Consider the following 118,583-nt stretch of genomic DNA (forward strand, 5'->3'; position numbering starts at 1 on the left):
TTTCGTGAAAAAAATATGTGATTTGCTATTAAAAACATTAAATTAAACAAAAAGTTTTTGTTTTTATCTACCTAGGAAAAAAATAAGTTGGATAAATAATTACAAAGTACTGCGTGCTATTTGTTAAAAATCAACAATAAGGTAACATGCTACGGTCATTTATTACAATTGCTTTGAATTAATAATAATGTCAATAACGATGCTAAATTGATAGAAATACATGGATTTAGTCCTTAGGCCACACATAAAGTTCCTGTATATCATTTAAGGTCGATTGAATATTGTTAATGTTTTTTTTATATATTTCGGTATGAGGAAAATGTAATCCATTTTAGCTTTCAATTCAAATATCTTAATGATTATTGAAAAGTTATGGATACATGCAGTAAGAAAGTTTTAGAGAATAAAATAATAAACAGAAAACGGTTTATTCAAAAGTCTCAAGGACCAATAGTTATTGACAAACTCGTTACTTAAAAAAATAATATTATACATGTTTGGGCTTTATTAAAATGAAATCAAGTACTTTTTTGTTTTTTAATATTTTACGATTTAGCAAAAAACGAATCGAAACAATATTTGGTTCAAGAGACTTTAAATAAACTGTATTCTAGTTATTATTGTATTTTATTGATTTTATTGAGAGTGTAAAAGACAGACAGTGGAGGTAAGTAAGTGCGAGAAGAAAGTTACGCGAGTTGCGTCATTTTGAACTTGCTCGTTTAAATAACTCAGTAAATAAACAAAATGTGAAAAAAATTGTAGAGACGTTTATTCCATGTGAATCTCAGAATATTCAAACGACCTAAAAAGTCATACAGAGCCCCTATGTGTGGCCCAAGGATTAATTAACATATGTACATTTAAAAAATGATTATTGCTACTTTACAATATTATTAATTTTCATTTTATTGTACGTAATAATTTTGTAAATATCTATTAGTTGTTAGCTTAATTAATGAGACCTCAATGCTAAAATTTCATTTAAATTGCATTTTTTTTCTTATTATTAATTATGATTGGAAAGTTCACAAAAAGAAAAACTATAACGTCGATTTTAAACCGCACAAACTGAAGTCATATGTGGATTTCACAGAGTTACACTGGTGGGTAAAATTTGATATTAGTGTTATTAACTTATTATTTATAAAAAGTAAAACAATATTACCTAATTATAACAAGATTCTCCAAAATATTTATATTAATTTTAAATTAATAAAAGCTATGAATGCTATTTGAAAAAATGCAATTGCTGCTTTTACACGATAGAGGTGAATTTTATTCAACTAATAGAAATTGTGCCAGGTATCACTTTTTATCAATATTAGAAGAAACTTTAAATTGGAGTTTTTTTTCTCATTTAATTTTAAAAGTAAAAATTGATTTTTATTTTTTAATATTAAAACAAAAAACATGGATCATATTTTTGTTATCAATATTGCTTCTTTAAGGCTGTGATAACTGTCATTTTGATGGATGATATTGACTTAGAGAGAAAGTAATATCATAAAAAAATAAAAGATCAGATTAATGTATACTATTAAATACTATTTTGATCAAAGAAAGTTTTAATACAAAAATGTTGAAATTTCTACTTTTTTTTTTTTTTTTTATTATAGTATTCCTCCAGTATTAATCTGTGAAACAAAATCGAATTACTATATGTATAAAATGGTTTAATTTGTGACGTACTGTTACGTATTCAAGCTTCTTCACTGTAAATTACCGTATATTCCCGCTGAAAACTACGATTATCTTTACAAACAAAGAAACAGTAAATAACAGACAAAGAGGTATTTACAATACCTTGGAATGTATCAATAGTGTAAATAAAAAATAATAAATAATTGTATAGATTACCAGTGAAAAATTGTCTGCTTAATTTTATTTGTTGGGGTTGGTAGGAAGTGAGAAAAACGACTCCAGGAAAATGAAAAAGGTAATTATTTCAAATTGTGAGGTGTTTTAAGCATTAGATAACACACCCGCATGGAAAAATATATATGTGAAAAATATACTCATAAATATATGTCAAATATAAGTCAAATATAGAAATATATATTTTGACATATATTTTTTTTGCATTAAATTATATGTGCGTATATATGGTTACATATATGTGTAAATATATGTTTATGTATAAGACTGCATATATGTTTTCATATATTCTCATTCATAAGTCACATATATTTTACATATACGCCAACATATCTTTTTACATATCTTTATATATAAAAATTACGTGTCACGTTGTTTGTCCGCGATGAACTCCGATTTTACTGAACCGATTTTAAATTTGATTTGCACACCGTGTGCAATTTGATCCAACTTGAAAGATAGGATAGCTTACATCTCAATTTATAGTCGCAATATTATTTTATTGCAAATTATTTGTCTATTATTTGTCAATCACAATTATCTGTAAGCTCTAACCGATTCTAACAGATGACGACATCTGTTGAGTAGATTGAGTAAGTATTCAATAGATGGCGCTATGTTAGAAATACAAACGTTTTAAAGCCCTCCTAGAGAGTAAGTCGCCGTCGGTTTTTACCCCCATTATAGAAAAAGAAGTCTAATCTCACGCCGTTACTACACATTAACATTACAAACCGAAAAGTTCCGACAATTTCCGACGGTGATTTACTCTCTTCTAGGAGGACTTTATATAAGCTACAATTTGTTTATTACATTCACATGTAATCCGAGTTGGAAAGAGATACAAACTTTACTATTACCAGGACAACAAGCAATTCATTGCCATGACATAATTGCACGTGTGTTCAAACAAAAATTGAAATCCTTAATTGATTTTATTGTTAAATATTCAGTTTTTGGTATCACACGTTGTTGGTTGTATTCGATTGTGGCAAAAGCGAGGTTTGCCTCATGCCCACATTTTAATTTGGTGTGGGTTCGAATTGGTCTGGGTTCGATTCCCAGCTCGGGCTATCTATATTTTTCTCAATTTATCTATAAATTGTCTTATTGAGAAGGTTATTTGCATGTTTGCATGTTTAGGTTTCCACTATATTTAAATATACAGTCGACTGTCTAAAGGTTCGCTGCCTAAAGGTTCCCGCTGTCGATAGGTTCCAAGATACATTGCTTAAAAGTTCCCGGATATTCCCCCACCCGATTTCTCGAGTGAAGAATCACAATTCAGTTTTCAAGCGCTAACTTTAAACGCACGTTCTTTTGAGGTTATGTTTACTGCGCAATGTGTTCGTATTAGCGTGCGCCTCGGCGCTCGAGGGAAATATATTGTAGAGGAAGTGCTGATGGTGGGGAGGGAACCTTTAGGCAATGGTCCTGTCCCGACGTGGAACTTTTAGACAGAGTCGACTGTAGTGGAAACCTAAACATGCAAATAACCTTCTCAATAAGACAATTTATAGATAAATTAAGAAAAATATAGATAGCCCGAACTGGGAATCGAACTCAGACCAATTCGGTATCGCGCCGAGTGCTCTACCAGTTGAGCTATCCGGCACTATACTATATTCCGTTCAATTTGATCTATAACTTATTGAGCCACACCGTCCATCGTACGGTAATACACCATTCAAATATTGTGGAAACCTAAATATGCGAACATGCAAATAACCTTCTCAATAAGACAATTTATAGATAAATTGAGAAAAATATAGAAAGCCCGAACTGGGAATCGAACCGAGACAAATTCGGTATCGCGCCGAGTGCTCTACCAGTTGAGCTTTCCGGCACTATACTATATTCCATTTTATTTGATCTATTACTTATTGAGCCACACCATTCGGTTCAATATGACAAGAACCTTAGCCACAGCAACGCGTGGCTGGGTCTGCTAGTATGTTTATATATATGTGAAAATATATTTTTACATAAATTTTTACATATATACTAAATATATTTTGACTTACATATTTGTGTATATACGAGCATATATATAAAAATATATGCAGACATATATTTTTTCATATATGTTTGTATGTATACCCACATATATTCTCTAGACTTTTTCAGAGTAAAGTCCGAAAAATTTCCACTAGGGATTTCAGGTATTGAAAATAAAAAAAAATTCATGTAAGTTTGTGATATTGTAACAAATATATTGAAATATATGTCAATATATATTTGCATACATATGAACGTATATGTTTGCATATATGTAAATATATATGTTTCTATATAGATAAATATATATGTGAATGTATATATGTATACAGGGTGATTCAGAATTACCTTCACAGCGGGAAAATTTGAATAGAGGAGACGATTCTGAGCATAAAGTTCCTTAGCCATTTTTCAAAATTCTCAATAGTTTTTGAGTTAATTAAAATCTAAATTGACCAATCAAAGACATGCTTTGAGATTTAAAAAAAATTAAAAAGAATAATAAATAAGTTTGGCAACGCCGGAACAGTAAACTTCAAGTTGTACACTATTTATTTAATTTAAAAAGTTCGATTTGTCACAAAAGAGAAACAAAACACACAATTACAACATAGAATATATTCGTATATTTTGTTTTATCTTTTCTCTTTTTATAGAAAGAATTATTAATGGAAAATAATGCTTTTATTAAAAATAAAGCTTTTGGAAATTCGACAAAACAAAAATTACAGATTTTTAATTATATGATGAGCAACCCAGATTAAAAAAAGAAATTTGAAAACTAATTGAATTATGTTTTACCAGAATAAAAGCAATTTCAAATAGACAAATATATAGATACACATTATTTTAAAATCTTTTATTCCGCTTGCTCTGTCTCGCTCAAGACTTTGCTAAGCGCTCATTGTACGTCATACAAAACATATTTGTAAAGATCTCGCTGATTGTCTTGTTAAACATCATCCAAGTGATCTTTCTCGGCGATTAGCTATCTGACTATCTCGCTTATGGTCTTGCTGGTGATCTTTCTTAGAATTTTGCTGGTGATCTTGCTGACCATCTGGCTGATGGTCTTGCTGGTGGTCTTGCTGAAGGTCTTACTGGGGGTCTTGCTGGTGGTCTTGCTGGGGGTCTTGCTGATGGTCTTGCTGAAGGTCTTGCTGAAGGTCTTGCTGGTGGTCTCGCTGGTGATCTTGCTGACCATCTGGCTGCAGGACCACCAGAAAGATCACCAGCAGGACCTTCAGCAAGATCACCAGCGAGACCATCAGCAAGACCTCCAGCAAGACCACCAGCAAGACCCCCAGTAAGACCTTCAGCAAGACCACCAGCAAGACCATCAGCCAGATGGTCAGCAAGATCACCAGCAAAATTCTAAGAATGATCACCAGCAAGACCATAAGCGAGATAGTCAGATAGCTAATCGCCGAGAAACATCACTTGGATGATGTTTAACAAGACCATCAGCGAGATCTTTACAAATATGTTTTGTATGACGTACAATGAGCGCTTAGCAAAGTCTTGAGCGAGACAGAGCCAGCGGAATAAAAGATTTTAAAATAATGTGTATCTATATATTTGTCTATTTGAAATTGCTTTTATTCTGGTAAAACATAATTCAATTAGTTTTCAAATTTCTTTTTTTAATCTGGGTTGCTCATCATATAATTAAAAATCTGTAATTTTTGTTTTGTCGAATTTCCAAAAGCTTTATTTTTAATAAAAGCATTATTTTCCATTAATAATTCTTTCTATAAAAAGAGAAAAGATAAAACAAAATATACGAATATATTCTATGTTGTAATTGTGTGTTTTGTTTCTCTTTTGTGACAAATCGAACTTTTCAAATTAAATAAATAGTGTACAACTTGAAGTTTACTGTTGCGGCGTTGCTAAACTTATTTATTATTCTTTTTAATTTTTTTTAAATCTCAAAGCATGTCTTTGATTGGTCAATTTAGATTTTAATTAACTCAAAAACTATTGAGAATTTTGAAAAATGGCTAAGGAACTCTATGCTCAGAATCGTCTCCTCTATTCAAATTTTCCCGCTGTGAAGGTAATTCTGAATCACCCTGTATAGCTGTATATATGTTGAGATATATAATTACATATATGTTGATACATATATTGAGATATATACTTTCGTACATTGTTATATATATGCAGACATATACATTGACGTATATGAGAAAATATATGTCTGCATATATTTCTTACATATTCCACGTATATCCTGACATCTATAAAATCATACATGCATACATTTATATCAACATATAACTGAAAATATATTTAACGTATATTTTTTTTGCGTACATATATTTTGTATATATCACATATATGTTACGTATATTTTCGACATATATATTTTTTCATGCGGGCAATCAACATGTGTAAACTAATTTAAAATATCCTTGCGATTCTTCGACATTATTGAGATCTAAGGGTTCAAACGCATTAATAGACATATATATTGGAACTCTTTGAGCTCAAAAATATAAACTGAAAAACACTTGAATTTTCAAATTGTCTCAGCTCAAGAATTTAAGTAGGGGAGAGGTGCTGCAGCTGTAACAAAAAAATTTATTTTTTTTATTTCATATGTTTTTTTTTTAAGATGTCAGAAAGTTAGCTGATAGTATCTTTTATGTGACTGACTTAGTTAATTAGTAAAAAGTCAATGTTAACTAATTAAAAAATTAATTTATTTAACTAAAGTCAGGGGCCAAGGTGGCGGCGTGCGTGGGCTGCAATTGTAACACAGTGCAGGGGCAATTGTAACACGGAACGAAATAGATATTTTTTACCAAATTGCTTTTATTATTCAGTCTTAATACATACTATAATACTTTATTAACTCTTAAAGTCAAGTATTTAAACTTATAGTATCACATATATTGGGATCTTTAACATAAATTGTTAAATATTTATAAATATTGAAACAATCAAAAAATTACACTATCCCAGATTAGATTTGTGGTGCATCCAGTTTGCGCAGATCCCATACACGACTCTGAGTGTTACAATTGCTACTTGTTCAAGTGTTACAATTGACGCTCATGCTGAATTGTTAATAAAAATCTAATTACAATAACAAAAATCAGTAAATTGATATAAAATTCGATTGTACAATACTCTTGATATGTCTCTTAAAGTATTAATACAAGTCTCACATCATAACATTAGAAAACAAATTTGTTATTAAAAAAATTGTGAAGCGTACAAAAAAAAGTTTTCACGCATATTTTCAACAATTCTCAATATTTTGATATCGGAACAAGATTAATAGTTGAAACTCTGATCTAATCGATAATTTACTATTTTGAATAAGTTAAAAAAAGATTAATAATAATTTTCAGTTTTTCATTGAGTGTTACAATTGCCCCTTGTTACAACTGCAGCACCTCTCCCCTACTCTTCCCTTACTAAAAGAAACGATTTGAAACGATTAGAAAAATTAAAATTTTAATATTTTTAAATGCTTTTGAATACGTTGAATACTTTTGAATCGCCTTTCTTATAGGAGTTTAACATTGCAAATCGTTTCGAATCGTTTCTTTTAATCAGGGTTACCCCGATACTGCGGTTACTAGTGCTCGAAAACATTGACGTGTAGAGCACATACTCAAGACTTTTGCATTCAAGCCGTGTAACAGTCAACGAAACAAAATAAATCGAGAAACGAGTTGATCATGGGGGCCAGCCTCCAAACTTTCCTCTATTTTCGAGCTCCTTAAGCTCAGAAACTTTATTTCTTTCGTGTAACGTTTATAAAATTCGAGAAATTGAAAACAATGAGGAAACGAACGGTTTTTAGATTATTTTTCACAATTACCCGTATGAAAAAGTCATATATGTTAAAAATATATGTAAAAATATATTTTCAATAACGGGAAATATATGTGGCCAATTTAACTATATTTTTGAATATATGATTTTCAATATATTCAACTATATATTTTTCTGTTATATACCTCAATATATATGGGTAAATATATGTTAATATATATGAATATTAAGTATAAAATTATATACGTTAAAAGATATATGATACTAATATATTATTCTATATATATAGTAAATATATAATTTTTTTAATTATTTGATATTATATGTATTTATTATAAAAAAAATATATGAATCATTATATATGTTTTCATATATGTTACTAATATAAGTAAAATATATTTTCTTCCATATAGTTGGACCTACACTGTAAAAAATGGCAAGTGAATTCGAAGTGATTACGGATTTTATTTGAATCTGAATTCACTCCGATTCAGAGTTTTAATATCAAAATAAACTCCCTTTAGGAGTGAATTTTATTTCGAGTTTCATTATTAAAAACAACTTCCGTTTGTAGTAAATTTCACTCCAACGGAAGTAAACAAATAAACAGTCATCCGCCCGCATTCACTCCGGATTTAATCCACGTTCACTCCGCAACTTTTTTACATCTTTTTTTTTTTCATTAATTTAATTAAAAGGACCAAAAAAAAAATGATTTCGACATTCTACTGATTCTGGCTGATGTTCCAAGTGCTCCAACTGTCAAAGACGTCCGAAACAGTTAGGCTGATCGACTATTTTTTTTTTTTAATTGACACAATCAAAAAAAAAAATTGAAAATCACAACGTCAATGAAAATTCATTTATAGCTGTCATTTATCTGTCAAATTGAATTGATAATAAAATAATATTTGAAACAATTTTATTATTATTTCTATTAATATTTCTGCTGTTAAAAATTAACTAACACGAATAAAGTGGATCTCATCGATACAAATAAAAAAAATAAATTAATATAAGAATAAATATATTAAAATTTAAATATAAATAAAACAGAAAAAAATATAAACAAAAAAAAAAAAAAAAAAATACAAAATATGACTGAAAAAAAAATATTTGCGCTCCTACAATGGATAGGAGGAGAATATGACTCGACTTACACTGCCGGTATTCCTATTGACTGGATCCTTGATTTTGATAAAGAAAATTTTGACCCAGCCCGGGAAAAAATAATCAGACCTGATCAGACATGAACAGGCATGAGTCTTCAGGCCTGATCAGACATGAAAAATGACCATGCCTGACCAGGCCTGATCAGGCATGTTCAGGTCTGATCAGGTATGTTCATGTCTGTTTATGCCCATCCGGGTAAAAAAATTATAAATAAAAAATGGCCCTATATAATTATATATAATTATGTATAACTATATTCAATTATACATGTATATAATTATTGCTATAAAAATAAAAAATTCGGGCGTGTGCAGGATTTGAACCGTGGACCTTGCGCTCGAAAGTGTAACTCACTACCCACTGACCTAAGAGATTTAGTTGAAAAGTAAGTTTCGTATGAACTTCAAGTAATAAAAATCTTATACGTGATAGATTCTTGGTCAACAAAATTTTAGATCTATGAGCAGACATGAACAGCCATGAACAGACATGAACATATATGACCAGGCATGGACAGGTATGATCAGGCCTGAGCGTATTTAACGCTTCAGACATAAACAGGCATGAACAGACATGACCAGGCATGGACAGGTATGATCAGGCATGAGCGTATTTAACGCTTCAGACATGAACAGACATGAACAGGCATGGACAGGTATGATCAGGCCTGATCATGTATAATTTCAGGCCTAATCATACACGAACAGGCATTATCAGGTCTAATTTCAGGCCTGATCATACATGAACAGGCATGGTCAGGTCTGATGATTTTTTCCCGGGAGAGAATCAGGATAATGACGAATCATATGTTATTCAATGGCGTGATTCAAGAAATGGGAAAATTCCAAAAAGAGGATGGAAGCATTATGATGCGCGAGTGATTCAAATATCTGGTCAGTATTTTTTTTAAGTGAATAACTGTTTAGTAAATGTTGATAATTAAAGTGACATTTTTTATATATCTTCATTTAATTAAATTTGATGCAACTAGTTATTTTATTGCATTTAAATGATATATATAAGCAAAAAAATAGCTTTAAATTTTTACTAGTTTAGCAGATCAAAGCTTTATTTAAATAATAACTATGATAATTATCATGTTAACATAAATCTATTGAATACCCAGATAGCAAAATGACGTCTTGATGAGTTCTGAATGAGTTCCTATTTATGATTTGGACGTCTTAAAAACACGTTAAAGAAGTCTTTAAGAAGTTCTCAAGATGTCGAATGCGCCACCCAGCGAACTCAGTAAGACATCTTTAAAAGTTCTCAAAGAGTTCTCAAAGAGTTCTTTTTTCTGACTCCGCAAATAAGACTTCAGAATGAACTTACCATGACGTCTTAAGGAGTTCCTAATTTTGACTTCATTTTGACTTCAAAAAAGTTAAAAAAAGAATACATTTAGACGTCACAAAACTGACGTCTTATTTATGAAGTCTTCAAGAACTCTTAATTTAGAGTTCTTAAAAATGACACCTTTAAGAAGTCATTATAAGACTTCTTGAAGACTCCTTCAAAAATACGTCGTAAAGCAGTCATTCTGACTTTAATGCTGTCTGGGTAAGTATTTAGAGATGTATTTTGTTTATTATTTTGAAAAGTTTGTAAAACTGTGTTATGTTATAAAATAATTTTCAGCAATATTAGTTTCAGCGTAAAACACAATTTTAAATTTCATAAATATAATCTGTGAATGAATTGACATTCGAAATCGGTATTATAATTTATCTCCGTTTTACAGATGATAATGAACTACTTATGAAACACATCGAAATATTAGAAGGTATGATTTCACCTCTGCGTCCAAAATATACTGAAAATGATAATAATGATATAGAAAAAAGTACATAAAAGAAAATTAGAAGACGAATACGAGGAAGATGAAGTAAAATCAGCTCTAACTTATCTACCAGTAGACATACTTAAAACATTTATTTTTATATTTTAGCAATCAAACAGTAAAAAAAAATAAAAAGCGTACAAAAGATAATGCGACTCCTGGATGCAGTTATGCATCATCAGACTCAGGAAGAAAAAAAAAAATAAAAAAATTCATAATAAGAGTGCTGAAAATTTTAAGGGCAATCAACAAGTATCAGCATAATATTAAATAATCATATTAAATAATACACAGGTGCTACTGAAGTTACTAAATTAAAACCAAAAACCTTCATGACATTTCAATAAGAAATACGAAAAATTATACAACGTGATCTATTTTTTTTTTTTTTTTTTTTTTTTTTTGAAAACAACAAAATATAATTTATCAGACTATAGTAATCAGTACTTTAAACTTTTGAAAGAGTTTTTATTTAATAGGTGATATAATTATAGATTTTATATTTTTATTGCAACTTATCACATTTATGTAACAATAATTTTTTCTATTATATTAATCATATCCATTTTTTGAGTTATTTATTTATTTTTTTTTCATTACAAAAAAATTAAATTTCAGTATTAAAAATCATTTTAGATCTTAAAAGATTTTATAAAATTAATTGCTTTAAGTACCAAACGATAATTACGACTCATGATTAATAAACAAAATAACTAAATTTTCAATATACCATAAAATTATTGTTTTCTAATTAAATCATTTATTACTTTTTTCGAATTATTAGGAAACTGAAAAAATTAAAAAAAAGAATAAATCAAAAAAATCAAATGAAAACTTTAATAGCATGAATGACCACGTGGAGCATATCAATTTAGATAATGAACACGAGGGTGAAAGTACTTCTGACAATAGGGAATTTGATCATGATTCAAATTTGGATTTTGAAATTGGTGAATACAACAACGTTGGTTCAAAATTAAACATTAATTCTATTCGAAAAGGTATTATCAATAATTTGTTTAGTAAAAATAAGATCTAAAAAAATTATTTTTTCAGGAAACGTTCTTTCAAAATTATTTTTAAAGCAATCCTCTATATTCTAATTAAGAAAAATGATTTACAATGATTCAAAATAATTTGAAATAATTTGAATCAACTGATATGTGGATTATAATTTAATCCATACACCTAGCATGGATGAAGTCATTTTTTTTAATCGGGATATATTTATTTTAATTGATTGGGTAACTTAGAACTTTTTTCTCTCAAATTCATTTATATATTTTTTTGAACTCTTAGTGAGAATTTATGTGCATTATCAACTACTATTTTTGAATTCTTTGTAAATTGGTTGGATTTTTTTTTAATTTTTATGTTTTATGCTATTGGCAATTTATTAATCGATACTTTAAATCTAAAAATATGATAATAAAATCGATTTTAATAATTTTAGATAATGAAATCATAAAAACAGCATTATTGAACATATGTAAAGAACTTAAAGCTGTCAAAAAAACACAAAAAGATATTCTTAATGTCCAAAATAATCCAGTTGTTCCGAACGACAACGATACCCTAGGGGATCCGAATTACGGTAAATACAGTGATTTACCGTGATTTGCTGTAATTTACGGTCTCTAGCAGAATTACCGTAAATTACGGTAATCTACGGCAAATTACGGTAAATTGCCGTAATTTACGGCGAAATGCCGCAAATTTACGGCAAATTTGCGGTAAATTTGCGGCAATGTTGCGGTGAAAGTACGGTAGTTTACGGTAAAAATGCCGCATTTTCGCCGTAAAGTTGTGGTAACAGTGCAGTACTTTACCGTAGAAGTTTTGTAAGAATGCGGTATTTCACCATATAATTGCGGTAAATTTGCTGTATTTTACTGTAATGTGAAGCTTTTCACTGGAATGTCTGTTGATAATCGGATATTTGACTGTAAACAACTGTCTTTACTTGACATTTCGGTACCGTGTCTTTAAGATTTGGTATTGTGCAGTGCTGGATATTATTCAAATCGTAAAGAAATCTGTTCTCATCAGTGTTGACCGAACTTTCAAATTGTAGATCTACATTGATATCATTACAAGTATTCAGATAATTTAGATTTTCTCACATTAAGATACACGGGAAAAAATGCTGGAGTAGAATTTACCACACCAAACTAGTAAAAATTTTACTACACTTTGTGGTCGCCGCAATGACAACTGTAGTAACATAAGCCACAGTGTGCGTGATATTTTATTACTATGGGAGTTCTGCTTACTACTGTAATGTGGTAAAACTTTGTAGTTTCCACAACTACTCAATGTAGTATAAAATACTTATTTTGTGGTTTTGGGAACCACACAATTTTATATGAATTGGTATCTGTTACTATTTTTGGAGTATACAATACCAGATTACTTGTACAATCTACTCCAATGTGTGGTAAAATGATCAAAAGAAAATAACAGCGCCACCTACAACTTTTTTACTCCATTCTGTGGGTATCCTCAACTTGTGTCAGTGTATTTAATATTATAAATAATATTATAAAACGTTAAATTATAATATATATAATTAAAAATATTTATATATATAATTAAAAATCGAGGCGTGCAATTATAATATATATAATTTAAAATAAATATATATATAAAAATGATAATACAAAAAAATTTGTTTTGTATTACCTGTCATTCTTCTTTTTGCTTACCTCACCTACAACTTCTATTAAATTTTATTTCTATGCTCTTATCAGTGAATCGTGATTTTAATGCAATTTTTTTAATCATTGCTTATTGAGTATTTGTTATTTATTAGAATTATAACTTTTAAAACGATGTTTTTTATATTTTTTATTAATAAAAATTAATACTTAATTATTCTAAGTTTATGCTTATACGAGAATTTATAGATTACAAATATATTTTTAAAATTATCCTTATCAGGTATTGATAAAAAGTAGGCTTTTGAAATTTGAGTCCTTATTATTTTAAGTTATTCATTAATAAATTCATTTTTATATCATTTTAATTTGATATACTGTAAGTCCGAAGAATCTAAGATTAATTTTTATATTTTTATAACGTTTTCAATATCATAAAAACTACACCGAAAAAAAGAAATATTTGTCCCAAATAAATCAATTTATTTGTGGCTTTTTTAAAAATATTTCTTAATGACAAATAAATATATTTGGTACAACAAAATATGACAGTTGATTCAAATAATTTTATAATTTGACGGAAATATATAATTTATTTGTGGTAAGTAATTAATATATTTGTGGTAAAGAAATTAAATTTGTGACAAATAACCTAAAATTTGGCGATACTATACATATATTTGAAGCCCTTATTTATTTGTAGCAATTGGATCATTTCTTTACCACAAATAAATCACTTATTTCACGCAATTAAACTACTCAAATATATTATATCTTTCTCATAATTAAATATTTATTTGGCCATATCCAAATATACGATATCTTTGGCTCAAATAAATCTTAGTTGGCTCAAATAAATCTTTTTTTCAGTGTAATGATCGTTAACTAACAGATATTTAATTAATACATTACATATAAAATATATTCTACTATGTTGTGGAGTAAAATGAACCACAGTGGTTATTTAATGCTAGTTCTTATTACTACTTACTGTAGTAAATGGTACTACAGGTTGTGTACCACAGTATACTAGTAACTGTTACTAAACGTGTAGTTATCCTATATATTACTAGTCAGTGTAGTAAATGGAACTCCATTTGTAGTAAATTTAACTACATATTTTTTTCCGTGTATAGATAAGAATCTATACAATTTAATAATTTTTTAATTTTTCGATCTACTTTGATTTTTTCTAATAAATGTAAAAAATTAATAATTTGATCTACATTCATCAATATAGAATGCCGTATTTTTATTCCAGTATATTTACGCTATTTTTCCCGTAGTATGATCTTATTTTGCGGCGTTAGATGTTAAAATACGAGAGTGGATTTCGAAGTGTCACGACCCGTACTGGTTTGCCAGAAGTTTATTCGTTTTTTGCACGCCTCATATCACGAAGCGTTTGAGGTAGTGCTCTACTCTCAACACGTCAAAATCAAGCAATGTTTTAGATTTTATTTTCTTCGTTCAATTTATCAAAACCCTAGTAGATCCGAATTACGGTAAATTACAGCAATTTACCGTAAATTACCGCAACTTACCGTAATTTTGCCGCAAATCTACGGTAATTTACCGTAAATTGCGGCAAATTCCCGTAGATTTTCGGCGAGATTACGGTAAGTTGCGGTAATTTACGGTGGGTTGCGGTAATTTACGGTAAATTGCTGTAATTTACGGTAATTCGGATCTGCTGGGGTGATGATCAAGTAAATTAAAATAAAAACATTAATTCTAAAATGAAAATTTATAGTTTCATTATAAATTTTTTAGTTATAAGTTTTAATTAATTAAGGCCATTCTGAGACGACCCTCTCCCGATTTTTGAAATATTCAATGATGTTATACTGTCATAATCATATTAAAATTTTATGAATTACTTAAAATAAAGTTTATGCATCAATCGATTTATTTTCTTAAGTAAGTTTCAGTAAAATCACATTAAAAAAATTATAATTCGAAGCTTGAAATTTTTTATGCTTAAATTCATTTAACAATTTTCGCTAACCAGGTAATTTAAAACAACTACTAGCCATTTATTTCAAGCCTATGTCATAAATGAAGTAAAACTATATACGTTGTCTTTTTTTCATTGAATGAATTTTGTTAATCAATTAAGAATATTTTAATACGTTTGTGACAGTTAAAAGTCATTGGACATATTTAAAAAGAGTGGGGGAAAGCTATGTATCAAAATGCCCTTGCATTATATTCAATAAAAAAAATAAGTCAATACACAAAAAAAAAAAATTCTAGACTGAAAATAAATATTCTTTATTCAAGAAAATATTTCTAAAAATCTCAATTTTCTCGGATAAAGTAGAATTCTACTTTCTGATTTAAATCTCTTCTGAATAAGACAAATTATCTTGGCTCAAATAAATCTTGACTTATTTCCTGAAAACGTTTGCCTTCCAAAATATTTTTTTGACTCAAGATAGCGTTTTTTTTCTGTGCAGACTTAAGAAGTGTAGCAAAAACACGCTAAATGATTGGGCACGAGAAAGAACACTATTTCAGATGAAGGTGTCAGGCATTGCCTTTAGCTCGAACAATCAACTTCACCTTCATCTGAAATCATTTTGGTTTATCTTATGGCATACAATATACTATCATTCATATCAGAGATACTTGTTTTTCTAATTTTTATATAATTGTTGTACTTTAGGTTGAAATTGGCCATCGCGGGTCAAATGTATATGTGACTCGTCAGCAATGGGAGACAGCGAATAGTAGAGACAGCTTTCAAAAAATGGGAGTATCGTTGGTCCAAGCACTATTTACGAAAAATATTTTAATAAATAGTAATTTAAGAGGTGGTCTGAGCAAGATTATTAAAAATCAACCGCGAAAACCAGCTTTAGATCAAACTATTATTAATGCAATTATCGGTAAAAAAAAAAAAAAAACAAATTCTTAAAACATTGAGGGAAAAATGAAACTTCTTACTTTTTTTCATAACACACTCATTCCATTTTGTCATAATTCTATACTATCGTAAATTATATTTTATATCTGCTAGAAATGAATTAGTAAAATTTTAATTGATTTAGGCAGGTTTATTCTGCCATTATTGAACAAATAGTTTTTTAAAAAATTTACCTAAATTTAACAAATTTAATTAGTGATTTCAACTTGAATTCATTAAACAGTATTTCAAACTAAAAAGTCAGTAAAAATTAATCACTTTTTCAGTGTCTCAATTACTCACCCTTGAACCAATATTTTTATCAAGCAATCAGTAAAAATTTTACTGATTCACTTCGTGACTTAATTTTCCAGTATTAAAGTGGTAAAATTTATTTATACTTTTACCACAATCAGAATGAACTAACTGTCCGATCCAAGAATTTATGTTACTGAACATTTCAATCATTTTAAATTTATTTATTTATTATAACGTATGTAATGTGAATGCATTTAAAAAACGATTTTTCAAATGTAAAATTATTTTATAGAAGCTGTAAAAACGAAATTCCCAAATAGATATAAAAAAGGTTTATTTGGCAGCGCAGTAAATAATTTAATAACTGAAACCCGTAGGAAAAATAAAATAGCAGTTACAAATCTGGTTTGTTCAACATTATCATTAGTAATCAATTTGCAGTATAATTTATATTTTTTTTCTGTTCAACGTGATTGTAAAGTATATGGCACGATATGGGATAAAACAAAACGATTTCAGACGAGAGGGTGAGGTTGACTGCTCGAGCTGAAAGCGCGGACTGACATCACTCTCACCTGAAATCGCATTATTTATTATCGTGTCAAACACTAAATTTGTTTTATTATCTCCATTGATATATATATATATATATATATATATATATATATATATATATATATAATATCATATATATATAATATCATATTTTATTTCAGGAGAACAACCACGAAGAGAATCAATGATTTATATAATTAAAGAAGTCTGACTTTCCTAAAAAAATGAAACATCAAAATTTGTTTAAAAAAAAAAAAAAATTCAATTTGTTGTCGTTAAAAACTCAATTATTATGTTTGTTATTGCTTTATTTTATTTTTTCCTTGTAATTACGATTATTTGATATAGTAATGTGATTATAATTCTTCTTATTGTATCTACTTAAATTTTTTTTAATTCAAATAAACGTTCATTGCTAAGAAAACTCTATTAAAACTTATTAACAATTCACTGATGTTATTTCATTATCAACGCTGATTATAAACTCAAATTGGTTGATGGGAAGGCATTGGAACCAAAATTCCAAAATGAATTGCAATCAAATTCAATAAAAAATTAAAAAATTAAAAAAAATCATGTGATTTTCTAGTTAAAACTGATTTAAAATTCACTGTGAGTTTTAATCTTAGTTTTTTATAAAAAATCCTTATATCTTACAGCATATAGTGTAAGAGCACCAGTACCCAGCCCCTTACCAGCAGCCAGCCGTTCATATATTTTGACATTGGCTCAAAATATATATAGATATAATTAAACATGAAGTGGCTGGCTACTGGTTTGGGACTGGGTACTGGTGTTCTTACCCTATTATTAATAGGAACCAAAAATATACTCATGAGATATGTTATAACTTCTATATATGCATCATATATTTAGATCATACAAAAATTATTACATTTTATATCATATATTAATTTATATATTTTATAAAATATATTTGTCATGTATAAACAAATATATCATTGAATTATATTGTGAATCATATATTTAAATATACGTAATTAATATATAACGTATAATATATGACTGAATATACTATAAATATATAAATAATGTATGAGTTCATATAAGCTTAAAAATTTATTTTTATATATTTAAAACGGCCAAAATACCTATATGGAAAAATATACAGTATTATATACTTTTTCATATATTTTTATGTTGTAAAAATATATGATACCATATATTTTTCCCATATATTGTTTTTTCATACGGGTAGGCTTGATAAAATCAATGTATTCGAAAAAAAATCAACAGAAGAAATTAAGATAAAGAGTTAAATGAGTTTTGAATCTTCGAGCTTAAAAATACTCTTGGATGCCATTGTTTGCTTATGAGCTTTTCAAACTCAACACACATTATGGTACATTACATCGATGTGATCATGATCATGATTTATCCAGGGAAAATGACATAAAATTTTATTTTTTTAACTCATCGTCGTCGATGTCTTTTAAACTAATTGACGGATTTTGATGTTCAATGTAGCAATCAGCGCGTTTTATTGAGTTTTTGAGTTAATTAAATTTCGGAAATGATAAGTGCAGTCGTTTTAAAGATATTCGAAAAAAAAACGTTTTTTACCATTTTTTTCTCCAATGATATCTCTCAAACAAATTAACCGATTGAGGCGGTTAAGGTGGCAATCGACGCGTTATATTGAGTTCTAGAGCTGATTAGATTTTGAAATCAATTTATATAGTCGTTTTTGAGAAATTTCAAAAAAACTGAAAAAAACTTTATTTTTTTTATTTTTTCGACAACGGTTTCTCTTGAACGAATGAACCGATTTTGATAGTTGGGGTGGCATTCAACGCAGCTTATAAAGTTTTAGAGCGGTTCAGATTTTGGAATCAATCCATCGAGCACATTACAAGTTATTCAAAAAAAACATTTTTGAAAAAATTTTACTTTTGGAGTATCTCCGAACACACTGTACCGACCAAGCTCAATTTTTCACAGCTTCTAGATATTAACAAGCCGCGTCGAATGACACCTTAAAGATTAAAATCGGTTTATTCGTTCAAAAGATACAGGTATTTACATACATACGTACGTACGTACACACATACACTCGGACATCATCGTGAAATTAGTCAGAATAGCTTTCTAGAACCTCAAAACGTCGAGATTTTTACAGTTTGTAAGAATTAATAAGCCGCGTCGCATGCCACGTTGGAGATCAAAATCGGTCCACCCGTTCAAAAGTTACAGAATATTTACATACATACGTACGTACGTACATACACGCATACATACATACACTCGGACATCATCTTGAAATTAGTCAGAATAGCTCAAAAGTCGAAACGTGAAGATATGTTAAAAATTCGGTTTTCAAAAATCGGACCGAAACCAATAACTTTCGATTTTTTTGAAAATTTTCAATTTTCTTAGCGGGAAGTTAAAAAAGGAAATTTTTTTTTAAATTTGTTTCAGTGTATAGCCGCATTAACGGCCTTTTACACTTTTTGCCTTTATGTCGCAACTACTTCCTTTTTTTTTTCTGCTTCTATTGTGCGGCTGTGGCCCGACTTGTGCTTTTACTGTACTGTACCGGTATCAGGCGTCTTGATCCCCCGACAAAATATCCCCGACAAAATATCCCAAAAAAAAATATCCCTGGACAAAATGTCCCCGACAAAATATCCCTAAGACAATAAAACCCCGATAAGTTATCCTTCGAATTCGTTATAGTTTTCGAAAATTTAAATAAAAAAAAAATTATTAAAGGGCACAATGATAAAATGTCGAATAAACCCTGACTAAAAAATCCGATAGATTCTTATAGCTGTATGTATAAGCCCCTATACTTAACTATAGCACTTCTCATAGAACTCATTCAATCTTATAAAATCTCCATGGGAATTTATGAGAATCTATCGGATTCTATGAGATTTTCTAAACAGGGAACACACACAAAAACCATGATAAAAGGGCGCAACAATATTACCCGCGTTTGCGTTGGCCTATTACCGAGCAAACATACACAAAAACCATGATTATACCTTGATTAAAATTTTGATAAATTTGTAAAAAAAAATAAGAAAGTAATTGCACAATATTGTGTATTAATTCTAAAATCTTTAAAATCTGATCTTGCCGCCTAAAATAATAATTTCAAATTATCGATGTCGTGACATCTATTGGTCAGATATTGAACTCTGTATAATTGTTGTTTTTTAGGTTGGGTTACTGTTCTTTCACGGTGTTATTCGTTCATGAGTTATTGTAGTCATCACCACGCGTTTATTTAGTTGATTTTTTGTTAACTTTTGTGTACATTTGAGTTCTATAAAATGCCGTTAACATTTATTAATTCTCAAAAAGGCAATAAATTATTAGTTCATGAAGGCATTTTATATGCAAAAAAGCGGATAAACAAAAATGATATTTCTTGGCGTTGTGCTACCAATTCGAAGTGTAACCTATTAATTCACACGGATAGCGAACTCCGCACCGGTAAGTGTGATATTATATTTATGTATAAATGTTATTGTAAATGTTTTATTTATTCATTTTTATTTTGTTATTTAGGCAATATTATAGGCACTGTGCCTGTTCATGATCATCCAGGCGATGTTGCTGCGATTCAAGCGAAAGCTGTAAAAAATAAAATATTAAAGCGAGCTCGCAAGACCGACGATAAGCCTGCAAAAGTTGTATCACGTTCTTTACGTGGTGTGATGTCTCCTGTAGCTGCTTTGTTACCTAAACCGGCATCGCTTTCACGTGCAATAAATCGTGTACGAGCTGTTGATAATCCACAATTCCTGGGTTCGATTCCCAGTTCGGGCTATCTATATTTTTCTCAATTTATCTATAAATTGTCTTATTGAGAAGGTTATTTTGCATGTTTGCATGTTTAGGTTTCCACTATATAAAAATGGTGTATTACCGTAAGAAGGACGGTGTGGCTCAATAAGTTATAGATCAAATTGAACGGAATATAGTATAGGGCCGGATAGCTCAACTGGTAGAGCACTCGGCGCGTTACCGAATTGGTCTGGGTTCGATTCCCAGTTCGGGCTATCTATATTTTTCTCAATTTATCTATAAATTGTCTTATTGAGAAGGTTATTTTGCATGTTTGCATGTTTAGGTTTCCACTATATAAAAATGGTGTATTACCGTAAGAAGGACGGTGTGGCTCAATAAGTTATAGATCAAATTGAACGGAATATAGTATAGGGCCGGATAGCTCAACTGGTAGAGCACTCGGCGCGTTACCGAATTGGTCTGGGTTCGATTCCCAGTTCGGGCTATCTATAATTTTCTCAATTGATCTATAAATTGTCTTATTGAGAAGGTTATTTTGCATGTTTGCATGTTTAGGTTTCCACTATATAAAAATAACCAACAATAAAACGCATTTTCTTATGAAAAAAAAATTTTTAACTTCCCGCTAAGAAAATTGTAAATTTTCAAAAATTCGGGAAGTTATTTGTTTCGGTCCGATTTACGAAAATCGAATTTCCATCAGATGTCGACGTCTCGAGGTCCTAGGAAGCTATCCATCGAGCAAATTAAAAGTTATCCAAATAAAACATTTTCGAAAAAATTTTATTTTTAAAATATCTCTGAACGTACCCTACCGATTAAGTTCAAATTTTTACGGCTTCAAGACATTAACAAGCCGCGTCGAATGACACCTCAACGATCAAAATCGGTTCATCCGTTCAAGAGTTATAAATATTTACATACATACATACGTACGTACGTACACACATACATACACTCGGACATCATCGTGAAATTAGTCAGGATAGCTTCCTAGGACCTCGAGACGTCGACATCTGATGGAAATTCGATTTTCGTAAATCGGACCGAAACAAATAACTTCCCGAATTTTTGAAAATTTACAATTTTCTTAGCGGGAAGTTAAAAATTTTTTTTTCATAAGAAAATGCGTTTTAAAAATTATTGGAATTTATCAACAATTAAAAAAAAAAAAATACTTTTTTTCGATACAACATAAATTAATCTCGCGAAATTCTGAATCGAATGGTACAAACTAATTCTGGTCGATTTTTAAAAAATTTTCCTTTATAATTTTCTGTATGAGGACTTAAAAAAATTTCTTTTACGGGACTTAGAAAAAGTTCGACTTCGGATATTTTCGGGAATTGCTAGAGAGAGAAAGTCGGCATAAGACGTAGTGTCGTCTTCTAACGGATAACGATTACTTTCTCTCTCTAGCAATTCCCGAAGATATCCGAAGTCGAATTTTTTCTAAGTCCCGTAGCAAGAAATTTTTTTAAGTCCTCATACAGAAAATTATAAAGGAAAAATTTTTTAAAATCGACCAGAATTAGTTTGTACCGTTCGATTCAGAATTTTGCGAGATTAATTTATGTTGTATCGAAAAAAAGTATTTTTTTTTTTTAATTGTTGATAAATTCCAATAATTTTTAAAACGCATTTTCTTATGAAAAAAAAATTTTTTTCAACTGTCATTACCCGTAATTGTTTAGGTAATTGTTCAAACAAAATTATCCATTAGGTCATTTCATTTATTTATTATTTTTTCTATTTTTTAATTAACAAAATGTGATTTTTACTTTTTTTAAATTTTAAATTCGAAAAAAATTTTTTGGACGTTATCAATTTTTTTTATGGTTGATATATGATTTACCAAAAGAATAAAAAAAAAAATTTGTAAAAATATTGATATGCGACCGAGTTACAGCCTTTTGTTTATACGCGCACGGACAAAATGACGCGCTTTTTCGTTTTTCGCGCTTCAATAATTTTTACCTCAGCAACTATTCGTCATAGAGACTTCGGTCGAAATTTATTTTGTTCGTTATTAAATCGCAAACATAATGATACTAATTTGTCTCGATAACTTCTCAATAGTTTCTGAGATATTCAATTTTACATCTAATTTTTTTATAAAAAAAAAATTTGCACACATCGAATTTAAATCAACTTTTTGTTTTAAATTTTTTCTAGCATTTTGAAAAAAACATTTTTTAAAATCGGTTGATAAAAGCGGATTTTTTGATCTTGCACCGTTTTTTCGTCCTCATCGACTGGACTATTCAGAAGTGTTATATTCCAAATTTCATCACGATTTTGTTCAAGTACTCTTCTGTCATTTGACAGAACTACACGTACCCTTTTGAATTGTACTATAGTATATCATATAATACATCATGACTTAAATATTTAATATTAAAGTTTACTTGAAATTTAAGTCTTGAATAATTTTGCTCGAAAAAAAAAAAACACAAAAAATTACGTTTCAGATTTAAAAAAAAAAAAAACAGAATTAGCACGTCAAGCCGTCGGAGAGAAAATACATTTTTGACTAAGAAAAATTTAAGTCTTTATTGAAGAAGCAAACTTTTGGAGCAAGAAATTTTTTTTTCTTGGCCCAAGCAACTTTTATTTTCACTTAAGCAATTTATTTTTCGGAGCAAAAGAATTTTTTTCTTGGGCCAAGAGATTTTTTTTTTGGCCCAAGGGTTTTTTTTGGAACGAAGTTCCTTACGGCGCGTTGCGGAGGGGTACCCTAGCCGGCAAAAAACGTCCGTAACGCGATAAAAAATCGTAACCTTTTTATGTCTAGTCTATGTATGGTGGCTATACACTGTCTAATGTATATTCTTTGGGATGGCTGTTATTATTATTGCCGTTTGCTATTATAATTATATCATTCGATAATTACACCATCTGGTGGTCAAAAGTGGAACCATCTGATTATTACTACTACGTTAAACGCAGGGAGGCTATACACAGGGTTGCGAATTCTTTAATGAGAATATTTGCAATCAAAAATTGAATTTTCAATCCGTAATTGAAATTATATCGATTAAAATTACAAAGTTAATTTTTAATTCAACAACTTGAATTAAAAAATTGAAAAATTAATTTAAATATAAACACGTGAGATTAAGAATCGAAAAACCAATTTTTAATAAGAGAAGTGAAATTGAAATTTAAAAAAGTAGTTTTTAAATTGACACGTGGGTCTAAAATTTCAAAAATTAATTCTAATTCAGATACGTGGGATTAAAAATTAAAAAATTACTTATTAATTCAAACACATGGGATTAACTTACTGTTGATCGTCAGATATAATAGAATTTGAATTAAGAAGATCATGCATAGTTAAGACATTTGAGCATTAAATTTTTTGAATAATTTTCAGCGTAAGCAGAGAATTTAAAATTAAACCAACACCAATCCGATGTTCAGAATTAAAAATATTTTATTTTATTTTTTTATTCGAAAATAGAAAATTTAGAAACAGAATGTAATTTTCTAATCCCCTTTAGCTATGGCTAATTAAAATTTTTGATTGACTTTTCAATTATTAGATATGGAATTAGAGATTAGAAAGAAATTTTTTAATCTGGTTTTCCGAATTTAAATTTTTTATTTAATGTTTTATTCGAAAACGTAGATTTAAAAATTAAGCCATTACATTTCAACGATACTTTACGAATTGAAAATTTGAAATTTAATTTTTATTTGAAAAATGTTGGATTAAAAATGAAAAAATTATTTTCAATTCAAAGATATTCAATTAGAAAATTACAAAATCATTTTTAATTTGTTGTTTTTGGATTATGAAATATAAAAAAAAATTTAATTGAAACACTAATGCAATTATAAATTTAATGCGCTATTTGCAACTCTGGCTATACACTATGTATAGGAATGTATTAGACTGGGCCAAAAAAATCGACTATATTTTTTTTTTTCGATACTGTGAAAATATTATTCCTGATGACTAAAAAAAATTACTATGCAAGTTTGAGCTCTTACTATTGATATTAATAGTCTAGTCGATAAGTTGAAAATGGTCGAAAATAGAGATACTGCTCTTAAAATTAGGTGAGATAGCTCATTGGATCCGGAATGACGTCTAGAAAAATGTGCCAAAAGATTGTATTAGCACGTAAAAAATTGCAAAAGTTATAAACAAATTAAGATAAAAAAAAACAGGCTTTTCGTTTTTTGCCAATATTTCATAAACTATTAATATTTAAGAAATCTAACAAAAAGATTCTTAAAGAGGAGGAAATTTTCAAAAAAAAACTCCCATCTCCCGGATTTCTATCTCCATTATTTGTAATTTTAATTTAACGCTGAAAATGGGTCTCCGCGCGATATTCTTAAGTTGCGCGCGCAGTGTCAAAAGCGAGTACGACACATTAATTAATTTATTTAAGGTATTAAATATTTTTTTTTTAATTTTAAAAAATTATGGTGTTCTCTGAACACTTTCAATGATTTATTCCCGTTGGAAATTTTACTTAAAGTTAATTTTTCAACAAGTTGAACGATTGTTAACTAACAAAATTTTCTCGAACTTACGTCTTCATTGTAAATGAGAAAAAATGTTTAAATAATTGTCGTATAAATTTTTCGCTTCGTGGAGCTTTTCTTACATACATACTTAACAAGATCACGCGATAAAAGTTAAAAAAATATTCATACTTTGTTTATAATAATTTTTGTACTTTAACAAAAACTGAAAAATCCAAGTAATGTTGCTAAAAAAATTTTTTTTTTTCTTAATCATCATATTATCGTTCTTTCATTAATATAAGATATCAATTGATTTGAAAAAAAAAATTTTTCCGTCATTTGTTGATAAATTTTTCATAAACAAATTGATTATTTTGATATTTTAAAAAAATTTTTTTTCACAAATTCATTCTATTACAAATATTATGATTTTTAAAAAACAAATTTTTCCTTAATAACAATTTTTAATTGTTTATAATCGTTTTTTTTATATTTTGATGGTTTAAATAATTAGTTAAGAAATTATTTTTTATCTAAAAATCATAATTGACAGTCCTCTATAAAGTAACAAAAAAAAATATTTTTTTATCAACAATTTCATTGTTTATTAACTTACCAATTTGTTATAAACAAATTTTCAACTTTGTTATATTTTTTTTCTGAATCTTATAAAATTTATAAATACGACCACATATAACAAAGTATAGAAAAAAAATTTTTTCAATTTTTTATTGTACTTTTAAAAAATACGTGCTACAAAAGTTGCAGCGGCTGCTTCATTTGTCTACTAAAAAACTAATATAACTTTTAAACTATTAGAGATACGAAAATAACCATTCTTGCCGATTTTATAAAGGGTTAAAAGATCTTTCAAATAAGCTGTTATAAAAATTTTTAGTCATTGCTAATCTTCTGTTATGCGCATTTGTTTATAAAAACTAATATTTTTTTCGATGCTTGTCGAACTCTCGTGATTTCTAACTAGTGAGAGAATTGTAAAACAGAAAAAACGGCATTTAACTTTTTAAAAAATGCATGACAATAGATTAGCAATGACTAAAAATATTTTTCTATCTATCTATATTTTTCTCAATTTATCTATAAATTGTCTTATTGAGAGGTTTGCATGTTTAGGTTTCCACTATATAAAATTCCACTGAAAAAAATAGAGAGAAATATAGAATCAATTTTAATTAATAATTGTTGACACTTTTGATAACCTAAAAATAATCCGTGGTACAAAAATAAAAGTTAACATTTTTCTGTGTCATCATTAACATTTAAAAGTGTTGAAGTTACTTCTTATATTACTCGAATTTTGTGTTGAAATTTTAACACAAATTTTGTGTTGAAATTTTATTACAAATTTTGTGTTGAAATTCAACTCAAATAGTCTGTGTTGAAAAATAACACAAATATTGCGTGGACCGTTTCTCACACACAGATTGTGTTGATTTTGACACAATATTTTTTACTGTGCGTTTACTCAAAGCTAGTTTGTCAATCTAAGATTTTAGTAATACGTGATTAAAAGTATTGCTCGTACATTCATCTATATATCAATATATATGTATATTAACAATATTTGAATTGTGGATTAAGAATCTTGGATTGAAAAACTGATTTTTAACCTTAGTAAAAATGAAAAAGAGCCGCCTTCGTTTTAAACTAAGCGTGAGCTAGCGAAAAGTCAGGGAGGTGCTGAAAATTTTCGAAAAATCTACCTTCCAATGTGGCTGCCAGATGGAATTTTTTCTTTTTGTTTTTTTGCAAATGAGCATTAAGAGTCGTGCACTTTTGGATTTACCAAACTTTTTTTATACATCATGTGAAATTGGAATTGATATTATACTCGATATCACTAGATGTATATATAATAGTTTATGTAATGAATGCACGCAGAAAAAGGTCGTTAAATGTCTAAAGTCATCGTCATGCAGTCAGAGTTAAGAAAATAATTTACTTTATTATTATTAACAACGATTTATATTTCATAAAATTGAATACTTTGTTTAGTACTATTTACTTGAAAAAACTCAACTCAGTTTATGCTGTATGCTTTAAAAAACGATTCTAAAAAATTTTAACGATTGATTGAACCCATAATTATATTGAAAATAACAAAAAAGTAAATAAACAAATGATGACGGTAAACTGAAACAAACCAAAAAAAAAAAATATAACCTTTTGAATATGTTTCAAAAACTTTTAGCTAACAAAAAAAAATTCTAAAGAAAATGAAATCAAATATCCCAGGCTGGTATCAAGAACTTTCGATTTCTCAGGTCGAATATAAAATTTACATTGTTTTATTCTATCATAGAAATGAATAATGAATTAACTACAATATAATATATTATTATTAATTAGATGAAACAACTTCGAGCCTTGGATAATGTAATAAAATGTGATTATCATGAAAAAATAACTAGTCGAACGCACAAAATTTTAATTGACGTTGGTATTATATCATCGTTTGTGGAAATTTCATCAAGTCATTTAAAAAAATTATTTAAAAACAGCCAAGCAGATGCTGGTAGACTTTTATGTGAAATTTATCGGTTTTTAACAGGAAATTATTTTGAGAATGAAGGGATCAGTTAGTATCACATATTGATTCATCCTTTAGTACACTGTAAAGAATTTACGGAGCGGACGCGGAGTGGACAGTGCTTTTATTTATTTAATCTACGGAGTGAAATTCACTCCGGAGAGAAGTTTATTTCAACACTAAAACTCCGTATTGGAGTCGATTCGGAGTGAATTAATATTCACCACATTCCGTAATCACTTGGCTAAAAAAAGCACTTATTTACTTCGTACGCAGAGTGAGCTTTTTTAAAACTCCGGAACTCTGTGGTGACGGAGTAAATGAAGATTACAATAAAATCCATTTTCACACCTGATTTTTTACAGTGTAGAAATAATTTATTTTAACAATTTTTTAGTGTTGATTATTTTAGAAAAATTTTATGACTGTAATGAGAGAATTATTTTATCAGCGATTGCTTTTTTATACCTCCCAGAAACGATTGTTGAATTACATCGCAGATTACCAATCGGAAGTAACATTAAGTTTTCACCAAAATGTAAGTATACTTTACAAAACTAATTAAGAAAGAACTAAAAATGATAGATTATGTATATTCAGATTCTCGAAAATCGCATTTGTATTAATGATGATTTACTTATAATTTAAATCTGGGTTAAATTAATATCGAGTGGTAGCTTAACTTCAATACATATATATTGTGACGTTATTTTTTTGGACGAGGCTTGGATTGAGTTGACGTCACAAGCACCAACTGATTTTGGGGCATAACCGAGCATGGTAACTCAAGATTTAGAATTTAGCTACAGTAAATTACAATTTTTATATAGTTTTTTTTGGTGATCGAGATATAGTTTAAGGATAAAATATGGAGTAACGTTTGGCTACAGAAAATTTATATGATAAATTTATTATGGGATATGGGTTGAGATTAGAGTTGGGTAAAAGATAAAGTTTGAGTTTTGAAATTTTCAGTTTTTGGTTTATTGAGTGTGTGGAAAAGTCGGAGCAACCGTGGAATGGGGCTCAGGTAATTGCCACCCGGTTGTATCTGATGTCAGGATGCTTGCCTGGCCCTATGAGACTTCCATGTGGAGTGCAGAGGTCTAGCTGAAATGCTAGCGCTCCAAAATAAGGACTATGGTCTAGGTGTAAGAGATCAGTTATTGTTATTATGATTGGCAGGACTCAGCGATGGTATAGTGACCACTATCGCTGTGGAAGCCGCGATTTCTGGTCATTTTTGGAGTTTTGGGTTTTGTTGGTAGGCCTCAGTGGACAGCTTTGACCAGTGTGCTGCTGAGGGTAACCATTGGTCACTTAGATTTAAGAATTTAGTCTGCGATCTCACCGAAGCCAAGTCCAGGAGAGCGCACACATTGGGATATCCATACTCAATATCGAGTTGGAGTTATGGAGTAAAGTATAGAGTGTCGGTATAAATGGCGATGATGTTTTTAGTTTGGGGAGTACAGTAGGGGATTCGACTCTGGTCGCTCGAAGCGAGCAGACGTGTTCAGGAGTGATGCTTCAGAAAGCTACAGGTTGGAGTTATCGTTACAGAAGTATTGCTTTAAACAGTGTGAGACGTTACTTGATATTTTATTCATCATTAATCAGGTATGAGATAATTATTATAGATAATTAGTCGAGTTCGAGTTAGAATCTTGAGATATTATGCTACGGTTTTAGTAAAAGAAAAGATATAAGATCTGTGAAAATTATGAGAAAGTAGTTACAGTTTAGAGTCATGTTCGCGATCTATTGTTAATATTATTTTTATAAAATAATTATAGGGAATATGTTAGTCAGTAAGTTAATTATTGCCTAATGAACGTCAAAAATGAGATCCAGGTACGTTAGTCGTACGATTTTTGCTACAGCAAGTATGCTAGAGTAACAAATTTGGATTATGGTTCCCGTTCACCGATTACTATTTGAGTATCGGTTGGCTCCAGTTATTTAATTTATTTTAATTAATTATTTTTAATTAATTTAGTTATAAGGTTTTGACGCGCATCATTTAGATGCCAAGTTGCCGTCCGGATTTACCGGATCGTTGTATTTTTCGGATTCAGTATTTTGTTATAGAGAGTAAGATTATTTGTACAATGTCCTAGTATTTGTTTTGTTTTATTGTTAAATAAAAATTGCAAATCATTTAATAATTTACACGAGTTTGAGATGATTTAACCCGGACCACTCCCTCTCTCCATAAACCTACACACTGAGCGACACCACGGCATACCGTAACTCTGTTTTTAGTGCTCCAGTCTCTGTCTTGTTTTGCTATTAAGTTTTGAATTTTACTTCTACGTGGTTTTGATGATAATTCCACAGATCAAAAATTATCTAATTTATTTGTGCGTGGTTTTGATGATGATTCCACAGATCAAAAATTATCAAAATTTCCGTAATTTACTGGTTTGGTGATTCCAGTGATAAAAATTACCTGGCGCCCTATTAGTATTGAGACCGAAGGCTAAGGACAGAGAACGAAGTTGTAGCGCAAAGATTAGCGTATAATTTTTGCGTTATAATATATATATATATATATATATATATATATATATATATATATATATATATGTATATATATGTATATATATATATATATATACATATATACATATATTGAGACAAATCGCTTTTTGTCTTCGCGATTTTTACCAGCAGCCACCAGAATTCGCGGGTTGAACCCTGGCTTAGGCTGGCCTCTAACAAATTTTATTTTATGCTGGACAGAGCAGTGGGCTGGGGTTCTTGCAAAGCAAAGACCCGCACTTATTCAAACTCGGCAACGTATAAAAAAAAGCTTATCAACTTACCTCACGGCTGATAATTTCTATGCAGCTTTCTCACAGCTGACTTACTGACTATTTCTAACTTAATTAATAATTATTTTATCGTATTAAATAATCCCACCAGTATATTAAAATAGGGATAGAATAAGGTGATGAATAAAATAGGGAATTTATTAGGACAATGTGCAGTTTTATTGCCAATTATAATAAATTCAACTACTTACAATAACGTTTCACGCAGAATACAATATTAATGGTCCTGGCTGGAACGCAGGATACGCAGTAGTGGCCACGTGGAATAAATCCTTATCATACACTGATTTTATTATTTAATTGAATTTTATTACCGCGAATATGTCGCCGGTAACGTATAATACTTTCAATGTACTTAAATTTAATTATAATTAATAACTAATAAACAATACAAAAAAATACTATTTTGCAAGTTAATTGCCAGGAAAACTATGCGATTTACAAAATATAAAATACGTGAATATCGCAAGTATAACAATTAATATTAAATGATAATAACGTCTGAACGTTAACGTATCCAGGATCGAAGTGGTGACTGATAATTTTTGGGCATAGGGCTCGCCTCCTGACTGTCTCCACCTCTTCCTAACAGGCATGCGTCAACGTAACGAGTTGTCATGTGACCACGGCACTATGACATCAACGTCAGACGGCAACGAGACGGATCAAAGCGGGAACCGCAAGGCTGAGAGTGATGAAAGACAATTCACATTGTCTCAATATATATTAGACTCAAAAAAACCGAATAATTTTTTTTTTCTTCATTATATCGAAAATATTGTTGGAAATGACAAAAAAAAAAAACTGTGAAAATTTGAGCTCTTAATATTAATATTAACAACTGCCGCATCGCAATTTTTTATTTCCCGTTTAAATAACATGGGAAAATTTATTCTTTAAGCTTTGGAATTTTGTAGCTCTCGGTGGGACCAATACTTTTCAATGTTCAAGACATATTCTTATGGGAAATTTGACGCTCTACAAAAAAGGTCTCTTATAATTTTTCGATGTTTTTATTTCTTCAAAAGTTATTCAAAGTTAAAGTTAGATTGACGGTAAATTTTTACATTTTTTAAATTTTTTGACGCAACCATCAACTTTATCGGAAAATTTTAGAGGACATTTTTTGTAGAGCATTAAATTTTCTACAACTTATCTCACAGAAAATTTTTGATATTTCTCACAAGTCGTATGTTATTTGCAATTAACTGGAAATTTTCTTAAAAAATCTAAATTTCGTTGCTTAAAATTAATTATATCAAATTATCAGTTAATTGCGAATAACTTACGACTTGTGAGAAATATCCAAAATTTTCTCTGAGATAAGTTGTAGGAAATAAAAGGCTCTACAAAAAATGTCCTGTAAAATTTTCCGATAAAGTTGATGGTTGCGTCAAAAAATTAAAAAATGTAGAAATTTATCGTCAATCTAACTTTAACTTTGAATAACTTTTGAAGAAATTAAAACATCGAAAAATTATAAGAGACCTTCTTTGTAGAGCGTCAAATTTCCCATAAGAATATGTCTTGAACATTGAAAAGTATTGGTCCCACCGAGAGCTACAAAATTCCTAAGCTTAAAGAATAAATTTTCTCATCTTATTTAAATGGGAAATAGAAAATAGCGATGCGCCAGTTGTTAATATCAATATTAAGAGCTCAAACTTTCACAGTATTTTTTTTTCGTCATTTCCAACAATATTTTCGATATAATGAAGAAAAAAAAAAATTAGTCGATTTTTTTGAATAAGTCTAATATATTTTTGTTTGTTTGTGAATTTATATATATATATATATATATATATGAACATATATAATCATATATGATTAGACAAAATCTTTTTTCATCGGGCATGGAATGACTCATATATTATTATTTATAATATTTTATAATATTATTTATCATATAAAATACACTGACACAAATCGAAGTATACCCACAGAGTGGAGTAAAAAAGTTGTAGGTGGCGCTGTTATTTTCTTCTTTCGATCAATTTACCGCACATTGGAGTAGATTGTACAACTAATCTGGTATTGTATACTCCAAAAATAGTTACAAATACCAATTCATATAAAATTGTGTGGTTCCCAAAACCAGAAAACAAGTATTTTATACTACATTGAGTAGTTGTGGAGCCTACAAAGTTTTACCACATTACAGTAGTAAGCAGAACTCCTATAGTAGAGAAATATCATGCATACTGTGGCTTATGTTACTACAGTTGTCAATGCGGCGACCACAAAGTGTAGTACAATTTTTACTAGTTTGGTGTGGTAAATTCAACTCCAGCATTTTTTTACGTGTTTAATTTAAGAATATGTTATCTTAAACTATAATAAATTCCATTTATTTATTATTGAAATTTGGATAATATGATGTTCTCTTTATTTTCTGTAATAGTTTTAAATTCAATTAATGCGGTTTTTTAAAAAAAGTTATTCAATTTTTTCTTTTTTTTCATAATCTCGAAAAATGTCAGTTTTAAACTATATTAAATTGATTAAATTAGAAGAAAAAACAAGTACAATTCCACTCGGATATTCCTAAAATATCTTAATTGAAAATAAATAAAATGCATATGTGCCCAAATATTTGCTAAACTTACAAGCAATTATAATAAAATTTATGAAATAATAATTATTATTATTTTTTCTTAAATTTTTGTCTACTTAACCTTATTACGTATGGATAAAATTTCCATTTATTATGTAGGAGCGACAAAGATAGAGAAGTGAAAAAAAAGTGGGAGAACCACTGCGTGAATCCAAGAAAAAACTTACTTGGCTCAAAACGGCATTTATCTTAGATTGAGATTTGTATTGGATTCCAAGTTAAAACATTTTATTGATTCAAACGATCGCATTACTTTATTCTATAATATTACTTTCTTTCAATGAACATTTTGATTTTTTGATTGAAGTAACAAATATATTACAGTGAAAAACAACATTTATTAAATCAATGGATTAAAATTATTTATAAATAACTAATTCTACTGTTGAATCAATCTTTAAAGTTTTTTGAGTCAATAAAATTTTTTCTTTGTTTAAGATTTAAAATCCAACGAAATTTTCTACTTCCCTAAAGGAAATCTCGATTTTCGTTCCATATCCTCAAAAGTATTTTGGCTCAAGATAAATTTCTAGCCAAATAATTTTTTTCTCTAGTCAAATCTGTTTGAATCATTTCAAGTCTTTTCCCTGTTTAGAAAATCTCATAGAATCCATTAGATTCTCATAAATTCCTAAAGAAATTTGATAAGAATTAATGAGTTCTATGAGAAGTGCTATAGTTAAGTATAGAGCCTTTACATACATACAGCTATAAGAATCTATCGGATTTTTTAAGCAGGGTTAAAGATGCTAGAAATTCACTTATTATTTAACAATTCAAAAGGGTTATAGTAGCATTCAATCCGACAAATTCTGTCGAATCGTTTTAAATCCACTGGTGGAACCAGAAACCGATACTTTTTCCTCATTCAATTTAATTTAAAATGACTCAAGAATTCAAATCATTTCAAATCACCCGAGGATCCAGAAATTGCCATATTATTCCTTAATTCAATTCAATTTGAAACGATTCCCCGGGAAAAACGGATTAGATCTGACCATATATAAAAAGATCTGGCCAGATCTGCCTTAGCAGATCTGGCCAGATCTTTAAATTGTCTCTATCTGACGAGATCTGGCCAGATATAATCAGATCTGGCCAGATATAACTAAAAAATAATCTTTTCAGATCTGACCAGATATAACGAAAAATTAATCTTATTAGATCTGGTCATATCTGGTCATATCTGGTCAGATCTTTAAATTGTCTCTATCTGACGAGATCTGGCCAGATATAATCAGATCTGACCAGATGTATTCAAACAGATCTCTACCTAGATCTTTCAGTTGCTATTTTTTTTATTATTATCCTAGATAAATTTTAAATGTTTATGTATAAAATCCAGATGCTATTATGGATTAGGAAAGATAATTATTGTTAATTAGATATGTCTTTTATTCTCATTCTACGCTTGAGATAACATTTTTAAACATACACTTATATTAAAAATTCCTAAACTTAAATTGTATTAATGAAAGTAATACGAGCTAAACTTGTTTACACGTCAATAAATTTGACCAATGTGAGATCTTTGAGTTATAGCTCAATCTCAATATATTTTAAACTTAAATAAATAACTTTATTATTAAATTTACTTAAATTATTTAATTCAATCATTAAACATTTTACACACTTATCATAGGTCAATATAAAAATTAACATATATATTAAAATATAATTTGTATTGTAGTAATAGACAATAATTAGTCAGCAATTTTTTTAGGCTTCAATTTAATAATTTATAGTAAATTTAATAATTACGTTCAAAATAACTGTTTTAAACATATGAATAAAGATAGTAAAAAAAATTGTTTACGCGTCAACAAATTTGACCAGTGCGAGACTTTGAGTCACTACTCAATTTAGAAACTTTTTAATCTCAGAATGTTTAAATAAAAATAATAAAAAAAAATTCTTTTAAAGAATTAAAGACCCATTGTTATTCATCCTTTATATGATTTACTATAATATATGCATAACTACTTAATCAGATCTGATCGAATCTGATGCTGTTGACAACTTCGATATAGTTATATCTGGCCAGATATGATAAGACCTTTTCATGTCTAATGTATTTTGCAATCCAGATATAGTTATATCTGTTTAGATCTGGCCAGATATGATAAGACCTTTTCATGACTAATGTATTTTGCAATCCAGATATAGTTATAACTGTTTAGATCTGATCAGATATGACTAGATCTGATCATGTCTGATGTATTTTTCAACTCAGATATAGTTATATTTGTTTAGATCTGATCAGATATGACTAGATCTGTTCATGTCTGATGAATTTTTCAACCCAGATATAGTTATATCTGTTTAGATCTGATCAGATATAACTAGATCTGATTATATCTCAAATCCCATATCTAACCAGATATAAATAGATCTGATCAGATATAATTAGATCTGACCAGATATAATTATATCTGGTCCGATCTAATCCGTTTTTCCCGGGTCTGGAGTTTGAATTATTTTAAATAATTTTCAAAAAGCCGTGGAACTAGAAATAGAATATTATTTCTCCATTTAATTTAATTTAAAATTAATCGAGAGTTTGAATCGTTTCAAATAATTTTCAATCAACCGTAGAACCAGAAATAGAATATTATTTCTCAATTCAATTTTGTTGGAATAATCCAACATAAAAATACATCACTTTGTCGTTTAAAATTTTAAATAAAATGCTAAAATATTATACTTCAAATATTCTTAAAATTTGTAAAATTCTACCTAAACTTTCTAATTTTAACAACTCGTCCTTCGAGCCAGGCAACCCGAGAGCCCTTTTTTACGACTTTGCAGCACTCGCTGGGGCCATAAACCATGGGTACAACGTAGCGCTTGATCGGGACATCCACATCTGGAACGTCTCAACTCTCTCCTAGCTTAAGTATTTTTTATATAAACTTTTCTTGCAATCACAAAGAATATTCAACAATAATTTCGTTGTTTCGAACTAGAATATTCTGGATTTTTCCAATGGAAAAATACTTGGGTACAGTCGAGTCTTTTTTTTATATTTTTTCAACCACCGAGTCCTGAGACCCAGGTCAACGAAGCCAGTTCCTTCCGATCCGTCTTAGCGAACAATTCTTGGTTTCCAATCTCACATCATTCATATTTCTCATCAGTTGTCTCATTAATTTTATCTTTTCCGTCATCATCAACTCAGTGCTAAGTGCTTCACTTGCAAGCAGCGATCGTTGCAATCGGCGCGTTCCTGGTTACAATTTAATCCTGCAGATCCAGATATTTCTTTTCATCGACTGGCAGCAGTTATCATCTATCATCAGCTATCATCACTTCCGATACGCGGCAGCACGCAGCTACGAACTCGACAGTGGGAGCTCATACAGTATAATTTGCAGTCGAAGGGTTTGCTATTATTCATTATAATTAGCAAGTTGGTACGTAACTCATACATTAACTATGCCCTCTCTGGGTAGATTCAAAACTATATCTATTGTTCGGCCAGTGGTCCCCATACTTCTGGTCTTATTTTCATTCTCCGCTCTCTTACTATTCTCATGATAGATCAGGATGATGATGCACGTATCTTCCCTTTCTCAGAATACTCTCAGGCCCATGACTCCCATCGCAGTCATGGATGCCTGAGATTTGTCTACTCCCTCTCAGACCCATGACTCTCATCGCAGTCATGGACACCTAAGGGCCATTGATTCAGTCTTAGGATCACGACTCCCATCGCAGTCGTGGATCCCTGAGACTTACTCACTCACTCTCAGGATCACGGCTCCCATCGTAGTCGTGGATCTTTGAGAGCTATTCATTCAGTCTCAAGATCACGACTCCCATCGCAGTCGTGGATCCCTGAGAACTATCACTCACTCTCAGGATCACGATTCCTATCGCAGTCGTGGATCCCTGAGAACTATTCACTCTCTCTCAGGATCACGACTCCCATCGCAGTCGTGGATCCCTGAAAACTGTTCATTCACTCTCAGATCAATGACTCCTATCGCAGTCTCTCCTTACGCCTAATGTTTGACAATCACACTGGGACCTAACGTGGTTTACAGATATACGAGAGTTCGAGAGTACGAGATCATACGAGTACGGGCGCACGAGAGTACGAGTGGACGAGTACGAGCACTCGAGTACGAGCACTCGAGTACGAGTGGACGAGGCAAGCAGACGTCGAAGCAGATTTGGCAACGTGCACGCCCCTCAGCAAGAATCGTTGCGTGAACTGGCCCAGTTGCAAACCAGCATCAACTTCCAGTTCTACCCTCTATAATTCTACTTTCACCAGCACCAGATAAATTCATCACAGCTGTATTAATTTCACTAAATAAATTTCTCACAGACAAACTAAACAAATTTAATTTAAAATGATTCGAAAGTTTGAATCATTTCAAATAATTTTAAATCAGCTGTGGACTAGAAATTGCAATATTATTTTCTAATTTAGTTTAATTTGAAATGATTCAAACGTTCAAATTATTTTACATAATCTCAAATTAGAAAATAATATTTCGTTATTTTTTAATTCAATATGATTCAAAATGATTCAATCCAACATTTATACTCGAAAGCAAAATAATTCAGACAATTTGGAATGATTTAAAATAATTCAGAGTTACGTAATCTCAAATCATTCCAAATTAGATTTCTTAATCAGGGATACTAGTGTACACGGATACTGGTTCAAGCAATACTTACACATGAGTTGTAGGTGGCGCGATTTCTAGTTTTGCCTCAATATCGCTAGCGAGGGCCTAGTTTGTAATCTAGGCGGCCCTCGATTATTTCTACTAGGGTTATAAGTTTACTCTACAGTCGCAGCTCTCTAAAGTTACCCTCCCTAAAGTTGCTAGCTCCCTAAAGTTGACAGGATATGCTCTCTAAAGTTGCTCGGATTTTCTCCCACTCTTCTTTTTACTAAACGAACCAGAATTCAAGATTCTGGCGCGCGATTTAAACTTCTATAATTGATTAAATACATATTCTGTTATGCGATATAGTTAACCTAGGAATACAATTTTTTTATCATTAAGGGGTCTACCCTCTTTAGACGGGCAAAGATAAGGCTATTTTCACGAATTTTTTTGACCGGTATACGTCATAAATATGGACATAAAAAGTGTTAGGCCTAAAAAATACACTATTTGATTACACAAGAAAATTTTTTTTATATTTATTTTAATCAGTTTTTATACATAAAAATGAGGGAGAAGACTGGTCCAAAAAAAAAGATGAGTGTGCGCTGTTGATGAAATATCTGGAATGGATGATCTGAAAAAAAAAAAAAAAAATAGTTTTAGATTCAGTAAGTAAATAGCTATAGCGCATATCATACGATTTTTTTTTTTTCAAAAATGACAAAATGGCAGCCATTTTTCGAAAAAGTACGAAAAATCACGTTTTTTCCGTCGTTCTTTGCCAAAAATAAATAGTTAAACTCCAAATTTCAAAAATCGTGTGATATGCGCCATAGCTATAGTCATCAAGAACATGTGGTTAAATTTTGGTAAGGTTCGGTTGAATAGTTTCGGAGATTTTATCAACAAGCCGTCCAAAAACGTCATTCCGAGAAAAACGCGTTTAAAGTTTTCTGTAACGAAAAATCGTGAAAAAATCTTACTTACGTCTAAACAGCGATGCCTGCACCATACATTATGCCTTCATCTTCTTCATATAGTCCAGTCGGCAAGTGATTTAAATGGCGGTCCTAGTAGATTAAGCGAGGCGGAGACCGATTTTGACGATTTTTTTTTTGATTCCGCACTAAAAAAGGATTTCCAAAAAAGTTGAACAGGTTTCCCGTGTTGCTTTTGATTATTTAAATATTTAAAAATTAGTACTTAGTTAACTTTTAAATATCTCGGAAACTATAGGGAAATCGGGAAAAAAAATTAAGAATAAAATGTAGAGAAATAATCAAAAAAAAAAATGAGACCAATCCGAAGTCTATACGACTAATAGTTTACGAGATATGATTTTTTTAATGCAAATTAATTTTTCGCCGCGCGCGCGGGAGTAAACAATTACCTGGAACTTTTTGAAAAATGCATAAATTAATAAAAATTTTTTTCTAATTCGTAGTTCTTACAATTCAAGCCGATAAACGAAAAGTTTCAAATCGAAAAAATAATTTTTTCGATTTTTTACATTAAAAAAACCATTTTTTGGTTTTTTGGATTTAAAAAATCAAAATTACCAAAAAAATTTTTTTGATGCAAATACAATTATTCTATTACTTAAAATATACTCCCTTAATAAAAAAATAATCTAAAAAAAAATTTTTTTCTACAAAAAACAATCGATTGAAAATTTTAAATTTTATGTCGCTGGCCCTATCCATTTAATGAGTAAGACAGAGATAGCAATATATGTCTGTCACTCTAATCGCTGGTCGAGCGCCGCTAGTGGGGGATTCACAATAATAATAAAGATATATACGGTGGTCATAATTCGAAATATCCAAATCGTTTTATTTTTTTTTATACTCCAAACTTTTGTAATAGAAATTTTTTTTTTTATTCAAATTTTTTTTTTTTTCTTTGCAGGTAGGCCGTACCGCTCCGAAAACGTCGTCCAAAAGTACAGTTAGACTGCTCGGATCTTTATAAATTTTCAGTATGATACTTTTAAATATGTATACTTTCAAAAAATACAAAAAAAAAAAAATTCGATTTTTTCAAAATTCTAAAGAGGGTAGACCCCTTAATAAAACTATCCGAGAAACTTATAATCAATGAACAGAAGTATTTTCGAGACGTAATAAATTTTATTAGTTTATTTTTTCAAATTTCCGGTCGGCATATAATAGTTCAGTCAATGTTTCAAATTAGTGATTATTTTATAAACTCTAAGTATTTTCCATTTTATTTCTTTATTATTTATTTATTAATATTAAAAATAATTTAAAAATCACGATTTTAGGTTAGCCTTAATGCATATGTATCACACGGTTTGTTTTGATTTTGTGACGCATCGAAACGCGCATAGGGGAATCAATTATCCTAGCGAGAATGCAAAGTAGGGAGAAAGGGAAAAAGCAACTTTAGAGAATGGTTCTATACGAAAAGAGCAACTTTAGGGAGCTTCGACTGTATAAGTTGACATTGCAATGTATACATAAAATTAAATTTTGAATTTTTTATTCTACCTTAAATGTAACTAGCTCTTGCACTTGCAGTTTTTCCATATTTGAAATCTCATTTGGAAGAATTTAATTGGATACTACATAAAAAAGAACGATCATTATGCAAGGAAATATATAAGTCAATCGCTAAGCCTCAAGTTATTTTACCTCCATCGTATCTGATACTAAAAAGTAATCAGTTGGATCCATTAGGTGAAACCATATCTCAAAAAATGAATTCTAATAGTAATTATAAAAGTAAAGTTCAATATTTGAATAATAACTTTTCTGAAAAAAAGTCCTTACAACAAACGGCAATCTGTGCAATCAATAAAAAAAATATAGAGTCGAATCAACAAGACAGGATTATTAAAAAAATTTGTGAAAAAAATGAAAATTACGACAATTTTGATAATGATAATGATGAATTAAAAAAGTCTAAAAATGATTTTATTGATACTTTTGAATCATCAAAAATTGATTCAGTTTCATCACAAAATATTTTAATAAATAAAAAAATATATCCACGTGGACGGGAGTTTTTGTTGAGACATTGGCAAGACTGGTTACAAAGTATCGATGATGAATTTAAAATAATGTCAGAAAAAGTAGATTATATATTGAATAATGTCTATGAAACCACACGGATGATATTGAATATTAATTTTTGTGATAATTACTGTGGACAAGAATTTGTAATGCAAACGGATGAAAAACAAATTCCGAGTTTATTAATAGACTCTTTGGTATTCGATAGCAATCGTAATAAAAAATGTATCGGTACTCTAACTTTAAATTTATCTCCTCAAAGTTTATCCATCTCTGAAGCAAATCTTCTACAACAGCGACAAATTACTCTTTCCCGAGATAAGTTGATTAAAAAAAAAGTTATTTGTGGATTAGTGATTGAGGATGATAAAGTAAAACATCAAATTGAAACAATTTACAAGGATCTTTTGCACATTTCTCAAAAAATTAAATGCTTATCAAAGCCAGTTAAAAATATTTCATCTTGTAATTGTACAAAAAACGATAGCGATTATAGTCTAGAGAAAGTAAAGAATTTACGATATTTACAGCGTCACAACAGCAAATTATTTAATGAAATCCTACAAAATTTCCTAAAAGTTAATGAAAAACGAGAAAATATCCACAACCAAACAGTTAAGCGAATTGATCACACAACTTGTACTCAAAGATTTTTTAATTGTAAAAATTATGTTAAAAAGAATGAACCAGAAAAATGTGCAAAGTGTAATAAATTTTTGTATAAATGTAAAGAAAGTCCATTAAAACAAGTACTAAAAAATATTGATGAGGAAAAGGCGCCTGGTAGAAGAGCATTAAAAAAAGAAAAGATTGAAAAATATAAAGATGATATTAAGATTTCTATAAATGGAATGAAACAATCAAATGTTAATGCAGAGAGAGATCATATTATTATATCGGGCGTAACGTTACTTACACCCATACAAATTTCACCTGAATCAAGTAAATCTTATGTTGATTCTAACTCTTCTTTGAATCAACATCATCATTGGTCTGAGACAAAGTTTACTCATGAATTTCATCCTATTCATAGTAGTAATGAGAAAAATTTAATCACGAATCACAATATCATTGAAAAGGAAATTAGTGATAATTATGATAAATTTAGCAAAGAAACAATAGGATTACTTAAAAAACATGAAGAACTACTGAATAATAAAAATCTAGTGAAGAAGAATTTTGAAATAAAAGAAACTAATCGGCCGATTGATAATTCTAAGCATTTGATAAAAAAATGGTCTAGAAAACGGAATGGCACTAGAGAAATTGACAAGGAAAGAAAAGTGGAGAGTGCTGTATTTAAAGGAGTTGAAGATAATGATAATAACAATAATGATAAAATTGACGAAAAAGAAATCGAAGATGATAAAAAAAAATCTACGGATTTCAATGAAAATAAATATCATAAAAAATCAGTAGAAAGTACTGTAAATTTGGCTTATTTGATGAAAGTATGTATTTATTTATTCATCATTATTATTTGAGCCGCTGGGAGGTAAAGTGCATTAATCCATAAATATCATAAAATATTTAAATATGGTGGAAACCTAAACGTGCGAACATGCAAATAACCTTCTTAATAAGACAATTTATCTATAAATTGTCTTATTAAGAAGGTTATTTGCATGTTTGCATGTTTAGGTTTCCACTATATTTAAATATTTTATAAACCCAGAAGTTCCTAACACTTCAAGACAATTACACACAGAAATTCCTAACATTTCTAAACAATCAAATACAGAAGTTCCCAACACTTCTAAATCAAAATTACCGAACGCTTTTAAATCAAATACAGAAGTTTCTTACACTTCTAATAAATGGAATACAGAAGTACCGGACACTTCTAGTAACAAATGGTACACTGTAAAAAATAAGGTACTGACATCAAACTCCCTAAGAGTTTGACAAATTTCCTCTTCAGTGAAACCAAATTCGTTTGAACTAACGAAAACTAGTTTGTCTCAAGAAAATCATTTTTATTGAATGAAAATCTCTACTCGATTATTAGAAATTGATTAAGCGTTAATATTAAAGTTTTTAAGTTTGACCGTAATTAAATTAACATTTGAACGAATAGTAAAATATATTTTAATTAAAGTTTGGATGTACTTAATTAAAAAATAAAAAATTGTTGAAGCAAACTTTTCAATTTTTAGAAATTTAACTGAAACTCTTGAAACGTTGAATTTGACAACTTCACATGTTTCAATGAAACAAAAGTAGTTTCCTATAATACCGAATGTATCGTGTCAACCGACAAGTTTCTTGGAGAGAGAATCCAACGAGGTTGTAGGAATAATTTGACGCACTCACATTAAAACTGAAAAATATTCGACAAGAATATAAATGTATTCGTTACAAAATATCGAACTATATTTGAATGAAAGTCTTTATATTATCGGTTGAATAAAAAAATTTATTTATAAAAAGAGTCACATATTTATCACGTTTAGATCAATGTATAAGCAATTGACTGTATATATCCATTCAATACGAGAACAAAGTACTAGAAACACAACTAAACTCAAGCTTTCCTACTGGTCCCGTAGCGTAGCGGTAAAGCGTCTGAGTCTCGCGCGTAAGGTGCTGGGTTCGATTCCTCCGGATACCAATTCTACGATTATTTAATTTTTCACTAAAAATTGAGTATGTCAGAATTATTCGTAGAGTGTAATAAATATAATAATATAATGTAATTGTCCCAATACTTAATAAAAAAAAAAAATAATAATAATAATAAGAATAATAATAATAATAATAATAAAAATAAAATAAAAAAATACGTAAGAAAAAAAATTTTTTTAAAATTAATTATTGATGAAATAATTAAAGGCAATATTCACTTGATGCAGATTACTGTTTTTTTGGATCAATGCAATACAGCAACTTGAAACAATTCGATTTTTTATTGAATCAATTGCAAGGACAGTTTCAACGGGCCTACAAAAATATTACTTTCAACACTAAAATTCATTTGCTTTAATAAAATTTTGACTTAACTGAAAATTCATACTTTCAATCACCTTACTATTTACTTTGAGTGAAATTTTTAATTATTTTATATAAAACAAAAATCATTATTGTATCAACAGTTTCAATGACTTGAACTAATTTCTATTTTTTTTTAAATGAAAAAAGTTATTGAGTTATATCAAATACTATAGAGTTAGTTCAAACGACTTGGTACCTTCCCTCAAGAAACTCTCAGTTGAAGCAAAATATACTGTCAAACGTAGAGGGCGGTAGACTCAATCGCTTGACGCGCTTGGCTGTATCCAAACGCACGGAGTACTTGAGCCAAACGAATCTGGTTTGACGTCAGGAATCTTTTTTTACAGTGTACGGCCTCGAACAAAGGCGGGGTAGGCCGCGTAAACGTTGGAAAAGTCCCAATCATTTAATATGATATAATAACGTAGTCACTAAGCTACAAACTGACAAAGAAACGGTGTACTCATCGAATGTAAGAGACACCAGTTTCTTGTTGAGCATAGTGGGAGCTGAGACCTCGAGCGAGATAACCAGAATCAGTACCAAACATCCCCAACTGTTCAATGCTGAAGACAAGAACTTGGGATGATTGGGAAAGAAAAAATTAGTAGTATCAAATACAGATAAATTGGACATTTTATTGTACGTAAACGCCAAATTTATATTTGATGAACGCCCTTTTTATATAGTGGAAACCTAAACATGCAAACATGCAAATAACCTTCTCAACAAGACAATTTATAGATAAATTGAGAAAAATATAGATAGCCCGAACTGGGAATAGAACCCAGACCAATTCGGTATCGCGCCGAGTGCTCTACCAGTTGAGCTATCCGGCACTATACTATATTCCGTTCAATTTGATCTATAACTTATTGAGCCACACCGTCCATCGTACGGTAATACACCATTTAAATATAGTGGAAACCTTAACATGCGAACCCTGATTAAAAGAAACGACTCGAAACGATTTGCAATGTTAAACTCCCATAAGAAGGGTGATTCAAAAGTATTCAATAGCATTAAATAGTACATTGCATAGCGAGCGGGCTAGTAGGTGAGTCTTTATCCGGGAAACACAATATTTTTAACACGAGTCGTAGGTGCACACGCACGAGCGCCAGCGAGTACTTAACGTGCACCGGAGACGAGTGCTAAGAACATTGTGTTTGACGGATAAAGACTTGACCTACGTGCTACGCACTATACTTTATTCAACAATCTTCTGATTTTTGCGAATTATTATGTCAGCAAAGTAAACCCTAAATCAGGTGGGGTTCTATACGATACTAGTTCTTGACTTCTCTCACCACTCATTTCTCATTAATTTTGATTAATAAAAAATAATCAACGTATTCATACGTAGACACTGACACCAAAGTTGTTAGATTGATTATACTACTCATTCTGAATATATTTAGTATCGAGATTATTTGCTTTAGGGATAGTAGTAGAGTTTGTTTTTGAGAACAGTCGATAATGACTTTCGAGGAATGTGTTTATGGATTCGAATGCGGTTGTTTATGACCCCATAAGCACACGCGGTTACGGAATATGGGACGCCATTTGCTCTTTGATGAATTATTAACCACCGATCGGTAAACGGTCATTTAGGGTTTGCTTTGCAGATACGATAAGTCGCGATAATCAGGCATCCATTGAATAAAAGTATTTTAAATTTTTTTTTTCTAATCGTTTCTTTTAATAAGGGACTCCGGAAAAACAAATTATATACCTATGGACATATATGCCCGGGAAAAAATGATTTTGCCTAATTATATATAATTATATATGATTACATATGGAATATATATAATTATATATGGTATTATATATAATTATATATGGTTATATATATAATTATATATGGTTATATATATAATTATATATGGTTATATATAGACCTATATATAAGTATATATAGCCTTATATATAATTAGACCTAATTATAACGGGAAAAAAATGATTTTGCCTAATTATATATGATTATATATAGAATATATATGGTTATATATAGACCTATATATAAGTATATATAGCCATATATATAATTAGACCTAATTATACCGGGAAAAAAATGATTTTGCCTAATTATATATGATTATATTTAGAATATATATGGTTATATATAGACCTATATATAATTATATATAGCCTTATATATAATTAGATTTAATTATATCCCGGGACAAAATGATTTTGCCTAATTATATATGATTGTATATGGAATATATATAATAGTATATACCCATATATAGTTATTCATGGGTCTATATATGATTAGATCTGATTAGACCTGACCTATATAGACCCATATATAGTAATTTTTATTATATTTTAGATCTTTAGATCTATATACAATCAAATATAAATTAATTATTTATCTATATATATATACTAGCCGTTACCTGCCCGCTTCGCTGGGCGTAAATTACAGTTAAGTGATGATTTTTTTATTTCATGATTAAGAATATTTCTATAACTATGGCTTTGACCGATGACTTCCTCGGCAATTGTATTGATATTATTATAATAAGCTATAAAGAACTAATGACAAAATGCAATTAGAAATAATTACACCACAATCATAACGATGAGACGAAAATGTTATTTGCTTTTTTTTTTTTGAGTTGAAAACATACGCGTCTCCTTTATCAGATCTCGGATAAAAGACGGAGTTTATAATATTTTGATTGAAATGTAATTATTTTTTGTTTTTTCTTTAACATAGATTCATTGAAGTAATTCAGTTAAAGGGTGTATAAAAAATTAATATCGTACCTTTGAAACCCATTTTACACTGAGAAAAAAAACTTTTTTCAAGTATATAAATGCTTGTATCATACCGAGTGAATATTTGTTTAATCTCAGTAAAAATGTACTCCGATCAAGTATATTTTCTTAAAATAAGTATAGAAATTCTTGAATCAAGAAAATATTACTCGGTTGAAGTACATATTTTCTATGATTAAGAATATTATTTGTTTGTATAGTGCCGAGTAAATATTTTTTTAAATGAAGTATTTATACTTGGGAACATTTTTTTTTTCAGTATAGTACATAAGTAGACGATACAATTAATCGTCATACTTAATTTAAACTCTGTAACACATATATTTAAAAAACGGGAATACACTAACGTTTGACACTCCCGCAAACTCCTTTAGGAGTCGAATCTATTAAATCCGATTTAGGAGAGATACTTACACAGAAACTAAAGTTATCTTAAATTAAGAAAATATTTTGGAAGCCAAATGTGTTCGGGAATCAAATCAAGATTTTCTTGAGCCAAGAGAATTTGTCTTAGTTAAAAAAAAATTTGCCTTGGTCGGAGAAGATTTCTACTTTATCTGAGAAAATTTAGGTTTCCAAAAAAATTTTCTTGAATCAAGAATATTTATCTTCAGTCGAGAATTTTTTTTTCTGTGTACATGACAAAGTTAACGTTCATGCCGAATTTAAGCTCTGTACCATATATATTCAATGAACGGAAGCATATTAACCTTTAACGCCCCACGAACCCTCTTAGGAGTTTTGATTTTATTAAAGCCGTTTTATGAGGGGCACCTACATGACATAATAAACGTTCACGCCGAATTTCAACTCTGTAACGTATGTATTTGGATAACGGAAGCACATCAACGCTTGACGCAAACCCCCTTAGGAGTAAAGTTTTTCGAAGCAGTTTTATAAGGGATACCTACATGACATAATAAACGCTCACACTGAATTTCAACTTTGTAACACATATATTTTAAAAAGGGGAGTATCTTAACGTTTGATGCCCTCGCATCTTCTTTTGCAAGCCGATTTTATCATAGCCATTTAGTGGGGTATACTGACATGACATAATGAACGGTCACACTAAATTTCAACTCTGTAACACATATATTTTGAAACGGGAGTATATTAACGTTTGACACCCCCGCGTAGCCCTTTTGGAGCAGATTTTGTTATAGTTATTTAGTGAGGGGTACTGGCATGACATAATAAACGTTCAGGCCGAATTTTGAGTCAGTTACACCTATACTCAAAAAACAGGAGTATATCATCGTTTGACGCCCCCGCGAACCCCCTTTGGAGTTGATTTTATTAAAGTCGTTTCATGAGGGATCCCTAAATGACATAATAAACGTTCATGCCGAATTTCAACACTGTAACGTATGTATTTGAAAAACGGAAGCATATTAACGCTTGAAGCCCACGCAAACCCTGTTAGGAGTAAATTTTATTAAAGCCCTTATGAAGAATACCTACATGACATCACAAACGTTCACGCTGAATTTTAAATCCGTAAGCCTTATAGTTCCAGAGATACTATATTGAATAGATTTACATTCTTACTTAGTTACAAATAAGTCAGATTAGACTCTTTTATTTGGACTGTTTAATAAACTGTGATATACGATTCAGTTGACAGAAACAATTGATAAATGAAACAAAATCTAATCGATAAAAAAAATATAAAAAACAATTAACGCTAATGGAATAAAAACAATTGATGGCTGTAATTTAACTGTTTTTTTCTTATACTTTTAGAAAAATAATTTAAATACCCGAATCCTGAGTAACAATTGATTCAAAAAGTAGCCTATATTTTAAGTGACAGCATCTTGTATATGTATAAAAAATTTCATCTCAATCAGATAAGTGGTTAATTAGTTATAAAGGTACAAACCGACAGAGAAACAGACAGATGAAAATTCCAAAATGGGTAGATAATGTATGAGTAGGTCATAAAAATGATATTTGACACATAATTCCAAATAAAAACACCATGTACAGACAGAGCCTATAGATTTATATATTAGTAAAGGTGAACAAAAACGGGTGATAAATAATATAAATGATTATTTATAGGTTATGATCTTCATTTATTTTACATATTGTGTAAGATATGTTATTTTGTCTTTTTAATCCCATATATCATACAAAAAATTAAAAAAATTCAAGTAATAAATTAAATAGATTTACATTCTTACTTAGTTACAAATAAGTCAGATGAGACACTCTTATTTTGACGGTTTAATTAAGTTATTTAGTTCTTCAATAAGGCATTGGGATAACCTATCAATTTAATTGACAGAAACAATCGATAAATGAAACAAAATCTAATCTATGAAAAAAAATATAAAAAACAATTGATATGCGTTATATAGAAACAATTGACGCTGATGGAATAAAAACAATTGATGGCTGTAATTTAACTGTTTTTTTATTGTACTTTTAGAAAAATAATTTATATACCCAAATTCTGATTTATAATTAATTTAAAAAGTAGCCTATATTCTAAGTGACAGCATCTTGTATATGCATAAAAAATTTCATCTCAATCAGATGAGTGGTTGATCAGTTATAAAGGTACAAACAGACAGAGAGACAGACAGACAAAAATTCCAAAAAGGGTAAATACAGTATGAGTAGGTCATAAAAATGATATTTGACGCATAATTCGAAATAAAAACACAATGTACAGACAGAGCCTATAGATTTATATATTAGTATAGATATATATATATATATATATATATATATATATATATATATATATATATATATATATATATATATATATATATAAGTTAATATTTTATTTATAGAATATATTTAATATTTAGTTTTTCTTATTTAATATATTAGATGCTCTATGGTCTTTATTGATATTTAATAATCAATACTCGTTAAATGCATTATAGTTTTAGGTGTATATTTACAGAAATAATGATTACAATTTTACTATAAATTATAATTTTAAAATATTTACGAAGCGTTACATTATATTTTTCAGTCTGTTAAAAAAGTAATAAACTTATGTATAGTTAATAATACCCAGTTACCAAATAGTTTTTAAAGTGTTTGGTTTTTTGCATACATAATTTTCAACTCTTATGAGTTGTGTTAATATTTTAACATTGGAATAATTAATCAGCATTCTCCTATCACTTTCTTTTATAGGAATTACATGCTCAATAATAGATTTGGTTTTGATGCGATATGATATATATGTATTAGGGTGGTCGTTAAAAATTAAATTTTCTCAGGCGCCCCGTTAAAAGCTTCTTTTTAGTGAAAAAATACGTGGGGAATGTGGTTTTTTCGTTTTAAGTAAAAAGAACACGTGCCGCAGGACGATCAAAGTTCATTTTTCGATACAATTGCGGATTTTTTTTAATATCTCATGAAATATGCAGATTAAAGGAAAAAATCATAGAAACAATTTTGTAGGAAATTAAATTCTTGACAAAAAAGGTCATATTTATTTTTTTTATAAAATGTGTATTTATGAAGATATTCAAAAAAAACTTTTTTTAGATCTGATGAATTGAGCGTTTTAAGGATTACAAATTTTGAAAATAACATTTTTCTAAGTATATAGAAACTGTAACAAGCATTAATAATTGATATTTTACGAGTTACGAAGTTGTCTACATTTAAGAAAAAACGTTATTTTTGACATTCGTTATTCTTAAAATGCCCAATTGATAAGATCTAAAAATTTTTTTTAAAATTATCTTCATAAATACACGTTTTATGAAAAAAATGAACATGACCTTTTTTGTCAAGAATTAAATTTCCTACAAAATTGTTCCTATGATTTTTTCCTTTAATCTGCATATTTCATGAGATATTTAAAAAAAACCGCGATTGTATCGAAAAATGAACTTTGATTGTCCTGCGGCACGTGTTCTTTTTACTTGAAACGAAAAAACCAAATTCGCCAAGTATTTTTTTACTAAAAAGAAGCTTTTTATGGGGCGCCTGAGAAAATTTAATTTTTAACGACCACCCTAATATGTATTATACATAATCATATCTAATTATATATCCCTGTGGAAAAGGTCTCATAAATTCTCATAAAAAAAATTGGCTATGAGAAAATGATGTGTATTTGTCATTGTAAATCTTTATAATTTCTCATAGATTTTCACTCTTATAGAAATGAGCTCAGAACAAATTTTCCCTTTGAATTCTCATACATCATATTTAGAATTTATGAGAAATGAAGATAAGTATTTGTAACTATGAGTACTTATGAGATCTAAAAAACATATATGAGTATTATATTTGCTGTAGATATGAAAACCAATGAGATTTAAGTAGGAAATTTTCAAAGTATTTTTATGAGATTCGATAAGGGTAAACCTAGATTAAATTAAATTTGGGTTTCTCGTCTCGTGATCTATAATCAATTATGAGGAATAAACTGATCCAATCAGCATCTATTGTACGGTTTTATCATCAATTTTTTAAATGCTTTTATATATAAGTATTTATAGAGAAATCCCAAAAAGTAAGTTGCGTCTATTCCTATAAGTGCTTATGAGATTTAATTTGTTAATTTATTAACTTGTCAGTTTATTAATAATTATAAAAATAAGTATTTTTGAGTACACTTCTGAAAGTATTTGTATGAGCATTTAAATGAATTCGCTAGAAATCTATTTCACGTTTAAAGTATGCGGATTAATAAGATTGAGCTTGCCAGTTCATCTGCTACTGATATGAGTTATTATAAGAAAATTTAGAAAATTTCTCTGTATGAGCATTTATAGTCAAACTTCAAAAAAACAAAAAGTGCACATTCCCTCCAATATTTATGAGTTTCAATAGGTAAATCTGTGTGCCATTCGAATGCGTATTAATGATAAATTTCTGAAAGTATTCATATGAGCATTTAAATGAATTCGCTAGAAATCTATTTCACGTTTAAAGTATGCGGATTTATAAGATTGAGCTTGCCAGTTCATCTGCTACTGATGTGAGTTATTATAAGAAAATTTAGAAAATTTCTCTGTATGAGCATTTATAGTCAAACTTAAAAAAAACAAGAAGTGCACATTCCCTCCAATATTTATGAGTTTCAATAGTTAAATCTGTGTGCCATTCGAATGCGTATTAATGATAAATTTCTGAAAGTATTCATATGAGCATTTAAATGAGGATTCGCTAGATATCTATTTCGCGTTTAAAGTATGCGGATTTATAAGATTGAGCTTGCCAGTTCATCTGCTACTGATGTAAGTTATTATAAGAAAATGTAAGAAATATTATATTAATTATAAATTGGAAACGTACAAGCAATCTATTTCATATAAAATAAATATCTATGAGATTGAGTCAATTCGGTAGCTATCGATATGAGTTTTTATAACGAAAATTAAGAAGTACTCTTGTATGAGTCTATACTATAGACTCTATAGTGGAATCTCTATGTGAGAAGAGAAATATATTCCTCTAGATTTAAGTACATAAATAAATAAATAAATAAGTAGATATATATATATATATATATATATATATATATATATATATATATATATATATACTATAGCTGTCTATATGGTATTTTGATATTATTTTTTTTTTGTTATTAAATTTTAGTTACCAACTAATGCAATTTTCAAAAAATATTTATGCCAATATTCGGACTAACATTATTAAAAAGAAAACAACTTCAGAACACTGATGCTTAGTGTTTTGAAAATTACAATTGTTGTGCATTACCTGACATTTTCATTTAATATTTACCTTTATTGGAATAGTAAATATCTGTTAATGAATTTTTAAACTATATTGTACATAAAAGCAAGGACATATATCAACAAAAATTATAGTGTTTGTGAGAGCTATTCATCTTATTGAACTTTCTTAAAATAAAATTAATTTTAATGATTTTAATATAATAGTCATATGTGCAGCAAAAGAAAATGAACGTGCAATAAAGTGAGTGCAAATAAAGATTAATAATTAAAAATTTTTTTTTCAGTGCTTCGCATTAATTATACGAATTTTTTTTTTTATTATAAATTAGTACTACGATTTTTTATTTCTATATTTTTAGAGATTCTCATCTTCGTTCACAATATCATCTTGATCTTTATTGTCTTCTTTAGCAGACTCTGTATTTTTGTCATCATCAGAACTTTGATCTTCATCAATCTTTTCACTTATATCTTTAGAAGCATCGTCTGTAACATTTTCTAAATTTTCAGTTTCATGATCCTCTTCTTTTTCGGAATTTTCAGAGCTATCGTTGCTACTCTTCTCAGTACTTGATATCTCTGTATCGTCATTATGACCATTTATTACTGATGGTTTATAACTTGCTAATGTTCTTGTATTTTTGGGTGGTACTTTGGCCGCTTCCATACTTTTCTAGAATTTAAAATGAAAAGATCTTATTCACGTATTTTTTTTTTTTAGCTTGATCAAAACTTTCCAGTGTTTTTACAAAAATAACAGTCTAATGATACGGTATCAGTCCTGATCAAAAATATTAATTTTTATCTTTATTAATAATTGCACACCTCAAACGTGGAAGCGCTGAGGATGCTCTACTGTCGCTAAATTTTTAGTATATTTCTGTCATTCTGCATTCATCCTAACATTTACGTACCTTGTCAGATTTTCGAGCTTCTCGACGTAAGTCACCAATCTTACTTCTAATGTAACCATCAACCTTTTTTGTTTCATTAGGTATACTTTCTTCTTTTACTCCGCCTTGTTTAAGATAGTATGAATAGATATCTGTAATAATGAAGAAATATTAATTGAAAAAATTTGGAAAAAATAAAAAGGAAACTTAAGTAAATGTGACTATATTCCCTGCTTAAAAAATCCCATAGATTCTTATAGCTGTGTGAATAAGGCTCAATACTTAACTATAGCACTAAGTCTCATAGAACTCATTCATTCTTATAAATTCTCTATGAGAATTAATGAGAATATATCGAATTCTATGAGATTTTTTAAACAGGGTTACGAATATGTGTGAGTTGAGAAAAAAAGTATATACATAGCAATAAATTAGTTCGTGATTTGCACAGAGGTTAATTATGCAATATTAGGACTGTTGTTAAAATCTCTTATTCATTTTATATTTTATCGTTTCAATAAATGTATGATATGCTAATATCAATGTAGCAACACTTGATTCATACACGTTAATACTTTAACCCTTCGTTGGTCGCGCTATGAGCGAATCGCCGCCTAACAATTACTCAACCTATAGAGACTCGCTACAGTACGAGCGAGAAACTAAAAAAGACGCCACCAACGAAGGGTTAAGCAGGATCAAGTGTAATAGTTTATTAAGCAAAAGACGATTTTTTCAACAGAGTAATCTCATATCGTATTCATATTGTAAACCAAAAAAGACTTGTATAAAGACCAAGTGTTACTGTATGATACAAGGATTTGAGAAAATCATCAGTTAATCATCAAGTCGACTTGGTCATAAATACACAAGATCATATTTAAATATTTGATAAAAAAATTGAAAAAATTACCTTATTGATTATTAATAATTGACTATTTAAAATAGCTAAAGTATTATCGTCCTTGGGCTGTGGTAAACTCTTTTTATTCCTCGTTTGTTCGTCTTCGGACGGATCGGATAAAAGAGCTGCCGGTGTGAGTCGGACTCGTTGCTTTGAAATGATTTTTTGAAGATCTTCTTTCGAATCTAAATTCAAATTCGAACTATAATATAAATAATTAATTATTAATTATTTGAATAATTATATAAACGAAACAGATGATGATTTATTATAACCTCGTATAAATTATAAGTTCCAGAAAATGAAATTTATGGTAAAATCTACTGGTGATATCACCGATTCCCGGCTCCCGGCAATCCGGCCACTATATAGTGGCTGAGGAATTGTGATTAATAAAACAAAAGAAACATTTGAATGTTTCAATAGAGAACCACATCGTTGCGATAAATAGAAATATGTTTTGTTTATTTTTTGATCTTACTAATACTTATACATGGAGAAAAAATAAATTGATGCCTACTAAAGTGGTTAAAAAAAAAATAATTATTTAAAAATTACAACTTTATTATCTTCCATTAAAAAAAAATAATAGTTATAATAGAACTATTGACTATATAATGAATAAAATTAAAAAAATGTATTTACAGCTGTATCTGATTTAAATGTATACGAATTTCATTGTTAAATATAAAAAAAATTAACTTTTGTTGAAAAGATATTAATCATGATAAAAATATGAAATAATACTATTTTTATAGTTTAAATTTTCATAACTTTTTACCTGTTCGGAATTAAGAAATATCATTTGAAAGTTTTTTTAGATAATCAAATTTTTATACTATATACATATATATATTCATCGAAGATTTCATCAAATTTCACAAGAATAAATGAGTTCTATAAAAAATGATATAGTTAAGTATAGGCTTTACACACATAGATACAAGAATCTATGGGATTTTATAGACAGGGCTAATTGTCTTCCGAGGTAGACATTACATTTTCAATACAAGGAAAGCTTTCTACCAATAATATTTTTTGGCATTACCTAGATTAAGTTCTTAAATGAAAAATGACCTTTTAATGAAATTTTATCCGATGGTTTTATAATGATAGTAAATAAAAAAAAAGAAAACAATTCATCAAATATTGATCATTGATTTTGTATATAGCAACATTTATGATAATACAAATATTTTAAGAAGAAAACTTGAATGTTTAACATTTTTATGATTTTCAGAATTAATGATCTCTCTAAAATTCGAGTTTTAAGCACGAGCTTTGTTTGAACTTTTTTTTTTATATGTATTTGTACAACTTTTAAAAGTGAGAGAGCGAAACAAAAAAATAAACATTTGTTTTAGGCTACCTTAGTTCTTATTTTAAATATTTCGAAGGCCCTTTAAGTATATGTTATAAAATATATTTAATTAATTTGAGCTTTGATACCAAAATGAATTTCCGCAGCTTCCCTGCTTATAAAATCTGATAGATTCTTATAGTGTATGTAGAAAGCCTTATACTTAACTATTGCATTTCTCATAGAACTCATTCATTCCTATTAATTCTCTATAGGAATGTATGAGAGTCTAAAGGATTCTATGAGATTTTCTAAACAGTATTAGAACAGAAAGGCGAAATTAAGGAATATTTTTATAAATATAATAATCTTTCAGAATATTTAGATTAAACAGCGTTGGCTTAAAAATCCTTATAAAAATACGTCTTATTTCTTATGAGATTATTCAAGTTATTTATGAGATGATGTTAATGATGGTTTGTTAATATTTAAATTTTATTATCTAAATAAATAAATGAATAAATATTGGAAATATTATGTGAAAGATATGGATTTCAATTTAAATATACTTACAATATCAATATGGAACTATCTTCCTTTTCAAGCTTTAATAGATATAAGTAACTAATTGCATGATAATTTGATAATAATAAAAAGATCAGACCATAATTAAACAAAAAAATAAATTTTCACATATATTCTTTCAGAATATTTTAGTTAATTAGTATTCACCAATAAATTCTTTAAAAAAAACAAATCTTATTTTTTATAAGATCATTTAAGTAATGTGTGTGATAACAATTTGTTACTTTTTTCATATTAAAAATATCATATAAAAAACGTTTATTTCAATTTAAATGTAATTAAAATATCATTGATAAAGAGAACAAAAGAACATAAATATACATGGAACTATCTTCAATGCAAAACTTCAACAAAAATAAATTAGTAATTGTAAGAAATTAAAATCAAAACTAATTTTAAGATAAAACCCTAAAAATTCATAATTTAACTATACGTGTAACTTACCGTGAGTTGCAACAACTAAACAATTATGAATATCGCCGTTAATCCTAATTTTGAATACTTTGTTTGGACAGTTTACTTTATATCTAATCACTTGATTTAGTTCCACAGTCAAAAATTTTCCACTTTTCAAAACTTTAATGTATGCAAACATTACAACGTATATTGAATGTCAAAAATCCAAATTATATTTGAATTTTTTTAAACAGAAATAGGACAAAAATGAAAAATTTATAGCACGCGCGTATAAAATTTAATTCGTCGGTTTTAAACCATACAAGAAACAACATGAAATTAAACGTGTGTACCATACAGAAGCGTTCGAAGGAATGAGTGGCGCTGTACGAGAGTATACATAGAAGACGGTAAGCGGAAAAAGAACAAACACTATGATATATAGGAACTCAGAAAAGCAAACAGTGACGCTCTCTTCGTCTTATCGCCTAGCTACTGTAGCCTACTGTAGTGCTGAAGCCATACTAGCTCAATCGTATTGTAAACAATATATATATATATATATATATATATATATATATATATATATATACATTTATTTTACTTATAAGTAATTTTCTGAGTTATAAGACGTACACAAACATATATACGGTATCTGATATATATATATATATATATATATATATATATATATATATATATATATATATATATATATATATATATATATATATATATATATATATATTAGACCAGTTCAAAAAAATCGACTATTTTTTTTTTTCAAAACCCGCAGTGAAATATCTTCCTAGTCATAAAAAAGCAGCCTGTGGAAACGGGAGCTCTTAATATCAATTTTGAAAGGTCGCTCATCGTAAATTTCTATTTTACGTTTAAATAACATGGGAAAAAAAATTTTTTATTTTTTTATTTTTCTAGCTCGGCATTCGCACGTCATATAAATAAGTCCATAGCATATTCTTGTAGAGAATTTAACGCTCTACAAAAAAAGTCTCTTATCATTTTTTGATAAATCCATCCATTCGAAAGTTATCGAAGCTGGAAGTCAAATCTATAATAAATTTCCAGATCTTTTTACTTTTCCAGCAAAACTATCAGACTTATCAAAAAATGTCATAGGATCTTTTTTATAGACAATTTTATTACCTACAAATTATTCCCAATGAAGTTCTTTGAAATACCGCATTGTTTTCTAGTTATTTTCATTTTAATGCCAAGCTCATAAAAATAATAGTCTTCTACTCTATTCTGAGAACTTAAGATTAAAACGAATAAATTTTTCTATAGAAAAATTCAAAAAACAATTTTATTAATAAACTCTTAAAAAGTAATAAATGGATAAATAAATCGAAGACTCCTCCGCAAATTCTTATATAATCTCATCATACTAATTTAAAAACATCATGAATATTGTTAAAGAGATAAGTCTTAAACTTGTGTTTAACTCATGTTTTCAGTATGGCTTAATAACTGGAAAAAAAAAAAAAAAAAAAAAAAAAAAAAAACAATTATTGTATAGGTATTTTATGGGAAAATTCGACTGAATAACAAAAAGAAATACTAGTCTCCAATTTCTCATTACATCTTATTGAGGAAAAACAATTTTATTCAAACAGAAAATAATTATAAGATATCGTAAGGACAATAATATCTTATAATAAATAAACTCTAAGATGAAACTTATTGAAGCGCATAATATTCAAATTCACACGGAAAAAAATATGTAGCTAAATTTACTACAAATGGAGTTCCATTTACTACACTGACTAGTAATATATAGGATAACTACACGTTTAGTAACAGTTACTAGTACACTGTGGTACACAACCTGTAGTACCATTTACTACAGTAAGTAGTAATAAGAACTAGCATTAAATAACCACTGTGGTTCATTTTACTCCACAACATAGTAGAATATATTTTATATGTAATGTATTAATTAAATATCTGTTAGTTAACGATCATTACACTGAAAAAAAGATTTATTTGAGCCAACTAAGATTTATTTGAGCCAAAGATATCGTATATTTGGATATGGCCAAATAAATATTTAATTATGAGAAAGATATAATATATTTGAGTAGTTTAATTGCGTGAAATAAGTGATTTATTTGTGGTAAAGAAATGATCCAATTGCTACAAATAAATAAGGGCTTCAAATATATGTATAGTATCGCCAAATTTTAGGTTATTTGTCACAAATTTAATTTCTTTACCACAAATATATTAATTACTTACCACAAATAAATTATATATTTCCATCAAATTATAAAATTATTTGAATCAACTGTCATATTTTGTTGTACCAAATATATTTATTTGTCATTAAGAAATATTTTTAAAAAAGCCACAAATAAATTGATTTATTTGGGACAAATATTTCTTTTTTTCGGTGTAGTTTTTATGATATTGAAAACGTTATAAAAATATAAAAATTAATCTTAGATTCTTCGGACTTACAGTATATCAAATTAAAATGATATAATAGTATATTGTACAACTAGTGCGGTAAGTTGTCGATTGCCCACGAGAGCAAAGTTGAGCGCACGAACGAAGTGAGTGCGCTCATTTGCTCGAGTGGGTAATCGGCAACACCGCACGAATTGAACATACATTTTTTTATTATTAATGCGATATGAGTACTATTTTAGTGCTCGCTGTTTTGTTCCCCAAGTAGCTTTTTGCTCATTCAACTGTTACCGCGAAATTTTTGTGGGTTATACGATAATCTGCATACGGCAAGTAAATTTGAGTGCGACAAGTTTACTTGTCGCACTCAAATTTACTTGTCGCACGCAGATAATCGTATAACGCACACAAATTTCGTGGAAACAGTTGAATGGGCAAACAGCTATTTGGCGAACAAAAGAGCGTGCGCCAAGATAGCACTTATATCGCATGAATGATAAAAAAATGAATTTATTAATGAATAACTTAAAATAATAAGGACTCAAATTTCAAAAGCCTACTTTTTATCAATACCTGATAAGGATAATTTTAAAAATATATTTGTAATCTATAAATTCTCGTATAAGCATAAACTTAGAATAATTAAGTATTAATTTTTATTAATAGAAAATATAAAAAACATCGTTTTAAAAGTTATAATTCTAATAAATAACAAATACTCAATAAGCAATGATTAAAAAAATTGCATCCCTCGCGGACTCGGGATTACTCCGAAATCATGGTGAAATTTCGGTGAAATCATAGTGAAATGACAGTGAAATCACTGTAACTTTGTGCCATTTGCTTACTGTGTGATAATTATCATCCGATGCTAATTTTATGATGATTTCACCATCGATTCATAGTAGAATCACAATAGCATAACAGTCAATTTACAGTAGTATAGCTGTAAGTTGACAGTAGTATTACTGTGTATTTACAGTGATTTCACTATCAGTTTATGCTGGATCTGCAGTGCTTCAGTCATGCTTTCTCAGTAATAATTCCGTGATCATACAGTGATTTCACAGCAGTCTTACTATAGATTCTTCGTGAAATCACAATAATATCGCTGTGAATTGACAGTAATATTACTGTGATTTCTTAATCATTTAATCCTGGATCTGCTTAGTTTTCATCGAGATTTAGGGGCAATATTGAGATCCTATATTTATTGATTCAAAGATAATAATAATAAAATTAATAATAATATTATAATAGCAACAATAATCCTAATCTTGGTTTTTCAATAAATAATTTTTCTTGTTTAAAAAAATTATTTATTATCCCTTTGTACGACTTCATGTAATTTTCTCTGGAGGATTAAATGCTATTTTTTTACCCTCGGTAAGGAAGGAATTTTATTTTTTTTTAACGCATGATGGGACTCGAACTGCCGACCCTTCGATTGAGAGCAGCTTAAGTCATGTACTTTAGCCCACTCGGCCACCACACGCATTCGGAACTAAAAATTTAATCTGTTACTTTATGCTATTCAATACTATATACACTCAAGACTAAGCTATAAGAAAAATTATTTTATTAAATATTATAAAATTAAAAGAATTCGATATTTATAAAAAAAAAATTTTTGCCTTCATTTGTAAATCATCAAGTTTTCTTAATTTAAGAATATTTCATTTTAAATTATGATAAATAATAAATATTTACTATTGAAATATTAATCCAAATGATGTTCTCTTTATTTTTTGCAGTAGTTTAAATTCAATTTATACAGTTTTGAAAAAAAAGTTATTCAATTTTTTTATTTATTTATTTTTTTTCATAATTCTGAAGAATTTTACCGTCTTAAGCTTTTATAAAATTAACTAAATTAGATAATTACAGATAAAGTTTCGCTCGGAAATTCCTAAAATAGCTAAATTTATAATAAATAAAATACATTTGTGCCCAAATATTTGCTAAACTTACAAATAATTATAGGAGCATTTATGAAATAATTGATATTATTTTTTTTTTTAATTCCATTTCTATCGATTAATGATATTAAAAATTCAAATTTTGATTTTGAAATTGGATTAATGATAGATGTACCGTATCAGATCACTATCAAAGTAGAGTGAAATCATGGAGAAAACGCTAATAATTTGCTGTGAAAATATCATAGAGTCATAGTGCTAATACTACTAGGTTGTCATGGGATCACGGTAAATTCATGGTTAAACCACTATGAACTGACTGTGAAACTATTGTAAAGTCACAGAGTTAACACTATCAGATTACTATGGAATCACAGTGAATTCGTAGTGAAATCACGATAAACTGACTGTGAACCCATGATAAAGCCTCAGTGTTACCATTGTTGAGTTACCATAAATCGATAGCTGATCGACAGTAAAATTATCATGAAAGTATGGTAATTTAATTCTAAACCTACAAAAGAATCACAAGTGAAATCACTATGGAACTACCATAAAATTACTGTAAAATTACTATATAACCAGAGTGACGAAATGGCACAAAACGACTGTGAATTCACTATGAAATTACCATCAATACACAGTAAACTTACGGTAAAATTGGTTTCACTGTGATTTCACTGTGATTTCACAGTAACCCTGAATCCGCGAGGGATTAAAATCACGATTCACTGATAAGAGCATAGAAATAAAATTTAATAGAAGTTGTAGGTGAGGTAAGCAAAAAGAAGAATGACAGGTAATACAAAACAAATTTTTTTGTATTATCATTTTTATATATATATTTATTTTAAATTATATATATTATAATTGCACGCCTCGATTTTTAATTATATATATAAATATTTTTAATTATATATATTATAATTTATAACGTTTTATAATATTATTTATAATATTAAATACACTGACACAAGTTGAGGATACCCACAGAATGGAGTAAAAAAGTTGTAGGTGGCGCTGTTATTTTCTTTTGATCATTTTACCACACATTGGAGTAGATTGTACAAGTAATCTGGTATTGTATACTCCAAAAATAGTAACAGATACCAATTCATATAAAATTGTGTGGTTCCCAAAACCACAAAATAAGTATTTTATACTACATTGAGTAGTTGTGGAAACTACAAAGTTTTACCACATTACAGTAGTAAGAAGAACTCCCATAGTAATAAAATATCACGCACACTGTGGCTTATGTTACTACAGTTGTCATTGCGGCGACCACAAAGTGTAGTAAAATTTTTACTAGTTTGGTGTGGTAAATTCTACTCCAGCATTTTTTCCCGTGCAAATTAATCTTGTCAGTTTTTAAGAGACATTTCGATTAATATTACTTATTAAGTCTTCTAAAATTTTTATGAGAAACTGTTGTGCATTTGACCAGGAAATTCCCTATTCAGCCTCATAAAATCACAAATAAAATATTTTTTAAACGTTTCTCATAAAAACAATAATTATCTAATGATATTCTATGAGGTATTGCTTTATAGAATAATTTTATTAAATCTTATTATTTCTTCAATTTCTTAATGAAAAAAAAAAAAACATTAAGATTTTGTGAGAATTACACTACGAGATTTTACTGTATGAAAGCTCATTGATAATGTATTAGTATAAACTTATATGATCTTATTAAAATAGGTGTGCTCATTTAACCTCATGAATATTAGGCAAATTTTAATTATGAAATCTCATAACTTAAATTTACCTATTTATTCTTATAAAAATATAGTGAGAAATTTCTCATAGAAAAGAAAATAAAGTTCAAACTCATAAATGCTTATAAAAATTTATATGAGAAATTTTCTAGGTCTTATAGATATTTTTGTATCTTATTGAATCTTATAAAATTTTTCATAAATTATATGAGATTTTATGAGACTTTTTCCACAGGGATGAGTATATATAACTTATATACACTAATGCAAAAAATTAAAGGAGCAGAAAAATTTTATAAATTTTTTAGTGATTTTTGGAAGGCTGTAACTTGGTGAAAAAAAATCGTATCGAAAATTTAAAAAAAGCATTTTATAGCTTGAAATCTCTAGTTTAGGTGTATTTTTTTCAAAATTTTTTAAAAGCTTCGATTATTGCGCAAACATGAGAAATACCGCGAGCCAAAAAATTTCTAAATTTTTTTTTTTTTTCTGAAGAGCCTACGGACCGCGGAAAAATTCTTTCAACTAAACGAATGCATACATCGTTTAGCAAATTTATTCAGCTTCAATTTGGTTTTTTTTTAACCTCGTAGGACGATTTGTCGCAGAGATATCAGCCTTCAAACAGAAAATGATCCTTTTGGCTTTGATCTTCGATATTTCAGGTACCAATGATCGCACAGAAAGTTGAAGGGCGGCGTTGAAAACTTGAATAAATTCCCTACAAGACTTTGTTATCATTTTTTGAAAAAAAAAAATTTTTTTTATTTATAACATCCATCAGAAGTAAGTACCAAAAAATGACTTTTTTTGGTTTTTTAGTAAATCAACCGCTACTCTGCAAATATCGATAAAAAAAATAATGTTGCCAGGGACTTTTTTAGCTTAATGTACCCCCAAGACCCCTGTAAATTTTTAAATTGATCTATCGAACCGTTTTTTGGGAATCATCGATCAAAGTTTAGCTAAACAATTAAAGGAGCAAGTTTTGTTCCTTTAATTGTGTAATCATAATCAAAATGAAAAAATTTTTTTTTTTCGACTTTTCTCAAATTTTTGCGTTGATAACTCAGCAAATGCAAGGAAATGACAAAAAAAATTAAAAATTTCCAAAAAATGTCAAAAAAAATCGTAGAAAAAAAAAAATTGAAACTTGTTTTTTGTGTTCTAAATTTTTTTTTTTGACATTTTTTGGAAATTTTTAATTTTTTTTGTCATTTCCTTGCATTTGCTGAGTTATCAACGCAAAAATTTGAGAAAAGTCGAAAAAAAAAATTTTTTTCATTTTGATTATGATTACACAATTAAAGGAACAAAACTTGCTCCTTTAATTGTTTAGCTAAACTTTGATCGATGATTCCCAAAAAACGGTTCGATAGATCAATTTAAAAATTTACAGGGGTCTTGGGGGTACATTAAGCTAAAAAAGTCCCTGGCAACATTATTTTTTTTATCGATATTTGCAGAGTAGTTGTTGATTTACTAAAAAACCAAAAAAAGTCATTTTTTGGTACTTACTTCTGATGGATGTTATAAATAAAAAAAATTTTTTTTTTTCAAAAAATGATAACAAAGTCTTGTAGGGAATTTATTCAAGTTTTCAACGCCGCCCTTCAACTTTCTGTGCGATCATTGGTACCTGAAATATCGAAGATCAAAGCCAAAAGAATCATTTTCTGTTTGAAGGCTGATATCTCGGCGACAAATCGTCCTACGAGGTTAAAAAAAAAACCAAATTGAAGCTGAATAAATTTGCTAAACGATGTATGCATTCGTTTAGTTGAAAGAATTTTTCCGCGGTCCGTAGGCTCTTCAGAAAAAAAAAAAAATTTAGAAATTTTTTGGCTCGCGGTATTTCTCATGTTTGCGCAATAATCGAAGCTTTTAAAAAATTTTGAAAAAAATACACCTAAACTAGAGATTTCAAGCTATGAAATGCTTTTTTTAAATTTTCGATACGATTTTTTTTCACCAAGTTACAGCCTTCCAAAAATCACTAAAAAATTTATAAAATTTTTCTGCTCCTTTAATTTTTTGCATTAGTGTATGATTATATATAATTAGACCTGGCCAATTTTCAGATCTAATTATATATAACGTATTGTATATAATCATATATATAATTATATATAATCATATATAACCTATATATAATTATATATAAATTATATATAATTAGACCTGGCCAATTTTTAGATCTAATTATATATAAGGTCTTATATATAATTATATATAATTAGGCAAAATCATTCTTTCCCGGGTGACCATATGTGATTGTTCTATATATGGCCATTTATGAAAATTGGAAATATATTGCCATATATGACTGGATACACCCATAAGTATAACTGAAATAGACCAATAATAATAATGCTTTTTGTAAATGTATACAATAAAATATTTTGGATTTATTAAATATTGAAAATGTGAATTTTTAATAAATGTAATATTTCAAGATACACGTCAAAATAATAATAATCATAAATATATAACTTATATATAAGATTAAATTGAAATAAAACTTTGTTATATACCATTTAATGAATATAAGCCGAAAAAGTTTCACTTCTTCTGCGTGTACACACTTACTGATAAACACACCGGTTTTCTACTGTGTATATCTCAATTTTCGAAAACGCTAATGCTACCTCTATTTAACTCCTACTGGCTCAGTTTTTTTATTATGATTTAATAAAAACAACTATGAATAACTAGATAGCACTCAAAGAAATGGCAAATAAAAATTTTCTTCTTGCAAAATTACCAGCTTGTGAAAAACTTCCCCAGCTTCAAATGTGGATTAAATATCGTGAAGGATTTATAGTATCTCGTATAGAGGAAGGTTAATAAATTCGAAAATCACTTACTGATTTATTTTAACAAAACATTATTCGTTAAATGCTTCTATATTTTAATTTCAAAGATGAGCTTCTTGATGAAATTCAAGATATATGGAATGAACAATCTACTAATATTTCGATAAAAATTATTGCACCGAAGATTAAACTAAATAAACATCAGGACACGTTTAATTATTCTGATATAAATAAACTCAAACGTTATGTAAGTATGGAATAAAAATTTATTCAGTATATTAATGATTTTTTAACTTTCCGCTACGAAATTGAAAATTTTCAATAAAAAAGAGTAGTTATTGGTGTGATGATGCCCGAGTGCATGTATGAGTTTACGTACGTCCGCGTGTATGTAAATATTTTATAACTTTTGAACGGATTAACCGATTTAGATCGTTGATACGGCATTCCAAGGGGGTTATTAATTTTCAAATTCTGTGAGAAATTGAGCTTGATTGGTTTAGTAGGAAACGTACCGACATTTCGTGTTGTTTCAAAAAAGAAATTTTTGAAAAAATATTTTTTTCGGATATCTTTTATCGTGCTTTATGGATTGATTCCAGAATCTAATCAGCTCTAAAACCCTGAAATTCGCATCGAAAGCCGCTTTAACCAACAAAATTGGATCAATTGTTCGAGAGATATCGTTAACGAAAAAATTAAAAAAAATCGGAATTGTTGAACTGATTGACTTGAATTTTTTTAGCGTTAGAGGCTACAAAACTGCATCGAATACCGCATTGGACATGAAAATCGGTTAAATAATTCAAAAAATATCGATGACAGACAATAAATTCAGAAAATAACAATAAACGTAATTTTTTTTAGCTTCCCGCTATGGAAATTGAAAATTTTCAAAAAAAGGGAAGTTGGTTTCGATCCGATTTTCGAAAATGGAGTTTTCATCAGATCTCGACGTTTTGAGATCCTAGGAAGATATTCTGACCATGTCCGGATAGACGTCTGGCCGTGTGTGGGTGAACTTTTTTTGTCCAACGATATCTTTGGAACGAATCAACCAATTTGAACATTCTTGGCGGCAATCGTAGGGGCTCACCAAGACTTAGAACTAAATAGATTTTGGAGTCGATCAGTCGAGTAATTTACAAGTTATACAAAAAATACAAATTAAAAAAAATTTTGTTTTCAAGTTTCTATTGCATAACTCGTGAAATCGTATAACCGATTTGTTTCTAAGTTTAATCAAATCCAAGTCTCAACAAGCTCTTTCGATTGCCGCAGAGCATGTGCAAATCGGTTGATTTGTTATGAAGATATCGTTGGACAAAAATTACTTTTTTTTAGCAAATGTGTATTTCCGGTCCAGCCATCTTTTAAACTCAAAAACACGAAGTATAGATACAAGGAGTCCAAACGGTATAGGATTTTTCACATTATTTGTGTACATAAAAATGAACCCAGATCATAGTTCTTTTTCTTCCACTGGCTGCGCAAGTATTCAGGATGTACCGATATTATTATTATTATTATTACGCGTAAATACGCACTGGCTGATGACCTGGATCTTGAATATAAAAATAAATTAAATTAAATATAAATAAAAAACATTAATCATTCTATTTTAAATAATAATATAAAATTCTTGTTTGTAACTTATACCGTTAATAAATAATATGTTTAACAACCTTGATTAAACAAAACGATTTGTGACGATTAAAACTGTTTTAATCGTTTTAAATCATCATGAATCGTCAATTGATGATTAAAGAGAATTAAAAACGATTAAATTTTAATCGTTTTTAACCTTCATGCAGGACCAGAAATTGCTGTATATTATTTTACGATGAAAGACGATTCATGACGATTAAAAATTTCAAATCGTCATGAATCGTAAAATAATATTGCAATTTCTGGTTCCGCATGAAGATTAAAAACGATTTATGACGATTCGAGATTTTAATCGTCATTAATCGATTATAATCGTAAAATAATGAATCGTCTTTTGACGATTAGAGACGATTAAATGTGAAAAACCATGACGATTATGACGATTAAAGATGATTAATGATGATTAAATTTTTAATCGTTTTTATTGTCACAAATCGTTTTGTTTAATCAGGGAATAAGTTAATTTTTCTCCTCTTCGGGCGAAAAGCGTCAACTTTACTCCCGCTGTGCGAAGCGAAGTTTCCGCTTTCCGCCTCTGTCGGGGAGAAAAATAGTATTGGCACCTTGGATAGTAAATAAGAAAGCCTCAGATCACATGTTTGTTGACATTACATGAGATCAATTACATGAGACAATTACATGAGATCTGAGACATTTCTTACTTTACTGCCCGAGGTGTAAAATATACTATTTTTTCATTAAGTATGTTTATCGTGATACTGTAATAAATAGCTATTTGACAAGTTTTACAAATATTTTTGCTAGTAAATTTTAATAGACACAAATTTTAATACTTTTACATGGAAATATTAAAAATAAACTATAAATTCAACTCTTTCGAATTTTTATTAGCATTAATCTATTTTTTTAAACAACGAAATGGTTTGGTGCCTACTAATTTTTGTATTATTATTTATTAATATCAGATGTTTTTAACTTTGCAGATTATCTTTTAAACTTCTCGATATTGTTGGGTTGGAAACGCTTCAACTGGTAGAGCGCTCGGCGTGATACCGAATTGGTCTGGGTTCGATTCCCAGTTCGGGCTATCCATATTTTTCTCAATTTATCTATAAATTGTCTTATTGAGAGGTTTGCATGTTTAGATATCCACTATATTTAAATGGTGCATTACCGAACGATGGACGGTGTGGCTCAATAAGTTATAGATCAAATTGAACGGAATATAGTATAGTGCCGGATAGCTCAAATGGTAGAGCACTCGGCGCGATACCGAATTGGTCTGGGTTCGATTCCCAGTTCGGGCTATCTATATTTTTCTCAATTTATCTATAAATTGTCTTATTGAGAGGTTTGCATGTTTAGATATCCACTATATTTAAATGGTGCATTACCGAACGATGGACGGTGTGGCTCAATAAGTTATAGATCAAATTGAACGGAATATAGTATAGTGCCGGATAGCTCAAATGGTAGAGCACTCGACGCGATACCGAATTGGTCTGGGTTCGATTCCCAGTTCGGGCTATCTATATTTTTCTCAATTTATCTATAAATTGTCTTATTGAGAGGTTTGCATGTTTAGGTTTCCACTATATTTAAATGGTGTATTACCGTACGATGGACGGTGTGGCTCAATAAGTTATAGATCAAATTGAACGGAATATAGTATAGGGCCGGATAGCTCAACTGGTAGAGCACTCGGCGCGATACCGAATTGGTCTGGGTTCGATTTCCAGTTCGGGCTATCTATATTTTTCTCAATTAATCTATAAATTGTCTTATTGAGAAGGTTATTTGCATGTTTGCATGTTTAGGTTTCCACTATATTTAAATTATTATTTCGACGTGACTCCCATCCCTCCGTAAGAGGTTCCGGATTGCACTTTTCTATTTTCCATAAGAATAACATGGAAAAAATTATTTTTGCGTCTTCTGATTTTTATAAGTACTTACCGATGCGTCATAGGAATAATTGGCAGGCATAGTTTTGTAAAATAAATAGTCTTCTGATCGATTTTAAGAGCTTGACATTAAAATGAAAATAACTAGAAAACATTGCGGAGTTCGAAAAAACTTTATTGAAAATAACTTCTAGGAAATACAATTGTCTACAAAAACGGTCCCATGGTATTTTGTAACAGGTCTGATAGTTTCGCCGCACAAGTAAAAAGATCTAAAAATTTAATATGAATTCGACTTCAACTTCAAATAACTTTTGAACAAATAGTTTTATCAAAAAATGATAAGAAACTTTTTTTGTAGAGCATTTAATTACCTGATACAATATGCCTACCAATTATTCCTATGACGCATCGTCAGCTACTTATAAAAATCAGAAGACGCAAAAAGTATTTTTTCCATGTTATTCTCATGGAAAACAGAAAAGTGCGACGAGAAACCTCTTAATGTTAACATAAAGAGCTCTAATTTTCACAGGCGTCTTTTTTTATCGAAATGAAACTTTTGAACCTGTTTCGGAGAAAAAAATCGGTCTATCGGTTAACCCTGCGGATCAGCCCCAAAACTTCCGCTCAACGAGCTCGAAAACATTATTGTGAATACATTTTCGAGCTCTTCGAGCTCGAAAATACGTTTGTATGCCATTGTTTTAAAAAAAACCATTTTTTAACAATTCTTTCTCCCACGATATCTCGCGAACGAATTAACCGATTTTGATGGTTGAGGCGGCGATCGACGCGTTTTATTAAATTCTAGAGCTGATTAGATTTTGAAATCGAATGATTCAATTTTTTTGTAGATATTCGAAAAAAAAACGTTTTTCACTATTTTTTTTCATCAACAATATCTCGTAAACAAATTGACCGATTAAGACGGCTGAGGCGGCAATCGATGTGTTTTATCAAGTTCTAAAGCTGATCAAATTTTGAAATTGATTTATTGAGTCGTTTTTGAGAAATTTCAAAAAAACCAAAAAAAAAATTTTTTTTTAATTCTTTCGTCAACGGTTTCTCTTGAACGAATGAACCGATTTTGATGGTTGAGGTAGCATTTGACGCGGCTTATAAAGTTTTAGAGCTGATTAGATTTTGGAATCAATCCATTTAGCAAATTAAAAGTTATCTAAATAAAACATTTTTGAAAAAATTTTATTTTAGAAATATCTCTGAACTCACCCTTTCTTAAGTATGATAAAAAAAAAATTCTGGTAAAGTTTGAGCTCTTAATATTAATATTAAGAGGTGGCGCTTCGTGATTTTTGATTTCCCATTTAAATAACATGGAAAAAAAAAATTTTTTAGTTTGGAATTTTTTACCTCGGCAATGGCTCATTGTACGAATAAGCTCAGCATATATTTTTGTAGGGAATTCAACGCTCTACAAAAAAAGTCTCTTATCATTTTTAGATAAATCCATCTTTTCAAAAGTTACTAGAGCTCGAAGTAAAGTTAGAATAAATTTTTTATTTTTATTTGCATTTTCGGGTTACAAACCGGACCTCTGTCCTGTAAATACATATTGTAAAATGAGCGAGTGCTCTGTGGGATTCTGGTGTAGGTGTGGTTAATTCAATAACTAACAATTAACACAAAAATTACAGATAATAGAATAGATCTTTATTTAACAATATGTACACTGAATAACTGTAAGAAAAATACTTAAGAGCGAATGCAACTACATAGATAAGCGATAGCGAATGCGACAAGTAAAGCGGTTAAAAACGCGTGGTGGTTAGTAAGACTGCCCGATGTAGATTGATTATTAAGACGGCGTCTTCTTCCTTCGTGGCTGCTCGGTGGTGACGTGGCAGCATGGCTGCAGTAACGAATTTTCCCATTGGCTTAAAAGCGCGCCAACAGGAAATAGTTAGCCGCCAATTTCTCTGATTGGCTGGCTGGTAGCGGGTTCTCATGCCACCGTAGCACGGTCATGAGCAAGAAATTGTAGGTGTCGGGCCCAAATAGCGAGTGACCCGGCACTATACTGACACTCAAGTCCCATGGTCAAAAGAGAAAAAGAAACTTTTCAAAAGAAAAAACTCTTTTGCATCCAGCATGCTTCCTCTCCCTCTCACTCACTCCTTGACCTCCGTTTTCGCTGCTCCTTTTCTACCTACCCCCCTCTCCACTCTCGATTTCTCTAACTCTATTAACCAATTTTCCCCTTGTCCATCTTCTCCCAACACCTCCTTCCTCATCTCCTGCCATCCTTTTGTCACCCCAAACCCTGAACAGACCTCCCATACATGTTCCCACGTTTCCTGCTCTAGACCACAAATCCTACATATCTATTTCTTCTTCTTCTCCCAGTACATTCCCCCATTCATCCCATCCCCTAGCCTATACTTCGCTAATCTTCTCCACCTCTCCTCATTCCAACCCTTCTTCAGATATCCCGGCACCCCTACCCCTTTTATACACTTATATTCTCGGTTTCCCTTCGCTTCCCTTATCTTCTCCCACCTTTCCTCCCACTCCTTTTTTCTATCCTCCACCATTATCATTTCCTCCCTTATTTCCCCCCTTTCCCACTTCCTCTCTACCTCCACCATATCCCACCCTCTTGTCTCATAATATTATCTTCTTTCCACCCCCCTTTCCACCCCCCTTTCCACCCCCCTACTCCTTTTCCCGCTCTTATTCTTTTTCTCATTTCTAACCTACATCTCCTCGCCAAAACTCCACCCTTTCCTTCTTCTATTCTTTTCTCACACCCCCACGCCCTCATCCCCGCTCTTACAGCTAGCTCATCTCTACTTAATTCCTCTCTAACAATATAACCCGGCACTCTCCTTGTAATCCCTAACACCCACCTTAGAAACCTTTCCTGTAACCTCTCCACCTCCTCTCTTTTCTTCCATCCCCATACCTCTACTCCGTGGCTCACCACCAACCATACTAATTTATCGAACAACCAAACCCTTCTACACCAGTCATTTCCCAATTTTCTTTTCCCTATCCCCCATACCTGCCCTAACACACTCGCTCCTTTTTTTACTCTCTCTCTCACGTGCTCCTCCTGGTCCCCATTCACTTTAACTACATACCCTAGGTACACATACTTTCTCACTTCCTCTATCTCTTCCCCCATCCATCTCCACTTTACCTTTCTATACCTTCCCCCACCCAGTAAAGTTAGAATAAATTTCGAGATCTTTTTACTTTTTCGGCTAAATTATCGGACCTTTCATCAAACATCATTTGAACTTTTTTGTGGACTGTAAAATATCAACTTAAAAACTACATTAAATATTTATTTTCTGGATCGGGATGGTGAAAGAAATAATAATTCACTAATTTGGTGTATTGTCCATATTTAATAAAAATAATCACAGATAATAGCATAGAGTACAAGAGTCGATCACAAATTTTATTAGAGCACTTATTAAACATTATTTGATTGCGTTTGAGTTTAATTGAGTTAACATAAATTGCATGGCACCGTACATATGAAATATTATATACATTATATATAGAGCGCAGTTGAATTGAATATTGAGTTTTTTCGAGTTTAAATGAGTATGAGTTTTTATAATTTTACACGGCACCATACACGTGAATTAATAAATTACATAGAGCGCAGTAATGAATAAATTATTGACAATTAATAATTTACAAATATCACAAATATTTCGAGTATGAATTTAAGTCACAGATAATTTCAACACGCGACATATAGAGTATGAGTAAGAACCGAGTATAAACTAATAGATGCGTAGCGAGCCGAGTCAGCACGTATAATAATCACTTTGCAGTCACAAATAAAATTTGATATTGATTTTAGAGATTAAGTATGACTGGATGACTGAATGATGACATCAGTCACACCAGTTGACATCATGTACGAGTAAATAATTGAGCGATGAGTAATAAAGTAAATTGTAAATTGAAATAATTATTTGTGGCTGCAAAGTCACGTGATGGCGAGTATATATATAGATATAGCCGGCAGGTTATTTTGACACGCGGTCAACACAAAAAATGATCACAGATTTTATGAATTAAATTGAGAATATAATTAAAAAATATAGATAATAAACAATACCTGATGAATTAGCGAGTGATTCAAATTGATATAATCAATGAAGCAGCGTAATTTGCACGATGTAATTAACTTGTATAAATACTAATAGCACGTGGTGTTCTATAGCAGGTGTTGTAGAATAATGCCAGTTGCCGCGTAGCTGGCTGTCGAGTCGAAATTCCGAGCATCAGAGGGCGCGTCGATAGCAGCACCTCTGGTATAGTAGAGCGAACATTTGAAATTTACGCAACATGTGGCCAATTTTATTTCCTACAAATTATTGTTGATAAATTTTTTTTTAATTCTGCATTGTTTTCTAGTTATTTCTATTTTAATGCCAAGCTCCTATAAAAATAGTATTCTGATCGATTTTAAGAGCTTGGCATTAAAATAGAAATAACTAGAAAACAATGTAGAACTTGAAAAAAATTTATCAATGATAATTTGTAGGAAATAAAACTGTCAACAAAAAAGTTCAAATGACATTTTATGATAAGTCCGATAGTTTAGCCGAAAAAGTAAGAAGATCTCGAAATTTATTCTAACTTTACTTCGAGCTCCAAAAACTTTTGAACAGATGGATTTATCGAAAAATGATGAGAGACTTTTTTTGTAGAGCGTTGAATCCCCTACAAAAATATATGCTGAGCTTATTCGTACAATGAGCCATTGCCGAGGTAAAAAATTCTAAACTACAAAAATTTTTTTTTTCCATGTTATTTAAATGGGAAATCAAAAATCACGAAGCGCCATCTCTTAATATTAATATTAAGAGCTCAAATTTTACCAGAATTTTTTTTTTATCATACTTAACGATATTTTCACGGTAACGAAAGAAAAAAAAATTAGTTCTTTTTTTTGGCACACCCTAATATATATATATATATATATATATATATATATATATATATATATATATATATATATATATATAGATATATATATAAATATTGTAACATGAGGAAAATTCGACATCGACCCGTGGTTTTAAATTATTTGAAATAATAAATAATTATCCGGTGAGCGAATTCTAGTGACATCTAGAATCGAAAATTTCGACTTCGACCGAGCAAGCGATCCAACGCATGGATTGTCACAGAGATCCGGCATAGACGCCGTACTGAACGGCCACGTTTTTTTTTTTATTTGAACAATTCGACTCTGAACAATTCTCGATTCCGACGTATGAACGATTTGAATTACGGCATGTAAGATCAATCCGAGTTTGATCAACGAACAATAATTCGCGACAATTGAGTACGACCGACAATAACCGAGATCGTGAACAAGTGAACAAGCCGAAGCATCGGCGCGAATCTGAACAAAGTGTACGAGTGCAATAATTAATAAATAAGTGCAGTGCGTACGTACTAATAATTATTTGATCGTGTAATTTAACGCGTTACCGAAATAAAATATTACTTTATATTTTATTTTATTTCGTTCGAGCAATTCTGAGAACTACGGATTATCTGTGTCTCATTCGCAACAGCAGTCTTGTCGCCTCGCCGTGTAAGAATACTCTGACGTCACTCGTCAAGTATTTCGTTAATACGAACGCTGTATGTGTGTCTCCGGACAATAAAATTATTTTATTTTAATTTCGTCAACGGACTATGTTTTTTTGAGCAATGAACTGATTTGTTTTCCGATCAACTACGATCAATTTTGTTTTGTTTATATCGAGTCAAGCCGACAACGGCATTTATTTGTTTTGTTTTGTAAACCGATTAATTTCGATTTGTGATACCGATCAACGATTTTGTGTAATTAAAATACGACTGATTATTTGTTTAATTCTGATCAATTATTTATCGTAATCTTAAGTGCCTGACCTTTCCCCGATTCGCCACCCTGAGCCGATTTTGATAATTGTTTTTTTGGTGATTATAAAATCACCTGGCGCCCAACTAATAATTTTGAACAAGGTTGCCAAAAATCGTAAGTGTATTCGGACTTCACTCCGGTAGATCCCCGGTGGTAAAAAACCCGTTACAATATATATATATTGTAACATGAGAAAAATTTGACATCGACCCGAGGTTTTAAATTATTTGAATATAATAAATAATTACCCGGTGAGCAACTTTTGGTGACATCTATGATCACCACTCCGACTTCGACCGAGCAATCGATCCAACTCTTGGATTGAAACAAGAGATCCTGGATAGACGCCGAACGGAACGGCCACGTTTTTTTTATTTGAACAAAGCAACTCCGAATATTTTCGATCCCGATTTGAACAACGCAATTTACGACTAAAACGACCAATCTAAGTTTGATCAACGAACAATTACTCGCGACAAATAATTTCGACCGACAATAATCGATTTCGTGAACAAGTGACCAAGCCGAAGCCTCGGCGCTAAAACTGAACAAAGTGTGTAACCGATCTGTTAATAAATAAGTGAACCGCGTTTGTGTAATAATTAATAAAATTAATTAATTACGCGTAATAATTTATGATAGTGCAATTTAACGTGTTACCGAAATAAAATATTATTTTGTATTTTATTTTATTTCGTTCGAGCCATTCTGAGAATCACGGATTATCCGTGTCTCATTCGCAACAGAGGTCTAATTGCCTCACCGTGTAAGAATACCCTGACGTCACCCGTCAAGTATTTCGTTAATACGTACGCTGTATGTGTGTCTCCGGACAATAAAATAAATAAGTTTAGTTTGTTTCGTCAATGACTGTTTTCTTCGAGTAACGAACTGATTTTGTGTTTTGATCAATAACGACCTCTACGAGCAATTTGTGTTTTTTAACTTCCCGCTAAGAAAATTGTAAATTTTCAAAAATTCGGGAAGTTATTGGTTTCGGTCCGATTTACGGAAATCGAATTTCCATCGGATGTCGACGTTTTGAGGTCCTAGGAAGCTATTCTGACTAATTTCAAGATGATGTCCGAGTGTATGTATGTATGTATGTACGTACGTACGTGTGTAAATACCTGTATCTTTTGAACGGATGAACCGATTTTGAACTTCAAGGTGTCATTCGACGCGGCTTGTCAATATCTTAAAGTCGTGAGAAATTGAGCTTGATCGGTAGGGCTTGTTCAGGGATATTTCAAAAATAAAATTTTTTCAAAAATGTTTTTTTTGGATAACTTTTAATGTGCTCGATGGATTGATTCCAAAATCGACTGGGCTCAAGAGCTTCATAAGCCACGTTAAATGCCACCTCAACCATCAAAATCGGTTCATTCGTTCAAGAGAAACCGTTGTCGAAAGAATTAAAAAATAAAAATTTTTTTATTTTTTCTGACATATCTCAAAATCAACTCGATAAATCGAATTCAAAATTTGATCAGCTTTAGAACTTGATAAAACGAGTCGATTGCCACCTCAACCGTCTCAATCGGTTTATTCGTTTGAGAGATATCGTTGGAGAAAAAATGGTGACAAATGTTTTTTTTCGAAAACCATCAGCATACAAACGTTTTTTCGAGCTCGAAAATGTATTCACAATAATGTTTTCGAGGTTCTTGAGCTCGAAAACAGCGGGAAGTTTTGGGGCTAGCCCGCAGGGTCAACTGACAGACAGATTTTTTTGTTTATATCGAGTCAAGCCGACAACGGCAATTTATATTTTTTTTTTAAACCGATGATTTGATTTGTGATACACGGAAAAATGAAAACAGAAATAATTGCTGTTCGAACGAGCATTTATGACATTTTCAAATAGTAACGCAGCGCTTCACAAACAAAACTGTAAGAGTTACAGTTTGGCGCCGCGCAGCAAGTTTGACATTTTAAGTGCGAAATATTACAGTTTGAAAATGTATTAAGTTTACTTTCTCACACTGTAATATTTGATGAAAATTATCAAAGTATCATTCGATATGCTTTAAAACTTACAGTTTTTCTCAGTAAGTTTTACGTTAAAATTTTTAAAACTTGTTTCTCAAAATAACGATTTTGCCACTATAAACTGCAAATTTTACATTTTCAGTAGGTAATAATTGTGTTTATTCGTTTCAATAACCTACTTTAAATAGTGATAGAATCCACTGAGAAATGTAAATTTTTTTTTTTTTATTTTATCTAAAACTGTTGCGTAATCACAACTACATTCAAATTCGAATGTAGTTGCACTTCCGGCAAATCGAGGCAGCACCTACTGAGGCCTAGTGTCTAGCAATTCAAACTTGACTAGCGCAGTGCGACACATGCGCATCGATTTTTCCTGCCTCGTGTTGAGAAGACCGACGTCATTATCTATCTTGCGTTCATATAATTTCAAGTTACACCATGTGTTTTATATAATCTATTAAATTTGCACTCATCTCGAGTAAATAAATAAAAGTAATTAATCAAAAGCAATAAGTAATCAGTAAGCTTTATAAAAATAAAATTATTTTTATCATTGCGAGCACCAGAGCTCATAAAATAAATAATAAAAAACATCAAGAAATCCAGTGTTCTACAATCTGTTCCTGAGGAGGTTATTTCGACGGAAAATCGTACAGGTGCTTAATTTCTACTTTATAAATTAATTCAAGCGTTCATCAAAATAAAGGACTCAGTTTTATTATTATTTGATTATCATTATGCTCAATTTTTTAATTACATTAAAAGTTATTTTTCGCTCAGTAGCCTCTGCAATCATGCTACCACGTGTTTAACAAATAAATTCGAATCAGTGTAATTTATTATGAGCTCATTAAATTCAATTCAATTAAGTGATCATTATTATTAAAACTCAATAACTAAATTATTTATGTATTCAGTGCTATTAAAAATAGTAATTTACGTGTTCAATAATTTACTTCGCTCAGTAACCTCTTACATCATGTTACTTATTATCATGACATTTTTGCAATCAAATCAGTGTTCAACCAAACTCAAATTTATTACTCCAATTATTCAAATTAATTACTCGCGCTCAATTTTAAAATTTGCATTCATTTAATTACGTATCCATGAGCTCAGACAATTAACAGTATTGACAAGTTAAATCAACGATTTAATTTTGTAACCCAGTGATATTTTGTGCTGTGACAAATAAAAATATTATTATATTTTTAAATATGCGTATTTTTTCAACATCCTAACCACCAACCAGTCGTGGCATGCATTTATTTTATTATTATTACAACATTTTATGGTCCTTCGAGCCGGATGGTTGGTTGGTTGTGTCGGTAGCACCATCATTGGGCAGCTGTACTCATATAACCCCATTTACAGGTCAAGGAGCTCACTATGGGGGATGAAGAGAAGGATCTTCTAACGGACCCGCAGCACTCAGAGGTCCCTGAAGGTACCCCCACGGACCAACACCTCTATCTAGTGATCAACGTCGGCGACACTCAAGTCCTCAGCGACTCAAGCGCCACCGAGACTGGGATCCACGGCGAAGGAGACCAGTCTAAGCAAAAACTCAAGCGCACTCCCAGGAAATCGACGATTTCCCCAGCACTTGAGCTGAAAGTCATCAGCCAGCACTCACGCCTCAGAGCCTCCTCAGACTGGGAAGCTCTGGCGGCTACACTCACCGTTGCCGACGGCTTATCTCAACTCAAGTCTCGACTTGAGTTACTCGAGGGTGAATGGCACCAGTTCAACCTCACTCACGACTCACTAGCACTCGCCTGCACCAAGGAGTTCTTGGAGAGCTCATATGTCAAGGATGGAGTATACGATTTGGTGTATCGGTCGTATATCAACGCCAAGGGCAAACTCATCGCACTCATCAATTCAATACCAGTTCCAGCTGTTGCTCCAGCTGTAATACACTCAACCCGGTCTCCAACTCATTTGCCAGCACTCGCAATTCCCAAGTTCGATGAGCGTTACGAAAACTGGCCGGAATTCAGGGACTCATTCACCTCAATGGTGATAAATGCTCAAGAACTTGCTCCAGTTCAACGTGTTTAGTACCTGAAGAGCTGTCTGCAAGGACAAGCTGCACTCAGCCTCGCCAGTGTACAAATGTGCGACGACCAATTTGTACCTGCGTGGAATCAGCTCCAGGAGAGATATGACAACCCTCGCCTACTCATCGGTGCTCAATTGGACAAGCTCTTGAACATGCATGCACTCACTTCACGCTCATCTGAGCAGCTCAATTACCTTCTGACTACCGTTTCAGAGGTAGTCAACGCACTCAACACACTCGGGGTACAATTGAACTCAGATATGAATCCGCTGCTTACGCAGTTGATCATATCTAAACTGGACTTACACAACCGGGAGCTCTGGGAGAACAAAATGGGTGCTTCCACTGAATACTAGGGCTGTACAATTTAGCCGGTCAAGCCGGTTAAAAAAGTTAACCTGGCTAATTAGCTGGCTGGCTGCTCAGCTTAGCCGGTTAACCGAAATTAGCTAGGCTAATTATCTAAAGGGTAAACCGGCTAATCGGCTAATTTTATATTTTATGGAATATCCATGTTTTCAAGTATTGATAGGCATAATTCGACTGAAAATGAATTTATTACGTAGTATTTAAAATTAATAACAGCAATTCACATTTATGAAAGTTTTTTAATCTAGTTTTTTTATCATATCTCTATTTTGGTATAAAAAAATTAGTACATTAGCAGTTTCTGGTGACAGACAGCTTCTTTTGGCAGAAATTATATTGCCTGCCGTTGAAATAACCCGCTCGGAAAGTGTACTGGAAGGAGGAATGCCTAAAAATTTTCTGGCAAAATTTGCCAGGATCGGAAATTTGTTCCGCTTGGAATTCCACCAAAGTAGTGGATTGTCTGCCTTTGGAATTGTAGGCTCTCGGTCAAATTTTATCATTTCTTTCTCAATAGCACTTTGGCCTTCAAGACTTGCCATTCTCTGCAGATTTCCAGACAACCCGCGTACAGGATCAAAAAGATAATTTAAATCTCTCTCTCTCTGATTTTTACTCAAATCGGGTTCATTTACTGTAATAAGAGAATTATAGTAAATGAACCTGATTTGAGTAAAAATCAAAGGGAGAGAGATTTAAATTATCTTATTGATCCTGTACGCGGGTTGTCTGGAAATCTGCAAAGAATTTCTGCCAAAAGAAGCTGTCTGTCACCAGAAACTGCTAATGTACTAATTTTTTTATACCAAAATAGAGATATGATAGAAAAACTAGATTAAAAAACTTTCATAAATTCAAATCGTTGTTATTAATATTAAATACTACGTAATAAATTCATTTTCAGTCGAATTATGCCTAGCAATACTTGAAAACATAGATATTTCATAAAATATAAAATTAGCCGATTAGCCGGTTTAACCTTTGGCTAATTAGCCAAGCTAATTTCGGTTAACCGGCTAAGCCAAGCAGTCAGCCAGCTAATTAGCCAGGTTAACTTCTTTAGCCGGCTTAACCGGCTAAATTCTACAGCTCTACTGAATACCCATCACTCAAAGCGCTCAATGACTTTTTAGTCAGTCGTGCTCGTGCTCAAGAACGGGTGGAACAGGCATCAAAATCACCACGTTCATCTGGTAAACCAGCGTCATACTCTGCTGCTGCTGTTTCCAACTCGCACTCATCTGAAACTAAAGCTCCAGCCACGAACTCATCTGCTGCACTCAAGAAGCCTCCCAAGAAGGTATTCCCTCCTGCACAATATCCCTGTGATTTGTGCAAAGGAGATCACTTTATCGTGAGATGCACTCAATTCTTGGGACTCACAAAGGCTCAACGCACTCAAGTCGTTGTGGAGAAGCGACTGTGTGAAAATTGTTTTGGCCATCATCTACCGGATGCGTGCAATTCAAACTTTACATGCAGGGTGTGTGAACAAAAACACCACACCATGATACACCCGGGACTCAAAAGCACTCACAAACCATCTAGCTTAGCCGCTAAAAGCACTCAATAAAGACGTCTGCTTCCACATGACGACTCGAGCGACGCTCAACTGAACTCAATTGCACTCAACACGTCTGGTACTCATCTTACCCGCACTCATCGCCCAGCTATCTTACTCGCAACTTGTCTAGTAGACTTGATCACCAAGTTAAGTACTCATCCAGTACGCATATTGCTGGATCCAGGTTCTGAATTATCGTTTGTTTCAGATTCCTTGGTAAATTCACTCAAACTTAAACGCACTCACTCATCTACCCAGATTATTGGTATTGATGTTGCCAATGCTGGTAGAACTAAAGGTCAAGTCGCACTCAAGCTTTCATCTAGGCATTCAAACGACTCAGTCATCATCAGTGCTCATATACTAGGTGGTCTTACTACTCAACTACCATCTGTTGTACTCAACACACTCAACTGGGACCAATACAAACAACTGCAATTGGCAGATCCAGCGTTCATGAGACCAGGACCAATTGATATCATCATTGATGCCAATCATTATGGTCTTATCATTAAAGATGCACTCATTAAAAGGTCTGAAGGCCTGCCAATCGCTCAAGATACCATCTTCGGGTGGATATTACTGGGTCCAGTCACTCAACACACTCATCGACCATCTATTACTTATCATGCTGCTGTCGAGCAGTCAACTCAACAACTTCAAGACCTGCTATCACGCTTCTGGACTCAAGAAGAAATTCCAGTCAGCAAAATCAAGAAACTCAACCCAGATGAGGAGGCGTGTGATCGCATTTTCAACAAACTCATCGACGAGACAGTTCAGGACGATACATAGTCCGACTGCCAATCAAATCGTCACTTCAATAGCTGGGAAATTCGTACTCAGTAGCATACCGCTGTCTTATTCATCTCAAACGTCGTCTAGATCATGATGATCGTTTGAAAGCACTCTATCTTGATTTTCTGAGGGAATACAAAGAACTCTACCACATGGTGAAATCAACCCAATCAACAACAAGTGAACCAGCCTACTATCTCCCTCATCATGGAGTCTTAAGGGAAAGCAGCATCACAACCAAGCTGCGAGTAGTTTTCAACGGTTCAAAAACCACCAGCTCAGGTCTTTCACTCTACGATGTGCTTCACACCGGTCCAAAAGTGCAACTAGACATCTTCGACGTACTCATAGGAATTCGCACTCATAAACTCATCTTCATAACAGATATCACGAAGATATTTAGACAGATTTTGGTCGACGAACGCGATCAATCATTTCAACAAATACTCTGGTTCAACCAACAAGGCCAAATAACTCCATATAAACTCACTACGGTCACCTACGGGACCAGACCAGCTCTATATTTGGCCGTTCGTGCTCTACTTCAATTGGTTGAAGACGAAGGACATCGATTTCCTCTTGCGATCATTCCACTCACCCACGGAAGATATGTTGACAATATACTTGGTGGTGCCGATGACTTGAACTCATTACAACAAGTTGCTGATCAACTTGAAGCACTCTGCAAGGCGGGCGGATTCCCTCTTGCTAAATGGACAAGCAATCATCCAAAATTACAACAACTCAATCATGTGGAAGCGATCAAAAATCACAAATTCGAGGATTCAGACTCCAGCACCAAGATTCTGGGCATGTACTGGTCCTCACACTCAGATCAGTTCTATTTCACATACTCACCACCATGCTCAACTCAAAAATTTACAAAAAGGATCATTTTATCAGAGATTGCTCAAATCTTTGATCCTCTTGGATTTCTCGCACCACTCATCATTCGAGCCAAGGTATTCATGCAGGAGCTTTGGCTCGAAAAGCTCAGCCGGGACACTCCATTGGCAGCCAATCAACGGTATAAGTGGAGAAACTTCAAAAATGAACTCAAACTTATCTCTAAAATCAAAATTCCAAGATGGATCCACTCATCCTCGTGCTCAACCACCGAAATCCATGGATTCTCGGACGCTTCTCAATTGGCAATGGCAGCTGCCGTATTTATCAAAGTCCACACACCTGCTCATGGAGTCAGAGTTACGCTGCTCTGCTCTAAAACCAAGGTAGCTCCGTTAAAACGACTAACGATACCAAGGTTAGAACCCACCGCAGCTCACATGTTGGCAAAACTCACAAAACACTGCCAGAGCACTCTAAATCTCACTCAATCGCCAACATACTTGTGGACGGACTCAACAATTACACTCACGTGGATTAAATCTCATCCGTCTCGCTGGAAGAAGTTTGTTCGGAATAGGGTGTCGCATATTCAAGATCTACTTCCAGATGGCCACTGGAATTTCGTTCCGGGCACACAAAATCCAGCAGACTGCGCAATACGAGGGTTGACACCTACTCAACTCCGTGATCATCAACTATGGTGGACTGGCCCACCATGGTTGCTCAAGAGTTCATCGTCCTGGCCTAAATGTCCATCAATTGATGATACAGGAGCTCAAGCAGAAGAACGACCTGGACTGGCCCTGTTCTCATCGAATTCATCACTGAAATCAAATTGGCCTATCATGGAACGGCCAATACCACTCCTACGCATGTTACGAGCTACTGCAATCTGCTTTAGACTCCGTAACATGATCAAGAAATCACCAAACTCATCACTCAAGGCTCCGATTACTTCTGACGAAGTAATTTTTGCACACAACTTCTGTATCAAAGAAACTCAACGCATTCATTTTTCAAACGAGATCAAGATGCACTCCAAACACGCACCATGGCCTAATGGTCATCCATTTGCTCGATTGGTTGCATTCATTGACACCGACGACATCATTCGAGTAGGTGGACGGTTGGAAAATTCTCCAAATCACTCAACATGATTCCTGAACCAGCACTCATCGATACAAATAGTTCTCGATTGTCTAGATGGCAATTTCTACAACAACGTGTTCAACAGTTCTGGAATCATTGGTCTACAAGTAATCTTCAAAGACAACTGGCAATCACCAAGTGGCAACGTCCAACTCATTAAATTCAAGTTGGGTCACTTGTATTACTCACCGACGAAAGGTTTCCACCAGAGAGGTGGCCTCTCGCTCGTATTATTGCACTCCACCCTGGCAAAGATGGATTGACCAGGGTAACTACGCTCAAAACAGTGAACTCAACACTCACTCGTCTAATTACGAAGCTTGCACTCCTCCCAATTGAACCAGAACCTCAAGAAGATGACTAATAATAATTCAACTGGTTCAATAACATGCTCACCAAAAGATCAAGTACTCAAGAACTCATCAATCATCAACTCTGTTGCTGATGGCGGGCGGAATGTTGCGTAATCACAACTACATTCAAATTTGAATGTAGTTGCACTTCCAGCGAATCGAGGCAGCACCTACTGAGGCCTAGTGTCTAGTAATTCAAACTTGACTAGCGCAGTGCGACGCATGCGCATCGATTTTTCCTGCCTCGTGTTGAGAAGTCCGACGCCATTATCTATCTTGCGTTCATATAATTTCAAGTGACACCACGTGTTTTATGTAATCTATTAAATTTGCACTCATCTCGAGTAAATAAATAAAAGTAATTAATCAAAAGCAATAAGTAATCAGTAAGCTTTATAAAAATAAAATTATTTTTATAATTGCGAGCACCAGAGCTCATAAAATAAATAATAAAAAACATCAAGAAATCCAGTGTTCTACAACCCGTTCCTGAGGAGGTTATTTCGACGGAAAATCGTACAGGTGCTTAATTTCTACTTTATAAATTAATTCAAGTGTTCATCAAAATAAAGGACTCAGTTTTATTATTTATTTGATTATCATTATGCTCAATTTCTTAATTACATTAAAAGTTATTTTTCGCTCAGTAGCCTCTGCAATCATGCTACCACGTGTTTAACAAATAAATTCGAATCAGTGTAATTTATTATGAGCTCATTAAATTCAATTCAATTAAGTGATCATTATTGTTAAAACTCAATAACCAAATTATTGATGTATTCAGTGCTATTAAAAATAGTAATTTACGTGTTCAATAATTTACTTCGCTCAGTAACCTCTGACATCATGTTACTTATTATCATGACATTTTTGCAATCAACTCAGTGTTCAATTAAACTCAACTTAATTATTTTACTTCATTTATTTACTCGAGCTCAATTCAATAATTTGTATTCAATTATTTACGTATTTATGAGCTCAGACAATTAACAGTATTGATAAATTAAATCAACGATTTAATTTTCTAACCCAGTGATATTTTGTGCTGTGACAAATATTGTTATATTTTTAAATATGCGTATTTTTCCACCATCCTAACCACCAACCAGTCCTGGCATGTCTATTTAATTATTATTACAACAGAAACGTAATTTATTGTTTTTTTATTTCGAGAAAATTATTGAAGCAAACATTAATGTTTTATGTTAAAGTCATGATGTATTATAGGAAATACTATCATTCAATCCAAAAAAGTACTTATCGCTCTGTTAAATGGCAGAGGAGTACTTGAACAAAATCGTACTGAATTGTGGAATTTAACAATTCTAGAATATCTTTCTTACCAGGGACACTACAAATGGTAGGCGCGATCTCGTGGCGAGCACCAAACTACTCCCGCTGCTGCTGCCTAGCACCGGTGACTTTCCCCTTCTCCATATCGATTTTTTCTCTCAAGAAATATTTACTCTTGGCTTAAGCAACTTTTGTTATTTTGGTCGGAGAATACAAAAATACTTGCGTGAAAAGAATAGTACTTTTTCCAAGAAATTTTATTTTCTTTAAACAAAAAAATGAAATATTACTACAAAAAAATAATGTATCTTGCTCCAAAAAAAATATCTTTTACTTTAAGATTTATAAACTTTTGAAATAAGTGAAAATTTTTTTGATTTAAGCGTAAAAATATGTTGACGCGAGAAAAAAAATTTTAATTCAAAATAAAAATTTGAAGACCATTGTTTACTTGGTGCTGTTACGAACCCGGCATCCTTCATTCCTTACGCATGTATATATATGTGGGTACACATATATATATGGATCAAAATAAATATACACAATTAGGATAATATATATATGTTAAAATCGGATAAATTTAAACCGAATGAGCATTTAAATAATTGGAAAATAATCTATATATTTTAAATGGAATGAAATATATATTTGAAACTAAATAATGTTTAAATATATATTCCAAATCAAATTAAATATATACAAATTACTGACCAATATACGATTTATAAATTTTTACGTTAAATAATAAATATATATGTATACATATTTATATAAAGTTCGAAATAATTAAAGTTATAGCAAATAAATAAATATTCAAAAGAGTAAATAAGTACACCATCTTGTACGAAAGAGAGCATACGAGTAGGCGAAACATTACATATGAGTGGGCGCGAATACCGTGCTGTAACCTGAGTACCGGGCGGAGTAAAACAATAGAGCAAAGCCCAGATTTACTTAATGAAAACGCCCGCAGCAAGAGTTAACGACCAACTTACTCCTGCTGCTATCCTAATACCAAAAATCAAGAAAAGATCGTTCAGAGGGCTGTAATACCCGCAAACTTAATAGTAAATTTATCAGAAACATCAAATTTAATAATAAATTCAGTTTTACAAATTTTTACCTATGCATTTGGGAAAATATCTATAATTTTATTATTTATTAATGCAATAAATTAAACTGCCGATGGCAGTACTTTTTATTTTATTTAAATAAATAAAAATTGCTGATATGATATATCAGATTTATTTTAATAAACAAAGATTCAGAGAAAATCTGGATCATCGATAAAATTTTTGATGAATAAACAATAACTATGGGAGAGTGTTTCTGCGTCTTTTCTCATGGCCCCTACCATAGGGTCCATCTAATATTACAAAGTTGAAAAAAGGTCACTGCATCCGCTAATGACGGAGAGTCCGAAACATTCATCAGTCCGCGATGTAAATCGGTTACCGTCGGGTGTAATCCCGTTCTTGTCAGGTGTGACCCCGTTTATATTTTCTTTTTTTGAGTTTTTCTTAAAGTATAATTTCGGGTGTGTTCTCACTTTGCGTCCTATTAAGGATTTCATAATTTTCCAAGAATATTTATTTGATCATTCATTCCATTTTCAAGGATATTTTATTTTGATCATTCATCAATTTTCAAGGATATTTCATTTGGTCTTTCATTTAATTTTGTCCAAGGATTTCAATTTCTATTCGAGAATTTCAATTTCATTCAAGGATTTCAATTTCAACTTGAAGCATTCATTCAAAGATTTCAATTTTAATCACAAAGATTTCATACAATTTCAAGGATTCCAATAATTTCGGTTACCTTTAAAATTTAAATTATTTTCCCTGCGTTAAAATAAAAAGGTGCAGTGATTTTTATTTATTTGTGTAGTGAAATTTATGGGCAATTAAAATAATGTAATTAGAATTTACTAGTGGAAACTTATGAAATCCAGTGATATTAAAACAGGATTGTGAAATTTACGTTAAAAATTTTATTTTCTTAACACCTAAATAAAAGGTGATGTTTTGTTTATAAACGTACGTTCTCTTTTGTCTTTTGTTTTTTTTTGTCTGTTCGGGTTCCGACAAACAGTTAAATGACATTTATTTAAGTGATGAATGTTGAAAGTAATAACATATTATCGGATTATAATATTAAAACAAAAAAAAAACGTTTTCAACAATATATTTTTCATTTTAATAGAAAGTATATTCAAATAATTTATTTGAATCACTTTATTTAATGAAAGTGATTTTCAAATAAATTTTATTCAAGTTTGAAATACAAAATTTCTAAAATAATTTATTTGCATCACTTTATTTAACGAAAGTGATTTTCAAATAAATTATATTCAAGTTCAAATAAATTTTGTGAATTATAAAACAATAAAAATTTAAATAATAATCTAAAAAATAATTTAATTGGTGAAATACTAATGTTTTGAATAATAATTTGAATATTGATTTAAATAAATTTTCGTTTGTGAATTTAAAATTACTTTACAAAATATTAAAAATTCTAATCATACCCTGTGGAAAAGCTCTCATAAGATATTAAATATTTTTTATGAGAATCTACGAGCTTCGAAAATATCTATGAGATTTAAAAAAATTGTCATATGAATTTTTATGAGAATCTATGAGTCAAAGCTTATGATGTTTTCCTATCATGATTTCCGTACTAGATTTTTAAAAGAATGAGTAAGATTTTTTAATTTATGAGATTTTGTGACTCGAATTCCGCCAACGATTATGAGATTGAATAAGTACTTTCACTTCTATAAGATTGTTACAGTTTATTCTAATGTATTTTCAATAAGAATTGATCAGGCGAATTCCGATGTTATAATACTTACAAAATCTCAATAAGATTATTTTTTGATACGAAATTTTCAGAATTTATAAGTTTTAGTAAGAGTTATCCTAGGAGATAATATCTTATTGAATATCATAAAATATTTGTCATATTTTATGAGAAAATATTCAACATGTATTTCTTCGAAATTTTATGAGACTGAATCAGGAATCACATGGACAAATGCAGACCTTTTTCTCATAAAAATTTTATGAGAATTAGTAAGAAAATCTATGATCAAATTAACTTGTGAAAACTTAAAAGATTTAATTTAAATTTAAAAGCTATGTGATTTATGAGTTTTTGTAAGTTTTATTTAGAAAGCTATTACTTATAAAATATTATGGAGTACTTATGAGATTTTATAAATAATTTCCATTCACATAAAATATTAATTTTATCAGATTCATTCAAAAATAATTGCTTGACTTCATTTTTTTTTTATAAGAATTTACACCAAAAATACTAATATTATCACTTTTTCTTGTACTTTAAATATTTTAACTGTTCGGAGATGAGTGAAAATATAAGTTTTTATGTGATTTTTTACAAACCCAGTAATGTATCTTGCCCCATTTTTTTTTTTTGGTGCAAGATACATTATTTTATTGTAGCAATATTGCATTTTTTTGGTTAAACAGAATAAAATTTCTCGGAACAAGTACTATTCTTATCACGCAAGTATTTTTGTATTCTCCGACCAAAATAACAAAAGTTGCTTAAGCCAAGAGAAAAAATTTATCGGGAGAAAAGATCGATATGGAGAAGGGGAAAGTCACCGGTGCTAGGCAGCAGCAGCGGGAGTAGTTCGGTGCTCGCCACGAGATCGCGCCTACGATTTGTAGTGTTCCTGGTAAGACATTTATTTCAGAAGTGTTATATTCCAAATTTCAATACGATTTTATTCGAGTACTCCCCTGTCATTTGACAGACCAATAAGTACCTGTTTGGGTTGTACTATGGTATATCCCATAATACATCATGACTTAAACATTTAATATTAATGTTTACTTGAGTAATTTTTGATGAATAAATGAACTGACTCAATTTCATAGATTTTTCGTGAATAGATTGCAAAGGATTTTTCGCGTAAATACTCATACAAATATTCTTGAGTATACATAATAAAAACTTTTTGAATTCACGGTAAAAAATTCAATAATTTAGCATATAAACCTTAATCAATACTAAAGAAACTATAACTTAATCAATCTTATAAATTTTTTCGTTACTATATGGAAAATTACTGTACTCACATTGATTAATCAGTATCAAATCTTGTATGATTACTTCAGAAATCGTCTCATACAATCTTATTCATTTCCAAAATCTACTCAATTGTAAACTTTACATTTTTCGAAAACATAAATACTTATGATCACAATATTACAGCTTCTGTTTCTTATAGATTCTGATAATTTATATGAGTATTTTGAAAAAAAATTTTTTTTGATGCACCATCTATGAGAAAATAATTTTATCAGAATTTTCGAGATTTTTCGCGGACAAATACTGCCCTTGCGACTTTCAACCCACTCTGGAAACACTCTGGAATCATAGTCAGAATGTAAACATTCTAAATCCAGTATGTTTCCAGAGTGGTTTTGTGCCCTTTTTCCAGAGTGAAACCAAAGTGGTTTCAGAATTGATCCAGAGTAGATCAAAGTGTCTTCAGAATGGACCCAAAGTGAGTCCAGAATGGAATCAAAGTGTTTTCAAAATGGGCTCAAAATGAGTGCAGAATGAAATCAGAGTGTTTTCAAAATGGGCCCAGAGTCGATGAAATTTAAATACTAAGGAATAAAAAAAATTTGGTACTTTCTAAACACATAAATCAATAATAATTTACAGAAAAACAATTTTCACCCCAATTTTTTAATTAACTATGCTTTTGTTAATTAGTTCATTTTTACTTGTTGAAAGTTTACATAAAAACCCTGATTATTTCTAAACTAAAAACCCCGAATTTTTTTTACTTCTTGAAGCTATTTTTGAAAGGGTTTAGAAAAGATCGCCGGTGAAAAACTAAAAAAATTTCGATTTTATTAACAATCTAAATCATTGAAACTTAAAAAACGTAAATAAAGCAATCAAGAAAATTTATTTTTTTGATTATTTTGTTTTTTTATTGCTGAAAGCTACATAACAATAATTTGAAAAAAATTCTTACTTGCATTGTTTAAATAATTGTTATAAACAAACACATTGCTAATTAGATTTAATAAAATTTGGTTTTGGGAAAAAAACGTTTAATAAAAATAAGGATTTTTAAGAAAAAAATCGTTTCTTAAAAAATTTTTTTTTTTGCTAAACAGCGCATTTGCTAATTAACAATTTTTTTTTTACTCAATATTGATATTAAGGAACCACAATTTTTTTTAAGGAACCACAACTACAACACTTCAAGTCTTTTTTATTATCCATTAATCATTAAACAAATTGAGCTTGTAACCGAAGCTCTAACTCAATTGTTTAATGAATTATGAATAAAAGTAATTTTTATGAATACTTTTTAATAAATACAAAAAAATTGTTAACCCGGGAAAAAATGATCAGGCCTGACTATGCCTGTTCATGTATGAAGCGTTATATGCGTTCAGGCCTGATCATACCTGTCCATGCCTGTCCATGTCTGTTCATGCATGTTCATGTCTGAAGTGTTAAATACAGTCAGGCCTGATCATACGTGTCCATGCCTGGTCATGTCTGTTCATGTCTGAAGCGTTAAATACAGTCAGGTCTGATCATGCCTGTTCAGGCCTGATCATGTCTGTTCATGGCTGTTCATGTCGGAAACGTTACATACAGTCAGGTCTGATCATGCCTGTCCATGCCTGTCCATGTCTGTTCATGCATGTTCATGTCTGTTCATGTCTGAAGTGTTAAATACAGTCAGGCCTGATCATACGTGTCCATGCCTGGTCATGTCTGTTCATGTCTGAAGCGTTAAATACAGTCAGGTCTGATCATGCCTGTTCAGGCCTGATCATGTCTGTTCATGGCTGTTCATGTCGGAAGCGTTAAATACAGTCAGGTCTGATCATGCCTGATCATGTCTGTTCATGGCTGTTCATGGTTGTTCATGTCTGAAGCGTTAACTACGCTCAGGACTGATCATACCTGCCCATGCCTGGTCATGTCTGTTCATGTCTGAAGCGTTGAATAAGCTCAGGCCTGTTCATGCCTGGTTATGTCTGTTCATGTCTGTTCATAGATATAAAATTTTTTTGACCAAGAATCTATCACGTATAACCCGGGAAAGAAGGATCAGACCTGATCAGACATGAACAGGCATGAGTCTTAAGACTTTCAGTACTTGAAGTTCGTACAAGACCTATTTTTCAACTCAATCTCTTAGGTCAACAGGTAACGAGGCGAACTTTCAAGCGCAAGGTCCACGGTTCGAATCCTAGACACTCCCATATTTTTTATTTTTTTTTTCATTTTTATAGAAATAATTATATATAATTGTATATAGTTATGCATAATTATATATAATTATATAGGACCATTTTTTATATATAATTGTTTTACCAGAATGGGCATGAACAGGCATGAACATACCTGATCAGACCTGAACATGCCTGATCAGGCCTGGTCAGGCATGGTCATTTTTCATGTCTGATCAGGCCTGAAGACTCATGCCTGCTCATGTCTGATCAGGCCTGAACATTTTTTCCCGGGAATTAGCAAATTCGCTTTTTAGCAATAAATAACATTTTTTAAGAAACGATTGTTTTCTTCAAAATTGTTATTTTCGTTAAGTATTTTTATCCCAAAAAGAAATTTTATTAAATCTTATTAACAAAGAATTTGTTTATAATAATTATTTAAGTAATGCAAGTAAAAATTTTTTAAAAATTATTGTTGTATAACTTTTAGCAATAAAAAAACAAAAAAATAAATTTTCTTGATTGATTTATTCACGTTTTTTTATTTTTTAATGCTTGAGATTGTTAATAAAGAAGTAAAAAATCGAAATTTTTTAATTTTTCTAACGGTGATCCTTTCTAAACCCTTTCAAGAATAGCTCCAAGAAGTAAAAAAAAATCCGGGGGTTTCAGTTTAGATATAATCAGGGTTTTTATGTGAACTTTCAACAAGTAAGAATTAATTATTAATTAATTAATTATTTGATCTGTTTTTGATGTTTTATAAATATTTTAAGCTGTTTTTGATCCGTTGTTTTAAAAAACGATCGCGTTACGGGCAGACAAAACTAGATTAATTCTTGAATTTTAAAAAATTTTAGTTCTGAAAATCTGCAAGGACTAAACTAGATTATATTATGGATTTGTAATATTTTTATTTATGGGCAATATTTATAAAAAATATATAAAGTTACAGAATTGATTATGTTTTGTTTACTATTTATTTAGTGTCTTTTGTTTAAAAGTGTCGACTGTTAATGAAAGTTTTGACAGCTTTGACCCGGGTTTTAATGTGTAAGACTTAAGAGAAAAATTTGTTCGGAGAAGATATATGCGAAGGAGGAGAAAGTCACCGGTGCTAAGCAGCAGTGGAAGTAGTTCAGTGCTCGCCACTAGATTGCGCCAAACTTATTATTGTCCTGTTCCTGGTTAGATAGGTGTTTCAGAGTTCTTATATTCTATACTTAAAAATAATTCTGGCACGGGTACTTCTCTGTTATTTGACAGAGTGACAAGTGCCTGTTTTGATGGTCATATAGTAGATGCTATATTACATTGTGACAATAATGTCAAATACTTTTGTTTTCTTAAAAAAATTGTTTTTACAATCCAGAAACATAAAATACGTTTCAGGTAAAGAAAAAAAAATTGATTTTTGTATTCAATAAATGTTCTTGAATATTCTTAAAATAATATATTTCGGTAAATTTTTTTTTTTTTTTTCAGTATTCATTTACTCCGAATACCCTCTGGTTTGAGTATGTATTCACTCTGATCCCACTCTGGAAACATTCTGGAAACACTTTGGTATCAGTTTGTATTCAATGTGGATGCATAGCGGTGTCAGTATGTATCCACTCTGGATACTTTCTGGAAACACTTTGGATTTACTCCGTATCCGCTCTGGAAATACTCTGGGTTCACTCTCAGAAAAGGGCACAAAACCATTCTGGAAATACTCTGGAGTCCGCATGGTTGCATCGTGTTACCAGAATATTTCCAGAGTGTATCCAGGATGTTTTTAATACCGCAAGGGTGACCATTTTCTCATAGCCAATTTTTTTTATGAGATTTTATAAGACCTTTTCCACAGGGTAATCTTTAATTTGTGAATTTTAAAACAATAATAATTGAAATAATAATCTAAATAATAATTTAATGTGTGAAGCACTAATGTTTTTAATAATAATTTAAATATTTACTTAAACAACAATTTAATTTGTGAATTATGAATCAATATTATTCAAATAAGAATCTAAATAAATAATTCTAATTTGGGAATTTAAAAATAATTTTATATTATGAAACAATACTATACTATACAAGATTAATTGTAATATGAATTTAAAGAAACTGTCAAAATATTAACACAAATACGAATTTAAATAATGATTTTGAATTTAAAATAGTATAGTTATTCAAATAATATTAATTTGTTAATTTAGAATATTTATACATAATTCGTGAACAAGTAATATTAAATAACTGAAATATAAATTTAAATAGTAATTTCTTATGGATTTAAATAATTTTAAATTTGTTAATTTTCATTTGGTATTTAATAATTAAATGTGTGATTAAATAAAATTTAAAACCACGAAATAAAATCTATTATTGTAAAATTTCACATCCATGTTTCCCCGTGAATCCCCCGAAACAAGTTATTCACAGAAATCTATAGATTTCTAAAAATCAAAATACAAACATAATAAATTACTTAAAATTTTCACGGGGCCATAACAGTGCAAGTAAATTTTTGTTTTCCGAATCGATCAAAAAAATTCCTTGAATCAAGAACATTTTTCTTGTTTCAAGTTAACTGTTTTTTCTGTGTATAATCTCTAATTGAGGCATGGGTCTTAGCCACTGATTTCTATACTAACTGGATAGCTGATTCTATAGTCCGCCATTGTCACCGATCTGTGCATACAGTAGCGCCTTCAAATAGTTGTCAGAGAACTAAATCGTAAAAACTTGCGCGCCCATAATTTTTAACATGGTGATTAGCCGTAGGTTTTCACGTGGTCAAAAAAGCATTACAATTACATTACGGCAATCTCATAGAGTAAACGTATTTCTGTAAAAATATCCATTAACACGTTCACCGCAACAAAGTTATTTTGATTTCATTTAATTACATTGCGAATAGTTACCCGAGTCGAAATATGAAGTGTGATTCCAACGTCTCGAGCGTTTCAAGTGTAAATCCAACTTTACATTTGCAACGTCCCAGACGTTGGAGTTACGTTTGTAACGCTCGAGACGTTGGAATCACACTTCATATTTCGACTCGAGTAATTATTTAGTTTAGTAATTTTAGCATTTCTCAATAAATTTATCAAGTTTTGTTTTTTTCGATATATAGGGGAGGGTGGGGTAAAGTGGGCCCCCCTAAAATTTGAGCGCAAAGTGAGCACCCTGAAATTTTTTACGAACGAGGCTCATAATAAGTCACCTTTACTTTTTTACGACTATTCATTTATTACTTATTAGCTTATTTATGGCTTATCCATTTTTGCCCACTTTCCCCCATATTTTAAAATTCGTAATTTATTATGAACACAGCTTATTCATAACATTTTTAAAGTGAAGAATTTAAAAAAAGTAAAACGAGCAATAAATTTGTCTCACACAATTTTTTTAGATGGGGGCCCACTTTGCCCCTAATTTTCGAATTTTCAATTTTAAAGGACACAGCTTATTGAGGTTAAATAACAAACAAGGGCCTATAAAGTAGTGTAACGAGTAAAACAATGTAAAGATAATCCCATTTCTAGCTTACGGGGTCCACTTCGCCCCACCCTCCCCTATATATTTATATATATATATATATATATATATATATGTCGGAGGGTCAGCAGGTAGTTGAGGGGTACTCTTGGTACCGTCGTTATTATCACCATTATTTGGAGACATTTTTATTTAAACAATAAAATATCAGATAAACAACAAAATAATTATCGTCACGCACAAAAATTACTCTCGAGGAGATTTCACAAATGATTAAAGTATTACAAATAATTAAAGTATTACAATATGTTATAATTTAAGATTATCGTTACACAATATTAAGTATGCACTAAAGGCTAAAGATTACAATAACTACACTCAAATAACTATATGGATTATAATGCACAAGTAGTACAACAGTATTCACTAATTTAATATACAACTCAATCGTAGAGTTAACAAAATATACACGACAGTAAAATTAGACTTGAGAACGAATACACGGTCAGCAGGATACGAGGTGCTGTCGACTCAAGCTCAAACAGAAGTAAGTTTGCACTCTGAACTCTTACTCTAAAAAAAACTCTCTGTCTTTACCTGAAAGACCCAAACGAACTGCCTTATTCTATATTGCAATTATTTTACTATCCTCTGACCGTGGCTACGTTTGGTGAGCAGATGCCACTCCAAGTCTAAGCCTACCGTCATAAAAATATTTTACAACAAGCTTAAAAAAATTTCCCAATCCGATTAAGTTGTAAAATATTATTGTTAAGTATCGTTGTTTAAGAAGAATATAAACTAAAATGTAGTTGGGACTTTCCAAAGCCTCTGGGAAAACCCAGTTACAATTTTATCTCCGACATATATATATATATATATATATATATATATATATATATATATATATATATATATATATATATATATATATATATATATATATATATATATATATATATATATATATGTCGGAGATAAAATAATACTTGGGTTTTTCCTGAGACTTGGGAAAGTCCCAACTATATTGAGTTCGTTTTTAGACAATAAAAACTTAGTAAAAATATTTTACAATTTAATCCGCTTAAGATTTTGTTGATTTTCATATTTACGTTTATGACGGTAGACTTAAGTCGAAGGAGCCCGTCTGGGCATCCAACGTAGACACGATCGAGAGATAGCAATATTTTCGGTATAATGAGTTTTTAAACATATGGAAGTAATTGTACGAGTTTGTAAAATTACCTGAGATATAGTTTTGGTCGATTCAGGGACTCAAGAATATTGGGTACAGAGAGTTAGTTCTAATTGAGCAAAGGAACGGACGACATTGCTATCCGACCGATCGTGTATTCGTTTCGATTTTAACTTTACCGCCGCGCACATTTTACAACAGTAACTAGAATATTGTCAATAGTTGTTATTCTCTAGTAAACTAATCGCTTGTAATAATTTGTGTATTTAATATTGTGTATTATTTGATATTTTTGTAATCTTTAATATTCTCTTGGATATTTTGATATTGTGTAGCTGTCAAATACTGATATTATTGCTTGTAATCTTATTGTTCAGTGTGTACGATATTTGTGAGTAGTAATTACCTGTGTGCATTCGTTAATTTGTTTAATAAATAAGATGAGTGGCAAAGATAACAACGTAGAGCCGAGTCTCATTAATACCTTCACTGTTAATTCGACATATATATATATATATATATATATATATATATATATATATATATTTGACTGATTCAAAAAAATTGACTATTTTTATTTTCAAAAATGATATCGAAAATAATGTTCGAGATGACAAAAAAAAAATGGTGTCAAAGATTAAGCTCTTAATAATAATATTAACAACTGCCGCATCGCAATTTTCGATTTTCCATTTAAATAACATGAGAAAAATTTTTTTCAAACTTCAGAATTTTAAAATGTTATGATAATAACTTATCAGCAGATCATTATATCAGAAAGACCAATACATAATTTTTTAGGAAATTGAATGCTCTACAAAGAAATTTGTTTTTAGAGAGTTATCCAAGGTCAAATTTGGATTCATGATAAATTTAAGTATTATTTGACTTTTTCGACGAAATTATCAGACTTATCTTAAAATGTTGTATCTTTTTTATTGTAGATTGTTTTATTTTCTACAAATTATCTCTTATAAAGTTTTTCAAATTTTTGAAAGTTCTTTAGTTATTTGCATTTACATTTTAATTTGTTCTAAGAAATCTTATTCTGGTCCATTTTATTTACTTACTTTGAAACGCGAATAACTAAAGAACTTTTAAGAATTTGAAAAACTTTATACGAGATAATTTGTAGGAAATAAAACGATCTACAAAAAAAAAAGCTGTTACATTTTAAGTCTGATAATTTCGTCGAAAAAGTCAAATAATACTTAAATTTATCATGAATCCAAATTTGACCTTGAATAACTCTCTAAAAATCGAATTTATCAAAAAATGATAAGAAACCTTTTACGTCAGAACTGCTTAAACATTGGAGTAATAATAATGCATTTTCACTTATTCTTAGGTAAAATTAAATTCCCTGCAAAAAATGTCTGATTGAAAATTTTCGTCAAACAAGCCGTTTCCGATCAATTAAGCTTAATAAATTGATATATTTTTTCGATTTAACATTATTACTATTGAATTTTGTAACTAACGAATCAGTAAATATCTAAAAAAGAGCATGAAAAATTTTTGAAAGAAATTAAATGTTCCACAAAAAAGGTCTCTTAATATTTTAGCCTAAATTTACTTCTTCTAAAGTTATTAACGATTAAAATCGAAGAAAAAATTAAAATCTAAAGTTTTTTGTTCTTAACTCAATTTTTTCCACTAAACGGTACACATTAACTATTTTGATCATCATTAAGCATTATTCATAAAAAATCTTTTACTATTTAACATTATTTTAACATTATTATTACAAAAATCTATAAATTTCACAATAAATATCAATTTATTTTCGCTCAATTGATCATTTCTAAACAATTAATTTGTATGTCTGGAAATATTATCATTGTGATATTTAACGATAGAAATTATATAAAAAAGTTTGCTCTTTATATGTTATAATTATTTTCTCAACATAAGCTGAATTAATTGAATTTACTACTCTATTAGTACTATATAATATACTATACAATTTATCAATATATAATATGCTAATTACATTTGCTACTCTTTCAACAATTATTTTTATTTACTTTAGCCGATAATTACTCTAGTAAAATAACTTTTCACACTTCAAAGTAACATTCTCGTAATTTAAGTTTCCCTATGTGTCCTTTTGTATTTAACGCATGCGCTCTTATATTCATATTAGTTCCCTGACAACTATTTTGCGGCGCTGGTTTCGCTCCAGGCAAGGCCTATTTTTTCGAAATTCTTCCATATGTATCAGCTATCCAGTTAGTATAGAGATCAGTGGTCTTAGCTTAGTGCAACGTGCACTCACATCCTAGTGAACACATCAACGTAACAGGGATGTCACATTTATAGAATGAAAACTTCCGGTTACGTAAAATCGTAAGTCACATGTACATCACATCTTCATAACATGTATATCACAATTTCACACTCATTTACGTAACATTGTTACGTAACATAATGAACGTAAATGTGATGTTAATGTGACGTACATGTTACATTGGTGATATAACTGTGATGTTATTTGAATATCATGTTTACTTAACATAGAAGTCATGAAAAAATACAAATTTTACGTTAAGGTTATATAACAGTGACCTCTAAGTGACATCATTTTCTATTAAATTGTACAAAGCACTATTGTGTGCTAGAAATTATAATTGCTATATTAAAAAAAAAAAAAATTCATAAAGAAAAAATATAAGAGATATTACTATGTGATTTATTAGCTGAAAAACATACATACTTTTTTTTATACGAAAGTACATTTTTTTTAATAAATATTTTAAAATCTCCAAGTTCTTACTTTTGTTTATTTTTCTCGATACTGAAATATTATTTTTTTTTTTATTATCGTCCCATATGGGTCGATATCAGACAAAAATGTATCCGTTGGACTGGTTACCTCGAATATGCATTCGACTGGGGGATGAAAGGTGGATCATATGTATCCTTGGAGGAACAATTTGCGCGCCCATGAATATCTTAACGGTGGATTCCTGAACTAACAAATATTTATTGTGCAGCGACTGCATGTTCTCACGTCAGACACCTTATTAATTTTTCCGCCTGCTTGTAAATAATTATTTTTATTGTTATTTATTTGTATTTAATTTAATAAAAAAGAATAATAACAATAAAAATTAGAAAAACCAAATAAAATGTCTAATCATAAAATAAATATATTAATAACAATAAAAATAATTATTTTAATTATTTATAAGTAAATGAAAATACAGATGTAAATTTATATAAATAAAAAAAAAGGGTACTCCGCCGATTCGACATAAAACTCAGTGGGTTTCAATATCAAATATTATTTTTTACATAAATTTAATGTAAAAATATTAATTATAACAAATATAGAATTTTTATGCATAACCCTTTCTATCGCAATGCCGTCAAAATACATACATCATTTTAAAGTAAAATTTTTTACATAAATGTGATGAAATGTTTCGATGTAAAATAAATATAACTATTTTTTATGTAAGAGTGCTGTAACAATATGAACATATCCGAAACATTACATTGTGATGTGAATGTGACGATAAAATAGAATCACCAAGATTATGTCACTTATAAGTCGATTTTGTTTCGTAAATCCGAGGTAATATCTAGAATGTAAAGCTAACGTTAGTATGTGATATAAATATAACGTCACATTTAGGTCACCAATGTGATATTACTCGGTCAGTAACATGCATGTAATCGTAATGTCACATTTACGTCACAAATTTGACGTACCATTTACATTACAATTTATATCATCAGAATGTAAAATTTACGTTGTATTTGTTACGTTACATGTTCTCTAGATGTGATATCACTGTTACGTTGGTGTGTTCACTGGGATATACTATTTCAAAAATATTTACTGACAATTGAGTAGGATTAGTATTTTCGTACATTCAGCTAATTGCCGCGATACAGTCTAAAATTTCAATATCTAAAATGTAAAACTTACAAATTTAAATGCAAGTGATTTCATGGAATTGAAACACAAATTTTCAATTTTCAACCTTTAATAAATGGTTGTCAAACTGCAAAAGTTAGAATAGTAAATTTTTAATTTTATGAAACTTATTAACGATGTTTTAAAATGTAGTTTTGCTTTTTTTACATTTTAAATAGTAAAAGTTCATAATTGATAAGGCATTGATGATACTTGATATAGAAATTTTAAAAATTACAGTGTGAGATGTAATAGTTCCATTTTCTACATTAAGGTTCATAATTGAATGCCCGCGCTGTAAATCTTCTCGAACCACTCAACAAAGTTTCTTATTTGATACTTTAATTTTTACACAACGGCTAAACTGTAATTTTTACAGTTTTAAATAGGAATAAATTACTTTTAAAGAAAAGAACTTTCTGTGAGCAAACCCGAGTCTAAAAATCTACCCTCATTTCAGCCGCCTAAACTTCACAACTAGTGAGGCTTAGGCGGTTGAAATGAAGTTCAAATCTGAACTCATCAAATGTAATTTTCAACCTCATTTCAACCTCCATGCTACATTTTTTTCCCTTTCTGCAGGTAAGAGGTTGAATTGAGGTTCAAATATAATCTCAATTCAACATCTTCAACCTCAAGGTCGAGATGGCTTTGAGGTTGAAATGAGGTTATTTCAACCTCATTTCGACTTTATAAACCTCTATCACAAATATCAAATGACCTTTAGCTTGCTCTTCATAATAGGTACGATTAATTAATTTATTGATAATGATTAACTTGGCTGTTTTTACAGATGAATAAAAAATATCAGTCTATATTTTAACGAAAATTAATTAAACTAATATATTTGTAAGAAAATAAACTGATATTTTTTATTTATCTGTGAAAAACAGTAAAGTTTATCACTATCAATAAATTAATTAATCTTACCTATTATGAACAGCAAGCTAAAGGTCATTTGATATTTGTAATAGATATTTAAACATCCAATCTTACCATATTATCGAGTTATAGGATATAAAAATTATAGGAAATAATTGAATAATTAAAAATGACATTCCCGAAAAAATCTTCACTTGTTTATTTTTATTAATTCAATATTATCTGATGCTAAAACATAAAAATTAGTACAGTAACAAATTACATCAAATAGTTGAAAAAATCCTGTATACACACATAAATAATAATAATTATCATTCCTTAAGTACGATCAATATTTATTGGTATTATTATTATTATTGTTATTATTTGCAATATTACTAGTTTCATTATTATCCAAATTAGTTGATCGGGTCAAAGATCCAATGATTAAAGGTGATTCTGCAATCACTCGAGCAACTGTCTAAGCTGAATTTTTCAACGATGTTTTTTTTTTTTTTTTTTTTTTTTTGTAGCATTAGTCTTCTGGTATTTAATAATATCACTCGAAAAATTTTTTGATCCAAAGTCTCTAATGTTTCCATTGGTGTCAATCAACATTCAAAAGCTCAAGATTTTTCTGATCACCTGAAGAATTAATAATACCATTAATAATCACGAGCGTGAAAGTAGATGATTAGTGAATTAGCAGACAACTAATTTTTGAAACTTTTTGGATATTTTTTAATCAAATAGTTTAGAAAAAAATCTAAAAAATTTCACAGGAAAAGTTTTTGAAATTTTACATATGCAAAATAAAAAAAAAATTTTTATATTATTATTTTCATAACATGTAAATTATCTGATTAAACAAAACGACTCACTCAATATTGAATGTATATCTATATAGTAGTAGAATTAAATCGTTTTGAATTGTTTTTGATCGTTTCCAATGATTTTGAATCGTTTCCTTCAACCAGGACTGTTTTTTATACATTATGAAAATAAAATTATTTTTATAAACATTTTTTGCAATAAAATTAAAAGATCTCATATTTAGTGAGAAAAATAATAGAATTAACTTTGCAAAAAATCATTTGCTATACAGATACCCTGTGGAAAAGATCTTATAAAATCTCATAAAAAAAATTGGCTATGAGAAAACGATCAGTATTTGTCCACGAAAAATCTCAAAAATTCTTATACAATTATTTTCTCATAGATGGTGCATCAAAAAAATTTTTTCCTTAAAATTCTCATATAAATTATCAGAATCTATAAGAAACAGAAGCTGTAATATTGTGATTATAAGTATTTATAAGTTTTCGAAAAATGTAAAGTTTACAATTGAGTAGATTTTGGAAATGAATAAGATTGTATGAGACGATTTCTGAAGTATTGATTAAGGTTTATATGCTAAATTATTGAATTTTTTAGCATGAATTCAAAAAGTTTCTATTATGCATACTCAAGAATATTTGTATGAGTATTTCCGCGGAAAATCTTTAGCAATCTATTCACGAAAAATCTATGAAATTGAGTCCGTTTATTTATTCATCAAAAATTACTCAAGTAAACATTAATATTAAATATTAAAGTCATGATGTATTATGGGATATACCATAGTACAACCTAAACAGATACTTGTTGGTCTGTCAAATGACAGAGGAGTACTCGAATAAAATCGTATTGAAATTTGGAATATAACACTTCTGAAATAAATGTCTTACCAGGGACACTCCAAATCGTAGGCGCGATCTCGTGGCGAGCACCGAACTACTCCCGCTGCTGCTGCCTAGCACCGGTGACTTTCCCTTTCTCCATATCGATCTTTTCTCCCGAGAAATTTTTTCTCTTGGCTTAAGCAACTTTTGTGATTTTGGTCGGAGAATACAAAAAAACTTGCGTGAAAAGAATAGTACTTGTTCCGAGAAATTTTATTCTGTTTAACCAAAAAAATGCAATATCGCTACAAAAAAATAATGTATCTTGCACCAAAAAAAAAAAAAAAAATGGGGCAAGATACATTACTGGGTTTGTAAAAAATCACATAAAAACTTATATTTTCACTCATCTCCGAACAGTTAAAATATTTAAAGTACAAGAAATAGTGATAATATTAGTATTTTTGGTGTAAATTCTTATAAAAAAAAAATGAAGTCAAGCAATTATTTTTGAATGAATCTGATAAAATTAATATTTTATGTGAATGGAAATTATTTATAAAATCTCATAAGTACTCCATAATATTTTATAAGTAATAGCCTTCTAACTAAAACTTACAAAAACTCATAAATCACATAGCTTTTAAATTAAAATTAAATCTTTTAAGTTTTTACAAGTTAATTCGATTATAGATTTTCTTACTAATTCTCATAAAATTGTTATGAGAAAAAGGTCTGCATTTGTCCATGTGATTCCTAATTCAGTCTCATAAAATTTCGAAGAAATACATGTTAAATATTTTCTCATAAAATATGATAAATATTTTATGATATTCAATAAGATATTATCTCCTAGGATAACTCTTACTAAAACTTATAAATTCTGAAAATTTTGTATAAAAAAATAATCTTATTGAGATTTTGTAAGTATTATAACATCGGAATTCGCCTGATCAATTCTTATTGAAAATACATTAGAATAAACTGTAACAATCTTATAGAAATGAAAGTACTTATTCAATCTCATAATCGTTGGCGGAATTCGAGTCACAAAATCTCATAAATTAAAAAATCTTACTCATTCTTTTAAAAATCTAGTACGGAAATCATCATAGGAAAACATCAAAAGCTTTGACTCATAGATTCTCATAAAAATTCGTATGAGAATTTTTTTAAATCTCATAGATATTTTCGAAGCTCATAGATTCTCATAAAAAATATTCAATATCTTATCAGAATTTATGAGAGCTTTTCCACAGGGTATATATATATATATATATATATATATATATATATAAAATATTAACGGTGAATTTTAAATGCTTTTTTCGAATTAAAAACACATACTCTGATTAGTTATTAGTAACTTCAAATCAAAAGATCGAGAAAATTCGAGAAAACAATACTTGATTCTAACCTCAAAAATTTAATTTTATTGCAAACATAATTTTTCTTTTTTTATATATTTGATAATACTGATTTCTTATACAGCATATTGTGAAATTAATAAATTACTTACAGTTTAAGGTTAAAACTCGGATTATCCTTTTAATACTGATATTTTTTTCTTTTTTTTTTTTTTCCATTTTTGTATTGTAAGCAACGTCTACTTTTTGTTTCGTTTTAGATAACTTCAAATTAACGTAAAGGTAGGAGTTGTTTTGGATATTTTGCACAATATTATTTGTATTCATTAAAATATTCATTGGGCGTCACTTTCAATCATATTTTATTTTACGTCTTGATCTTGTAAACACCGGAAACTAATGCGCCACATGTGGCGACTTGGGGCACTAATTTCTTCGCCTTTACCTATATTATTGTCTTATGAAACCTATTAGTTTCAATAATAATAATATTAATAATAATAATAATACGATTTGTTGTGAGGTTATTCAGGTTGAAATGATGTTGAGAAATGTATAAAAAATAAAAAATAAAAAATAAAACAAGATTGAAATGATAAGGTTATCGAAGTTCAGTTGAGGTTCTATGAGGATATTGAAGTTGAAATTAGGTTCAATATTAGACTCAGGCAAGTTATACAGGTTCATTTGAGGTTTCAATGCGGTTACGGAGGTTCAGTGAATGTTCTGTGAAGTTTCTGAGGTTGAAATGAGGGTGAATTTTTCGACTCGGGAAAGGTAATAATCATTTTACATTTTGCTGTGTTCGATTTACATTTTCAAACTGTAAATATTACTGCTTAATTTGTAATTAATTTTTTACAGGATAAAATTTAAAAATTATAGTATACATTTCAACTTTTGTAATTTTTAATATGACGGGCTTGTTTTTACATTTTATTCTGTAACTATTCTAGTTTTCTTTTTTCCGTGTACCGATTAATTATTGTGTTTTGTTCAATATACGACCGATTATTTTATATTAATTCTGATCAATTATTTTATCGTAATCTTAAGTGCCTGACCTTTCCCCGATCTGCCACCCTGAGCCGACATTTCAATAATTGTTTATTTGGTGATTATAAAATCACCTGGCACCCACTTAATAATTTTTGAACAAGGTTGCCAAAAAAAAAGTGTATTTGGACTTCACGCCGGTAGATCCCCGGTGGTAAAAAATCCGTTACAATATATATATATATATATATATATATATATATATATATATATATATATTTGAACTGTTGACTTAAAAACTATCTTTTTTTTCTGACCACTGTGGGATTCGAACCCACGCCTTGCGAATATTCCAGTTCGAGTGCAAGCATACTAACCACTCGGCTACAAGTATCATTCCAATATCTCGAGGTAGATGCTAAATATAAATAAAATACAACACACTCGATATTATATCTCACGTATTGAAAGTTACAATGCCAAATAGTAATTTTTACCCGCTAAGTAGCAATTCACGTTATCGATGTTTTAAAAACTGCAATGCCTCAAGAAAATTTCATTTGATATTATAATTTTTAGAATACTCGAGGTTTTTTACAATGTTTTCAGTAATAGTTCTAAAATCTTACGATATAAAATTAATAATCTTACAAATTGTACTAATCGGGATATAAATGAATAATTTTTGCGAAATTCTTGTAAGCATAACTTGAGTCATGAGTGACTTTTCTGTTGTTTCCAAATAAAAATCACTATTTACTCTATACTAATATTTTTTACTTTATCTATAGATAGTATACTGAATTTCATAGAATAGATAAAAATAAATATATGTTTTATAGTAATTTATTCTTAATGAATTGTAATATTCAACTTCTACTCTTACAAATATTTTTAACTCAGAACTGTAATATTATCTAAGAGATTTTTGAATATTGTTATTTCCCGAATGATCGTTGTAAAATAATTATGGATTTTTACCATTCGTTATTCAATTTCTACTAATCTGCATTATAATTTTTACAAATCGTAAAATTTACAATACTGATTGTAAGAATCAACAAAAAAATAGAATTTTCCATTAATAATAGTAATTTTTGGTTTGGATTGAAAATTTCTCTTCGGAAAGTATTTTTATTTGACGACTATAATTATTAAATCATTTTGAGCTGCGTTTTTTTTTCGTGTGATATTTCGAATTTCCATAATTTAAAATAAGCCGCAACTTTTTTTACTCGAAGAGCTCTCAAATGCACTCACGATACTGTTTTCGAGCTCACGGAGCTCGAAAACAACAATAAGTTTTAGGGCTGGCCCGCAGGGTCATCCGTTTTTCAGAAATTTTTGAATATATAATTTTAATAAGTTACTTTCTTCACTGTTATTTTTTTTTTTTTGCAGATCGAACTTAAGAAAAAATTATTTTATTATCAAGTGAGAAAATTACGGGTCAATCACTCACGTTCTGTATGGAATAAACTGGAATTTAATAGCCTTTTGCCAGAATTATTATTCAAAGCAGCTTATTTTACTTATCAAGCAAAGTGAAGAAACCAATAGATTTATGTTTAAGCTGTGTTATCGTTAATCAATAAAAAATTTAAATAATAAGTTTATTATTTTTTTTTTTTTTATTATTGTTAACAGTGTATAGCATATTTATGCCTTTTACACTTCTTGCCTTTAATCGCAATCGCTACCTTTTTCTATTCCCTCCTCTTTTTCATGCGGCTGTGGACCGACTTGTGCTTCTGTACTGCATCATTACGTGATGCCCTATACCCCACCTTTTTGCCGTGGGAGTATAGCGGCAAAGGGAAACCACAGAGAAAACCTTTTGCCAGTACAGCTGTCATTTTTCGGAGCAGGTGAAGTTCCAGTGATCGATAAAATTCCCATTTTACCGATCACTGGCTCTTCAGTCCGCGCCTAGCGCGCAGAGACGTCCGATCAAGCTCAATGCATGGCTAAGCGGTCACCCAGCCAAACAGTAACCACGCTCGGTGCTGCTTAACTTTGATGATCGCCCGAGCCACACATGAACCGATCGGCTGCCTCTGCCCCCTAATAATAAGTTTATTATTTATTTGTCACCCAGTTATTTGAAAACTGTTTTGTAACACTATTTTTCATCAGAGATTCAATTGGAAAATCATGAAATTTTAATAAACCATGAAGAACCTACCCAAACAAACAAAGATATTAATAATCGAAACTTGTATATAAAAGTAAGAAACCCTAGACGGGTTTTGACTTCCAGTTAATAATATTAAAAATTGTAGAAAAATAAGAAAGTTACCACTCTTTCCTTAATGTTTTAAGATTTTATCCAGTGATTAAAGTCATAATAGAAAGTTAGCGATTTTTACCATTAACGCAAATGGCCATTAATCAAATAAATACAATAATTTTTACAATCCCACACAGAAAAAAAAAATTTGGAAAATCTAAACGTGCACGTCTCGAACGCTCATATTATAATAAAATTAATTATTAATGTTTTTTCTTTATTACAAAATTTTTTAATAAACATCTAGACATTCCTTATTTTTTTTTTTTTTAATTTAGTTAATTGGATAACAGTTGGCAAGTCGATTTGTCACACGATATAATAAAAAAAAAAAAAAATTATTTGATGGTAAAGTGGAGCCTTACAATATCAACAAAGTTTCATGAAAATCATACCTACTTATATTTGTGGGGGGAAAATGGCGGATTAAGCATTAGTAAACATAATCAGTTTTCAGTTTTTAATTGATAATAAATGAACGAGAAGGACTACAGTAGTAATATTTAAAAGGCTTCTAGTCTACTAAAATCTGAAGCTATTGAAAAAACAATTGGACTGATTAATTTAGTTTTTCGAGAGATATCTTGCTCACACACGGACATCCCAATTGACGTCCAACTAGTCTCATGTTAAATAATTTTTTTCTCATTATAGTGTAGCTGAATGAAATTTTTAATTAAATCCAAATTATTCTTTAGAATTTTCTCTAGACATTGGTGTACTTTTTTTTCCACAGAGGTGATTTATGAAATTAGCAGAAATGATTAAAGGTAGGAAAATCCCGTTTTCACGAAAAGTCGATTATAGAGCACAACCTCTCCCGCTATCGCGTCCGAGGCGTGCAATATATAGTTGTCCCGATGAAAACTTGGGATGTTTTTCCCATCAGTTTCTTCCTCCACCACTACAATGTTAGAATGGGCGCATGCGTAAATTAAATGTGCGCATGTGCCAAACCAACTTTTGAAGGGTGGGGGAAGAAATCGTGGTGGGAAAAAATCCCAAGCTTTCATCGGGACGACTATAGTATAAATTTTACCTTGCAACTGCACCGAACGAAAGGTTATCTTGGTTCAAAAAGAATTATCTTGACCCGATGAAAAAAGATTTTATACAATCGTATAAAATTATATACAAAAAATGGCCCGATCCAATTGTATACAACTGTATAGAAATTGTATACAACTGTATAGAAATTGTATGCAACTGTATACAAATTGTATACAAGTCTATATAATTATATACAATTTTATACAAATTATATACAATTCTATATAATTGCAATATATAGAATTGTACACTTATCCAAAAAATTAAAGGAACAAAAAAATTTTATAAATTTTTTAGTGATTTTTGGAAGGCTGTATTTTCGTGAAAAATGATCGTATCAAAAAAACAAAAAATCGGTCTGTCAGTTGACCCTGCGGGCCAGCCCCAAAACTTCCCGCTGTTTCCGAGCTCGCTGAGCTCGAAAACATTATTGTGAATATATTTTCGAGCTCTTCGAGCTCGCAATTACTTGTGTATGCCATTGTTTTGTAAAAAACCATTTTTTAGCATTTCTTTCTTCCACGATATCTCGCGAACGAATTAACCGATTTTGATGGTTGAGGTGGCAATCGACGCGTTTTATCAAGTTCTAAAGCTGGTCGAATTTTGAAATTGATTTATTCAGCCGTTTTTGAGAAATTTCAAAAAAACCAAGGAAAAAATTTTTTTTGAATTCTTTCGTCAACGGTTTCTCTTGAACGAATGAACCGATTTTGATGGTTGAGGTGGCATTCAACGCGGCTTATAGAGTTTTAGAGCTGATTAGATTTTGGAATAAATCCATCGAGCAAATAAAAAGTTATCCAAATAAAACATTTTCGAAAAAATTTTATTTTTGAAATATCTCTGAACGCACCCTACCGATTAAGTTCAAATTTATACGGCCTCAAGACATTAACAAGCCGCGTCGAATGACACCTCAACGATCAAAATCGGTTCATCCGTTCAAGAGTTATGAATATTTACATACATACATACGTACGTACGTACGTACGTACACTAGGGTGGCGCAAAAAAACCGACTATTTTTTTTTTTTCAATCTCGCATGAAAATTTGTTGGTTTACGATGTTTTAAGAAGCCTCTCCACAAATCAGCTCGATAAAAAATTTTTAAGAGGTCGCTCACGAATTTTGAAAATATCGAAAATGATCGAAATTAGGATTTTTATTTAAAAAATTTTTTTTTTCTCGTGGCAGCAATAGTTTATATTTGTAAAATCATGACTATGCTGAAAATTTCAGCCCAAAATTTAAATATTTAAACGGCGCTCAAGAATTTTGAATGTTTCCGAGCGCAGTCTCTTGGACATTTTTGAGCGACCCTTAAATATTAATAATAAAGCTTCTCGATTTTTTCACCATCAATTTGCATGACAATGAATGAAAATATAACCCGAGAAATAGAAATAATAAGTTATTTACATACTTTTTTATTTTTTAATCCAATTTGTAGGTTTTTTCGCTTATTCAAAACTGACCGAATTTCATTGTTTAAGACTGTTCTGTATATTTTTGGGTATGCAAAAGTTATATTTAAGTGAAATGACAACAATTGAGTTATAAAAACTAATTCAAACTATTAATTACATATTATCAGTAAATATTCGAAATTCTTGAGCGCCGTTTAAATATTTATATTTTGGGCTGAAATTTTCAGCATAGTCATGATTTTACAAATATAAACTATTGCTGCCACGAGAAAAAAAAAATTTTTTAAATAAAAATCCTAATTTCGATCATTTTCGATATTTTCAAAATTCGTGAGCGACCTCTTAAAAATTTTTTATCGAGCTGATTTGTGGAGAGGCTTCTTAAAACATCGTAAACCAACAAATTTTCATGCGAGATTGAAAAAAAAAAAATAGTCGGTTTTTTTGCGCCACCCTAACGTACACACATACATACACTCGGACATCATCGTGAAATTAGTCAGGATAGCTTCCTAGGACCTCGAAACGTCGACATCTGATGGAAATTCGATTTTCGTAAATCGGACCGAAACCAATAACTTCCCGAATTTTTGAAAATTTACAATTTTCTTAGCGGGAAGTTAAAAAAAGCAAATTGAAGCTTGAAATCTCTAGTTTAAAGATATTCCAGCAAAATATTTTTTTGAGCCACGGTTTTTGCCAAATCATAAGAAAAAGGTCGAGACAAAATTTTTCTAAATTTTTTGGTTTTGTTTTTAAGGTCTACGGGGCCGGAAAAAAACAAAAAAAAATTTCCGAAAAACGAAAAAAAAAAAAAACTGAATAAAACGTAAAAAAAAAGAGCAAATAAATTCTTGTTTTATCTCGGTTTTTGGAAAAATTTTGTTTTTTTCTCTTTACCTGACATTTACTGAATAACTAACGCAAAAATGAGAGAAAATCCGAAAAAAATTGATTTTTTCATTTTGGTAATGATTACACAAATTAAGGAACAAAACTTGTTCCTTTAATTGTTTTGTAAAACTTTGAGCAATTGGCCCGGACAAACGGTTCAATGGATCAAGCTGAAAATTTCCAGGGTTTTTGAGGGTACATTAAACTGTAAAATCACCTGGCAACATTATTTTTTTTATCAATATTTGTAGAGTAGCGATGAGTCGACTACAAAACCAGAAAATAGCCATTTTTTAAGAGTTTTTCAAATGGATATCAAGGATAAAAAAAAATTTTTTTTTGAAAAAATCGAAAATGGAGCTTCTAGGGAATTTATTCAAGTTTCTTAAACTGCCCTTTGAATTACTGTGCGGCCATTATTTGCTGAGATATCAATAATCAAAGACAAAAGGATCCTTTTTCATTTGAAGGCTGAGATCTCAGCAGCAAATTGACGTACAGAAAAACAAAAAAAAGCTAATTTTAGCTAAATAAATTTCCTAAGCGAGCCATGAATTCGTTTCTTTAAAAAAAATTTTTCCGGCTCCGTAGACCTTAAAAACAAAACCAAAAAATTTAGAAAAATTTTGTCTCGACCTTTTTCTTATGATTTCGCAAAAACCGTGGCTCAAAAAAATATTTTGGTGGAATATCTTTAAACTAGAGATTTCAAGCTTCAATTTGCTTTTTTTTTGTTTTTTTGATACGATCATTTTTCACGAAAATACAGCCTTCCAAAAATCACTAAAAAATTTATAAAATTTTTTTGTTCCTTTAATTTTTTGGATAATTGTATATAATTATATAGAACTGTATACAATTTCAATACAAATTGTATACAATTGGACCGGGCCATTTTTTCCATCCAATTATATATAGTCTATATATAATTATATATAGTCTACACATAATTGTATAAAATCTTTTTTCATCGGGGAGTCAAGAGAATTTTTAGGAAAACTGAGTATATCTTGATTGAAGAAAATTTTCTCTTAATTTTGATTATTTTGATTCAAAAAGTTATTTTTAACTTCCCGCTAAGAAAATTGTAAATTTTCAAAAATTCGGGAAGTTATTGGTTTCAGTCCGATTTACGAAAATCGAATTTTCATCAGATGTCGACGTTTTGAGGTCCTAGAAAGCTATTCTGACTAATTTCAAGATGATGTCCGAGTGTATGTATGTATGTAAATACCTGTATCTTTTGAACGGATGAACCGATTTTGAACTTCAAGGTGTCATTCGATGCGGCTTGTCAATATCTTAAAGCCGTGAGAAATTGAGCTTGATCGGTAGGGCTTGTTCAGAGATATTTCAAAAATTAAATTTTTTCAAAAATGTTTTTTTTTCTATAACTTTCAATGTACTCGACGTATTAATCCCAAAATCGACTGGGCTCTAGAGCATTATAAGCTGCGTCGAATGCCACCTCAACCATCAAAATCGGTTCATTTGTTCAAGAGAAACCGTTGTCGAAAGAATTAAAAAAATTTTTTTTTTTTAGTTTTTTCGAAATATCTCAAAATCGACTCAATAAATCGAATTCAAAATTTGATCAGCTTTAGAACTTGGTGAAACGCGTCGATTGCGACCCCAACCGTCTCAATCGGTTTATTCGTTTAAGAGATATCGTTGGAGAAAAAATGGTAAAAAACTATTTTTTTCGAAAAGAACGGCATACAAATGTACTTTCGAGCTCGAAGAGCTCGAAAATGTATTCACGACAAAGTTTTCGAGCTCAAGAAGCACGAAAACAGCGGGAAGTTTTAGGTCTGGCCCGCAGGGTCAATCGATAGACAGATTTTTTCGATCCAAATGTGTTAAATTTTCAAGTTAAAAATGTAATATTTTAGTTCAAAAATTTCTTTTTGAATTATCAAAGAAAGTAAATTGTTTTTTCAATTAATATTTTGAATTTCTTCATTTATTTATTTAACTTCTCTACGTAAGGAGTCAGATATCTTAAACCAACTAGTGGCTATTGCTTGAAACAAACAAAAAATTCAAGTCAAGAAAATCAAGCTCTTGGTTTTTGTTCATAGCAGCATTTGGATAACAGTGGCACTCGGGTCTATGCAGCTTCTCTACTTCGGACACTACTTTGTGTATACACGTAGACGCCCCAAGATCCCAAAAAAAACTAAACGAGTCTGTTTAACGCTGGAACCGTATATGTGCAATTATATATTACACACCAATATTCTAATCGTATTAGTTTATTAATCGTACAATTAACTAATTTATATATTTAAATTGTTTTGAATTGAAGTATTCAGTAAAAATGTAAATTATTGTAGTTGTTAGTCATTACCCGATGAAAAAAGATTTCATACAATTGTATAAAATTATATACAAAAAATGGCCCGATCCAATTGTATACAACTATATAGAAATTGTATACAATTCTATACAAATTGTATACAAGTCTATATAATTATATACAATTTTATACAAATTATGTACAATTCTATGTAATTATATACAATTCTATATAATTGCAATATGTAGAATTGTATATAATTATATAGAATTGTATACAATTTGTATAGAATTGTATACAATTTCTATCCAAATTGTATACAATTGGATCGGGCCATTTTTTCTATCCAATTATATATAGTCTATATATAATTATATATAGTCCATATATAATTGATATATAATTCTATACAACTGTATAAAATCTTTTTTCATCGGGTATATCTGGTGTTTTTTCCTGATTCAAGTTGAGTTAAATAGTGTCGTTTCAATCACAAAAACTAAGTTAATTTTTATTTATGCTGTTTTTAATCATATCAGATAATCAAGCTTGTTTTCATTTCTAATCCTAAATTCATATAAAATTGTTTCCTTTTTAGTGATATCATGCAGTTGATGGTGTCAATGAAGACAGGATAAATAACATAACCTATCATTTATTGTAATAAAAAAATAAAAATTTTTATTGTACAATATATATACAAACAAAAAATTAAAATCAATTGAAATTATTGAAAAGAATTCGAATTTCATCACTTTTAATTCGTTTCAATCAATATTTTTAAACAGGGGTCCCGCGCAGATTCGAATCACGGTGGAAACACAGTGGGTTTGTTGCATTTTCCCACTGTGATAATGCAGTGTATCCACCGTGATTCCACGGTGGCTTGACCACTGTGTATAAACGGTGTTCCCACTGTGATTACGCAGTGGATACACCGTGGAACCACGGTGGTGAAATAGCGCAAAGCCACCGTGGAATCACGGTGAATACACTGCGTAATCACAGTGGGAACACCGTTTATACACAGTGGTCAAGCCACCGTGGAATCACGGTGGATACACCGTGTAATCACAGTGGATACACTGTGTATACCCGGTGGTAAAATGGAACAAACCCACCGTGTAACCACGGTGGATCCACGGTGTGTACACTTCCACGGTGTTTCCACCGTGATTCAAATCTGCGAGGGGTAATAAAGAATCAAAATATATTTTGATGATTAATTGTATACACGAAAAAAAAATTCGACGAAAAATTCCAATATTACTATCGTAATCCTGGACTATACTTTTATTATCTGTAACGTTCCAATCTATGATACGAAAATTTACAGTTTTTAAAAGATTTTTTACTATTCACGATCGTAATTTCATTAAGAGTTTGTTGTAATCAATTCAATAAGAAATATCACAATGTTACTATCGTAAATAGTAAAAGAATAAAAAATAAGATTTAATTATACTGTTTATTCTTTTATTCTTCCTTTTAATTTACAGTCCGGCGTCTATGTTTTTACAATACAAGCTACAAAAATTACTATAGTTGGATTGTAAATTTTCTGAAATGGTATAGTATATGCTATCTGAAGCGTTTACGTATGAAAGACAAATGTTGTCACAATACCATGATGTGATGCTTGTGTGAGTGTATATATATATATATATATATATATATATATATATATATATATATATATATATATATATACAAATGATGACATCGACTTTGTCTGTATTATTTGTGGTTCAACTATATATATTTATGAATCAGTTCTTTATATCCACAGTGTAGTGCAGAAATAGAGGTTATTTTTCATTACGTTTTTCGGACAATTGTAAATAAAAAATTTAGAAAAAAAACTGTGCTTTCTTCATTACAAACCTACATAGATTATGGAATATAATAATTTGGTGGTGTAAGTATAATTATTACTATTCACCCTGGCGGATCCGATTCCACTGAATCCCCTGAAATCCCACCGTGTAAAAGTGAAAAAATTCCACACAACATACACTTAAATTACACCGTACTCCTCCGGGTTACACGATTTTTACCTGCTATTCCCACCGGAGCTTTGATGAAAGAAAGAGTACACCAATACTACACTGACTTTACACGACGACTGTTTTAGTGGAAATTTAAATTTTACGCTTAAATTACATCGTATTACACGATTCTTACTCGCTATTCCCACCGGAGCTTCACTAGAAGAAAGAGCACACTATAACTACACTTATTTTACACCACGGATGATTTAGTGGAAATGTAAATTGTACGCTTAAATTTCATCCTATACAACGTATTAAATAAATTGTAAATTTTTGTTCATATAGTAGAAACTCTATACTTTTTACAAAAATAATTTTTTTTCGTAAGTCCAAGTTTAATTTCTGAGAATTAATATTCATGGAAGCATTGGTAATAAATACTAATGCCACGATGTAAAATAGGATATACTATGATACCAACAAAAAAAGTGCTCATCACTCTGTCAAATGACAGAGGAGTACTCGTGCCAAAATTGCTTCCAGCATTGGAATTTAACACTTCTGAAAAAAGTCTCTTACTAGAGACACAACAACCCGTGGGCGCGATCTCGTGGCGAGCATAGAACTACTTCCGCTGCTGCTTATAGCACCGGTGACTTCCCTCTCCTACATATTTATCTTTACTCCCGAGTTATTTTTCTCTTAGTTTAAGCAGTTTTTTTTTTTTTTTTTTTTAAGGCATATAAAAATTTTTGCGCTTAAAAAATTGTACTTATTCCGAGAAAATTTATTGTCTTCAAATCAAAAAATGTAATATTGTTTCAAAAAACTAACACATCTTTCTTTAAGAAAATATCTCTCATGTTTAGAAAAAAAAACTCTTAAAACAAGTATAAACTTTTTTTGTCCAAGCATAAAAATATGTTGACTTCAGGAAAAAGAAATTTTTGATTCAAGATAATTATTTACTAGGTGCAAGAAAATTTCAATTTTCTGAATCGTTAAACAAAATCTCTTGTATCAAGATTAATTTTCTTGGTTCAAGTGAACTGTATTACTTTGTGAAAAATAAGTTGTAGGAAGTGAAATGATTGACATAAAAGACTCTATCACATTTTAAAATAAGTCTGATAGTTTCGCCGAAAAAGTCAAATAATACTAAAATTTACTATGAATCCAACTTTGACCTCGAATAACTTTCAAAAAATTAACTTTATCGAAAAATTATAAGAGACTTTTTTTGTAGGACGTTCAATTTTCAACAGAAGTATCCATTGATTTTTCCGACACACTAATTCCCTGGTGAGTGATAAAATTCTAAACTGTGAAAAACATTTTTCCTATGTTATTCAAATCAGAAATCGAAAAATGCGATGGACTACCTCTAAAACTTGAATTTAAGAGCCGATCTTCTAAAAGAATTTTTATTTTAACATATTTCATCAATTTCTGGTGGTACCCAGAAAAATAAATGTTGTTTTCCGGCACACCCTAATTATTATATTATAAAATAATTACAACTTTTAGTATTGATTACAAATACATTTTACAATTATCTGATACTCTTGCACCAAGTAAATAATTATCTTGATAATTTTATCTTATGTCAAAATGTTTTTTTTTTTTTCAAATCAACATATTTTTATGCTTAAATTGAAATAATTTTAATTGCTTAAAGTGTTATTATTTCTTAGTATGAGAGATATTTTTTTGAAGAAAGTTATTCGTTAAGAGTGAAAATGAATTGTATTTTTTAATCAAACAATTGAAAGCAAAATATACATTTATCCAGAAAATTAAAGGAACAAGAAAATTTTATAAATTTTTTAGTGATTTTTGGAAGGCTGTATTTTCGTGAAAAATGATCGTATCGAAAATATTGAAAAAGCAAATTGAAGCTTGAAATCTCTAGTTTAAGGATCTTCCAGCAAAATAATTTTTTGAGCTACAGTTTTTGCGGAATCATAAGAAATAGCTCGAGACAAAATTTTTCTAAATTTTTTGGTTTTGGTTTTTGGGTCTACGGGATCAGGAAAATTGTTTGGCTCATTTAGGAATTTTGTTTATCTACAATTTGCTTCTTTTTTGTTTATTTGTACGACAATTTGCTGCTGAGATATCAGCCTTATAATAAAAAAGGATCTATTTGTCCTTGATAATCGATATCTCAGCAACTAATGGTCGGACAGTGATTTTGAGGGCAGCTTTAGAACTTGAATTAATACCCCACAAGCCTCATTTCCGATTTAAAAAAAAAAAAATTTTTTTCAGCCTTAATATTAATTTGAAAAACCTACAACAAATGGACTTTTTATGGTTTTTTAGTAAATCAACCGCTGTTATAAGAATATTGATGGAAAGGGAAATGTTGCTAGGTGATTTTACAGCTTAATGTACCCCCAAAAGCCCTGGAAATTTTCAAATCGATCCATTGAACTGTTTGTCCGAGCCGATTGTTCAAAGTTTTACAAAACAATTTAAGGAACAATCTTTGTTCCTTAATTTGTGTAATCATTACCAAAATGGTAAAATTAACTTTCTTTCATTTTTGCGTTAGTTATTCAGTAAATGTAAGGAAAAGAAAAAAAAATAAATCTCCAAATACGAGATAAAACAAGAATTTTTTTACGTTTTACTCGGAGATTCTTCTTCCTTTTTTATTATAAGGCTGATATCTCAGCAGTAGATTCTCGTACAGAGAAACAAAAAGGCAAATTGTAGCTGAATAAATTTCCTAAACGAGCTAGCAATTGATTTTCGGAAAAAAATTTTTTCGACCCCGTAGACCCAAAAACGAAAACCAAAAAATTTAGAAAAATTTTGTCTCGAGCTATTTCTTATGATTCCACAAAAACCGTAGCTCAAAAAATTATTTTGTTGGAAGATCTTCAAACTAGAGATTTCAAGCTTCAATTTGCTTTTTTAATTTTTCCGATACGATCATTTTTCACGAAAATATAGCCTTCCAAAAATCACTAAAAAATTTATAAAATTTTCTTGTTCCTTTAATTTTTTGGATAAGTGTAGAATTATATATAATTATTTAAAATTATATATAATCTTTTTCACTCGGGCGCTTAAATTACATCGTACTACACGATTTTTACATGCTATTCCCACCAGAGCTTCGATGAAAGAAAGGTATATGTACCAAAATTACACTTATTTTACTCGGCGGCGGTTTTAGTGGGAATTTCAATTTTACGCTTAAATTACACTATGTTAAACGGTTTTTTTCAGTGCACGAACTCCTTCAACGTGAAAATAACTATTTTACATACTGATTACACCAAAATTTTAAAATTTTTAAAATACGCTAGAAAATGCAGACAAAACGTCGTAAAAACTCCGAGGAAACACAGTAGAAACCTCTTGTCATCATGGCAGACAAAACACCGCTTTTTAACGAAAAACACCGTCGAAACTCCGTTGATACGTCGATTTTTTAGCGAGTTTGTACGGTAGCGCTTGAACCACTAGAATATACAGTGGAAACTCAATGGTAATCGAATGTAAAATGAGTGTCAGTAGATTAGTGTGAAACAAGGGTAAACTAAGAGTGAAATTTTCACAAACCCACCGT

General features: G+C 30.2%; 4 protein-coding genes and 1 long non-coding RNA gene across 8 annotated transcripts in view; 4 read left to right on the forward strand and 1 right to left on the reverse strand.

Annotated features, from left to right (window-relative positions):
- The window catches only part of LOC130677395 (mitoferrin-1), an 8,163-nt gene extending 6,523 nt beyond the window's left edge, over positions 1–1,640 (forward strand). For all 3 annotated transcript variants that reach the window (XM_057484139.1, XM_057484140.1, XM_057484137.1), the window contains exon 6: positions 1–1,640. This exon is cut by the window's left edge and continues 552 nt beyond it. The gene's annotated coding sequence lies outside the window, so the exon portion shown is untranslated.
- An 18,667-nt stretch (positions 1,641–20,307) lies between these two features.
- On the forward strand, positions 20,308–24,223 carry LOC130676986 (uncharacterized). Its single transcript, XM_057483502.1, has 3 exons — positions 20,308–20,524; positions 20,600–20,839; positions 24,219–24,223. The coding sequence occupies exons 1-3, from the start codon at positions 20,362–20,364 to the stop codon at positions 24,221–24,223; spliced, it is 408 nt and encodes a 135-aa protein (XP_057339485.1). The 5' UTR covers positions 20,308–20,361.
- A 16,072-nt stretch (positions 24,224–40,295) lies between these two features.
- LOC130676987 (uncharacterized) lies at positions 40,296–81,656 on the forward strand. The gene is made up of 7 exons (XM_057483503.1): positions 40,296–40,427; positions 40,495–42,440; positions 65,327–65,453; positions 65,535–65,674; positions 78,238–78,926; positions 80,387–80,721; positions 81,070–81,656. Exons 1-7 carry the CDS (start codon positions 40,367–40,369, stop codon positions 81,654–81,656), a joined length of 3,885 nt encoding a protein of 1,294 aa, XP_057339486.1. The 5' UTR covers positions 40,296–40,366.
- On the reverse strand, positions 52,318–56,924 carry LOC130677129 (uncharacterized). 2 transcript variants are annotated; one of them, XR_008991543.1, is made up of 4 exons: positions 56,590–56,924; positions 54,270–54,445; positions 53,378–53,508; positions 52,318–53,136 (listed from the first exon to the last, which is right to left on the reverse strand). It is a non-coding gene; the product is annotated as an uncharacterized LOC130677129 (long non-coding RNA). The 2 variants fall into 2 exon arrangements; XR_008991542.1 differs by having other exon boundaries at positions 54,270–54,462.
- Positions 81,657–81,811: 155 nt separating the features above from the next.
- On the forward strand, positions 81,812–83,665 carry LOC130676988 (uncharacterized). Its single transcript, XM_057483504.1, has one exon. The coding sequence runs from the start codon at positions 81,812–81,814 to the stop codon at positions 83,663–83,665; it is 1,854 nt and encodes a 617-aa protein (XP_057339487.1).
- The last annotated feature ends 34,918 nt before the right edge of the window (positions 83,666–118,583 follow it).

The sequence above is a fragment of the Microplitis mediator genome, chromosome 11 (genome assembly GCF_029852145.1).
Source record: "Microplitis mediator isolate UGA2020A chromosome 11, iyMicMedi2.1, whole genome shotgun sequence".
In the NCBI taxonomy this organism is placed as follows: domain Eukaryota; kingdom Metazoa; phylum Arthropoda; class Insecta; order Hymenoptera; family Braconidae; genus Microplitis; species Microplitis mediator.

Excerpts from the sequence above, each read along its gene's own strand:
- LOC130676986 (XM_057483502.1), top strand. The coding sequence starts at position 20,362 with ATGCCGTTAACATTTATTAATTCTCAAAAAGGCAATAAATTATTAGTT. Across the intron at positions 20,525-20,599 it reads GGATAGCGAACTCCGCACCG|GCAATATTATAGGCACTGTG; the intron begins GTAAGTGTGATA and ends TTTGTTATTTAG.
- LOC130676987 (XM_057483503.1), top strand. The coding sequence starts at position 40,367 with ATGGTTCTATACGAAAAGAGCAACTTTAGGGAGCTTCGACTGTATAAG. Across the intron at positions 40,428-40,494 it reads GTATAAGTTGACATTGCAAT|TTTTTCCATATTTGAAATCT; the intron begins GTATACATAAAA and ends TTGCACTTGCAG. Across the intron at positions 65,675-78,237 it reads TAAATAAACTCAAACGTTAT|GTCAAGGAGCTCACTATGGG; the intron begins GTAAGTATGGAA and ends CCCCATTTACAG.
- LOC130676988 (XM_057483504.1), top strand. The coding sequence starts at position 81,812 with ATGGTGAAATCAACCCAATCAACAACAAGTGAACCAGCCTACTATCTC.